Source organism: Cavia porcellus, unplaced genomic scaffold, assembly GCF_034190915.1.
Source record: "Cavia porcellus strain 051 isolate PalLab524CR breed Dunkin Hartley unplaced genomic scaffold, mCavPor4.1 scaffold_8, whole genome shotgun sequence".
NCBI lineage: Eukaryota > Metazoa > Chordata > Mammalia > Rodentia > Caviidae > Cavia > Cavia porcellus.
This window is the reverse complement of record NW_026947491.1, coordinates 87,540,189-87,658,469: the sequence shown is the minus strand read 5'-3', so window position 1 is coordinate 87,658,469 and position 118,281 is coordinate 87,540,189. Positions and strand designations below refer to the sequence as shown.

The 118,281-nt window shown below is 40.4% G+C and overlaps 1 protein-coding gene, 1 long non-coding RNA gene, 2 other non-coding genes and 2 pseudogenes across 8 annotated transcripts; 2 read left to right on the top strand and 4 right to left on the bottom strand.

Moving 5' to 3' along the window:
* Positions 1–6,779: 6,779 nt before the first annotated feature.
* On the top strand, positions 6,780–8,024 carry LOC100730112 (tubulin alpha-1B chain-like; annotated as a pseudogene).
* Positions 8,025–25,591: 17,567 nt separating this feature from the next.
* On the bottom strand, positions 25,592–54,452 carry Tmpo (thymopoietin). 5 transcript variants are annotated; one of them, XM_063255377.1, is made up of 9 exons: positions 53,440–54,435; positions 44,925–45,051; positions 42,779–42,931; positions 37,520–37,617; positions 30,203–30,322; positions 30,009–30,104; positions 29,617–29,727; positions 28,675–28,763; positions 25,592–27,846 (listed from the first exon to the last, which is right to left on the bottom strand). In XM_063255377.1, the coding sequence occupies exons 1-9, from the start codon at positions 53,704–53,706 to the stop codon at positions 27,561–27,563; spliced, it is 1,347 nt and encodes a 448-aa protein (XP_063111447.1). In that variant the 5' UTR covers positions 53,707–54,435; the 3' UTR covers positions 25,592–27,560. The 5 variants fall into 5 exon arrangements, with proteins under 5 accessions (XP_063111447.1, XP_063111448.1, XP_063111449.1 ...); XM_063255378.1 differs by lacking the exon at positions 30,203–30,322; XM_063255379.1 differs by lacking the exons at positions 30,009–30,104; positions 30,203–30,322 and having other exon boundaries at positions 53,440–54,430.
* A 9,854-nt stretch (positions 54,453–64,306) lies between these two features.
* Positions 64,307–65,013, bottom strand: LOC111758582 (cation-dependent mannose-6-phosphate receptor-like; annotated as a pseudogene).
* A 2,607-nt stretch (positions 65,014–67,620) lies between these two features.
* Trnaw-cca (transfer RNA tryptophan (anticodon CCA)) lies at positions 67,621–67,692 on the bottom strand. Its single transcript has one exon. It is a non-coding gene; the product is annotated as a tRNA-Trp (tRNA).
* A 395-nt stretch (positions 67,693–68,087) lies between these two features.
* Positions 68,088–69,872, top strand: LOC106028983 (uncharacterized). Its single transcript, XR_001202605.3, has 3 exons — positions 68,088–68,403; positions 69,259–69,395; positions 69,647–69,872. It is a non-coding gene; the product is annotated as an uncharacterized LOC106028983 (long non-coding RNA).
* Trnad-guc (transfer RNA aspartic acid (anticodon GUC)) lies at positions 68,290–68,361 on the bottom strand. The gene has a single exon. It is a non-coding gene; the product is annotated as a tRNA-Asp (tRNA).
* Positions 69,873–118,281: the final 48,409 nt, after the last annotated feature.

Here is a 118,281-nt window from a genome sequence, read left to right as displayed (position 1 = left end):
AGACTCTGTCCACCAGATCTGGAGTCTCTTCATTTATACAAATAACTAACTTTAAGCAGAGTGTGGTAGCACACCCTGCAATCCCAGACCAGGGAGGCTGAGCTATGAATTTGAGGTGCCCTGGGCTCCATAGTGAGTTCAAGGCCAGCCTGAACTGCATAGTGAGACTGTGTCACAAAAACAGCAACAAACAAACAAACAACAACAAAAGCCACCCCCCCCAAATAGCTTTAGTAAGGTGCCCACCTATTTTGGTTCCCAGGGCACTGTGATCAATTAGCCCATGCCAAAGATCTCTTCAGATCAAAGAATCTTGATTATTGCTTCTGCCACCCATTACTTGGCTACCTGGCCTTTCATGATTATGTGATGCCCTTTGCCCCACCACCCCAGGATTCTGTGGAATTTAGGGAACCCCACTTTGATGATAGTAATTCCCATCACCATTTCTGGCTCTCAGAGAATGGCTATTATGTAGGTCTGTAAGAATTCTGAGCTCCTTTTATAAACGCATTTCTCATGTTCCCTGGTAAAGGACTATCCTCCGGACTCTGAGGGTGTAGTTAGGAGACAGGTGAGCATCTCTTAAAACTGCAAATCTAGCTGAGCATGATGGTGCATGCCTGTAATACCATTACTTGGGAGGCTGAGGCAGGAGGATAGTCACGAACTAGAGGCCAGCCTGAAACTGTCTTGAAAAACAAAAACAGTAAATCTATTCTAATCTGATCTTTCCAAACTATTGGAGATCACTATTATTGTGACACAAGGGCAGCAGGGCAGATGTCTTTCAGGATTATCACAATAGTTATCCTACTACGATGTCTTGGTTACTTTTTTCTTGTTGCTGGGACAAAATACCTGACACCCAAAATGAAGGATGGAAAGGTTTATTTAGCCCACGGTTTGTGGAGGTTTCAGTTCATACTCAGCTGGCTCCAGGGCAGGGCTGCATGGCAGAAGGGCAACACTTCAAGGCAGCAGCCAGCAAAAGGGGACAGAGCAAGCCTCCTTTCCTCCTTTGTATTGTACACAAGCCACACACACACACCCCTCCAGGACAGGTATAGCACTCAAAATCTCTGCTCTCCTCTTGCACAGGATAGGATAGTTACAAAGTAAGGATCCTGGCTTCCTGCTGAGTCTTAGTTAAACTTCTAAACTGCTCAAATTGACACAATGTATCAACCATACCAAACAACAAAAAATTTGAGATTTATAGTCTAAAAGCAGTGTTGAGGGCTTTAGAAAATTACTGAGTTGTGTAATTCTGTTTTTCTTTTTTTTAAGAGCAGAATATATTTATTGAGAGAAAGAAAGCTTCTCTCTGAGAGAGAGCCAGAAGGGGTCCCAAGCCGGTTGCCAGAGTCAGTAATTCTTGCTAGAGTAAGCTACAGTGTTCACTCATCCACTGAAGATACATTCTGAAACCTTCAGTGGCTGCTGAAATTGTGGACAGCACCAAACCTGGAAAGCACTCAGGCATGTGTGAAAGAGCTAAAGAGGGACTGAATTCCCAAAACAGCTGACCCGTTCCTCTGAGAAGTGAATCCACTCCCCCGGGCTCTGCTGCCCTCACCCGGGCACTTCCCACAAAGGTCCAACTCATGAATTTTGGGAGAACACCATCAAGCCATAGCGAAGAGTAACATCCACTAATAACCTAGTCATTGTCTTTTTAGGTTGGGATTTTTTAAGGGGGTGGTGTTAGAGATTAAACCCACGGCCTTCAAATTTTTTCCAATCCATTTTATTTCAAAGAAAAAAGAAATAAAATTTCAAAACATGACAGTCACAGGGGAACCATGGTACATATGTTGTGCATTGCCCCCCCCCCACAACTAGTCACCCAGAGCACAAGACATCTGCATTCAGTTGTCCGAACAATACCTACTCAAATCTTTCTCGTCAATGAACACAGAGAAATCAGTAATATAACTATCTTAAACTATTGTATGGGTTTTTCGTTTGTTTGTTGGGGGGTACTGGGAATCAAACTCAGGACCGTGTCTTGCCAGGCAGGCACTTATGCCACCAAGCTTCATATTGAAGTACATTCCCAGCCCTTTGTTTCTTTATTTGTTCATTATTTCAAGGTAGAGTTTTGCTAAATTGCCCTAAACTGGGCTCAAACTTGTAATCCTCCTGTCTCAGCCTCCCAAGTGCTGGAATTTCAGGGGTGCACCATCATGCCTAGCTTTTTTTTTTTTAAATGGGTCTATACTTTCCATTCTGCATGGTGTTCAAACATCAACACGCCCACTTCCATTTGGGTATGCGTCTCCTCGGTGGCCCCTTGCTACAGGACTTCACCAAAATCCATTCTGAAGAAGCAGATCTGGCCCTTAGCCCGAGCTTCCCCATCGCAGTGTAGGGTTCTGAAAGCAGTAATATTGTACTTACTCGTTCAGGGACATTTCATGTTATGATTAATAAAAGATACCTGAACCCTTCTGCCCAGCCTCTGTCTACCTCACAACTGAAGTTCCCTTCCTTCTGCGGTAAAAAGCATAAAATATGGTTTGTCCTGGAGTGAGGAGGTACACTTGGACACGATAAACCCTAAATAGTCCCCACGTAAGGTGCCTGAATACGCAGTCACTCCGTGGTGACAACTCCTAAGCCTACAGTTTTGAAGCAAAGCCTGGCTCGCATGAGAGGAGGTCCCCAAATCTGCTTTCTCACCAAAGCCCTTGGAGAGCCAGGGGTGGCGTGCATGCCTGTGATCTCAGAACTCCGGGAGGCTGAAGCAGAAGGAATGCAAGTTCAAACCCAGCCTGGCCACATGGTGAGACCTTGTCTCAACATTTTAAAAATAAGGAAACAAATAAAAAGAGCTGGGGATGTAGCTCAAAAGCAAAGGCCTTGGATTTCATACCCAGAACCCCCCACCACGCCACCCCTGGAGAAACATAAGAAGAAGAAGAAAAAGGAGAGAGGTGGCGCTGAGGAGACAATTGGAGAAGGGGAGGAAAGGGAGGGAAGCTGTCCAAGTGCAGGGTATGCGTGTATGAATCTGCCAGAAGGCAGCTCATTAATCTGGGTAACTGCCATATGCTGAGGAAGAATAAAGAGCAAATGCTAGAGAAGGGCTGGGGCCGTAGCTCAGCGGTAGGGAATCCTTGGGCTCAGTCCCCAGCCCTGCCAATAAATAAACAAACAACAGAAGGCTACATCGCTTGACCACGTGCAGCTCAGCGTGCAGGCCTGGTGTCACCAGATGACCACAGTTGGCACAGCCAGCTGCTGGCTCTCACCGTCCAAGGCCAGATAGGTCTGGACATGATAGGTCAGCCCTTCCGTGCACTGGGTTGCTGTGCCGGTCTTCATCAGCTGCTGGGTTCTGCAGCCTTATCAGTGCCAACAGCTGTGCGTATTCATGCTGTCTGCAAGCCAAAGTGCACACAACCAAAGTGTGTCTTCACTCTGACAGCGCCTGTGCCAGGGCACGGGGAGCGGGGACACCGCGGAGCGCTGGCCTGGACCAAAACCCAATGCAGCAACTTGCACACCTGTTCCAGTGAGCAAAGGCAGAAGCCCAGGAATCTTTGGGAAGGCTTCGGGGCTCACACCCTCCCTTGCTCTTCTCCGCCTCTCCGGGTATCTTCTCTGTTCTCAAAAATGCAACAGTGCAGACTGGCAAGCGCGAGGTCCTGAGTTCGATTCCCGATTGAAAAACCAAAAAGAAAAACGAGATTAAGTGAGGACAGCCAGGGAGGACACTGAAGATGACTGTCCCAGTCTACTGGGGTGCGTGGGGGAGCCAAGGGGAGTGAGGCCAAGTCACACCCTCCCCTGTGGCCAGTGCAGGGACAGGTGAGCCAGGCACTCCTGTCTGTCTCCAATGGAAATGAAAATTATTCTTTTTGTTTTTGTTTTGAGAAAAAACACCAGGTAGCCCAGGCTGGCTGTGAAATCTTGATTCTCTTCCTTCACCTCCAGTCGCTGGGATTGCAAACATCTACACATCTCTACCACACCTGGCTGAGATGGAATTTATTTTACAATGGTCTACATTGCTATAAATTCTTTGTACATGGGCAGTGCCCAAAATTCTTTATATTATGTTTTTGCACACTGACATTATCTGTTCCATTTCTAGGAGTGTCTTTCAATGGTGTTTTAAAAAATTGGGTACAGCCTCAGTTATTTTTATATATTACTGTTTTCACAACTTTATTAGATATGAACCCAGGCCCTCATGCATGTTAGGCAACACTTTACCACTGAGCCACACCCTAGCCACTATATTTAGTTTTAATTATTTTATTGAGGTCTAAAAACCTCAGGGTTATGTGGATAGGCTTCAGCTGGGACATTAGGAAGCCTCCATTGTCTTATTTTGCCATGCTGTACACCCACTTTAAGCAATATTGGGTGGGGGAAATAAAAATAAACCAAGTGCGATGGTGCACATCTGTAATCCCAGCTCTCAGGAGGCTGAGGCAGGAGGATCACAGTGAGTTTAAGGCCAGCCTGGGCTACAAAGTGAGTTCGTGGCCAGTCTGAACTGCATAATGAGATCTTGACTCCACATGTGTATATAATGCAAAACAACATCATATATTTTAAAATTTTTGATGAAACATTTAAGAGTTTGTTTTAAGACACCGAGTTAAAGGTCACTGAGGAAACATTGGAGGGCATATTTTGATTGTTGAAATGTTTAATGTAGCATGTTTTTTGGGTTTTTTTTTTTTTTTTTTTGGTCTTTTTTGAGATGGGGTCTCGATACACAGTTCAGGCTGGCCTTGAGCTCACTTTGTAGCCCAGGCTGCTCTCAAACTCGAAAGGATCCTCCCACCTCAGCCTCCCAGAGTGCTGGGATTACAGGCGTGAGCCACCACACCCAGCTCTCTGCCATACTGGGGATTGAACTCACGACCTCGTGCTTGCCAGGCAGGCACTTATGCTGCTGAGCTAAATCCCCAGCCCATACAGCATGACTATTAAAATATGTAAATATGTGAGGAAAAATCGAAGAGTTTCTTTTGTTTTGTTTTGTTTAAGATAAGATCTCATCCTGTAGCCTAGGCTGGCCCAGCTATGACAGTTTTTAGACCTCAATAAAATAATTAAAACTAAATATAGTGGCTAGGGTGTGGCTCAGTGGTAAAGTGTTGCCTAACATGCATGAGGGCCTGGGTTGGGTCCTAGTACTATATATATATATATATATTTGTTTTCTTCCCCCAGTAGCCCAACTTGGTGGCACATGCTTGTGATCCTGTCTACTCAGGAGGCTTAGGTGAGAAGATTGTGAGTTTGACCGCAGCCTCTGCAACTTAGCAAGACCCTGTGTCAGACAAGCAACCACCACAAATGTGTACACCAGAGCTATGCAGACTTCATACTCACGAGCATACGCAAAAATATATACCTACGTGTACACACATATTTTTTATGAAACCGTTTGAGAGTTAAATTACATAACTCTTAAATACTTCAATGTGTATTTACAAAAAAAAAAAAAAGCACTATCACCAAAATCAGGGTAGTAACAGTGCCGGAACACAACCATATAATCTATAGTTCCCACTATTCAGTTACCCAGATTTCCCAAAAATGTCAAAAAGCAAAACAGAAAGAGACAAAATTACATTTTCTTCTCACCCAGGACCTAGGAGTCCATTTTTCTTCAGTCTAGCACAGTTCTGTGTCACTCCTGAGGTTGACATTTTACTACAGAGGACAGGACAGTTATTTTGGAGCTTGTGACTCAATTTGGGTTTTCCTGGTGTTTTCTGTTCTGTTGGTGCTAGGAACTGAACCCACGGCCTCGGCGTGCTATGCCTGTGCTCCACCACACCACCAGCCCCTCCCTGATATTTCTAACAATCAGACTCAGGATGGGATGGGAATGGAAATCTTGTAGATGGGATGCTTTGTTCTCTGTGTGTGGAAGCTTTGATGCCTTGATCAAGGGGTCACTTGCCAGTTTCTCCATTATAAACTTACCATTTTTCTCTGTGATGAATAAGAAATTTCTGAAGAGAGACTCTGAGATCATACAAGCATTTTTGTCAAAGTTGGGCATGATAGGGTACACCTGTAGTGTGCACTACACTACAGGGAGGCTGAAACAGGAGAATCTCAAATTTTTATTCTGCCTGGGCAACTTAGTAAGATCTTGTCTTAAAAATAGTAATAAAAGACTGGGAATGCAACTCAGTGCAAAAGTCCTGAGTTCAATCCCTAGTATGGTCAAAATGAAAATTTAAAAAAGTATTTGTTCAACCATCTTCACCCACTCATTTTCACATCCATGCATAAGTTTTGCCTGAATCAGTTATTACTATGATGATTTCCAGACACTGATTTTGCTAATTCCATCAATCTTTCAGCCTGGCTGTGAATACGCTATGTAGCCCAGGTTGGCCTTAAACTGACAGCAATTCTCCTGCCTCAGCCTCCCTCCCATGTGCTAGGATTATAGGCGTGTGCCACCACAGCCTGGAACTCTTCCAGTTCTAGGGACAGAATTCTGCTGTACAGAAGAGGCTCCTCTCTCCGCATCATTTAGCTCATCATTTATTTTTATCAGTGTGCGGCTCCCCTGATTTTATTTAGTGAGTCATAATCCAATACTAACAGTATTTATTTGTATGTTCACGTTACCCTAGATTTGGCCAATGGAGACTCCTTCAATTTGATTCTTTTACTCTTTCAATAAATTCCTATCACTTTAAAGTCACTTCCTCCAACCCTTGGCTTGCTGAGGACAGTAATGGGACCCGGTGTCTGCTCCTGTTGCCTTCGCCCTCTGACTCATAGCCATCATGTGTGAGTCCATCTCCACCCACATCGGCCAGGCTGGTGTCCAGATTGGCAATGCCTGCTGGGAGCTCTACTGCCTGGAACACGGCGTCCAGTGATAAGATGGTTGGAGGAGGAGATGATTCCTTCAACACCTTCTTCAGCGAGACTGGCGCTGGCAAACAGGTGCCCAGGGCAGGGTATGTAGACCTGGAACCCACCATCATCCATGAAGTGTGCCCTGGTACCTACTGTCTGCTTTCTGCCCTGAGCAGCTCATCACAGGCAAGGAAGATGTTGCCGACCACTATGCCCGTGGGCACCACACCATTGGCAAGGAGATCACTGACCTTGTCTTGGACTGAGTTAGGAAACTGCTGACCAGTACACAGGTCTGCAGGGCTTCCTGGTTTTCCACAGCTTTGGCAGCGGGGAACTAGCTCTGGGTTCACCTCCCTGCTGATGATGGCGTGTCTTTCTGTTGACTATGGCCAAGCTGGGGTCCCCCATTTACCCAGCTCCCCACAGCTGTAGTAGAGCCTACAACTCACCACCCACGCCACCCTGGAGCACTCTGATTGTGCCTTCACAATCTTGAACACCCCACCTACATTAACCTGAACCACCTTATTATCCAGATTATCTTCCATCACTGCTTCCCTCAGATTTGATGGAGCCCTGAATGTTAATTTGACAGAACTCTAGACCAAGCTGGTGCCCTAACCCCTCATCCACTTTCCTCTGGCCCTGTCATCTCTGCTGAGAAAGCCTACCATGAGCAGCTTTCTGTAGCAGAGATCACCAGTGCCTGCTTTGAGCCAGCCAACCACATGATGAAATATGACCCTCGCCATAGCAAATTCATGGCTTGCTGCCTGTTGTACCATGTGATGTGGTGCTCAAAGATGTCCACGCTGCCATTGCCACCATCAAGACCAAGCGCAGCATCCAGTTTGTGGACCAGTGCCCCACTGGCTTCAAGGTTGGTATTAATTGCCAGCCTCCCACTATGGTTCCTGGTGGAGACCTAGCCAAGGGACGGTGGGCCGTTTGCATGCTGAGCAACCATAGGTGAGACCTGGGCTCAGCTGGGCCACAAGTTTGATTGGATGTACACCAAGTGTGCCTTTGTTCACTGGTTCATGGGTGAGGGGATGCAGGAAGGGGAGTTTTCTGAGGCTCAGGAGGACATGGCTGCCCTTGGGAAGGCTTATGAGGAGGTTGGTGTGTATCCTGTTGACAGAGAGGGGGAGGAAAAAGAACACTAGCTATGTATTCCTTTCAGCCCTGAAGCGTGTCGTGCTCTCAAGAACCTCAGCTTCGGTGTAGCTGAGCAGCACAGAGGTTTTCTGGTTAGATCATCCTCACTCAATCATGCCCATGATCATCTGTGAGTACATCTCTTTTCTATATGTACCTCTGATTTTTGCATCATGTCACAAAGTAAATTCTTTAAGAATAAATAAAGTCACTTTCTTATTGTCTGGCACAGCAATGTGTTCCAGGATTAGTTATTTCTCCAAAGAACTTTAGAGAAGAACAGTATCTAGAAACAAGATCTGGGAGTAAAATCAGATTATTGCCCTGGGATGCTGATGCTTCCTAACTCCTTCTTTGGAAGATGACAGGCATGATGTATATGTTTGGATATATATGTTTCTGCCAGGATGGGAGCCTGCCAGGGAGAGGGCTTGGATTCGTCAAGGTTTTCCTCATTTCTGGGGCTGTACGTCTGGCTCATTTGTATGCTTCATATTCTACTCCTGGAACCAGTCACTTCTCCCAGAAGCCCCGATGTCCCCTTCAGGGAATTGATATTCAGAAACCAAAACATGGGTGCACTTTAATCTTTTATTAAGGAAGGGCTCACATTATTGAATCTACTCACTTTGGGCATTCTGAAGTGCAGAATTGAATTTGGTCTCCTTTGCTACTGGAATTCTGAGAAAGCATTCACTTCCTTTATACTCTCTGTAAGATCAGTTCCTGACAGGTTGCTGGCACACACCTATTATCCCAGCACTCTGGGAGACTGAGGCAGGAATAGCCTGGACAATTTAGTGAGTTAGCACAATCCTGTCTCAAAATAAAAAATAAAGAAAGCACTGGGAGGGGGTCTCGGTTTGATCTGCAGTACCGGGGGGGAAATTGAAGTTCTACAAAGGCAAGTTTACTTGTCTGTCAGCACTGAATGCCAGCTGTATATATAGAAAGCGTTCCATAAATACCATGAAGATGATTTACACGCGACAAGCCTACCCAGAGGAGCCCACTTGAGATAAGGTTCCAATTCTAGTTCAGAGGTCACCGCGGAGCAGTGACACTGCATCTGTTGGCTGTAGCCACTTAGCACGTAACAGCCAAACTGCGTAAAATAACTTCCCTGTTCGACAGTTTGCATTAGTGCTCATATGGGTTTAGAACCTGCAGAAGCCATCAGTTTAGCCAACAAAATTATTTTGCAGTCCTTTTTTGGAGATGCTTTATTTTCTAAGTGATTAGAAAGTGATTCTAGGATAAGGGGAAGCTTTTGCTGAAGAGTAATAGTGGGATATAATAGTGATTTCTAATAGTGATTTCTATAAAGTGTGAGGTCTGATTCGAGATACATAGTTAAGCAGAGCATGTGATGCTTATTTGCCTTAAGGAAAAAAAGCTGGGATAATAGTCATTCCAACAGAAACCACAGCCAGATTTTTTTTTCTTACAGTACTGGAGTTTGAACTCATGAGCTTTGTACTGTTATATCTTCATCTGGTCTATCTATCTATCATCTATTTATTTATTTTTATTTTGAGACAGGGTCTTGCTAAGTCTTTAAATTGCCCAGGCTGGACTCTAACTTGCAATCTTCCTGCCTCAGCCTTCCCGAGTGCTGGGATTACAGGTGAGCACTGCCATTCCCGCTTATGCTGGTTATTTTAATAGACTTAGTTAAACAGGTACTAGAGGACAGAACAGTCACCAAGAGAAGACCATCAAGGTAACACAGATAATAACTGCAGACAGCAGCTACCACCCCTGGCATGGGAGGATCAGAAGGAGGAGGCCACAGCTCTTAGAATTTAGCAGGGATGGATGCATCCCATGGTGCTCGAGGGAGACCTCTGAGAAGGCTCTGCCTGGCTGCCCCAGGAGGTGGATTCTGGAAACAGCAGAAAGAGCGGGAGACTGGAGTCCGAGATTTTGCCGCAGTGAAGGGAGGAAGATGTGAAGGACTCTGACAGGTACAGCAGTCCCATCCTCCTCCTCCTGACAGGTCTCCTCTGGAACTTCCCACTGGTGGAATCTAAAATTGTCATTAAAACATCACAGTCCAAGGGTCAGAGAGTAAAGAACAGTGTGGAGTTGGCAGACAATAACTCACTAACCAGCACGGAACTTATGTGGTTCCTCGCCTACAGCACACACTGGACCCTGAGATGCTGCACCAGACAGAAGAACTGAAGGCATCAATTCAGTTCTTCATGTTCAAGTTCTCTTATGGTAAGACTCACAGGGCTAGTTAAAATAACAGTAAAGCATAGAACTATGCTTCACTATAAAGGAATTAGATGTAATAATTAGGTCTGATTAACTCAGACTACAAGTATGAAACAAAGGTAGAATTCTGATCTCCAGCTGGAGGAACAAATCATGTTAGTGACTTAATTTGAGCTTTTTGTAGACACAAACCTAATAAGCTTGGAGATCTGCTTTTTAAATCACTGGAAGATTAACAGATGAAAATTAGTAGAGGGCAGGGGACTATCACATGCAAGTCAATTGAGGGATAAAAAGAGGAACAGAAAAGACATTTACAGGCAGCTGGGAATGGTGGCACAGTCTTGCAATCCTAACACCTGGAAGCTGAGGCAGGAGGATCACTGCAAGTTCGAGACCAGCCTGGGCTACAAAGTGAGCCCAGGGCCAGCCTGCACTGCATATCGAGACCTTGCCTTGAAAGACCTAAATAAATAAATAAAAAGATAGTAAGAGGCTCAAGCACAATAAATACAGCTGGATCTGGTTCCACATAGGATTAAATTTTAGATGGTTATAGTCTTATATACAAACGTGCACACACATACACACACTCCCTTAGAAGAACAAAGAAAGGAAAGTATCTTAACTATCAAGGGATATGGTGCTTATATTTGTCTATCAACAATATAGGCACATATATTTTGCATCTGGGGATTTATTTTACATTTATAATGCATGTGCAAAATGATATAAGTACAAAATGATTCATTTCAGGAATACTTATAACTACAGCAGATTGAAACTCAGGGCTACACACACCACTGAACAGCTGGATAGGAAATGCTATGCAACTGCTGATCAACACACTAGCTGGGATGGTGACACATGCCCATAGTCCCAGCATTGTGAGACTGAGGCAGAAGGCTCCCATGATCAAGCCCAGCCAAGGCAATGAGTGAGATTCTGTCTCAAAATATTCTAAAAAGAGCTGAGGGCATAATTTAGTGTGAAGGCCCTAGGTTTTAATCCCCAGTACCACTAAATGAAAATTTAAAAATAAACAAACAGAACTCAAACCATTAGTATAGAGGAAGAAAAAAATCTCCAGAATATTATTAAATAAAAATTCAAAGCCATATGTAGTAGTATACACCTGTAATTCCAGCATTCAGGAGGCTGAGGCAGGAGGACCAACCTGAGTGCCCCAGTGAATTCAAAGCAGCTAGAAACATACAGTGAAAACCTGCCTCAAAAACAAAACCACAACTTAAACAAAATGCAACCCCAGATATCCAGTTCACCAAAGGGAAATCCAGAGGGCAATGAGGTGGGACAATCTGAAAGCCCCCCTTAGGCTACTCCGAAGCAAATGAATGAGACTGTGGACAAAATGAAATCAGAAATAATCTCTCAGACAACTACAGAGATTACCAAAATATACACCATGCTTAGCGATATTAGAGCAGACACAGGCAAAAATAAATAAATAGGTAGACAGATAAGCTTAAGGAAGCAAAGAAAAGATATGGAATCTGTGAAGCAGATTCAAGCAGTTATCCATGAGAATAAAAACTCCACTGCAAGTATTCAAAGCAGATTAGGCCATTGAGAGGACAGGATCTCAGATACTGAAGACAGGCTTACAGTTAATGACCAGTAAAAGCAAGATTTCTTAAAAATAGCAAGGGACTATAAGAAATCAACATAGCAGCAGATAGCCAAGATAAAGAATAACTTAAGATCAACTGATGAAAAAGCAGGAGCTACCCCAAATGACATCAAAAAAGTGTTCACAGACATCATGGTAGAAAATCTTCCTTGTCAAGAAAAAGAATTGAACATACAGATAAATGAGGCATATAGAACTCCAATTGGCAATGATAAAAAATCTAGGGGGATTCTAGGAAGATGGGGGAACAGTAAGCAGCAGAGTAAACAGCTTCTTTGAGAGAAACAGCCCAGATGCTGGAATACAGCATTCTGGAGAAGACAGAAGGGAAGAAATGGGTCCCCTTGACCCAGAAAGAAACTAAAATGAGAATCAAAGTCCACAGAGAGAATAAAAGAAAAGAAAAACTTAAACAGAAGGCAGTGGCTAGAGGTGCTTTCACCAAAGCCAGTCCCACTGTGTGAGCAGTGCCACTGGAATCTGGAGATGCTCAGTCACAGTGAAGCAGGTGGCTGGCAAGCCTGAAGGCCTTGGCGGGAAGATGCAGTTGTGGAGGGAAGCAGCAGACTGGAGAACTGCACTGCCTGGCGGTGAGTGTGGGGGACTCAGTCCTCCCGCAGGAGTGGAAGATTCCCTGGGCGCCATTTTGGAGTTGGGCAGGATAAGCCCAGAACCAGAACTGCAGTAGCTTTATTCAGCCACTCCTAGTGCAAAACAGACTGGTGAAAATTGCTTGGACTGATTCCACCCCTGTGTGTGTCAAGTAGCCAAGGCCGAGGTTTCCCTAAAGCTATCCCTAATCAACCCCACCTGCCCAGTGCACACTAACATGGTGAAGTCTCCCTGTGGTTAACCTGCCCCGCTCCTGCTTGTACTCCAGTAGTCACCAGCAGATTAGGGAAAGCAGCAAACAGCAGAAATCCAAGCCAGCACACTTCAGAGTAATTATAACCAATACAGGAAGTGCCAGGGACCCTGCTACCCCTTGTCTGGAAGAAACGAGGAACATGATAAGAGGAAGAAGCAAAAGGCAGCCTCTGGCCTCCAACCCAAACAGTACTGGTCCAGGAGAGGTAAACACAGAAAAGATCAGGGAGGTGCACACCTGCAGTTTCTGAAATAACAGCAACTGACATAAAGAAACTACTTTGTGAAACTATAAAAGAACTTAGAACAGAAGTACTGCCAGGAATTTAGCTCAGTGCATAAGTGCCTGCCTGGCAAGCATGAGGTCATGAGTTCAATCCTGTTAAAAAAAAAAAAAAACCCAAACCAGAAATACTATTACAAGTAAAAGGACATATAAGAAACATAATAAAAGAAATGCTAAGCACCTCTAAAAAAGACACAGATGGAAGAATAGAGGAGCATAGAAAAAGGAGGGAAACCTTCAATGAAGATATAAAAAAATTAGAATACATGAAACAGATTTAAAGAGATAACTAGGAAATTAAAAACTCCATTGAAAGCTGCACAACTGCTTGAAAGAAACTAAAGTTGACTATCAAATCTTGGAGACAGGTTTGTAACTTGCGATCACGAAAGGAAAGATCTCTTAAAAATAACAAGGAACAAAAAACCCCCCAAGGCCAGGGATTTAGCTCAGCAGCACAGGTGCCTGCTTGGCAAGTGTGAGGTTGTGAATTTGGCCCCTGGTACCGCAAAAAAAAAAAAAAAAAAAAAAAAAAAAAGTAACAATACAAAGGCTATTCACAGAAATAATTAAAGAAAACTTCCCAAGTATAAGAAAAGGAAATGATTTTCAGATAAACAAGGCATACAGAACTCCAGCCAGCTATAACCAAAATAGATCTACAGCAAGACACATAATAATCAAGATCCCAGAAATTCAACATAAGTATTAAAAGCTGTTAGAGAAAAGAAACAGATCACTTATAAAGGAAAACCCATCAGAATCATGACAGACTTCTCAACAAAAACCATCAAATCCAGAAGAGCTTGAAGCGAAGTATTCCAAGCCCAGAAAGAAAATAATCTCCAACCCAGATCAATGTACCCTAAAAAACTATCTTTCAAAATTAATGGAGAAACAAGATGCTTCCATGACAAAGAGGAACTGAGGGAGTTTGTGACCACCAATTCAACTCTGCAAAAAATACTGAAGGACATCTAGAGAGAGAGGAAAAAAAAATCTCCAGGATTCCAGGAACAGTGGCAGAAAGGCCTCAATGAACGGGACAGACAGTGGAATGAAGGAGAAAAGTAGACAACCAATGGCAGAAAAATAGCATAGCAGAAATGAGGCAGAGAAGGTTTGTTATAATTTCTAACATAGATGGCCTTGATACACTAACAAAAAGAAACAGCAAAATAAATCAGGAGATAGGGTCCATCAAGATGCTCTATACATGGGACCAGGGGTTTAGCTTAGCAGGAGAAGCACCTACCTGGCAAGCACAAGGTTATGAGTTCAATCCCTGGTACAAAAAAAACAAACAAAAAAAAAAAACAAAAAAAAACTTTTATGCAATGGAGAACTACTCAGCTATAAGGAAGGAAAATCCTGAGGCTCTTGTAGGTAAATGGATAGAACTTGAGATCATGTTCAGGGGTAAAAAGATCCAGAATCTCTTAGGTAAATAGCATGTTGCTTCCCTAATCTAAAAACTAAAGGAGTTGTGGGATACAAAATGTAAAATGCACCCTGTGAAAGTGAAAGGGGAGGAACTGTCTAAAAAGGGAAGGCAGTGGTCATTGTGAATCTTGTGTCATGATTTGAAGCCCATATTGTTTTCATCACTCTGTTTAGTTTGGTTATATTCTGTTCCAATTTGTCTATTTGTACTAAATTTGATGGCATGGACAGATATTCCAAAGATAGCAGGATATACTATGGTAACCATTTTTTGATTTCCTATTAACTTAATTTGAAGCCCTGTATTGCTCTATTTTGTTTTGACTGATTTTATTTGAATCTGTTTTGTTTGATATTATCAAGTCTGAGGGTATAGACAACTACTTTGAAGACAATAAGATTCATTATGATACCCATGCTGGTTTGACTATTATCTTCTTTTGAAGTCCTATAATGTCTCCAATGTTTGGTTTTTATTGATTTTGCTTTGTATTGTCATGTTCATTTTATTATGCCTGATGATATGGGCAATTCTTTTGAAGATAACAAGGGGCATTATGGTAACCATTGTTGATCACCTTGTATTTTGGTTTTAAGTCATATACTATGTCCATCCTTTTGTTTTGACTGACCTCATTTTGTTTTCTCTCATTTGGTTTTATTCTCTTCAAAAAATAATCTATAGCCAGGAATATCATAGTCAAGATTCCAAAAATTCAACACAAGAATAGAATCTTAAAAACTATTAGGGAAAAGAAACAAATCACCTATAAAGGAAAGCCCATCAGAATCACTGCTGACTTCTCAGCACAAACTCATTGATCAAGGAGAACTTGGGGTGAAGCATTTCGTGCTCCAAAGGAAGACAGTTTTCAACCCAGATTGATGTACTCCACAAAACTGTCTTTTAAAATTGATGGAGAAATAAGGTACTTCCAGGATAAAGAACAGCTGAGGAAATTTATAACCACCAAATCAGCACTTCACAATGTTCTGAAGGACATTCCAGAAAGAGATATAAGCACTACAACTCCATAAATCCCAAGAAAAGGAAGCCATCAGGGAAGGCAGCAGAGAGAGGAGGAAAAAAGGGGGGAGCCAACAACAGGAAAGTAACATGACAAGGATAAGTCAAAACGTATCAGCTATAGCTACCAGCATTAATGGTCTCAATTCACCAGTCAAGACACAGACTGGCAGAATCAATAAATAAGCAAGAGCTAACAATATGCTGCATGTAAGAAACACATTTAATTCAAAAAGAAATTCATAGACGGAAAGTTATATAACTGAAAGTTAAAGGATGGAAAACAATACTCCATGTGACTAGAACCCAGAAAAAAGCAGGGGTAGCTATTCTATTTGCAGACAAAGTGAATTTCAAGTCAAGACTGATTCAGAGAGATAAAGAAGGTCACAACAATCCAAGAAGAGATAACAATCATAAATATATACGCAAACACCAGTGTACCCAGTTATATAAAATAATTACTAATGGACCTTATTAATCAAATAAGCCCTGTTACAATTGTATTGGAGACCTCAATGCTCCACTGTCACAAAAAGACACGTCAACCAGACAAAAAATCAATAATGAAATATTAGAATAAAATCAAACTTTGAATAAATGTACTTAATAGATTTTTTATAGAGTGTTTCACCTCACAACATCAGAATACACAATCTTCTCAACTGCACATAGGACATTCTCTAAAACAGACCATATTCCAGCTCATAAAACATGCTTAAGTAAATGTAAAGGAGTTGAAATTATCCCATACATACAGTCAGAACACAATGCAATGAAATTGGAAATCCACAGCAAAAGAAACCACAGGAACTTCAAAAACACATGGAAGTTAAATAGTACCATACTGAACAACCAATGGGTCGCAGATGAAATTAAAGAAGAAATTAGATAGTTTTTACAGTTGAATGATAATGACAATACAACATATTTGAACTTATGGGACACAATGAAAGCAGCCTTAAGAGGGAAATTTATAGCAGTGAATACCCACATCAGGAAAACAGAGCAAGTGCATATAAACAACTTTATAGTGAACCTCAAAATTCTTGAAAAAGAACAGGCTAAGCCAAAAGCTTGTACAAAGCAGGACATTTTAAAGATAAGAGCAGAAATTAACACACTGGAGACTAAAAAAAAACACAAAGAATTAATGAATCAAAGAGATGGTTCATTGAAAGATGAGATAAAATTGACAAACCTTTATCCAACCTTATCAAAAAAAGAAAAAAAACTGAAATCCACACAATTAGGAATAGAGTGAAATCACAACAGATCCTGCAGAAGTATAGATCATCTATACCTACTTTGAAAACTTGCATTCTAATAAGATGAAAAATACAGAAAAAATGGACAGATTCCTAGATACATATAAAATACCAAAGCTGAATCGAGGGTATAAAATTCCTAAATAAACCAATATGATCAATAAAATTGAAGATGTAGTTAAAAACCTATCAACAAAGAAAATCCCTACAAGAAATTTAGAGAAGACCTAACACCACTACTTCTCAAGCTCTTTAATGAAATTGAAAGGGAAACACTAATCCCAAATTCATTCCTGGAAGCACGCATTACCCTGATACCAAGACCAGAGAAGGATCCAACTAACAAAGAGAATTACAGGCCAATTTCCCTAATTGAACATAGATGCAAAAATCCTTAATAAGATACTGGCAGACATAATGCAGAAATCATCATGAAAATTACACATCATAATCAAGTGGGATGCACTGCAAGGATGCAGGGATGGTTCAACACACATTAAGTCCCAAATGTAATACACCATATTAACAGAGCCAAGGACAAAAATCATATGATCATCTCAATAGATGCAGAAAAAGATTTTGGCAAAATCCAGCACCCACTCATGATAAAACCCCTTCAGAAAATTTGAATAGATGGACTTTATTTCAATCTGACAAAAGCTATCTATGACAAACCAACAACCAACATCATACTAAATGAACAAAAACAAAAACTCTCTAAAATCAGGAATAAGACAAGGATGTCCACTGTCTCCACTCTTACTCAACATAGTCCTGAAAACTTTAGCCAGAACAATGACACAAGAGAAAGAAATAAAAAGAATAAAGATAGGAAAAGAAGAAGTTAAACTATGTTTTGCAGATGACATGATACTCTACATAGAAGACCCCGAAAACTACACCAAAAGACTACTAGATTTAACAAGCAAATTCAGTAATGTTGCTGGATACAAAGTCAACACTCAAAAGTCAATAGCAGGGGGCTAGGGATTTAGCTCAGCGGCATAAGCGCCTATCTGGCAAATGCGAGGTTGTGAGTTTGATTCCTAGTACCAAAAAAAACAAAAACAAAAAAACCCAACATAAAGTCAATAGCATTCCTGTACACAAATAACAAACTCACTGAGAGAGAAATAGAAAACAATATTTCACTATAGCATCCAAAAAAAACGAAGCACCTAGGAATCATTCTAACAAAGGATGTAAAAAATAAAACTCCCAAACAAAAGAAAATCAAAACATCAAAAAAGCCAGACCTAAAATAGTATGCATAACTTGGAACCATCTGTGTAAAACAGGATGAGGATCATGTGTGTGTGCATGCGTGTGTGCGTGCATGTGTGATATTGTTAGACACAAAGCTAATAGCATTGCTTGTGCTTGGGGTGGGGGGTGGGGTAGTGAGTCAGGGTCAGCCTTTCAGCTGTTTCCTCTTTACTTTTTTTTTCCCTTTGGTACCAGGAATTGAGCTCATGACCTTGCACTGGCTAGGCAGGCACTGTGCCACAGAGCTATATCCCTGGTACCAGCTTGATCTTCTTTAATAATATTGCGCTTATGGGCTTAAATTGTGTGCATTGCTTTTCTGTATTTTTACTTACAAAAAATGAAAACACAAAAACTATATTCCAGAAGCCAATCCATGCCTTCCCATGTGTCAGTGATGCACGGGCTGGGAGACAAGAAGAGCAATTCCCCATTCCCCTAACTCCATAAGCAATGGGCTGATTTAGAGGAAGTCAGGCTGCGATGACAGCAACTGAAGTAAAAACAAAACAACTTAATGCTTGTACTGTTTGGTTGACTTTGTAGGCCTAAAGCTAAATCTCAGCATCTATTTGGACAATAACAATATGCATTATAACAACTGTGGGGAATTTCCTTCTGTCTTGCTTCTGAAATCCAGGGTTTTGTTACATTTTATGGTTTTGTTTTATTCCTGCATCTGGTAACCTGAGCAACTATTTGGAAGATAACAATATACAATATAACAACCATTGTTAAATTCCTATCATCTTGTTTTGAAAACCTATATAAGCTATTTTTGTTCTTTGTTGTTTTGCTTTTGTTTGTTCTTGATTTTTATTTCTTTTTACTCTTTAAAATAATACAAAAAGCTATCTTGACATTTCTTGATTTTTTAAGATTTAATACACAAGTTGACACTGTAAAAAGTTCCAATTTTTCTGATATATAGTGTTAATGAATAATAAATGATCTTGAATATATTTTTTTTTCCGGTCTTTTTCCTTTTTATCGGTTTCAGGGATTGAACTCACGACTGCCTGCTTTCAAGGCAAGCGCTTATGCTGCTGAGCTAAATCCCCAGCCACTCTTGAACATATTTAATAAACTTTCATAATCAAATTATAGTGTACTGGAGATAATAAGCTAAAATTAAGGCAGATTATTTCCTATTGACTGGTTTTTATATTACTCTAACTTTATGACCAATTCACTGCAATTACATGAACATGATGCTAAAATTCTAATACTATTTTCTGGCTCAGCATACAGTACGCGCAAAATTAGTAGCAACTTGACAGTTATTAGAAACAAGACAGTATTTGTAAGGCTCTTTCCTAGTAAGCAGACACATCACCAACTGGAGAGAGCTTTACAGCGACATCTGGTGTACGCCTTTTGTAAAATGTTTTAGACTTGAATTTTGGGATGACTAGGTGGGATTTTTAAAATCCTGAAAGTTGAGGAATCCTTACTGTGATTTCTAGAGTACAGTACAAAATGTAGTACAGTTGGTACTTTTTAAACTGGATTGGGCAGCAGTTGACACTGCAATCTGTGTCAGTTGGATAGTTTTCTGTTGCTATAGTAGAATATATGAGACTATTCTTTTTTTTTTTTTTTTTTCTTTTTATCGGTACCAGGGATTGAACTCACGACTGCCTGCTTGCAAGGCAGGTGCTTATTGCCGCTGAGCTAAACCTCCAGCTCAGAGACTATCCTTTTCTTTAAAAACAAGTTTATTTAGCTCACAGATCTGGAGACTAAGGTCCAAGACAGAGCAGAAGCTGCATCTTGGCTTGTGATAAGAGCCTTGTTCTGGCCCTTGTATGGCAGAAAGGCACAAGGTAAGAGAACCTGTATAAAGGGAGGTCTGTGGCAACAGAGGAAGCCAACTTGATTTAACCAGATCTCAAAGTAGCTCATCTATCCAGAAACAGGGAGAATTCCCTCCCTCCCACTAGAGTTAAATTATTGAGGCCCCACCCCCACGACCAAGCCACGCTCACTCAGCCCCGCCCCTCAGCATTGCGCGTCAGCAAGGGTTTTGGTGGGGCTCAGTACTCAAACCCTAGCAATTGCTTTAAATTTTTACTGTGTAATTTTAATTAATTAGTTAATTATTACTTTGGTCTTTTTGAGACAGTGTCTCGTCATGCAGTTCAGGCTGACCTTAAACTCACTTTATAGTCCAGGCTGGCGGAAAACTCACAGCGATCCTCCTGCCTCAGCCTCCAGAGTGCTGGGATTTCAGGTGTGTGCCACCACACCTGGTTTACTGTATACTTCACTTAGTTTATTTAATGAAAAAAAATTAGGGAAGTTTGAATTTATGTGCAAATTTTTGAATTATTACAAAGATGATATCAACATAAATATCTTCAAAACTAAATTATGCAAGGTAGTGCATAAATAGTACGGAATAGCCTTTGCCATAAAAATCAAAATCCGTTTGTTGAATATTATGAAATTAGAAATCAGTTTAGTGGAAATTTCAACAACTATGTGTGTGTGCGTGCATGTGTACACTGCTGCAAACTGAACACAGGGCACTTATAGTTACTTTTCCAGCCCCTGTTGCCCCCTTTTCAATTCTTTTAAATTTTGAGACAGGATCTCATTAAGTTTCTAAATTACCCAAGTTGGGCTCAAACCTTCAATCGTCCTGCCGCGACCTCTCAGGTACTGGGATTACAGGACATGCCATCACACTCAGCCAAAAAAAATGCATTTAATGCACCTAACCAACTGAACGTCCTCGCTTGCATGTGCTCAGAGTTATTACATTAGCCTTCAGTTGGACCGGTGGGCCTACCGCGGGGACTGGGCCAAGGAGAATGGCTAAACTTTGCAGCAACGGCACACAGGCACTGAGTGAGTAAGGTTTGGATTAGTGAAGCATGTTGCCTAGAGGTTGTCCCCTATCCCCAAGAAAATTGCTAGCTTTGAGACAGCCCCTTATCCAAACTGCTTTTCTTATACTTTTTTCATGCAAAAGTTTTTAACTGTGGTAAGAAACACACAAAAGTTACCACCTTCACCATTTGTTAATGCTCGGTAGTGTCCCATATACTCATGTTGTTGTGAAGCATCTCCAGAACCCGCTGGTCACGTGTCTAGATGTCTCTCCCAAGCCTCATGCATGGGCGGGGCTTTTCCAGAGCTGGCTGAATCCTGTGTGTGACTGAGTCATAGTGTAATCCTAGGATTAAGGCCAGGTGATTACTGCATCAGCCCACTGACTGGTTTGGCACCCCCTAGTCCTGGCAGCCTGGATACAACGCAAGGAGCGGAAAGAGATTTCTCATCCATCCCCTCTGCTACCTCCTGCCTACCACTCCGTGATGCTTCTGTCATACCACTCTGCCTTGGAGTCTTCGGATTATGGACCAAAACCTCTACAAACTGTAAGCTAAGTAAACCCCTGCTCTCCGCGTGTGTGTGTGTGTGTGTGTGAGAGAGAGAGAGAGAGACAGAGAGAGAGAGAGAGAGAGAGAGAGAGAGAGAGAGTCTTACTATACAGTTCAGGTTGGCCTTGAGCTCACTTTGTAGCCCAGGCTGGTCTCAATCTCACAAAGATCCTCCTGCCTCAGCCTCCTGAGTGCTGGGATTACAGGCATGAGCCACTGTACCCAGCCATCTTTCCCCTTTTAACTTTGGATGTTGGGTATTTTGTTTCAGCAATAACAAAATAACTGAAGGCATTGTTCATCTTTGAAAACTTAAAAATTCTGACCAGGTGTGCTGGAACATGTCTATAATCCCAGCACTCAGAAGGCTGATGCAGGCTGGTCCGATGGCGGTGGGTTATCAGAACTTATTAACATTAGTGTCACTAAAGTTGGTATACCACCCCCCCACACACAACTGCTAAATTTGACTGGCTTTAAAAAAAAAAAAAAAGGCTGATCCAGGAGGACTGCTGTTGGTTCAAGGCCAGACTTCACTGCATAGCAAGACTGTCTCAAAATTACTAAAAAGAAAAAAATCTTTATTAAATAGTTCTCCACTTTCCTCTTAGCCTTGACAACCACCATTTGACTTTTTTCCTGCAGTGATTTTAGATAGCTCGAGTGGAACCACACAATAGGAGTTCCCTGCAGCTGGCTTATTCCCTTAGTGTAATGTTCTCAAGAGTTCCCACTATGTTAGTGGTGGTGAACCCTTTAGGGACCAAGTGCCCAAACTGCAACTCAAAACCACTTATCACAAAGTGCCAGTACTGCAATTAAACCTGAATACTGAAGCTTTAGTTTAGAAAAAACAAGTGACCCAGTGCTCCACTGCTGGATGACTTGGTTCTTGTGCTCACAGGGTGCTGTGTGTGCCTCCTAGAGCACAAATGCCATAGGTTCGCCATCCCTGAATCCCATAGGGTAACGCGTTACAGGGCTTCCTTCCTTCCCAAGGCATTCACTGCATGTGTACCCCATTTTATTTGATGCACATGTGGTTGTGTGGATTTCTTGGCTATTTTGAATACTACAAACATGGATGCCCAAGTATCTTTTGAGGTCCTGGCTTCAATTCTTAAGATATATGACCTTAAAAAAAATGTGTTTGCTGGATCATGGCATTATTTTCACTAATCTGATTATTCAGTTTTTCATCATAGCTGTAAGATCTTGTATTTCCATCAGCATAGTACAAGAGGCACAACTCCCTTGTCATTTCCCATTTCTCAACGGCAGTTATCCCAGTAACTGTATTTGTACTTTTGATTTGCATTTCTTCAGTGATTAATGATACTGAACATCTTTTCATACTTAATTGATTTCAGTATCTTCTTTGGAAATTGACTTTTAAGTATTTTGCCCATTTTATTTTTCCAAAAAGATTTTTGAGTCTTCACAGAGCTGTGTTCCCGTGGAGGCCCCAAACTCTGCACTCAGGTGAGCCCGTATCGGGGCTGTTTCATTGGTCTCTGTGTCTATCTTTATGCTAGTGTTTTTCCCCCTCCCAGGACCAAGATCAAACTCATGAGCTCACACTTGGCAGGCAGACACTTGCGTCACTGAGCTAAATTCTGCCCCACCCTTTTAAATGAACTTGGGCCTTCATACCGAGCTAATCCCCAGCTTTTTTTTTTTTTTTGTTGAGACCGTCTCGGTAAGTTGCTAGGTTGCCTAGGGTGGGCTCAAACTTGTAATCCTCCTGCCTCAGCCTTCCAAGTAGCTGGAATTACAGGCATGGGTTGCTGCTCACTGCTCACATGGCTGTGATCACTGTAGCTCTGTAAAGTTTAAAAACCAGTGTGCGATGTCAGTGATTTGAGCGCTTTACCGTGTGCCAAGTGTCAGGTCAAGCCCCAGGATTTCTCACAGGTTTTTACTTCCCTCAGGTCCTTATCTAAGCAGTGAAGTCTGTTGACATTACTTTTGAAAGGTAATTTCCTAAATTCCAGACTTATGAGACTTCAGTAACTGCTGAAGTGTGCTGGGTTTTGAAGTAACTTACTACACGAATAACTTTTTCTTCTCCCAAACCATAATTTATTAATTACAGTAGCTTCCATTACTAGAGTGAACAAAATATGTACTTTTGACTTCCCTTTCAAATTACTTACTGTCACAAGACTAATGTGTTCAAATCTGGACAGTAAAGTCAGTAGTGGTATAAAGTATAAAGCCATTTGGTCACAACTGAAATAATATAAACCACTCGGCATCAGTCCAAATTAAACTTTTGTAGAATTTTTGTTCTATTACAAGAAGGTTATGATTCTATTACTAGAAGCTCATTAACATCTCACTCAATATGATCAATTATCAACAGCATTTAAACTGCCAGTGAGTCTCTATGGCGATCTATACCAGATGGTGCAATGCTTTCTTAGAGAAGCCATTTCCCCACAGAATGCCCCAATACAAGCTGAAAGATCATTTCTAAACCTGCACTCAGGAACCTCCACATAGATATTTCACTTAGCACAGATGAATGGAGTATTTCTTAAAGTGGCTAAATTCTGCAAGCAATAAATTTCAAAATACCTGTAAATAGCGGGAGTCAGCATCAGTTCAATTAATTATTCAGATCAGAGTATACCCGAATCCCACAGGACTGATCCCTCGATACTCACAATTCCAAGTTGAGCCAGAGAGAGCTCCGTAGCAAAGCACGCACCTAGCACACTTGCGGGAACATAACCGACAACACAAAACCCACCTCCATGATTCTTCCTCTACTTCCTCCCCAACTTTAAAAAAATTTTTTTTCATTCTATGTAGCCCACGCTGGTCTCCAACACGCAGCGGCTTCCCTACCTCACTGTCTTGAGTGCTGGGATTATAGGTGTGCACCATTGTGCCCAGATTCCCCTCTAAATCTTCAGAGGGAATGGTGCTAAGTGAACTCACCAATTCAGGAAGACAGACCGACCACGAGTTTATTTTACAGCCTCTTCAGAGACTACACTCTTGATAATGAATCAAACATGTTTAACACAGTGATAAAGAAATGATATACATTCTTTATCCAAAACATTCCAAAAAGCTGTTCAGAAGATGGGAAATATAAACAGAAAATAAATTAACAAAACTAAAGACTTAAAATAACTAGGGGAAAGACTAAAAATACAACTGATCAAAACGAAACACTGGAAGAATGACCTACTTAATCTTAAAAAAAATACCCTGGAGGGTTTGGAATTTAAGTTATGGAAGGAACACGGCAGAAAACAACTGGTCTATGGTACACACACAGTTGGGTTCTGTCCCCTCTGCAGCATGACACACAATCAGACCAATCACTGCTCAGCTGCACAAACCTAACGAAGTCTCCTTTTCTTTTTTGACACAGGGTTTTGTTGTAGTTGAGGCTGCCTCTGAACTCACTGTGTAGCCCAGGCTCAATCTGAATTTGTGGCAATCCTCTTGCCTCAGCCTCCCGAGTACTGGGATTATTGGTGTGCATCACCTTGCCTGGCTCAAGTTTCTTAGCATCTCTGGGCATAAATGTCCTTATTTGTAATGAGACAGTAAGAAAATATCTATCTCACAAGGTCATCATAAAGGTTAAATCAATACATATAAAGGTCATAGAACGGTTTCTACAACATAGTAAGCATGCAATAAAACTTTTAACCCTTTCAAACTGCTTGTGTTCTAATTAATTACAGTGTATACATTGAGTCACTAATTTAAATAAAATCGCCACCAGCAGATACACAACAGACATGTAACAGCATGTTCACTGAATACCACAGTGATAAACTGGCCTACTCTCAAAGCAAGTGAGGGTAACAATCTGAGTGTACAGTAAGTACTAAAAACAGTAAAACTGTGGGCAGAAGAAAATGGAGACTGCAGGTAGTAGCCACTGTATAGCATGTAGGAGGGAGGTGCCTTTATAAGTGTCCTAATGTCATTATGCAAGTATAGTGGATATTCACTGTTCACTGACAAGGAACTATATGACCTGATTACTGCAATGATTAGAACAGAACATAGGAACAGGCTGAAATGAGAACTGGACACTCAATCCATAAATACCACCTGAGAGAAATGTTATCTAGAATTCTTACGGCTTGTGCTATCTAAAAATCACTTATTGCAATGACAAAACTATAGAGTTTAATTATTTTTATTATTGAATTATACTGTAATGTCTACATCTATGATTTAATCAGGAAGAAATGCTTTGCATTTACATCAACGACACATTTACTCTAGTGGAATAAAACAGACACAGACAAAAGACCAAGTACATGTTTTTAAAAAATGATTATGTTTCACCTGGTCCTATTTTGGCTATTTTGGACCATACTGTCCCTACTAGAGAGCTGATCTTACATACATTTTAAGTCTGATTTTTCTCCCCACATTTTTAAACATTAATGGAGCATCTCACAATTACTAATTATAAACAAAAGACTGAAAACAATATGTGAAACAAAGTTTGAAAATGAAGACAGCAGATATTACCCAATATAGTGGAAAAACTGAGCAAAACATGCCCCTCTGGCTCACCTCAGAGCCACTTTTCCCACAGGCAAGCACTTCAGACCTGGGAGTCTGTGTTCCATGTCCCCTGCAGGCTCAGACCTAAATGTTTTTGGTCTCAAGTGCAAAGGTTAAGTGAAAATGTCTAAAAATATCAAAAAGCTATACATCAGAAGAGAGCTAATTCACATCAAAACTGCTTCAGCTTCTTTCTAAAACTTATCTTCTTATTTGAGTGATATTTTATTTTGGTACTGGGACTCAACCTCAGGACCTTGTGCTTGCCAGGCAGGTGCTGTGCCGCTGAGCTCTATCCCTGGCTGGAGGATATTTCAAAATAACTTACATTTTTAATGTGCTTTATGGTCAATGAGCAAATCTATAACTTAAATGATTCAGTTTAAAATTTTAACCTATTATGTGGTTCTAAGTTTCAGTTACTTATGACTTTAATAAGTCAGATTATATACGAGGTTAGTTTTAACTACAACACAAAAATAAATCACCCTCAAAGGTAATGTTACTGTTTCCAGAGTACTCAAATTATAATGCCCATTTCATATTCAAAATTTACAAGTATTAACGACAGCTTATATATAATTTAAAAGCAAATACTTCCTGTACTTTTTAACCAAATTACACTGGGAAATGTAGGGGGGGAAAAAAAAACTTGGCAAAATTTGTTTTTGGTAACAGAAAACAATGCAACAATGAATCTAAATGAAACAAAAGACCAGTGTTTAAAGTTACTAATCTCTAAACAAACATACACTTATTATCTAAAAAAATATTTTGGTAGCAAATTGGATTGAGAATAAATGTTTGCTGTAAATAAAAAGTACAAATTTCCAATTACATAGCCTTATAGCTAGCTAACAGCTTTTAAAAACATGTATAGCTAACCAACAGTTCTCTAAAACATGTACGTATGATACCCTAAAATATCTCTGCTAAAAATCAACTTTACTTATTTCAATGGGTCTTACTGAAATAGGATTTTCATGATACTAGAAATCTTTTAAAAAGTGAGTAATGACAGGGCTATAACAATAGTACTTTTAATAAAAGTTACAGAAGAGATTATTGCTGTACTTTCTTCATAAATGCCATTAAACTTCTTTGCAGTTAAAAAAAGTACAACCAAGCTACTTTTCCCTTACTGAATTTCACTGTCTCACATTTGTAAAATGTTTATTCAGCAGAGAATTCTTAGAATCTTTTCTGTATGAATTCAAAGTATGTGTAGCTTCACATTATACATGTTTTGCCCTTATTTCCCAAATACACAAAAACAATATACATTTTCCTCAAAAATGAAGATGTCCACATTAAAAAAATAAAGCCTAAGAAAAAGTTCCAGAGCTAAAAAAAGATTATTTATATGGCACAAGGTGATCTCCTACTAGTCCAAAGTCCAAAAACATTTAAATGAAGTTCATTTTGTATATCTTGTTTGCTTTGCAATGGAATACTAAATTTATTGAGGTGAAATCACATTATTTTTTATTTCTTGTGTCAATGACTATACACAAATGTTTTTCTACACAGTTATTAAAAATAGGAGACCAAGCTGAATGTGCCAAAGGGAAATCATTCAGTCGGATTTTTCAGAATCAGGCTGATAAAAATTAAAGAAGGGATTTTCTTGGTTGGTTTCCATAGCTTGATAGACCAAAAACAAAAAAACGGCCACAACAACAAACAGCAAAATTTTTATCCACATGGGAATGAAGCGTCCCTTTTTTGTCTTTTCTGTCTTGACATCTGCCAAGGGAACATACTTAGGAACGTATTTCGATGAGAAAGATTCTTCCATCCTGTAATCACTGCGTTCTAATGGCCGGCCTGCAGCCCCTTTGATTGGTCTGCGGCAACTAGCACTGTTGAAAGAGAAAAAAGAAAAAGAAAAATCATTTAAATAAAGAGCATAAAATTTCAATGCCACTTCTAATTCTAAGCATATTCCATGAACTAACAGTATAAAACCAAAACATATAAAGCAGTGAGGTCAAACCTATTTGAAATTTCCATATTTTTCATTTTAAAAGTTCAGTGCATCTTTCATTAGTGATCAGTATCCACTAAAACTGCTTTATAGGCTTTTCAAAGCTATTGTATTTAAGAGAGATGAAAGACATACGGCAGGCAGCTCTGTCTTCCTTCAGTTATGAAGTCAACAGATCTAAGTGTAGCATTTTCAATTAGAAAAGAGAAATGTAGGCAAATTAATTATTTTCTTCAAAACTGGGTGTGTAGCTCAGTGGCAAACCATGTGCTTCATGTGCACAAGGCCAGCAATAAACAAGTTAAAAAATGGTACGCTTACTAGGTTTCTGTTCAGATTTTAACATGTAGAGGCTGGGAATGTAGCCTACCACCACCAAAACAAAACAGTGAGATAACTTATTATAATCTTTCCGTTTGACAAAGTTAAACTTGAAGGACATGCATTATGAACCACCAATGACTTAAGGCAATCAATCTGCTCTCAAAAGAACAGTTTCATTTTGAGAAAAAAGGCAGAACAACTTTGTGATGAAGAGTTAAAAAGGTTATACTTAGATTTGACTTGATACTTGAAATAAGTAAAGTTGATTTTTAGCAGAGATATTTTAGGGTATCATACGTACATGTTTTAGAGAACTGTTGGTTAGCTATACATGTTTTTAAAAGCTGTTAGCTAGCTATAAGGCTATGTAACCAAGTACCTAATTCCTGTGGGTGTTGCTGCTTCAAAGGGGAACATTTCCTTAAGAATATCCCTTTCTACTCTTCTTTCTTCTGTTTTTTCTCCCACCTAGTAAAAAACAAACAAGTTAAAATTTAGTGTAAAAAAGTGCAATAATTAAAACATAATTTTAGATACAAGTTCCAGAAAACAAAATGCCTATAGTTTAAGACTGCTATTTCTAAATTTGTTATCATCTAGGTATCCACATGCTTCCAATGCTTTTCTTCCATTGTATTCACTATGAAGACATCTTGCTCGGGGTATTAGGATGAAATTACTACATACTCTTAATTATGTAGGAAAAAAATCCAATAAACTAACATGGCAGTGTAAATTCCCTTATGGATTTTCTATGACAAATTGCAGTTTATCTTTTAAACTGTGGTCAATACAGTCTTTCCAATTTACAAAATTTTTAGCTGGACTATTTTACTGTATTTATCTTCAAGCCCAGGTAAAAGTAGTATTTCACTTCTTAATAAAGATATCTTAAAATTATAATGCACCATGCAGTTAGTACTTTAAAGCTTAATTATACAGGAGTTAATCACTTCAAGCACCATACAAAGTCACTTTAAAGTCCCATTATTTAACCTTCAACCAAAGTATAGCCTCCCTCACAGCCCAAGCAGCACTTTTAAGTTTGCATCCATGAGATAGATATAAGCAGCACACAAACGACCACTCCCTTGCAAAGTGGAATTAAAGAGGCACCCAGCAGCAGGATAGTATTAGCATATCGTACTACATTAATTTCCATTTTCACTTAAGTGTCTTTTAAAATAATGTACGCACATACATATGAATACACACACCACCCAATAAAGAAAGCCTGCTCCCTCCCACTCTAAAACACAAATATAAGGATTTCCTTTTTGAAAGATCAATGACAGCATCGATCTAAATTTGATGCATTTACTTCAGCTCGTGTCAATGGTTTCTTTGGTGTTCTTCTGGGTATGTCTGAGAATTCAGTGATTGGCAGAATAGGAGCTGCATGCTTGAAATTTCCAGTCACCCTATTGACAACCTGCCAAGATTCAAATTATTCAGACTCAGAATTATCCAAAATAACAGAAACACTTAAAAAGAAAAGATACACTACTGTTGTAACAATAAAAATTTACATAAGAGCCTAGAAACAAAACATATTCAAAGCTTCACGTGAAACCTTATAAAATTCTTCAAATAAAATAAAAATGTTTTAAAACATGTAAAGTTGAGATGTGCCAAAATTTACCACCTCCCCGTATCCAATTAAAGGGTAATTTACAAAGAATACCACTTGTATAGTTTACAAAATATATTTACTAAGGATTCGTTGCTTGAAGCCATTACAGTTTCAGCTATGGGAATAGTCTCTGAAATTACTGCACCATCTATACGAAAATGTTGTGAAGTGTCCACCTGTTAGTTTGAAAACAAAACGAAAACAATAAATGTAAAATAATCACTAAAACCCTCTGAATGTGAAATCCAAATTCTAAGCAACAAGCCTTCATCACCCTTTTCCTTGGAGCTCTTCTTGACCCTCTGGTGGTCTCCCTAGTTAATGCCAGCAGAGGTCCGCCTTTGGAAGATCCACTTGTCCATTCAGTTTCAGTTATTCCATCTTGTGAATAGCTCTATTCAAGCATGACACATTAAAAAGTCATATTCTAACAGCATACACCTTAGTAATGGCCACATCAGCACACGGAGACGCCACAGTCCCAAATGCCAGCATTCACAAACAATACTGTGCTCTCCAAGTATATTTCTGAACACTTGATTGAACTGACATGCAAGAATCAGAAAACACAAGGTAAAACACACTACAGTCACCAGTAATAGCTCACAAATTATAATAAAAGCTAGAAGGGGAAGCTCATTAATTATCACTGGCTCCTTTTGTGACACACTGTGATTCGGGGACTCTAGTATCTCTTTGTTGAGACAGAAAGGAGACTGACTATGATTTCAATAAAAGTGGCCTGTTAAAATGAACAGTTTCCTTTTAAAACAAAAACACAAACTTTTAGTTGGGGAAATAGCTCAGGAGCACAATATTAGCCTAACATGTGCAAGGCCCTGCATTCAAACATTACTCATGTGGTTAGAACGGTCTTAGTAAAGTCAGTGTGAAGTATACACACTATGTGAATGAAGATTCTAAAATATCAAACTCTTCTTAAAAAGACACAAAATCAAAACAGCAAAACCCTCGTGATCATACTTTCATACATCTGCAAGGCCAGTATATCAGCAGGATGCCACAATGCTACCCACAACTCACCCCACAAAGAAAGGTGACAGTGATAAGACAGCTGTTGCCCTGTAGTCTCAACTGTTCCCTAAAACACCAACTATTTTTTAACAATTCTTAACATATTCATTAGACTAACACTTCCCAAACTGCAATGTGTGTATTAATCACTTGGAGCTTTTATTAAAATGTAGATTCTAATTTTGAGGTTCTGATACAAAATCTGAAACTGTGCATTCAAAGTAGCTAATTTTCAATTTTAAAGCCAACACCTTTACCAGATACAGCATTCTAAATTGTTTTAACCTGACAACACCCAACAATGAGTAGTATTATGGTACATGTTTCCAAGTTAATATTTAGGTAACTGATATTTTTATATCCATGTCAGTATCTATTTATAGGCATTTTATTTATAGAACATACTTTAAAGAATCTTTTTTTTTATGGTAAGAATGGCCATCCAATAAAAACACCCATTCGGTTAGAGGGAAGCATTACTACCAAAACCACAGAAAGATACAGACTGCCTCATGTATCTAATTACACATTTAACTGTATTTGGAATATAAGGTTTTACTTTTGGCTGTTGTGGTGGTGCACACTTGTAATCCCAGCATTGTGGGAGACTGAGGCAGGAGGACTGCACAATCAAGCTCAGCCTAGATAATCTAGGATTTAGCAAAGAAATGGTAATTCATTTACAATCTGAATCTCAGGGTTCCTTATCCTGCTACCAATTAAATATAGTGGCTAAATGCAAAATTAAAGTTAGTCAAAGACAAATGTACAAACAAATCACACAATTACTTAATAATAGTACTGGTGGCACATCATCATCAGGGGAAAGCTTTCAAAAACTGATTATCACGTGCCCTTAATTACACCTTAGCCCCCTTAAATAAAATCGCTTCTCAAAGTACCTGGAGCAGGACTGAAATGTAGCTCGGTGGTATGAAATGTGCTTAGCATCTGCAAGGCCCTGAGTTCAATCCTCAAAATAAATAAATAAACGCAAATTTAAGTGATGAATGGTGCAAGGCACCATGACCCATGCTGGTATTTCTAGCTACATAGGAGGTTGAGGCAGGAGGATCCCAATTTTGAGTCCATCCAGGGCAAATCCTTAAAATAAAATTTTAAAAAGGTGGGGGAGGAACAGAACACTTAGCAGACAAGAACAAAGCTTTGGGTTGAAACCCCAGCACCACAGAAACATATCCTCCCCTTCAACACTAGTCCTATTTAATAATTAATTGCTCAATGCTGTTTTTTAAAATTCTCTGCTTCAGATCGGCATGATGATGCATGCCTATAACTGAGCACACTGCAATGCTAGGGCAGTAAGACTGCAAACTCAAGTCAGGCGTGGGCAACTAGCTGAGGCCTCATCTCAAAGGAGAGTGGAACAAGCTGTGGATGTAGCTCAGTGCAAAGGCCCAGGGTTCAAATCTCAGCATCACACACAAAGTCTAGCTTGACAGTCTCATCCATTTGATATTATCAACATACACTCAGTATTTTTAAAAAATCTTTAAAGAATTACTTACTTGAAAAGGCTAATATCACTCATGCAAGTGATAAAAGATATTCACCTACAGAAGGTGACAGGAGAGGAGAGGAAGAGAGTCTTTTTCAGTGAAACCGGTCATCTACCAAATTCCTGGTTTATTTGCTATTGAATAGCTAAAATTATCTGTCAACAATTTTAACCTAGCATTTATTGAAACCATTATGGCTAAAAACAAAAATATCACATGATTACAATTTTTCTTTTCCTTTTTTTTTGTCTTTTTCCTTTTTATTGGTACCAGGGATCGAACTCACAACTGCCTGCTTGCAAGGCAGGCACTTATGCCGCTGAGCGAAATCCCCAGCCCCACATGATTACATTTTAAATGCAAGTTTCACTTAAAGATTATTTTCTTCTATAGAAAAAAACATGAGAAACTCACTAGTCATCTGTAGAACTAGCTTCAAACACGGCAAAACATTTTCTTTTGTTCTGCAATGTGTATATTAATCACCCGCAGCTTTTTGTAAAATGCAGATTCTGATTTAAGAGGTTCTGGTACAGTATCAGAAATTCTGCATTCCAAGTAGCAGACTTTGTAAGTGGCATTCTTTGTGTCACTTCTGGTACTCAAAGTGTAACAGTGTTGACCAAGCATGGTGGTGCACACATGGGCTGAGGCAGGAGGACCACTGTGAGGTGGAGGCCAGCCTGGGCTATGAAGTAAGTTCAACACTCTCTGGAGTGCACAGTGAAACTCCGTCTTTAAAAAAAAAAAAAAAGTGGAATGGTGCTTACCTATTTTTATAATTAAAATTAGTATAAAAGTGATTATTTGGTTTGGGAAATGAATAAAGTTCACTGCCCTGAGTATATTATGGTAGCATTATTCGGATTACAAACAGTGGGCTGGGGATTTAGCTTAGTGGCATAAGCACCTGCTACGCAAGTGCATGGTCATGAGTTCCATCCCTGGTACCAAAAGGAAAAAAAAAAAAAAGAATTACAAACAGTGACTTTCAGAATATAAAAGAATATAATTATAATTGAATGATATAATTCTTTACGAAGGAAACATTTACTGATTGAAAAAAAAATTCAACAGTATGTAAAATAAGCAGTATACTTGTTGCATATTGTACAGCTAAAGAATGAACTATAGCATCAGGGCTGGGGATTTAGCTCAGCAGTGTAAGCACCTGCCTGGTAAGCACAAGGTTGTGTTTGATCCAAACACCAAAAAGACCCTCCAAAAAACCCAGATTGTAGCATCATCTATGTTCAGCAAGATGTTCTACAGAAAGCCTTGATTTGTCATAGAGACAAGAGGAAGAAATAAACCTAAGTAACTCAGAAGACACACTAAGTGTTAAAGCACATGAGAAAGTAGGTACTAGGTTACTAAAAGCTGCAAACCCCAATCAAAAATTAAGCCACTAAAAAAAAAAAAAAAAAAAATCACAGGTTATAAAATGAATCAAGATTATTCTAAGTAGCCAGGCATGGTGGTGCACATCTGTAATTCCAGCACTCCAGAGGCTGAGGCAGAAGAATCATTCCAAGTTCAAGACCAAAGTGAGCTCAAGGCCAGCCTGAAATGCACAGTGAGACCCTGTCTCACAAAGACAAAAAATAAAAATAATTTTTAAAAAGCTACCTTATTCTAAAGAGTTCACTACCAATTTAAGTAAAAAACATGATCCATATAAATAAAAAAGCAGCTAGGTGTATGGTACACGGCTGTAATCTCAGCTACTCAGCAGCCAAGGCAGGAAGGCTGCAGGGTGTAGGCCAGCAAGACTCTTCACTAAAAAGGCCTGGGGTGTGGCTTATTATGGAGAGAAACTTGTTGATACCTACCAAAAACTATGAAAGGCCACTTACTCATAACACTATACAACTGAAAACTCAAAAGATCCACCACAAATGGTTGAACAAATTACAGTACATCCGTAAGTGGCAAGACATACAGTATAGCTGCACAAAGCAATGAGGAAAATGGTTGTATTCAGATATAATCTATACGATATATATTTAAGGTTGAAGACAGGACTGTACGAAGTAGGATGCCTTTTATGTAAGGAGGACAGGAACAAACAAAAAAATATACAAACGCATATGCACATATATGCATAGTTGTATTTTTAAAAATACTATACAGATAGAAATCAAATTTACTCTAGCTGCCTAACTAAAATCACATACATATTTCTCAATAACTATTTAAAAATGAAAGTGCAATTCTTTTAGAAAACAACAAAAAATAAAACCTACATAAAACTGTGGCCTTCTGGTATGAAGAAAAAGATTCTCTCAAGTGACTTGAAGCACAGCATTTTAATTTTATAACCTGAAAGAGGGCGGGCCCCAGCCAGGTGTGGTGCACAAGTTGTAATCGCAGGACTCTGGGAGGATGAGGCTGTGGGTATAGCTCAGTTGGATTCAATCCCCGGCTTCATCACTCCACCAAAAAATCCCTCTAATTGCACTTTGCAGTTTTCTGGTTAACAGTAATGCTGTCTTCTTTTATATGTGATACTTACATAAGAAACAGTACCACTTGAAGAACAAGATACTTGGCACAAGAGATTATATATATATAAAATACCTCCGAATTAAGTCTATATTGGTAAATTTAAATTATCACTACATATTCATGACTCTTTTAGTGCTTCTACTATCCCTAACTATACTTAGAAAAGGCCTAAAAGCAATGACACCCAAGAGAAATGAATACCTAGCAATAAATCACTAAGGACAAATGGGGGCCAATGGACAGAGAAAAGAAAATCGAAGTATATAGGACCTTAGTAATTCACACTAGCTAAATGGGTGGCACACTGTAAACATGACAAAAGAGCAATCCTACCCATCCAAAATTGGAGGTCACCTTAAGTCTGGGGTACTGCTCAGTGATACTCAACTAGCATGCACAAGGCCTTTACTTTAATCCCTAGCATCACAAAAATAAACAATTATAACGATGGCAACTAACTGTAAATTAGTGGGTTTATACAATAATCAACAGCTGTTAGGATCATTATATAAAGAAAGTGTAAAACTTTGTATCAGGTAAGTTGATCTTTCAAAACCAAACCTATGCTAGGGATTTAGCTCAGCAGCTCAAGTGGTTGCCTGATAAGCATGAGGTCCTGAGTTCGATCCCCAGTACCAAAAAAATAAAAATTAAAAAACAAACAAGAAAATTGAAACTATGACTAATTTCAGTATTAACACAGGACATTGATGTACCTACTGAAATAACTGATGGAGGTTGGGGGTTTAGCTCAGTGGCCTAAGAGCCTGCCTGGCAAGTGTGAGGGCATGAGTTTGATCCCTGGTATTGGATGGATGGATGGATGGATGGATAAATAAATAAATAAATAAATAAATAAATAAATAAATAAATAAATAAATAAGGAAAGGAAATGACTGACAGGAAGGCCACAAGATAATATGAACTACTCTTGCCAAAGAAACTGAACTTGAATCTAATCAATCTACTAGATCTGTGCACCCAATATGGTAGCCAAGAACTGTATGTAGCCCTTCAAATTAATTAAGAACTTGCTTCTTTGATACTCTAGATACATTCCAAGTATAACAGCCAGAGGCTACTGTAAGAGACAGCACAGATACTTTTCATTTCTATCACAGACTATCATACTGACTTGCTATTGGTTTAACTCTCAGTTAAACCAGATATTCAGCTGGGTGTGGAGGCTCACACTTGTAACCTCACCACTGGGAAGGCTGAGACAGGAGGATCATTGTAAGTTTCAGGCCTGCCTAGGCTACAAAGTGAGTTCAAGGCCAGTATGAACTGCATGGCTAGACCTTGTCTCAAAGACACACACAAAAAACAATGATATTCAAACTGTAGATAGAAGAGTACAATAACTAGAGAGAAAGAAAATTTAGTTGCTGCTTATAATAATAGTAAAAAATAAAATATGTGGATCTTGTTTAGATCCTGATTTGAGCAATGTAATCTAATCATAAATGAGATGTTCCCAAAATGAGAGAAATCTGAACACCCACAATGCAGTCTTTTGGACCAGAGCTTAGGGAAAAGCCACAAAAGATAAGGCAGGCAAAAATAAAAAGTCAGAAATGTATAGACAAAGAAACAAATACAAAACTTCTCTCCTGCCTTTTAAAAGGTTATCTCAAGCTGGGTGTGGTGGCTCACACCTGTAATCCCAGTACTTGGGAGGCTGAGGCAGGAGGATTGTTGTAAGTTCGAGACTAGCCTGTGCTACAAAGTGAGCCCAAGGCCTGCCTGAACTGCATAGAGACCCTGTCCTAAAGACAAAAAAAAAAAAAAAAAAAAAAAAAAAAGTCTCAAAAGTGCTTAGGCAATTCTACCTTTTAAAATATTTCTCTTGGGGCTGAGGATTTAGATTAATGGCACAAGGGCCTGCCTGGCAAGTGTGAGGTCATGAGTTCAACCCCCAGTTCAAAAAAAGAAGAAAATATTTATCTTAAGGGTCAGTAATTATAGTTCAGTGGCACAGTGCCTGACTGACAAGCATGAGGTCCTGAGTTCAATTCCCAGCACCAAAAAAGGGAGGAGGAAAAAAAAAGCTGACAAACAAATACATTCCTCTAAAAAAACAGAATGGTGGGCTGGGGATTACAGCTCAGTGGCACAAGAGCCTTCCTGGCAATCACAAGGCCCTGAGTTCAATTTCCAGTACTGAAAAAAAAAAAAAAAAAGAATGGTGATAGAACACTTGCTCATCACACGCAGGGTCCTGGGTTCCACCCCCACCCCTACAACCAAGCAACCAACCAATCAACATAGCATGACTAATTTATAATCACGTTCAGTATGGTTTTAATAAAATCTAAGTGAGTTGTTTACCAAGCAACTTGCTCTGGCTGTAAATATAGGCTGCTTCGCTGACAAAGCTGAAATTTCTTTTGCCATTTAACCATAAAATTGTTTACTGAGTGTGCTAGAAGCTAGATGTCACCTATTAACCAGAAGGTACAAAGACAAGACGGATGAGTGCTGTGAGGTTACTTATACCTGGACACAGTGACCATGAAACTAAATACCTGATTGTGCTCAATTCTTCGTTGCTTGAGTGTTACTGGAGTCTTTGCTCTGCCCTTTAGTGGTTCTCTCTTCTCAAGCTTGAGCTCTATTTTAGAGTCTGGAAATAACATTGGAAAAACCATTACTTTGTGGAACACAGAAGCTATATTTTCTGTATAGTGCTTTGGAACCCTGATTTTAGGCACATGAATACAAAAAAAGTGTACCTATTGCTGAGACCCTCAATCGACCACAACTATTTAACAACTTGTTTGGTAATTTCATTCTTTTTATCACCCTGTGCTTTAATCTGACACTTCTTTCTCCCAGACTAACAGCTTTTAACATACAGGTGAATCCAGTGCTCCCAATGTAACGTTTCCCTAGACAGTTTCAGTGTGGGGGAAGGATCTTAAGAGTTACCACTGTTTTATCCATGTTGTACATCAGTACTGTACAATAAAGGTTAATTTATTAAAATTTGGCATGTGGAAGGGAAAAATCTAGAGAATTTTAGGAATGAAAAAGTCTGTCTGGTATCAAACCTCTACTAACAATAAACAAATGCAATACACAAATTCAATAGAAGTCTCTAGCAGAATGTATGTTTAAGTCTAGCAGAATGTGAGACCCTAAAATAAAGTCTCTTCTTTGATGTAGTTATAGGAAGCCTAGACACAGTTCAACTGAGGCAAGAAGAAATATTCACAGGAAAGTACTAATCACAGCTCACTTCTCTTCCCCACAATAAAATAACACTTCTTTGAATATAAGCCAGTACTTTACTACTCAGCTTATCATTGTGATAATCATTAACTCAACAGATTCCTACTTTTGATTCACTTCAATATTCCATATTTCTATTTAATTTTGTACCATGTAAAAACCTGGACCTTTAAAAATGCTCACTGTTAACATTTTCACTGTGGTGGCCACTTACCACAGAGCAGCAAAATTAGGAAGATAGTTATCAATTCCAGATTTACTACCAAAAATTTAAGTTAGATTACTTTTCCACACACACCAAAAATAAGCCAAGAATGGAGCCAATCCCTAAACAAACCTTGAGCTTTGCATGAACTCAAGGTAAGTGTGCTACAAAAAGCTACCTGTGCTAAAAATAGCTATGTGTCTAACTTTTCAGTCTGATACTAGTCAGCGAAGAACCTACTTGCAGTCCATATCCCCCAAAACAATCTTAACTAAATTGGTTCAAATGGTTGAATTTATATTTATTACTAAGCTACTAACTCTACTCCCACTTCCCAACACTTCTATCAATTTATGTTTGGGACAACCCCTAGCATTATAAAAAACTATTTTATGCTTTAACTCAGAATCTAACAAAGCATGAAGTAAAAAAGTGTATTAGCCAAGGAGAAATTGGTTAGACAAATTAGCTGTCTGGTTGGAATTAATTCCATTTATGAAGTTAGATCCCAACAGTCAATAAAAACACAGTCTTCAAATACAAGAAAAACTTCTCAAAAAGTAATTAGAACATTTTTAGTTGTAACATTGGAATGTCAAGTGAGTTTCAATGATGAAATGGAAAAGGAATGTTCATCTACAAATACTCAACTTGTTGCAACTCCAAGAATAAAGCACACATACAACATGTTTCTGGAGACCACACAAAACTGTTCAAATTTAACAACTTTATTGAATTTGTAGAAGCATTCTACAGGAATACATTTTTGAAAAAAAAAAATCACATAGCACTTAGTAGGTACATGTACACATGTACATTGGCAGAGGACAAATAACAAAATTATTTCCAGAAAGCTGCAAAGATGAAAGGTGTAGTCAATGGCAATGGCTAGAGAAGTATCCAAGAGACCACATTTTCTTATGCTTAGGACTATTTTCCACAATGCTGCTGCTACTACAGACTGTCTTACCTTACAATCATAGAAATGAAAACAGGGTAATACATTTATACAAACACAGACACTCAGATATGGCATGATTTCTTAAGGCTTTAAAAACAAAAAATACTTAAAATTTGCTCTTAGCATCTAGACTGGTGGTTTAAATCTTCATGAAATACAACATAGTTTGAAAGGAAAAGAAAGAGGAAAAAAGAGGCCCACCAGAGTCTAGCTCACCTAACAACAGAACAGTGAGTGAGCATGCACAGAGAACCTGTCTCCCAGGGCAGTGCTCCTCAGAGTGTGGTCTTGGACTGGTATGGTCAGAAACTGTTACCTCCCGGCCCGGAAGAGAACAGGGGCCTGCATCCAAATGTACACTGCTTTGGCTATCAGGAAAAGTTCATACAATAAAAAACTGGGCTAAAAAGTGCCTCCAGATTTAAATCCCTTTATTAAAGAGAAAGGGGGAGGGGTCTGCCAGGGATTAAACCTGGGCCAAGCACATGCTCTTAACCACTGAGCTACTCCTCCACCCACAGAGATTTCACCCCTTGTGCATGACTGTCTGTGCACCAGTAATAGTTTGTGGACTAGCAGTTTTCTTGGATGTAGGGTCTCACAATGTTACACACACAAGCAAGCAACAAACAAAAGCAAAAAGTTAAGAGCAAAGCGTGGGCAAGTTCCAGAAAGTGAAGATACTTAAGACATGAGTACCAAAAAGGGAAAAAAAATTCACTATTTTGAATATGTAATAGTGTTTATTTCTAGCCTATGTATAGCACAATATGCATGTGATACTATAAAAAGTGAAGACTACTTATATTTTAGTTATTGAAATATTTTTAGTTTTGGAGAGTTGTAAGTAAAAGAGAAAATAGACAAATATGTGATCTATATAAAGCTTATGTTTGTATCAACCTATCAAAAAGAAGAACAAAAGAACAATTCTACATAGGGAATTACTTTTACACTATAGTGAGTAGAAGTCTAACGTTTAGAAATCAGCCCAGGGGCCAGGGATTTAGCTCAGCAGTGGCGTGCCTGCCTGGCAAGCACAAAGTCCTGAGTTCAATTCCCAGTACCCCTCCCCACAAAAAAGAAATCAGCCCAATCTGGAGACCAAAATAACCTTAAAGGTACCTAAGACACCCATAAAACTCCTTAAGTTTTCCATATCCAAAATAAGAAAGATGTCTTTGTTCTTAACCATGTTAGCGCTTATTTCCACGCTTTTTAATTATTTTGTGTACTTCTCCTCCAAATAAAGTGCCACCTTTGAAGGGAGCAACAGTCAGCTTGTTCTTAGAAGCTGGACTAAGTCTGCAATCCTTCAACCAGAGATGCCGGCGGCCACCACTGGAAGACGCCATGGTACAGGCAGCCATCTTCACTTCATCAAACGCAGCCTCACAGAGAAATGAAGCTGCATCATACGTTCTGCTCAGCATCTCAAGTGCCTGGGGTGCGTGACTAGGATCTGCGCTAAGTATCTGTGCAGCCTGACTGATGTCTGCCTGCATAGCCTTAGCTACAAAGGCGGTGTGGGTTGCAGCCTGCAACACCGATGCTGCAGCTTCGTACGTCCTGCAGAGTGCCAAGTCCAAATGTTTATCGCAGGACTCAGCAGAGGCTGGCTGAACACCTGCTGCTGGGGTGCCTTCAGCAATAAGCCCCAGGATTTCATCATCTACTTTTGGAACTGATAATATTCGTGTTGCCTCTCTGGAAGAAACTGGATACTTGCATGCCAATGAAGGTAGCTCTCTGTCAACCTGCTGCCACTCTTCTTCAATTACTTTTAAAATAGATTCATGCAAAGGAAAAGACAGTCCTGAGGCATCTAGTTTATCATGCTGCGACTGGTTGGACATTTCTATGCCTAAGGTAGAGAGTGAATGAGAGACAACAGTTTTGGCAGAAGCAGACATGTGTGCAGATCCAGGACTACTCTGAGATGCCACAAAGGAACCGGGATCCCTTTCCTCTACTGCCTTCTCACTGAGTCTAGGGAGTTTGTGTGGAGGAGTCAGAAATTCAGCTTCTTGAAATTTAGATGGATCAATTCTCTGACATATTCTTTCTACATCCAGTGTGGGTACAGATTTAGAAGTCCCAGGCAAACTGCTTGCGCCACCCTGGACTAATAGAGAATTGACATAATCTCTGATTGCCTGAGCAAGTGGTGGAGAAAGCACCTGTGATCTCCTACACTCCTCTAGTACTTCCCTCTCGCTGGATAGAATTGACTGATCTGAGATATTGGCCTCTGCAGTACATAATGGCCGAGTTCCCCTTTTTCCTCCATGGAAAATATTTTCTACTATGTCTTTACAGTAAGTAGTAGTGGTTTCTTTAATCACTGAAGGAGAAGCTGCAGTAGAGACCATGGCAGCGAGTTCATGCTGAGATGACGAAGGACTTCTCTCTAAACAACTATCATGGCTAGACTTGGAGGAAAGAAACAAATTCCCTTCACGGGCTAATTTCTGCAACTGTCCCTTGCCAGGCAAGGTTGTGGTCTTAAGAGGCTCCCTAGGTGGGTCTCCCTTAGAAGTATGAACTTTCTTAGCTGCCTGTAGTTCAATCCTGCCCAAAGGAGGACGAGTGGAAATTTCAGGAAAAGAAATATCCTGAAAAAATCCACCAGAGGGAGTAGTTGGAAGTTCAGAAAAAGCAACAAAATCCCTAGTGGACTTCACTTTCTTGTGTTCTTTCTTCTTTCCTGTAGAGGCAAAAGAGGCAGGAAGTTTAAGTATTACTTGTGCTTGAGCTAACTTTATTCTTTGCCTCCTTGCTAAAATAGTGCTGTTGAAGAAAAAAAACTACATTCCATGTCTTGAACAACCACTTTAAAAGTTGCTTACGTAAGTATAAGCAATTTGGGTCAAATTAACCATGAAATTTTAACAAATCATATATAAATGAGAAGTTCATAAGTATCAAATTATATTTACACTGATTTTTAAAAGGACAGTTACTTCATATATTAGTATTAAAAATAGTCAAATTTTCTTAAAGTAGTATGTAAAATCATGGTCAAAATATTTGCTTTAAAGTAATAAAAAGCAGATTTTTATGGCAAAAAACTAAACAATTCAAATGGCTATCAATAGAGAAACTGCAGCATATTCAAATGTATACCTATCAATTACAAGGAATAAAGAGATACAAATATAACAATACGATTAGATCTAAAACATAACATGGGCTAAAAATAAGTATCAGCATAGTATTTATATAATTTTTTTAAAAAGTACAACATAATACCATGTACAGATCAGCAAACCTGGAAGATCACTCAGGTGACATAAACACAAATAATATGTATCTTGTCAATACTGTTTTCAATTTATGAGTCTGAAGAAATACTATTATTTGAGTAATTATCGTTTAAAATTTTACCTTCTTCGTTGTCACTATATCTGTCTGAGTCATTATTTCCATTCTGCCTTGTATTTTCAGAAGAAATTGTTGGTAAAGGAGTAGAAGATCTTGATTCTGTTCCTTGTTCTCTCAGTTTCAACAGCTTTTTCTCATAAAGTTTCCTGGTTGTTCCTGTATTGAGGCAAAGCTTTAGTACTTGCATTGTCTTAAGATCCAGGCCAGAAACTATCTTAAGCAGCATCACAGCCAGGTGTGGTGGTGCATGCCTATTTAACAAGGCCAGCAGCTCGGGGCTGGGGATTTACTCAGTGGCATAAGCACCTGCCTTGCAAGCAGGCAGTCGTGAGTTCAATCCAGGGTACCGATAAAGATGAAAAAAAAAGAACAATGCCAGCAGCTCAGGAAGCCGAGAGAGGAAAATCCCAAACCCGAGGCCAGTCTAGGTAATTTAGCCACAAGCTATCTCAAAAAATAAAGAGTTGGAGACAGCTCAGTGATGAAGTCCTAGCCTCAATCTCTAGTAACACACACACGCACGCACGCATCATACTTTACCTTTTCTTTTGTATTCTAAACTTAAATGCTTAAAAGTAATACATATCGTACTCCTTTCTGAAATAGGTATTTTCTGGGACTTTAGTACAAGATTACAATATGTCTTTTATTTGTTTATTTATTGAGTGCTGGGGGATCAAACCCAGGACCCTGAGCATGCCAGACAGGTGCTCCATCCAAACACCTGCACTGTTTCTTTTAATAAGAACCATACGTGACTATTTTTTCTGTCCTACATTTTGTATATTTTTCCCAATAATTACATAAAAATACTTGTTAATGCATAAAAATCTTTTTCATGAGGTTGTACACTGAAGACGGTGATCACACCCCACAACAATATGCCTGTGAGTAGCCAGTTATGAGGAAAAGTTTTACAAGTCACCCTCAAATAGGTTTTATTTTGCTTTAAGCTAGCTGTGTACTTAATTTCTACAACACAAGTTAAAATGAGGATGGATGTCTTTTTAAACACATATCCAGAAATGTTACGTAAGTAGTCTTAAGATGAACAGCTCACAATGATATGCAATAGTGTTTGTTTCAGTGTCTTTTAGAATTTTAAAAACAAAATTTAATAAAGGTATCAACTGTCTATTGGTAATCATATTCATGAATTTATCTACCAATTTAAATTCTTAAGTCACTATACCCCCAACCTGCCAAATTTTCAGCGTTCAAAATTTTACAGCTTGGAAGATGAAAATAAATTTTTCTCATCTTAAAGTTATTGGGTTAGGGATTTAGCTCAGTGGCATAAAGCACCTGCCTGGCAAGCATGAGTTTGATCCCGGTATCCAAAAAAAAAAAAACCAAAAAGTTTGTCATCTTGAAGTTACCGCCAAGACTTCTGAAACACCAAGGCAGCATCAACCCTGCAAACCATCACTTAAAAATAATCTGTGATTGGGTTGGGGATTTAGCTCAAATGGCTTAAGTGCCTGCCTGGCAAGTGTGAAATCAATCTGAGTTCGATTCCCAGTACCAAAACCAAAACCAAAACCAAAACACCTGAGATGGAAAAATATTAGATGGCTCTAAATTCTCTCTTTTCAGTTTATTCTTTAGAGTATCTTTCTTTCTTTTTTTTTATCGGTACCGAGGATCAAACTTATGACCACCTGCTTGCAAGGCAGGTGCTTATGCCACTGAGCTAAATCCCCAGCCCCAAGAGTATCATTCTTGAAATCCAATAAAGATATAACTCACCTTAAAATTCCTTTAATGATAACTGGAAAAGAGTACGTACTATGCTGAAAATTTAGTAAAGAGTAATATAGTCTATTCTTAACAATTATTATAATTCAGATGAGTTGGCCAGTTATATTAATTTAGATTTTTCCACAACTGCAATAAAAAACTTACATGGCCTTACCAGGTAGTATGTGACATGAACAACTAACATAAAACAATCTCAATAACAAGTAATTTTAAGGGGAAAAACAATCCTGAAATTTTATTTCCATCATTTAGAGTCAAAACTAGTCTAGGTCATATAATCGGTTAATGGCAGACTGGCCCTTAGAAGCCAAATTGTAACTGCTAATCAGGAGGCAGAAACCAGGGGTCTTGCTTCAACCGTAAGATATTTGAAACTTTATCAACGTACCTACAATAGGGCCAGGATTCACTCCATATCGCACAAGTTGATCCAGAAGGTCTTCATTAGAGAGCTCTGTTACATCTAGGTCATCTTTATCTTCTATTCTTGGTTTATCAGTTTTCTTTGTAGCTTTCTGTAAACAAAGTCCAATTATCACTTTCATATACATTTAAAAGTGTTCATACATAGTACTAGATAAACAAGACTGCATAAAATAAAACACACAACTTTACTTACAAGTTGCTGCATGGTTGGTTACACTAGGCCAAAGCAATTTGATTAAATTAGAAGCAACTCATTATCTGGAAGCATTTTTAACTAGGCTGTGCAAACCTAATAAAAAAGTAGCTTAAAGGTTATAGACATTAAAATAGTCAATTCTGAATTACCTATCTAAAGAAGTAGTAACGGCATCAAAATCTTGTTTATTTATCTACTATAATTTTAAATACTCCATTCTTAACACTTCACTTAACTCCTGATGGCAAATGAGACAGAACAACATGGAAGCTGCAAAGTGAAGCTAGGATGAATCTAAACATTTTCATCTCAGTTTACTACTGACCTCTTTTGATAATCCTGAAAAGTTAAACTAATCCTGGACAATTCAAGACTTACTTTACCATCATTTTTAAACATATACATATCAGAATTGAAGAAACCCAAAACTATTTTCCTTGTAAATTACGATATTTTAACAGCCAGTTTATGACCTATGAAGGAAGTCTGACACATTCAGAGATACAGTATACATCATCTCTGAAACTGCTTTCCTTTATAACATCATTTTGCTAGGGCAGTTGAAAGAACAGAATGAACTTTGAGGTCAATACTGAAACAAGTTTCTGAAATAATCTGAGCAATAGCAGTGTTTACTAAAGAAAACTGTAAATTTTGCCAGGTCTGGTGGCGCATTCCTGTAGTCCCAGATACTGAGGAAGTTAAGACAGGAGGACCATAAATTCAAAACCAGGTTGGGGAACTTATAGCAAGATTCCATCTCAAAATAAAATAGTAAAGCCCTGAGGATGTAGCTCAGAAGTGGTGTAGAGTGCTTGTTAGCTAGTGTGTGCCAGGTCCCTTGGTTTGATCCTCAGCACTGCAAAACAAAAACAAAAGATTGTGCATATTCCCCAAGTTAAATAAATAGGTAAAGGCAGTCAAAGTATGTGTGCCTTTTAAGACTGTAGTGAACAGCATTAACGAACATCTCAGTAATCCCAGAAAGCACTATGGTACTAAAATGCTAGTTGTTTGAATAATGGCCTAAAACATCAACCAAAGTTCATTTAGCTTTGAGTCACTATTTAAGGCAAAAGTATTATTATAGTTTCCCAAGTATGTTTCATTAAAATGCCTAAAATTAAAGTTGTGTGAATTGATTACTTTTCAATGAATTCTAGGTTTCCAGTAGGCATTATTTGGTCATATATACTAGAATCCTATTTATTTTATTTTGAGACAAGGACTTGAGTATGTACCTCAGTCTGGGTTTGAACTCACTGTGTAGACCAGGCTAATCTCAAATTTAAAATGATTCTCTTCTCTCAGCTTCCTGAGTGCTGGGATTACAGGCCAGGTACCATTGCACCGACCCACTACGTTCTTAGTAAACAAAAATTTGAAACAGGGATTTTTGGCACATACTTTAGAAGTAGAATATTTGTCTCGCGTGTAGCATGTACAAGAACCTAGATTTGATTCCCAACACAACAACAACAACAAGATCAAAAATTTTTCATAAAGCAAGATTAGGAAGGGCCAGGGATAAACCCAGGGTGGGGGAAGGGCAGCTGAGGATGACCCAGCTGCACACCATCTGCTGGGCAAACTCAAGATTCTGAGTTCAAGTCCTGAACACCCACCTCCACAGCCCCCCCCCCCCAAGATTACAAGGCTTTTTTCTTGGTTTTTTTTTTTTTTAGACAGGGTATTGTTACATGTGCAGGCTGGCCTTAAACTCACTATGCAGCCCAGACTGGTCTCCAACTCCAACTCTCCTAAAGTGCATGCTAAATGCTGGGATTAGAGTTGAGTGCCACCAAGCCCAGCAAGATGTTCTTTAAAATAGCTGCTAGTAATAACAAAGTCAATTCATAAGAAGTCTTTTAATAAAAAAAAGGGACGGCCGTGGAAAGGTTTATGAGGTGCTTTCAGAAAGTTCTGGCACACATGCAGACTGTACTAGCTGAGCCCATCAGGCTCAAATCTTTTCTTCCCCTAGTATTGGTGATTCAGCTTAGGGCTTTTACACTGAACCTCATCTTCACACCTTTTTGCATTCTAGACAGAATTTTGCCAAATTGCCCAGGCTGGGCTTTAATTTGTAACCCTCCAGCCTCAGTCTCTCAGAGGGATTACGACCATGTGCCATCGCATCTAACTAAGGCTCAAATCTTGAAGCAACCCAAAATAGTTGCCTTGAATCTAGAAATTGTATAGTTAAAAGCCCCAAATTCTTTAGAAAAAAAAAGACTTAAACAGACCTAATCTTATGTGAGTAACCCTACTTCCTTCCCAAAAAGTATTGACAAATTGTGGAGAAAAAATATATTATACGATGAAAACACTTCAAACAATGAAAAACCAATCAGGTTAAAATTACTTATAAATCTCTCCCGTGACAACAATGTTCAACTTTTATTAGAAAGAAAACACCCAGGAATTCCAAAGGCCTTAAATTTTGAAGAAAACTTTTCTCTAGCATCTACTACATCTCATCTGTTTTATTAGTTTTCTATATATGTGCTTTATTTTCTCCAAATAGGGGACTCCTTGAGCAATAACTTCCAAGTCTGGCTTATCAAAACCTCAGCTCTTATGCTAGTTCCTTCTGTTTTAAAATGCTTTTCCCATTCTGAATCTTAGCCTTGGACCTGAGAATCTATTTTTATTGTATAGCCAGCATTAGAAAGTAGGAGCACTAGCCCTGTATTTAAAGCACTTTAAAAGGCTTTAAAAGGCTGACTGACACAAGTGTAGGCATCTGACACTGTCAAATAAGTGAATGAAAAATAAGTCACTCATCCAACTTCCTTATGGTTTCTTAAAACAATGAAAAACTCAGCTGAACAAAGAAATCTCATGCAGTAAATCTGTACAAGATAAGTTAAGTTGAACAGAGATTTCTAACAGACTGATAAATTTCAAACTGCAGGGAGAAAAGTTCCCCAAAAAAGTAATGCCACCAAGTTTATTAAGAACAAAAACTGGGAAGCAGGTGGTTTTAAAAATCTGATGATTAAAAATCAGCAGTTTCAGCCTACATAAGGTTCTGAATTTTGTCTTCAGAGCTTTGTTCCTTTAAGAAAACCACTTATATATGGACAGTTTCTTCCAGATACTAGATGATCTATTTTTTCAATTTAAAAATCCAACATTGTAGGGCTGGGGATTTAGCTCAGCGGCATAAGCGCCTGCCTTGCAAGCAGGCAGTCGTGAGTTCGATCCCTGGTACCGATAAAAATGAAAAAGACAAAAACAAAACAAAACAAAACAAAACAAAACAAAAAAAGCAACATTGTGTTAGATATTGAAATACACTAAAAATTACTATTTTAAAATAGATCCCACTGCACATATATTATATGTTAAATTGTGTTCTAAGTGCCCTATTTTATTAACTCAAGAGAATCCAAAAAAATCCAAGAAGACACCAATCTCCCCATTCTACAAAGAAAGGCAGGTAACAGGGCTAAAGGTTCCAAGGCCATCTTGGGAAACCTGGATAGTACGCAACACACTAACATCTGAACAGGCTTTATGCATCACTTTCACATATTTACCTCATTCTTCTAAAACTACGATTATGGTAACTTTGCATTGTGATGTCACAAAACTGGAAACAAAAATTCAGAACCCAAATTCTCTAACTGGCTATCAATTACTGTACTGAGCACTAGGCACTTTGCTTACCCAACCTTGTGTAACCAATCCTCCATCTGATTAAGTGGCTATTAGATTATTCCTCAATTCATATGAAAATGGAGATGTGAGATGCAATCAATGTTCACTGTTAGAGGTCTTCTGAGTTAAGCTGCGGACCTGGAATCTTTCTGATTCAGGAGTTGCACAATTTAAAACTACTGTAGCGTATAGTGGTCAATTTATGATTTAATATTCCTCACTGCTGGCATTTTTAATTATTCTGTCCCAAGTCTTTAAACATTTCCTGGTAAGAATTCATGGTCTGGGCTGGAGACATATGTGAAGCATATGTTTAGTATGTACAAGGTCCTGAGTCCACAATCCCCAACATGAAACAACAAACTCACCCACCACAATCTACCCAGGATCACTTTGGAATGTTATTCTGCTTTAATGGCTCCTAAATAGCTAACCACACCTGCATGCTTTGCTATTTGGAGCAAAAAGGCAGATTGCCAACTCTGAAAATGTGTCTTCTTATGGCCCTAATCTAGATTATTTCAATACCTAAAAATACCCGGCACCAAAAGACGTAAAATAAAGTTTAAAAATAAAGAAAAAAAACCCCAAAATTTAAAATTCAGCACACAAATTTTTGTAATACCACACCAAATGAATCAAACACTATGATGGTGGCAGATATGACATAATTCTTCTTTTAATTAAAAATATTCCAAGATGGGGGCTATAGCTCAGTGGCCTAAGTGCTTGCCTGGACTGGGAGTTTAGCTCAGCAGTTTAAGTGCCTGCTTGGCAAGCAGGAATCAGTTGAGTTTAATCCCTAGTACTGGGGGGGAAAAAAAAGAAAAGTACTTGCCTGGCAGGCGTGAGGTCATAAATTTGATTCTAGATACAAATAAATTCTCAAAAAACCAAGATTGGGGCTGGGGATTTAGCTCAGCGGCGTAAGCACCTGCCTTGTAACTAGGCGGTCGTGAGTTCGATCCCCAGTACCGATAAAAATGAAAAAGACAAAAAAAAAAAAAAAAAAAACAACAAGATAAATAGAAGGAATGCGTTAAACAAATATTAAATCTTGGCCAAATTCACATTCCAGTCTATTTCAAAATGTTGAAATTCATCAGTTAAAAAATTCTATCACCAGGTATGGTGGCACATACCTTAGTCTTGAGAGGCTGAGGGAGGAAGATAGATTTGAGCCCAGCCTTGGCAACTTATTAACAGTGACATAGGAGATACTATCTAAAAAACAAAAATAAAGAGGGCTGAGAGTATAGCTCACCAGAACCTCCCAGTACAAAATAAATAAAAATTAAAATCTGCTTTATCTAACTGGGTGTGATGGTACACGCCCGTAATCCCTGTCCTTAGGAGGCTGAGGCAAAAGGATCACTGGGAGTCCTAGGCCAGCATGGGCTACCCAGTTAACTGGAGACCCTGTCTCAAAAACCAAACTGAACTAAATCAAACCAAATCAAACCCTGCCCTATCTGCAATTCTCAAAAATAATCTGGTTTTTTCCTAAGCTATAATCATCATTTAAGAAATGTGACCTACAATCCCTGGTACCGTAAAAAAAAAAAAAAAAAAACATAAAACCTAGTACATAAAGCTGGTTGTGATGGCTCACACCTATAATCCCAGCACTCGGGAGGCTGAGGCAGGAGGACTGTTGCAAGTTCGAGACCAGCCTGGGCTACAAAGTGAGCTCAAGGCCAGCCTGAACTGCATAGCGAGACCCTGTCTCAAAAAAAGAAAGAAAGAAAGAAAGAAAAAACCCTAGTACATATAAAAAGAATGTGACATGCAGAACAATCTTTTATATGCCAACTATTATAAATGTTCTTAGTCCTTGTAAATTCAAGGCATCTTTTCTTATAACTAATAAAAATGTCTACTCAGGCTCCTAAGTTTTAACTACCTTTCACCTTAATACAGTACTTTAAAACAGAAACAAGGGGCTGGGGACTTAGCTCAGCAGTGTAAGTGCCTGCCTGGCAAGTGCAAGGTCGTGAGTTCAGATCACCGGTACAAAAAACAAACCAACCAACCAACACCAGAAACAAAACCAAAAAAAAAAAACCACCAGAAATAAAAGTGACATAACTGACTGGTGACCACTGTTAACTTTTACAAGTTGTAAGTAATCACCAAGTCCAGCATTTGGCATATGTTTTAAATACTCAAGGTGGAGAAGACAAATATTCTCAGTAATAAAATACTGTTAAGGATTTCCTCCATGTGACTCTAAACATTAAAGGAAATTGGGCATGATAGCAACACACCCATGGTCCCAGCTACTTGGGAGGTAAGGCAGGAGGATCACTTTAGCCATGAGTTTCAAATCAGCTTGAACATTAAGAACCCCTCTCAAAAATAAATGAATGAAATAGAAAGGGTCTAGCATGCCAGGTACTCTCTGGATTTTGAGGGGGTGCTGGTGATCCAACTAAGGCCTCAGGGGAGCTAAATTACAGCCTCATTCCCATTGGAAATACTCTTACAAACCAAGCTGGGAGGGGTGACAGAAGTACTTTGAGGCTGAGGCAGAAGGATCACTGAGTTCAAGGCCAGCCTGAACTGTACAGCAAGACATTGTCTCAAAAAAAAAAAGTTCTTTCACACAAAATTGAATGAGACACGAAGAAACAGATATGAGGAAATTACACAAATTTAAATTTTATAAGCCAAGAAATTAAATTATGATGAGTGAAGTCTACAGAAACCAATTTTCTGTAGAAAAGAACACACAGTAGGAATTCAAAAATGAAGAATAATCAAATTGAGATTTAAAATCCTTAACACATACTGAAAAACTGATGGTGTAATACATTTGCATAGCCGTCCACGGAGGGTTCTATAAAGAACTACTGGGGCTTCTTTAAAACCACATAAGGTTGTGAGTTCAATCCCTGGTACAAAAAAAAAAAAAAAAACACAAAAACCAAAAAACAACCAAACCCGCAGACATCAGAAACAGTAAGGTGGGAGGGAGGAGAAGATGGCCCACCCTGTAGTTCCAATACTCAAAGGCTGAGGCAGGCTCGCCGCAAGTTGGAGGCCACCCTGGACTGCACAGTAAGTTCAAAGCCACCGACTTAAGACATTCAAAAGACTATCTCAATTTCTCTGAACACTGCACAAGCCTATTTTAAAAAACCCAAGACCCGAGGAGAATGATGGCTCTAGCCTGTAATTCCTGAACCAAATGACAGAGGCAGGAAGATTGCTGAGTTCCAGGCCTGCCAGAGACACAAGTGCATCAGCATGAACCACACAGTGAGACCTTGTCTCAAACAAACAAAAAAAAATTAACGTGTGGCAGAGCTCTCACTTACTGAACAAATATTTATCAGACAGTACTATGTGCCAGACACCGACTTAAGACATTTATAAGACTGTTGCAATTTCTCTAGAGCCTAGGCCGAGTTTTCATTTTAATTCACCCGCGCCGACTAGGGATGGAGCTCAGTGGCACTCTCTTATGTGCCAGGCCCTAAGTGTCACTTCCCCACACAATTTACACGTATCAATTACATGCCTTTCATTTCCACCTTAAGAGTCAGATAGTTTTTAAAAATTAAACTGGGAATACTCAAACTCTGGAAGATGCAATAGGTTGGGAGTTAGCTCTTTGGGGAGTGCGTGCACCAGGCCCCGAAGAAGAAAAGACACACACACCCAACAAAAAGAAAAAAGGGAATTTGAAGTTATATATTGTATTAATTATCAATAGTACAATATATACCACAGCCACCTTTCACAAAATCATCATTACACTAATCAACAGTTTTAACTAAATTGCATTATGATTTAAATCCAGGAAATACAGGTGGATACAAAATAGCATTTCAAATTTACCCAGAGAACAAAAATCAAGATATTAAGCATTTGGTGGAGCCAATGTGAAATTTAACTGTGATCATATTTCAAATTGCAATAATGATACATTATAGAGTATCGCAAACATTTTCCTTAATTCTCAATCTTTGGCAACCAGTCACCAACCCAAAGTATCTCTGAGCGCTTTAAAATGTATTTTTAAATGTTCGTTTTAATGTAAAGGTACTGCTTCCCTGCCCAAAGACTGATATGTCTGCAAAAGAACAAAATCAAACAAGACATCAACTTTTCAAAAAGCCCTCCCTATGCAAAAAAATTTTTTTAATTTAATTTAAAAAGGCGGGAATTTCTTTATTTCAAATTTTGGTTGAAAACGACTGCGTCGCCAACTGCCCTCCAGGGAGCGCTCTGAGACTCCGCAGCGAGTCATTCAGTTACGAAAGCGGGAAAATGCTCGAACTGAACCTATAGCGTTTTAGGGTGGCCCGTCCCGTGGTTTTTTGAAAAGGTTAGGGGCAGCCCCCGCTGCACAGCCACTCCAGGTGGCCAGCAGCCCGTGTCGCCTGCGCGGGGGTCCACCACTATCGCGCGCCGTCCCCACCACGAGCACCCGCGCCCGCCGCTCCAACTTCGGCGCGGTCCTCGCCAGCGCCCCCTCCGCGGGCCGGGCCCGCGCAGCGACGGCGCAGCCAGGCCGGGCGCGGACGGAGACGGAGGCAGGGACGGCCCGGTCGCCGGGCGGTGGGAGGCCACCGTCGACCGCCGGCCTTTGTGGCCGCGGCGTCCTTACCCTGCCGACGGCGGCGCGGCCGCGGGCCCCAGGGCCAGGCACCGGCGTGGGCTCGCGCTCTTCGTCGCTGGAGAAGTCCGGCGGCCCCTTGCTGTTGGCGCCGGCGGCGAGCGGCGGCCGGTTGCGCGCCGTGAGGTGCTGCAGGTAGAGCTGCACATACACGTCTTTGCGCTGCTCGCCGGCCGGGAGCGTCACATTGTTGGCGACCAACTCACTCTTCAACTTGTCTTTGGTCAGGACCGACGGGTCCTCCAGGAACTCCGGCATCTCGGGGCCCGCGTCGCCCCCCTGCCCGCAGCCTACACCGCGGCGCGATCGCTCGGGGATCCTGGCTCCGCGCCCGGGCCGCGCCGCCGCCGCCTCCGCGCCTTACGGGGGTTCCTGCCCGGGACGATCGTCGCGGGGCGGAGCAAGGGAGAGCGGACGCGAAGCGGGGCCACAGGCCGGCACAAAAGCCCCCGAAGCAGAACTACGGCCAGAGAGCGGCGGAGCAAGGAGCCCGCACCAAACCCAGCCCACACACTGGACGCCAACGGAGAGCGCCCTGCTTCGCCCGCGCCCCAAGAACGCGCGCCGCCATTGGCCGGCGACGGGAGGAAGCGCCACGCTGATTGGCCTGAAGGCTCGCGCGGGTTCCATCTGCCGCGGCGCCGAGCGAAGGGTTGTAGACACGCAGTTTAAAAGCAGCTCGGGCGGGAGCGGTGGCTTCTGGCCGGTGTTTGCTTCCTCTGCTTTCCGCCTGCCCCGTAGATGCTGATAAGAGATCGGTCGTTTTGTTTTGAGCCCCGTTTCTTCTCCCTGCCGTTGCTCGAGAAGCAGCCTTTTGCGCTGGGGTCCGTTAACCTCCGAGCGGGCCGAGCGCCAGGCCTGCCGCGGGACACCCCTGTCTGGGCCCCTTCTGTCCCCAGGACTCCGGTGCTAGGAAGAATAGCCGCGGCCCTGGCCTTCCCGAGGGCTGGCCCCGGAGGGGAAGCAGGGGCTGCGGGCGCTCTAGCTCCCCGATCTGATTTCTTGGGGGTGGGGAAAGATGGGGTGCGCGGGAAGCCTGTTGTCCCGTCTGCTCGCCAACGGTTCTTTTGTTCCCGGTATTCCAGAAAAGCCAGACCTCTGCTGCTGGACACTTTTAAATGTCCTTGAATTTGTGACAACATTGCCTTTTCGCTTCTTACCCTAAAGGCTGGGGAAGTTTTCTAAATTATTTCCCAGTGAGCAGTTTAGTGGGAGCTTCAGGCAAATCAGTGTGTCCTTTCGATGGAATGGGCTCCCCAGTGTTTGCTACGGTAACGAAGTGAAGCGGGTTATTTAGCAACCCCTTAATGGTCAACTTAAAACAACCGAGCTGGTGCTTGCTAGATGCTTACTAGATTCTAATTTCGTCGGAAGCCCAGTGATCTATAATTAGGCCGGGAACGCTAATCAAGCTCGTGTTGCTGATTGAATTAAAACCTGGTAGAGTCTCAGAAATAAGCTATCGTTAAAATATCTTCCTGAAAATAAGCACCATCTATACTAATATATAAATTTTAAAAATACATGTGTGTGCGTGCGTGTGTATATTTTCAAGGTTTTTTTTTAACCAGAAGAGAATAAAGCTTTCGAAGTTAGGGTTTCTTAAACATCTGCCCAGATTTTGAACTCCCAAGCATGCTTTATAAGCTGCTTTAAGTTTTATAGAACAATGTTTACATGGTTAAGTTGAGATAACTGCAAAATAAATGACTTAACTAAAAATGTTTACAATAAATTTAAGAAATATTCTTTAAAAGATTATTGGCCATGAGGCAATTTTTAAAATATTAATTCCTGTCAAATCTCAGTATTGACATGTATTGAAGCAATAGTAAGCTTGGTAATGCAAATTGAAAGTTGTGTTTTAAATAGGGTGTTTTTATAGATTTTTATGATGTCTTGTAAAAGTCACTTCTCTTTCTCTCCGCTCACCATCTGTCTCTCACCAAAGGCTTCCCTAAGTACATAGGTATATGTTTATTTTCAGGAGAACTGAGTTCAGAGACAAAGGACCATGATTTGCAGTCCCAGCAAATGTGAGGGTTGTCCTGATGTGCAGTCCACGTCAGTTATTTTTCTAGTATAGTCTCAAATGATAATGGGAAGAACAAAGTCCCGAGCGAGCTTTATTTCGGCAAGCCCACAAGCAGCAGGCCATAGTCTAGTTGAATTACCAACACGTTGTCTCATAGTATGAGTAGTTTTAAAGAGGTAGGTAGGTTTTGCTGTCCTGACTGACACAGTTTGACATTACCAGGTCTGGTTTGATCTGAACAAAGTGGAGTATGGGGCAGGGCTTCCCGGCTCCGGACAGCTGGCTGGTTGTGGACCTTCAAAGAGGAGGCATCTCTGATGTTTTGAAGATAACATTCTCTCCCTGAAATCTGATCTCAGGACAACACTGAAGTCTAGTCTCAGTAAACTACTTAGAAATGTTGCATTGGAAATGTTTTTATTTTGTGTGGTTTTCACCGGGCTTTTGCACTAAAGAAATTCCAGGTACTTTAAACCTTAGAAAAATAGCTCAGCTCATTCTACTCCCCCCCAAACACCCCCCTTTTTTATAAATTTACCTGTTGAATCTGAAAATTGTAATAAATTTGGGATTGAACCCAGGGTCCCATAAATGCAAAACAAGTACTCTATCACTGAGCTATATGTATCCCCAACCCATTAAAAAAAAAATTGAGACGGTGTCACTAAATTGCCCAAGCTGGCCTGGAACTTTCAGCCCTTCTACCTCAGCCTCCCCGAATATCTGGGATTATGGATGCTCTCCGTCTGTCTTCAGGTTTGAGAGTTGTTTCATTTTAAAACGTTTGTTGTAGTACTGGGGATTGAACCCAGGACCTTCACACTAAGCTGCATTCCCAGCTCTTTTTCTTTATTGATGTTTGAGAAAGCATCTTACTAAATCATTAGATTGACTCAGACCTGGGGTCCTCCTGCCTCAGCCTCTAGGATGTGAGACAGGATCTCCATCTGGCCTTGGATTCATGATCTTTCTGTCCCAGTTTCCCAAGTGACTGGGATTACAAGTGTGCACACCACACCCAACAACTACTAGCCTTTCCAGCTAGTTTATTATACTCTCTCACATAAGAATAACTTTCATTCCATTAATCCCAACACCTTGTAAAAATTGCTTTTTGTTTTTGTTTTTCCCCCAGTATTAAGGATTGAACCTCAGGCCTTCTCACTGAGATACACCCTCACGTCTCCCCCTCTACCTTTTATCTTACCTTTGATTTTTTCAGACAGAATCTCACTAAGTCACTAAATTGTCCAAGTTAGTGTTGAACTTGTGATCCTCCTGACAGCCTCCCAGAGTGCTGGGATTTACAGGTGTGTACCTCTACACCTTGGTTTTAAAAGTCTGTTAACTGCCTTCCAAAATTGCTGGAGAAAAAGTATGAAACCAGTTTACTGGCTTCATTTCTTGATTTTGGTCCCCATGGGAAGATGCTTTGCTAACTGGTGAAGCCATCCCATTCTCCAGTCTCCTTCATTCATACCCTCACACCTGGGGCAGGAGCTTTAGCACAACAGCATAAGTGCCTGCCTTATAAACAGGCAGTCATGAGTTCAATCCCCGGTACCAATAAAAAGGAGGAAAACAAAACAAAACAAAAAAAATTAGACATACCCTCATGTCTGCCATCAACTTGATCATATTCCTGTTTTCCACTTCCCCGTTTCCAGCAGGACCTATGCTTGGGAAAATAGAATCCATTTCATGGGAATGCTTCAACTTCAGACTGTCAAACCTGCACTCATTTTCTCTGGCATTTTCTTTTTTCAGTAGATTTGTCATAAGTATCTTTTTTTTTTTCCGGTATCAGGGATCGAACTCAGGACCACACACTTGCAAGGAAGATGCTTATGCTGCTGAGCTAAATCCCCAGCCCCCAAGCAGTATCTTTTTCACTGGGGGTCATGGTGCATAGCTTAATTCTAGCAGTCTGGGAGGCCAGCCTGGACAACTTAGTGACTTATTGCCCAGTACTGCAAATGAATGAAGAGATGATTCATTCATTCATTCATTCACTTACCATACTCTGGATCCTACCTCTCTATCCTCAGAGACTTGATTCTTTTGATAGTGTTTCTTATGCATTGACAGTCCTTATAAGACATTCTGATCAGAGTCAGAGTGGCGAGGTTTTAAAAAATTCATTTCCCTGTTAAATTTTCTAAATTAAAAAAGGCAGTGTTTTGTTCATCTAGTGTAAAAAATTATAATCCTTAAAACACCACTTTTTTTTTCTTTTTCAGTACTAGAAACTGAACTCAAAGACTTTGTATTGAACTATATGCCCGGCCCTTTGTTTAAAAACTTTTATGTTTGAAACAAAGTCTTGCTAAATCCTAAGTGTCCACCCTACACCTGCTGTAGGGTGGACATCCTCCGGCTTCAGTTCCCTACAGTGCTAAGATTATAGTCACACTTTGGTTTCTAACTCTTAAAATAGTCACAGTATTGATGCCTTGAATTGAGAAACAATGGAAAGGTATTTCTGGGTTAAGACAAAGCTTTGTTGCAATTATTTTGTCAAAATACATTTCTTTTTCTGAAATCGATTTTATTTCAAAGAAAAACAAAACTAAATTTCAAAACATGTCAATTGGGGCAACAATGGTACATAAATACATTGCATATTGTGGTCCCCAAATCATTCACCCAGAGCACATTCAACTACATTCAACTGTATTCAACTGTCTGAACAATACCAGCACAAATCTTTCTCTTCAGTGAACTCACAGAAATCAGTAGTATAACTATCTTAATTATATGTTTCTTTCAGCTTCTCATACTAGTGAGACAATGTGATGTTTATACGAGTGTGTCATTTATCTCACTTATGAGTATGGTCTCAGGTTACAGTCATTTACCTATAAAAGTCTCAAGTTTATCCTTCTTTATGTCTGAGTAGTAATCCATTGTATAAAAGTACCATGTCAGGGTTGGGGACTTAGCTCAAAGGCACAAGCACCTGCCTAGCAAGCGTGAGGTCATGAGTTCAATGAAACCTAAAAATACCATGTCTTTTTTTATTCATTCCTCAGTGAATAGGCATTTAAGTTGTTTCCAAGATCTAGCTATTACAAATTGTGCTGCTATAATATGTGTGCACATATATTGCTGTGGTTTGATGTTTTTAAGTCTTTTGGGAAGATAGCCAGAAGGAGAATGGCTGGGTCAAATGGGACTTCTAGTCCTAGTTTTTGAGGAATCTCCACACTAATTTCCACAGTGGTTGTAACAGTCTACACTCCCACTAACAGTGGTAAAGGGTTTCTTTTCCCCTGTGACCCTTCCAGCATTTTATTGTTTGATTCTTGATAATAGCCATTTTATCTGGGGTGAAATAGAATCTCAATGTTGTGTTAATTTGCATCTGTCAAATGACCAGTGATGTTGAACATTTTTTCACATATTTGCTGTTTATATTTCTTCATCTGAGAAGTGTGTATTCATCTCAGATGCCTAGTTTTGGATTGGGTCTTTAAATCTGGAAGAACTGATTTTTTTTTAGTTTTTTATATGTTCTTGAAAGTAATCTTTTGTCTGAGGGACAGCTGGCAAACATTTTCTCTCACTTTGTGGGTTGTCTCTTTACTCTGTTGGTGGTTTCTCTTGCTGTACAAAAGCTTTTCAGTAGGGTGAGATCCCAGTTGTTGATTCTTTGTGATAGTTCCTTTATGGTTGGGATTTTGTTTATATAATCTTTGCCTACACCAATGCCTGCAAGAGTTTTATCTACTCTATCTTCCAGTAGATTTAATACTTCTGTTTTAATATTAAGATCTTTGATTCACTCTGATTTTAGCTTAGTGCATGGTCCATTTGTGGGGAATAAAGCAAAGTGATATGCATCCATTTTTAATCTTCGGCATGTGTAGAGCCAGTTTTCCCAGCACCATTTATTAAAGAGGCTGTCTTTTTTCCAGTGAATGTGCTTGGCACCTTTGTCAAGGATAAAGTGCCTTATTGTGACTGAAGTTGTTTCTGCATCTTCTAATCTGTTCCATTGATCATCAGATCTGTATTTTTGCCAATACCATGCTGTTTTTATTATAGTAGCTCTATAATACAATTTCAAGTCAGGGATTGTGATGTCTCCTGTCTTGTCTTTGTTGCCCAGGATTGCCTTTGCTTTTCTAGTTCTCTTCTGGTTCCAGATGAATTTTAGGGCTGTTTTCTCTAATTCTGTGAGATATGCTATTAGAATATTTACTGGAATTGTATTGAATCTGTATAACAGTTCTGGAAGTATGGCCATTTTCACTATATTGGTTCTTCTTACCAAGAGCATGGGTTATCTTTCCATTTTCTAATATCCTCTTCAATCTCCTTCAAAATATGTTTTTATAGCTTTTTAAAAAAACTTACATAGTGTTGGGAATTGAACTCAGGGCATTAGACATGCTAAGCAGCTGCTTTACCACTGAGCTACACCTCCACACCCTCTGTTTGTGTGACTCTGTAAAAATCACGTGGGTAACTACTTCCATTTCCATACAGCTGACTTTTTTGTTTTTTATTATCCTGTTTTGCATGGAGCTGGTTCTGAGTTTAAGGGCCTCCCTCAAACAAAGCAGAATAAGTCACATTTAAAATGACATCAAGGGTTAAGAGAAGACAAAAAGCCTTAAGAAATGTTTGTTTCTGTTAGCCATTTTGAAAATTTATTCTAAAGAAACAGTCACACATGGAGCTGGCAACAGCCATGCTCATGGGAGGGAAGAGAACAGGATGACATCCTGCCCTTCCCATGAGCCAGCAGCAATGTGAGTAACGTGAAATATGGCAACCATGGGGGATTTTCTTCTGTCTTGTTTTTGAAATCTAATATTGTTCTTAGTGTTTTGCTTTATTCCCTTCAAAATAAATAGATAAGAAGAAATAATCAAATGTGAAATCTATTTTAAGAATACTTATTGCCTCATCATTTATAATAGTAAAAAAATCTAAACCTAAGTAAGAAACTGGTTTAGTAACTTATGACATATCTATGTGATGAAATATAATAGGGCCATAAAATTCATGTTTTTGACATTAAGAATAATGAGGAAAATTTCAGCACATATCATTAAGTAAAAAAAAAGGAAATCAGGCATGATGGCCCATCCCTATAATCTGAACACTTGGGAGGCTGAGGCAGGAGGATAACTACAAGTTTGAGGCCAATCTGGGCTACAAAGCAAGTTTAAAGGCCAACCTGAACTGCATAGTGAGGCCCTGTCTCAAAAAGACAAAAAAAGGCAAAATTTTTAAAAAGATATCGGTTCTATATTCTAAGTGTATGTATTTTGAATATATACAAAGAAAAAATAGGAAATTATATGGACCAAAATATTTGTAGTAGTTCCTACTGAGTATTGAGGCACAGGTGAATTTTATTTTCTCTTTGTTCTTCAAGATTTTTTTTCTCTTTGTTCTTCAAGATATTTTTCAAGATTTCTTCTATGACCACATATGAATTTATAACCATACATATTTTTCTTCTTAGTGTGAGAAATTGAGCAATCTCTCAGCTTATCAGAATTCAAAAATTCATCTTTCAATTTTGCATGTCCAAAAGCTCCATTTATCAACTCATCAAGAGTACATGTTTTAATGCAGGGATGGTGGCTCACACCTGTAATCCCAGCACTCGGGAGGCTGAGGCAGGAATATCATTGTGACTTCAGGGCCAGCCTGGGCTACAAAGTGAGTTTAAGACCAGCCTGAACTACATAGAGATACCTTGTCTCAAAAGGACCAAAAAAAAAAAAAAAAAAAAGAAAAGAAAATTACATGTTTTAGATAATTTTATTCAAAATAATCTCAAGAGAAAGTTGGAAAGGTGAAACAGATGTGAAGGGTATTTTCTACTGGTGAGTAAATATTTGCAAGAATAAATGACACACTGGAAAATTTTTAGTGACATAGAACAAAGCCACAGAGCTGCTAAGTGTCAAGACTTGAAGTTTCAGATATGAATCTGTCTATTCTACTACCCGTGTCTGCACATCATCCTTCTGGGGTTTCTGTAGATATATGAAATTGAAAAGTTACATTTGAGGTCACTTCAAAGTCATAGCACATCAGCAGGTGGGCCATTCTAAGAAACTACAAATGATCAGCCCCAGGAAATAAGCTGGCATCTGTGAAGTAAAAATGTTAGAGCAAAGAAGTGTTCATAGTGACATGAACATATACTGTTTTATAGCTTTGAAATAATTCTGATGTATTTTGTCACATTTGATCCTTTTAAGCTACGAGGTAAGCAGTACCATAAGTTTTGTCCTACATTATAGGCCAGAGGCTTTCAAACTAGGTTGTAGCAAAGACATTTGGAAGGTTTGTGGCTGGGCCTCATTCTCGGATATTTCTAAGTGCGTAGACGGGGGATAGGACCTGACTGTGTATTTGTGTTTCTAGGTTCTCAGGATGCGATCTCTAAGGGCATTAGGCCATTTTAAAATGTTCTTTGCAAAGCTAGATCTGAGCTTTCTCACAATCATGAATCATAGCTCTGTGTTGCCCTCAGAATAAAATCTAAGTCCCTTGGGATGGGACAGGATCCTTTCTTCATCTTGGTCCCCTTCCCATCTGCAAAACATTTATTTCCCATTTCTTATTATGTATCTTTTTTTTTTTTTTTTTTTTTTTGTCTTTTTCCTTTTCATCGGTACCAGGGATCGAACTCACGATTGCCTGCTTGCAAGGCAGGAGCTAATGCCGCTGAGCTAAATCCCCAGCCCCCATTATTATGTATCTTTCATTTTGTTCTTTATTTATGCTTTGAGTTTGTTGTATAAAAAAAAACCCATGTAATATTTTAAGCTTGTGTGTCTCATTTATTTCACTTAACATTATGGTCTCAAGTGTACCCAGTTTCCTACAAATGATCCAAGTTTATTTCACTTTATGGCACAGTAGCACTCTGTTGTGTGTAACATCAGGTATCCAGTCAGCTGTGATGGAGGTACACATTGCTTTCGAGATTTAGCTATTGTGAGTTGTGCTGCTGTTAACATGAGTATGTGTAAATCACTATAATATGATACCATTAACTCTTTAGGGAAGGTACCCTGGAAGAGGAATAGCTAGGTTGAATAGGATTTCCATTTTTAGTTTTGTTGGTGGTGTTTTTCATCACTAAGTGTTTTTGTGCAAAAAGTGGTGTATTTTATTTATTTTTTAAACACTGGGGTATAGGCAAGAATGGGAGCAAATAATAAAGCAGATAGTTTTCTAACATTAAGTTTTTGGTTCAGAAAGAGAGAAAAAAAATCCAAAAACCCATTGCAACAGTACTGAAAAGTCCAAAGATAAAAGGTTTTTCTTTTTTGTTTTTTTAGATAGGGTTTTGCTATGTAGTCTAGGCTGGCCTCAAACTCACTATGTAGCCCAGGCTGGCCTTGAACTCATGGTGGTCCTTCTGCCTCAGCCTCTTGAGTGCTGGATGATAGGCTGCATGACCACACCCAGCAAGATGAAAGAATTTCATTTTCTTCTGTAGAGACTTATAAGCCATCTCCCATTGATTGCAGCCCTCATGTGTCAAGTGGAGCCATGTTACTCTTTATTAAATTATTCTACAACTCACTATTATAAAGAGAGCAGTGGGATTCTGGGTAGATGATTTAGCAGACAGAGGCATCAGAGGACTAGAAACCATCCCCAGGGAAATGTGGGCAAGACCCTTCCCTGAGCCGGCAGCAGGACACACACATCCGCAGCCCGAGCGAGGACTGCAGAGCCTGCCAGGCTCCCTTCTGCTTCCATCCCCTTTCCAGAAGCTGAAAATTAGGAGGGGAAAAAAAAGGCAAAAGTATATGCTAGTGAGAGAAGTGCAATATATGTTTAGAAATACCATACAGGAAAACAGGAGATGAGAACAGCTTTGCCAGCTTTTGCCATAAATGGGAAGAAGGAGCCATTGAGGAAATCCCACCACCAAGTAACATGATGCCCTGTTCTGGAACCCCAGGAACGCAGAAGGGCAGTTCCCACCCGACTTTCCAACAGCCCAGATTGCTGCATTAGGCCTCTGGGCTCCTGTAGATTGATAACCCCAAGACCACTGTTGTCTTGGTTACTTTTCTCTCATTGCTGAGACAAAATATCTGATGGCTAAAATTAGGGAAGAAAAGGTTTGTTTAGCTTACAGTTTTTGGAGGTTTCAGTCCATTAATCAGCTGGCTGCAAGGCAGGGTGGCATGGCACTGGCAACACTTCAAGACAGCAGCCAGAGCAAAAAGGGGGAAAACAAGCCTCTTCTCCTCTTCCCTTCCCTTATACTGTACACAGGCCACCCTCCCCACCAAGGCTGGTGTAGCATTCACAAAACCTCTGCAAAGGATGAGGATATTTACAAAGTAATGATCCTGGTTCCCTGAGTTTCTTCCTTAAACTTCTAAACTTTTCAAGTTGACACAATGTATCAACCATCACAACCATCCAAGCACATTTCCAGCTATCACATCACCCCAGTGCAAGCAATAAAAGGACGTAGCTTACAATTCTGTAATTGGGAAGTTTCACTTTTTTCCTGTCCTCCTCCAAAGTCTAGAACATCTCCAGGCACAGATCAAATGCAACCAAGTAAGGTTCCAAGCAGCAAGAAATTACAACCAGACTCATGGAGTCTACTGTAAGTAGAGTTAGCACAAAAGCCATCAAGTCAGGACAAATAATGTTTCTTTGGTTTTTTAAAAAAGAAATCCTATGTCTCAAAAACTCAGGAAATGTGTTCTTTTAAAAAAGAGCCAGAGATAATTTTGCCCACTTTGTCTTCTGATAGCTAGAGCTAGTACAGCAGCCTGTTTTTACAGGTCTTATTCTCTTTCTTACAGCTGTAACTCTCTAGAAGACAAAACAGGGAGCAAAGACACCACGAGATGCAGGCAGCAGGCACACAAAGTCACAGCCACGTGCTACCAGGTGCCAAGATCCTGACAGAAAACTAAGGAAAAATTGCTACATTCCCTTGGCCTCCATTACCGGTCACTGGGATAAAAAGCCCTCCATGACGTAGATAGCAACCAGCAACGCAAATGTGACAAGTCACAGGGACCCCACCCTGATGTGGGAGACCTCTGGGAGGCAGGCTAAGCTAACATGCATCTCAGAGAGGTAGAAACTCTTGGGCTTTGCTCTGCCTCTCACCCTGTCCTCCAGGGTGCATGGCTTGCAGATGCTGCTCCCTGCCACAGTGGTTATCACATTCGACACCCTCTCGCAGGTCAGCATGATCCAGTTACTTGTGCTGGAGATGTGTGTCTTGGTGTGTCTCCCTACCACGCTCTCTCTCCCATTACTCTTTGCATCAGGCCTGCTCCTGGGGTGTGGTTGCCAGTTTCCGGAACACCCTAGATATGTACAGATATGTGTCAGAACTCTGCCCCCACGGCACCCTCAAAGCACTTGTGAAATAGTTGTGGACTCAGCAGTCGAGCCAACTCTTTCTCTGACTCTTTACACTTTTCTCCCAGGAAGTTGCATATTTCTTCTCCTGTCTACAGAAATTCTCTCAGGGCCACAGGCAGGAGTAGCAGCAGCAGCAGCAGCAGCAGCAGCAGCAGCAGCAGCAGCAGCAGCAAGCCAATCTCTCAGCAGCTATAGGAGGAAAACTGTCACAGGCTAGAAGAAGCCAAAGTTCAGGACCACTGGCCAGTATCAGGCTGTTGGAAGATGACAGCCAGCGGCCAGCTGCAGACCCTTGTCCCAGAGCTTGTGTCAGAGGCCAGCTGCCTTGCTGTGCCCAACCTGTATTTAGTTTTTTGAGCCATGGAGATTGTACTAGCTCTCACGCCCACCTACAACGTGCAAACATTCCTTTCTGGCCCTGCTCCCTGCCACCTCGCCAGCATTTGTTATTACTTGATTTCTTGATGATGGCAATTCTTTCTGGTATAAGGTGGGATTATAGTGTTGTTTTAATTTTAATTTCTATAATGACCAGGGATGGTGATCATTTCTTCATGTCCTTATTGGCCATTTGTACTTCTGCACAGTGTCACTTTATTTCACTTGCCTGTCTTTGGGTTGGATCTTTTAGTTTGGGGAGTCTAATTGTTTTGGGTTCTTTATGTATTCTAGATGTTAGTCCTCTTCCTGATGAATAGTTGGCAAAAGTTTTTTTCTTAATCTGTAGGTTGTCTCTTCACTATCTTGGTGATTTCCTTTGTTGTAAAGCTTTTAATTTCGTATCATCCCATTTGTTTATCCTTGGTACTTTTTCTTGTGCAACTGGAGTTCTGTTCATAATGTCTTTCCTTAAGCCTATTTCGAGAGTTTTATTTGTTTTATCTTCTAGCAGATCAAATATCTCTGTTTTAATAGAGATCTTTGATTCATTTTCATTGTGGTTTAGTACATGGTGAAAGACACAATGCTATGCTAGATTAAATCTTGGGCAGATGAATAGCCAGTTTTTCCAGCACCATTTGTTAAAGGCTATCTTTCGGGGCTGGAGGTTTAGCTCAGTGGGGCTGGAGATTTAGCTCAGAGGCATAAGCACCTGCCTTGCAAGCAGGCAGTCGTGAGTTTGATTCCTGGTACTAATAAAAAGGAAAAAGACCAAAAAAAAAAAAAAAACCTTTCTTCCAGCATACGTGCATTCTTGATGTCTGTGTCCAAATCTTTTCTAAGTATGACATCAGTCAGATTGGCTTGGGAGTCATCCTAACGACTTCAGACTACTTAATCAGCTTTTAAAAGACTCTCTCCAGGTATAATCATATTTTGAGGAATTGGGAATTAAGATTCACCATAAATGTTTTGGGAAGACAATTCAACCCCTCCCAGAAACTTGTCTTCTTTCTTCCCTTTGGTCCCCTATTCATTGCTTGTACCTCTTAACAATATTTCTTTTATCTTTGCTTAAACAAAACATATTATTTTATTTTTATGATGTAGGCAGAGAGGGTTGTAAGGGGTACATACAACCCAATGGTGTTAATAGTCTTATTTTTAGCACTCTGTACCTCCTCTGTTTATACTAATTTCATGGCACATGTCCCAGTATATTATAGTATTTGATGGCTTAATATATATCTGTCCCTGGCTGGGGATGTACTTCAGTTGTACAGCACTTTCTTAGCATGTATGTGGCCTGTGTTCAATCTCTAGTGACAAAGGGGAGAGCAAAATACATAAACAGAGCTATCTATAGATATCTATATCTATATATATATAGATATCGCCTTGTGCTAAAGTGGTGTTTTATACTTTTATTTCAAAATACTGAGCAGTAAAACTCAAGGAATTTCACAGGGCCTATCCAATAAAACTCTAAAGATATTTCTTATGGCCTTATTATTTATTTTTTGATGTGTAACAAATATTTAATACACGTTTTTAAGGCTCTATTCAGTATTAAAAGACCTGGAGCTTAAATAACGTAAGTTCTGCCATAAATGACATCAATAGTTAAAAATCCCATGTAACTTGTCACCACTCACATGAATTGGTGAAAATACCAACGCGTTACAGCTCTGAAGACTTTCACTTTTATTATCAAAATTTAAGAGTCAGACACCTGGTCTGGGACCCTGGGTGACTCTGCCAGCCGCTTATCATCTGTGTGCTGCAAATCCCAATAAAAGTGAGATATTAGACACATGTTGTAAGGCGCTTACAGTGCACAGGAAGAGCTAAAGCATGTAAACTAGTGTAATACTTGAAGTTAGAACTGAACTGAATCATACTTTCAAAAGGTAAATGGCCTAAAATTTTTATTTTATTAAAAAAAAAAAAAAAAGCCTGTACGGTGCAGTCCAGCGTCTTGTGGGGCCGAGATTCCTACTAATAATGCACATTAAGTACCATTAATGACACAACTCACTTTACAGGGTGAAACGGTACAAACATTAGCCTTCAAAAATTAAAAAAATATGTATTTATATGTTTGCAGCACGTGACTACATTCATGGTGCGGAGTGAGTGCTGGTACACATCATCTTAATCTTTTTTATGTCCCTTTCCCTTTCTCCTGCTATCTCTAAACATCAGCCTTAAGGATTTTGTTTTGGTTTTTTTGCTCTTTCGTAATGACCGCTTTTCTTCGTAGACTAAGGACTATTACAGTAACTTTTGAAAAAGGAAGATTTAAAAAAAATAATAAGCATCATCTACAAATGGCGGGAACATAGGAAGGCTTTCAAAAGGGAGAGCCATGACCCCGACGTGATTCGAACACGCAGCCTTCTGATCTGGAGTCAGACGCGCTACCGTTGCGCCACGAGGTCCTGCTGGGCTGTGCCTCGCGTGCTTTCTTAGGACTCCGACACCGCTGTGTTTCTTCCGGGCGCCACCACTTCTCCTGGCGTTCACTCTCTGCCCGCCGACGGATCCCGGGGAGCTCCGCTTCTCCTGACAGCTCCACCTAGACCGGGACCTAATGGGCAGAGGCCAGACAGCGGGCTCCCCGTTTAACCGGGTCCGCAGAGTTGAAGGAAACCGGCCCTTCCTCTTCTTTATCCGGCCATTTCCGTTCCTGGCTGCCCCGCCCTACCCCCGCCCATTGGGGGCGGAGACTCCGTCTTCACCTCCCTTCCCCCCATGGCGCATGTTGAAGCCTTGACCTCCCGTAGTAATTCGTCAGGGCGCCACTGCGCACGCGCGGGTCGGTGCCGGGGCGGGAGCAGGACGCCTGTGTCTTCCCTTTGCGCCGCTGGTGACAATATAAAGCATTTTTTCTCTGAGCGGGCTCTCATTCACAGCGTCAAGCATAAATAATAGTGTTACACTATGTAAAAACACGTACACTTATAGAGATGTAGTTTTATGATGAGGCTGTGGAGCACCCTTAGAAAACTAACCTTGGGGTTGTAAAAGTACACTACCTCCCCGTCGGGGAATTGAACCCCGGTCTCCCGCGTGACAGGCGGGGATACTAACCACTATACTAACGAGGAGCTGTGTTGGTGCTTCCTCTGGAGGTGCCCTTTCTTGGAAAGGTAAGTGCTTTCCTGGGCTCCAGTCCCCATTCCTCTGGGATTGTTATGCTTGTTTTCCTACAAACTTTAGGGTCTCTTTTTAAATGAATAAATGATCGAGAATAAGTGAAAACCTGCTTCCCATTTCTTTTTCTGCCTCCCATTTTTGTGCATGAAAAACTAGTATGGAAAGCTCTGTATAAAGCGTTCCAAGTGTTTTGATGTTGCTGGCATGAGCTTGTTTGATGTCGTGGGCACCAAGGTTGAGCGAATTGAACTAAGAAGGTCCCCCTAACCCGTTGACATTATCCTTCCTGTCTGCTTAAAACGACAAAGAAATGGGAATTTGCTTAGGAATTCGTGCATCTGAATAATACCAAGCAAGGATGTGCCGCGATGAAACGTAGCATACAACACAGGGCCAGGCCTTTTCCCAGGGGCCTGGCCTCCTCGCTCAGCCTTTTTCTGACAGCATTCCCTGGAACATTCCATTGGCTCAGAAACAGAACCACGTGACTATTCTACGCTGTTATTATCATCATTCTTCAGCTCCCAATCATTGATGTAAAATCCATGACATCGACTAGGACTGAAAAACAGTTATAAACATATAAATTGAACCAGAACTCTTTCAAATGTTTATTTTTATCAGAACATGTTTGCAATATGTAACGATTACATTCATTGGGGGAGCTGGGATTTGTGCATGCCAAATCTTTTTTGTCAACAGCAGATTTATTTATTTTTTAAAATATCTTTATCAACTTAATTATCATAAATACAGATTAACAGCCAGACTAACAGACAATAAAATAAAACATAAAGCAATTATATTACATGAAAGTAAGCTTTCTTTCTTTTTCTTTTTTTTTTGAGATGGGGTCTCACAATATGGTTGAGGCTGGTCTTTGAACTCAGCACGTGGTCCAGCTTGGCCTTAAACTCAGGAGATCCTCTGCCTCAGTCTCCTGAATACTGGGATCATAAGCATGTTGCTACCATGCCTGGCTAAGGTACATTTTCTGTTGCATTGTCCATGTTAGATTGCAATAATTCTCTTTCTCTTTCCAGATGAACTAGAACTCCTCTTTAAGTTTTAAATTTTGCTTGGATTCTTTCTCTAAATAAATGTATTTATGTTGCCAGAACCAAACCATCACGATTGAAAGAATTCTTTATAAGAACCTAAACTCTTGAATCTTAAGGAACCCTTTCTCCTGTGTGCTAAGATTTAATGCTGTTTTGTTTTCGCTTTTGGTTCTAGGACGGACTCAGGGCCTTCAGGATGCTAAGCATGGGTTGTACGCTGAACTCCAACCCTCGCCCATATGTATTTTTATAGATGATATGATACTGTTTAATCTATTGAAAGGGCAAAAGTGTTAGTGGCGACATAAACAAATGGTAATTTCTGAAACATGTTTTAACATATATTTTTTTCCACTCCAAAATATGGCAAAAGCCTCAAGAAATAAAAACAAAACAAAACACTTTAGTGTCCCGGAGCTTCCTTCCACTTTTCAGTCTCTAATACTCCCTGTGAAGTCCAAAGGGCACTGCGATGTTTACAATGATGCCATTTTCAAGGATGGTGTCTTCCTTGAGCATTTGAGGTCGGTGGGAGTCTCCTGAGTCACTCGGTTGTTCCCTTTTCCACATGTAGGAGGAGAGCCTCAATCTTTTTGCCTTGGAAAAGACAGCATTGTCTCCCCTGAAGCGCTGGCAAAGCTCTGCTGGAGGTCAGGCTCCTGTTCCTACTGCTCTTTCTGTCTCCCTGGGGAACCAAGAAGCAACCCGAGTCAGCACAGATGCAGGAGCGGGGACCCTGCACCTGCTGTCCATCTTCCTAAAATGGAAAGGAAAAGCGGTGGGTAAATAACCTGAGCAGCCGAGCAAGGGAGCTCAGGGATTCCTCACGGTCAGCACTGGGAGGAAGTAAAGGTTAAAAATGTGACTGGTGTACAGAAGGCGCTGAACTTCTGTGGAGGGAGAAGATTCCACAGCAATGAATATAACCAAAAGCTTCAATCTGCTCCAAGTAACCGTTTGACAGCTTATCTCAGCTTGCGCAATGATTCACACTCATTTTATCTTCTTAATAGCTTTGTGAGGTGAGTGGAGCAAGTGTTTTTACTTTACAGGTATCCAAAGACAATCTTGTGCAGGTAGGAAGGTAGGAGAGGCCAGGAGTCACCCACAGCTTGACAGAAGTCACCTGCAATTTCCATCTTGCTTCATAGCTCCACATGTAAGTATACTAACAAATATGCCTGGAGAGAAAAACTTTACAACTACATCTTTTATGGAACTTTTTTTTTTAATGACAGGTCTTGCTAATATAGTTCACGATGGCCTTGAACACACTAATGTAGCCCAGGCTGGCCTTGAACTCATAGCAGTCCTTCTGCCTCAGCCTTCTGAACAACTATATCTTTGACAGCACATTTGTGTCAGTCCACTTTCAATTACTGTGACAAATACCGGAGATAAATCAATTTATATGAGTAGGAAAGTTTTATTGTGGTTCCTGGTTTCAAAGCTTTCAGTCCATGGTTGCCTTGGCCTTGGAGCCTTAAGGCCTGGGGCAAGGCAGAATATCATGGCGAGAGTGAGGAGAGAAAGTTGCTCACACCATGGCAGCCAGGAAGCAAAGAGAAAGAGAGGGCAGGACCAGGGTCCCAGTATCCCCTTCTAAGCACATCCCCAGTGACCTAACTTCCTTTCCGTAAACCACACCTCCTAAAGATTCTACCACTTCCCAATCAGTGCATAAACTGAGGTCCAAGCTTTTAAACATGGGCCCTTAGGGAACACTCATCCAAGCCATAGCAGTATTGTAAATTTTTTAATGTAACTCATTCATTCAGATAGGTGTATAATAACATCTCATTATGGCTTTAATATGCATTTCTCTAATAATTAAAGGTGTTGAGCATCTTTTCCTGTACTTATTAAAGCATCCAAATATTTGGCCTACTTTTAAAATTGGGTTGGTTTCTTATTATTGAACTTTGAAAGTGTTTAAAGCATTCTGATAATCAGGCTTTGCACCAGATTTATGTTTTGCAAATATTTTCCTCACGCTGTGTTTTGCCTTTTCAACTTTTTAAAGGATTTTTTTTTTTTTTTTTGCCTTAAAGGTAATGAGAAACCATCAAAAAGTTTTTAAATAGTGCATATGAAACCTAGTTTTTCTTTCTTGTGTTTCCTTTTTCTTTTTTGTCTGTTACTCTCATCTGCTCATCTCCACCTTTGAACGTAGAAACCAGAACTTTGGCCAGCTTACTACCCAACTTTTCTTTTTCTTCCTTCTCTCTACCTCTGTAATTGAAGAAATTTAATTTTTCTTTCTACTAAAGTTTTTGTAGGTAGTTTTTGGATTCTATAGTCATTTATTTACAGAAGCATTTTTTGCATCTACCAACCTTAAAATTTTTTGTAAACATTAAACTTCAAGAAGTTACACTGATCCTGGAGCATAGATTTAGATGGGTATATTATTAAGGAGAAAAAACAACTGTTGGATTGCTCATCATTCTCTATGAGTCTAATTTATTTAAACATTAACCTAAAGTTAAAACTTAGAGGCAAAAGTTGGTCCCCATCCAGTTCAATCAGTGCTTCAGCCTTTTTGTTTCTCACTTCGTTCATAACAAAACAAAAACAGAAAGAAAACCAAGCAAAAACTTTCATGATTTATCCTCAGTGCCAGGCATGAAGACATTGGAGACAAAAATAAAGGAAGAAAGATAGGAAAGAAGAAGAAGAAGAAAGAAAAGACAGTTTCTGTCTTTAAGAAACTTACATTTCATGGGGGAGGTGGACCCTTGAGCTGGTAGTCATGAAAAAGTTCCTTCAGTGGTTGCAGGAATCATAACTCACGCTTATTGAGAGCCTGCTGGGGGAGAAGCCATCATCCAGACCCCAAAGTATGGGCTCAGAGGCAGCACAGCAGAAGCAAAATCCTCCTAGCAATCCTGCAGGAACACGTGTCTATCCAAAGACAGGCACCCCAATTCCAACAAGCAGTGACCTTTATACCCTCTTGCTTGACAGGTCCCTTCCCATGTCCCTTGGTGAGGTCAAGGGGGTACAATATAAATTCCCCTCAGTTTTTTCCATCAATCCACCCTTCTCTGTGAATTCCTTTGATTGTGGAATTTTGCCTTCGCTGCAGTACATTTCTGTCCAGATTTAAAGCTAAATGAAAATGGGCCATCTACTGCTCTGTTTCATACACTGCTATGTCCAAGGCCCTATATTTTGTTTTCTGGTATGAGGAATCAAACTCACAACCTTACACTTACCACACAGGTCCTGTGCCACTGAGCTATATTCCGGCCCACAAGGCTGTATTTTAAGTGCTTTTCAGTATATTAACCATTTATTCCTACTAATATCATGAGTTTGGTGCAATAATTGTCTACTCAGGAAACTGAGGCACAGGAAAGCTAAGGTCACAAAGGTAGAAAATGATGCAAGGATGTGCAAAACAGCATGGGGTTACAGATAAGGAGGGATGGGGTGCTCGCAGGGCACTTTCCAGCAGGGGCCCCCAAGGGGTGAGGAACATGAAGGCGGGGTGGGGGGTGAGTGGGTGCGGGGGTTAGTTAGCCAGCACTAAGGAAAGAGGGAGCCCTCAGGCACTCAGTGCTCGCAGATAAGGATGTGGGGATTTGGGAAACAGACGTAGGGGGCTGCTGCTGCGGGACCAGGGCTGCAGGAGCCAGCAAACAGCATGCTGCACGTTTGGGGACCACTGAAAAACCCCACATGGGCCTGCAAGTGTGGCTCAGTCCTAGAGCGCCTGCATTACACGCCAAGGTCCTAGTTTCATTCCCAGCTCTGGGACCGTGCAGGGATCCCGCAGGTCTTTTTGACCCTTTTGTTACCCAGAGAAGGAGACTGATGGCCACTCTTGGAAATGCACAGGACCCTGCAGGCGGGCAAGGTGATGACGTGTTTGTGTAGGTCCAGCGACCCCACCTCTAGGCCTCGGCTTCCTTAAGGCTCTTTGCCCTCCAGCTGGGGGAGGCTTCCAGGAAGCCCCCTGCCTGTGATTGGCACCAACCCTCAAGGTCAGCCACCTCCCGGTTCCTGACATTTTTCTGTCTCGCTGACCACCTGCTGATCTGTGTGGCCCTAAATCTGTCCCCACCGGGCGGACCAGGCGACCTAGTGAACCCCATTTCCCCCCGAGGACAGAGGACAGCCTTCGGGCTGTTGAAAGGACAAAGTCACCCCGCCTGTTTGCGGTGGGATGGAACTGTGTCTATTCTTTTCTTTGGTCTATACCTGTTTCCTCTTCTAAACGACAGGAAAATTCCTGCTTTTATTCTTGCTTCGAATGTGCAACTTGATTATGGATCTGGTAAGCGAGTTGTTGCTTAGGAAAACAGCTGCCTGTTGCACTCGTGAAATTTTAAAATTCTCCTAACTGGGATAAACTCTTGTGATTAGCAAAGTTTTATTATCAGAATATATTTTAAAAATGGAGCTGACAACGTAGGAGAGAGAAAGGGAGAGAGAGAGAGAGAGAGACAGAGAGAGAGAGACAGAGAGAGAGAGAGAGAGACAGAGAGATTGAAAACAGCACAAATCACAAAACATCATGCAGAACCCCATTTCTTTATTTAAAAAACCTGGGAAGAAATAGATGAAAATAAAAACAGTTTGTTTCTGTTAAAATGTGTTAGTTTCTGTTTTGACTTTTCGACATTTCCTGAATCTTCTGCTCTGTCTTTGTTATTCTTCAACTCAGAAAAGCAAGCAATAAAAACTACGTTTTAAAGTCCCTCACACTCGGCGAAACAAAGCTGCAAGGCGCCCCCACGACGCGCCTCTCCAGCCGCACTCTGAGTACCTGCTGCGCGCTGGTTTTTCTGGTTAGCTAAAGAGTCCACGTTTTGCAGCTTAAGTTGTTTATTTCTAGTTCTAAGTTTAGGGCGCGGAGGAGGAGTTGGGGGCGGTGCGGCCAGGCCAAGGCGACGCTAGGGAAGCTCGGCGCGCAGCCCGTGCCAGGGTCCCTTTGTCTCGAGCCGCCGCGTTCCGGGTCTTTTGTTGTTCTCGCCTGAGACTCGAGATTTAAAGAAAAACAAGCGCCGGCCCTCCTTGCGCCCTCTGGTGTCCGAATGAGGACGATGCAGCAGACAAAAAGCAACAAAGCTCACCCCCATTTTCACGTCGTGCTCTGCCCAATATGGGGATTCCCGAGCCCCAGAATGTCTGGAATCCTGAGGAAGGAATCATACACCAACGGGCAGGCTTGGTCTGTGACACTTCATCAGCGCCTATAAGCATGGTTACTCTTTTTAAAAATTAAACATCTATGGTGCAAGTATTTAAAAAAAAAATCTAATAGTGAATAAGGCAGTTCTCAAAGCATTTGGCACAGGTTTCTGGATTCTATAATCCAGAAAGTCAAATTTTGTTCTATAAATGCAACATAGACCAATACTTTGGATTATTTACAAATAAATTAGGCGAAAATAGTCAAGCTTGGTTTGAATTCAAATGATGAAGGGTGCAAGTTAGTCGATTCCAAAAGTCCTTTTTGTCTGTAATATAGTTCACTATATCATATTTTCCATCAAACTATGTGGTTTTATTTGTTTATTTGGTACCAGGCATCAAACTTGCAACCTTACGCTTGCCAGGCAGGCATTTATGCCACTGAGCTAAATCCCCAGCCCTTCATTTTTATTTTTTTAGATTCTGGGCCTTGCTATCTAATCCGGGCTGGTCTCAAACTCATGGTGATCCTCTTGCTTCAGCCTCTCAAGTGCTGGAATCACAGGCGTGCGCTACCACACCTGGCTCGCACTGTGTGTTTTTAAAAATTATATTTCGATTCAAACTAGACAAAACAAATTTTGACTTCGGTGACTGATGAATAGGATCCACAGTATTGCAGTTGTATTGAGTAAGTGATTCATGCACTGTAGAGAAAGATTCAAAAAGTACAGAAGGTATACAGACAAAACTCTCTCGGTTCCTAACTCACAGGTCCTGTTCTGTCCAGTGATGTCAGGATTGGTCCTGCAGCTCCACACTGTCATCCAGGACAGTGTCATCTAGGCTCTTCATTCTTCTGGATCTTCCACTTAGGCAACCGTTAGCCAGCTGACTTTTCGTTTTCATATGGTTAGAAACCAGCAGCTGCCTGCCCCGCGGTCACTTCCGGAGCAGGAGCTCCAGGGAAGAAGCAGGACCACTAACTCTCTTCTTTCCTTGGGCCCCTTTGTTAGGAAGAGAAACCTTGCCGGAGAACTCTGGCAGTTGTTTCCCTATTTCATTGGCCACTATTGGCTAACAAGGAGGGTGGGAAAGTGATAAACAAACGGGAGTGGATGGCGATTCTGATTTTGTAAAATGTTCTAGTGTACTGTGCTATTGTAAAGGAAGGAAATCTATTAGCCTCTAACGCCTCCTCCCCTTAGTTCAACAGTCTCTTAATCATTTTTATGTCAGGAGATATGACCAGGGAATTATATACTGCATTACAATTTCAAATCAAAGCTGCACGTGTTTTGAAAGCGTTTGACCACATCCTTCCTCTTGGTCAGACCCTTCCAAGGCATCTTATTACTGATTTATTTCTATCCTTCCGCTTTACTAAAGAGATTGAACATCTCTTCATGTTTACGTTTATGTGTCATATGTATTTTCTTTAGAGCTTGTTTGGGTCCTGATTTTTTTTTTCTCCAGAGTTTGCTGGTGGAGTTGTTTTAGAATGGAAGGGCATGGTTCAGAATAGCTATGGAAGACATGTTTATGTCATTATTATAGGATTACAGAGGGTGACCTTATTTTCTAGTTTGGGATGATCCTAGTTTGTGCCTACCATACTATCATGCTGAGATATATGTATTTTTTTTCCCCTTTATTTATTTATTTTTTTTGAGACAAGGTCTTGCTGTGCAGCTCAGGCTGGCCTTGAACTCACTTTGTAGCCCACACTGGTTTTGAACTCTCACCAATCCTCTTGCCTCAGCCTCCCGAGTGCTGGGATTACAGGCATGCCCCCCCATTCCCGCTCCTGTTGGTGTATATTATTATAGCATTTCATCCACTCTCAAAAGTGTCTCAATTAAATGAAAAATTATATGTTCACTTATTACTTGAATAATATGTCAAAAGCCATTGTCGCTCTGGTATCTGTCTCACCCGGTAGGTGCCGAATTATTATGAGGCCGGAGGGTTGGTTGGCTTCCTTTGCTTGTGTATTCTCAGAGACTGTGATAGTGCTTAGCACATGGTAAGTCTTAATACATACAGATAAATCGATACACAAATTCATTGCTTGGCACTTGGCACACTGCCACCCGAGCAACTGGATTCTGTTAGCAGGGAATATGGAGGAATGATTTTGGGGGACGCAACTCATGGTGCCTGCCAAAACATGCATTTTAGATTCTGATAGATATTGTCAAGTTGTTCTCCACAGGGCCCAAGCCGGGTTACACTCCCACCAGCAATATGTGAGAGCATCTGTTTTTCTAACATCCCTCCACATGGTGTCATCAAAATTTTTATCTGTGCCAATCTGTAGTCTCATTTGCACTTCCCTTATTATGGAGAAGCATATTCTCCTCGTGTATTTAAAAGCTGCTTGAAGCTTCTTTCCAGAAAACTATGTTTATATCCTTTGCCCACTGTTTTTTTTTTTTTTTTGAGTGAATTATTGGTGTTTTTCTTATCAGTTTGTAGGAATGCAGCTAGTTCCCAATTTTTCATGTCTTCTGGGGTTGTTTATGGTGTTGGTACTAGGCAGAATTTTTAAATTTTTTTTTTTTTTTTTTTTTTTTTTTTTTTTTTTTGAGAAGGGGTCTCGCTATGCAGTTCAGGCTGGCCTAAAGCTCACTTTGTAGCCCAGGCTGGTCTTGAACCTGCAACTATCCCCCAGCCTCAGCCTCCTGAGTGCTGGGATTACAGGCGTGAGCCACCCTGCCCGGCTTACTAGGCAAAAATTTTAAAGTATTTATATTTAACTCCTGTGCTTTTATAGCTTCTGTGTTTTCATATCTTGCTTTTCCCACCCTCATATTTCAAATGAGTTCTACCATATTTTCCTCTTTTACTTTCAGGTTTTCAGTTTATTTACTTTGGTATAACTGATATGGGGTGGGGGGACAACATGTAACTCTCAACCCGCTAGATGCCAGACATGCTGAGTTTGTGTTCCCCAGCATCAAAGAATGAATTCTAAGGAATGATGGAGGTTAAGAGTAAGAAAATTGTGTTGAGAGACGTAGCTCCTAAAAGACAGGAGGGGCCCCAAAGTGGGTTGCATGGACTCCACTTTACATAGGAAGGTTTATAGAGCAAGATCATGAGGTGAGTACAAAATCACAAGGTGGCTACAATGTGGGTCAAAACTATGATCAGCCAATTAAGGTTACAAGTATAGCTGTACGGGAAATGTTGGTCCAATGGGGAAGCAGGTCACATAGCGAGTGTACATGGAAAGAACAAGGACATTTTTAGGGAGAGATGAGTTAGGAAGGAGGTCCTGGTCATCCACTTGTATCAGGAACCTAGCCAAGAGTCCCGATTGTCAATATTGGGAACCCGGCCAAGAGTCTTCATTGTCAGAATGCAACAAGAAAAGAAAAATAAAAAACAGAGACAAGTATAATGTTTCAACAGTGGCTAGGAGGTCAATGTCTCTGGATCTGACGTCTCCACTCCCCAAGCAGCCAGTATTTACTGGCTGTATTCAGTGATCATGGGGTTAGCAAAGGATTACAGCTCATCCAAAGACTCTTGACTCCAGAGGGCACAGATAACATCTCAACCAGGAGTATAATCCTGTGATAACTCAAGAAGGCGTAGACGATCCCATGCTTGGAAGAGTCAATGGGAAATCCCAGATGGGTGGTAACAACAACCTCAATCCTTCCTTTCATCCCACAGGGAGATACACAAAACCAGTCACTGTGAATTTGTGATCCCCAGCACACTTGGGTAATTGATGTCTACGTAAACTTTATTTGACCCGGCGATACCAATTATAGTATATTGCTTGTCTCTTGAGGAGGCACGTAGGTCTGGTCATTCCATCTTTATCTTGAGGCCTGGCCTTTAATGGATGCTTCTCCAGCCACAGTTGTAATACAGTCTCATCCTCTGCATGGCCTCCTTTGAGGGCTAGCCCGTCTGACTGCCTATATTTCTACCTAACTTAAATGTCTATAAGATAACCATCTAATATTGTTTATTTAATATTCCATCTTTTTCCTACCGAGGAAAATGCTAATGGCTTCATGATTTCCAGTGACTATTTATTATTATTATTGTTAGTTTGTCTTTTTGAGACAAAGTCTCACTGTGTAGCAGTAATTCCCTTGCTTTGGCCTCCCAAGTGCTGGGATTGCAGGTGTGAACCACCATGCCTGACTGGGACTATTTATTATGAAATTTAATACTCCAGTAAATTCTAAGGAACAAAGGGCAAAGCCGCCAGGATAAATTTTAATTTGTAGCTTCCTGTTTATATTAGTCAACCAGGAGATTAGGGTGTGGCTAGATGGCTGGGCAAGTAAGTGTAACCTCACTCAGTCATAGAGATGTAGGAGATACGTGCCCACACCTGGGCCTGGAACCAATCGGAAAGTGCTGCTGTCACTTCTTCACATGAGAACTCAAGCAGGTTGTTGCTTGATAGTTTGAAACTGACGTGAGTCTTGGAGTGGGGAGATACACAAGATGGTGACCATTAACCTCATGGCCACTGTGCTCTCTCTCAGTGGTCCACTCTCCCCATGGAGATTACACTTATTTTTCTACTTTTAATTGTCCCAAACTTGCTCTGCAGGGCACGTTCTTTTTCTTTTTCCTACCTTTAATAAACATAGACCCTCCATACCTTTCATACTTGACCAGTTCTTTGTTTAGGGTAGAACGAACCTAGAAACAATCTCTACAAGGAGACCCCAGAACTCCAGAACCTGGTAACAACAACATAAAAATTTTGATCCTCCTCCCTCAGCCTTCTAGAGTGCTGGGATTACGGAAGAGGGCTTCCAGGCCCAGCTAGTGTTGCAGGCAACTGATTAGTTAGAAATATTATAGGCAGTGAGACAGGGCTAGGTCCTCAAAGGAGCCAGTGCATAGGACCAGCTAACTTGCAACTGAGGAGGAGACAGACACTTCTTGCTGTGGGCCAGGCCTCAAGACAAAAGATTCAAATGCATCCATATCCTAAGGACTAGTATTCTAATTAGTTCCCTATCACCCTGAGAAAGCCTGGAGTCACTATCCCGTCCCACTAGGAGAAAGATCACAACTCTAAAAATGCTGGCTTTCTACGTGACTTGCTTTCCCATTTGTCCCTAATGTAATGTTTTACCTGAACTATTGATCTTATTGGCTAACTATAGTTATGTCCCACCTTATGCCCACCTGCCTTGTGAGTTCCCAGTCCCCCCCACCCCCACCCCATAGTTTTACTCTATAAAAGTCCTTGGAAAAGAGAGAGTCTTGGGCAACCCACTCGGGACCCCTTCTGTCTCTCTCAGACAGAAGCTTTCTTTCTCTCAATAAATATATTCTGGTCTTCACCTCGGTTCCTAAAATTCATTCTTCAATTTTAGAGAACACAAACTCATTGATATGGTAGGTTTGGGAGTTTCATTCCCATATATCACTAGTAACACTAACGTTTGTTAAGTAAGCATTTGTGTTAACTATAGTACACATATTTTTGTACAATCTTTCAGGTGTATTTTACCTAATATACACATGCTTTGCAAAAATTGTGTAAAATTGTGTACAGTTTAGCAGGGAGTGGTGGTACACACTTGTAATCCCCAGCACTCTGGGCAGTTGAGAGTGATACGGGGGAGTGAAACTCCCAACCAGCTGTATGTCCAGTACAAGTTCATGTTCTCTAAAAAGAATAAATTTTAGGAACAAAGGAAGAATATATTTATTGAGAGGAAGAAAGCTTCTGTCAGAGAGACAGAAGGGGTCCTAAGTGGGTTGCCAAAGACTCTGCCTTTTCTAAAGTCTTTTCTAGAATAAAACCACGAGGTGAGATGAGTCCAAGATGGGGAAAAATAGGAACTTGCAAGGTGGGCATAAGGTGGGACAGAACTGTGGTCAACCAATGAGATTAGTTGCCCGGGTAAAGTTGATTAAATTAGGAACAAATGGGGAAGCCAGGCAGGCTAACAGCAGTGACACTTCCTGTAGGGGTTTGGGATGGTGTCTCCTGACCTCCTCTGGGTGATGGAGAACTATTTAGACAGTCAGTCCTTAGCATGTGGGTGTATTTGCTTTGCCTTTTGTCTGAGATGTGGCCCACAGCCGGAAGTGTTTGTTTCCTCCGAGGTTGCAAGGTATCTGAACTTCTGCACTGGCTCCTTTGAGGGCCCAGCCCTTCTGACTGCCTGTAATATTTCTCAGTTTTGCCTTTACTGAGAGGACCAAAATTTTGAACCCAGCCAGTACTATGCAGCAATTTAACAAGACTCTGTCCCGAAATTAAACAAAACAAAATAAAACCAAAGAAAGAAAGAAAGAAAAAAGGTGGGGATGAAGTTCAGTGTCAAGGCTCTGGGTTCAATCCCTGGTACAAAATAAATAAATAAAAGTTTAAAGGAAAGTGGGGGAAGGAGTGCTGCCAACCTGGGTGATCAAAGAAATCATTGCCAGTCACTACAGGCCCTTTGCGTGCCCTACCTCAGTCACCTGTCTCCTCAGTCTCCTGTCTCCTCAAGGTGTAGAATGTTACAGGTACCCACACAAGGGTGGGCCCATGCAGAAAACCAGGTATCTTGCAACACTGGAGGAGACAGACACCTATTGCTGTGAGCAAAATCTCAAAACAAAAGATAAAACAAATGCACCCACACCTTAAGGATAAACATCAGGGAACGATATTCTACGTAAGTAGGTGCTGAGCCAGAAGTCACTAATCCAACCCCCTACAGGCAAAGACCCTGTTCCTCCTTGCTGCATGACTCACCTCCCTATTAAATCCTGATTTAAGCAATCTTACCTGAGCAATTACACCCATAATCTTATTGGTTGATCAAAGTTCTGTCCACCTCATGCCCGCCTAGCGAATTCCCATTTTCCTCTTGGACCTGCCTCACTCATGGTTTTGTTCTATAAAAATCTCTAGAAAAGGCAGGGTCCTGGGCAACCCAGAGATCCCTTCTATCTGTCTCAGACAGAAGTTTCCTTTCCCTCAATAAGTATATCCTGCTCTTAACCTCCAATGTTCCTAAAATCCATTCTTTGATTTTAGAGAACACAAACTTACACCGACTGTCTAGTAGGTTGGGAGTTTCGTTCCCCTGTATCATAACCGTACTCCTGAGCTCTTGGGTAATTATTCAGCTTTGCAATATACTTTTACAGTCATTAAATATGGTTATAAGTCATTAAATATGGTTTATTTTTGACAGTTGAGTGGCAAGCTGCCCAGTCTTTGTGGGTAGTTTCAAAAGAGCAGCGGGACAGATCTCTGGAGCTGCTTTGGGGCAGCAGGGGTCAGGGTCAGCACAAAGGAACAGCGTACACCACATGAGGGACATCTCAAGTCTGGTGAGGAGTAAGTCCCGGAGCAGGGGACCTGCCTGCAGCTTTCAAGCTCTCCCTGGCTTCTCTCTGGCTCTCAGGAGGAAGTCAAACTGGACACACATGCGTAAACACTACATGTTTCTCTGGTGTGAGAAACCGCAAGTGTGAATAAGAGCCAGAGTGCATACTAGGTATTGTGAAATAGGAAGAAAATGTTCAAAAGAGAAGGTAAACCAGGGAAGGAGGAGGAGAAGGGAAAGAAGGAAAAGAAAAAAAATGAGAAAAGAAGGAAAAATGGAAAGGAAGCCTTTGAAAAGAAGGAGGGGAGGAGGGTTGAAGGGAGAGGAAGGGAATGAGAAGAAAAAAATAGAGAATGAAGTTTTAGCATGAATAGGTACAAATTCTCTATGATGAATGTGAGCGTTATGTATACCTAACATGTGCCAATAAGATGAATAAATAATAATAATGATGATGGTAAGACGTCAAAGCCAAGCAGATCTGTACGGCGAGGTGACTGCCTTCGTTTATCCAGACAGTGGGCTGGTGGGAGGGTTAGTCTCCATTGCCACATGATGAATCACACTAGTGGAGAAGCTTATTTATTACTTATGTATTTATTTAGAGACAGGGTCTCTCTATGTAGTTCAGGCTGGCCTTGAACTCACTATGTAGCCCAGGCTGACCTTGAAACTCACAATGACCCCCGCCTCAGCCTCCGGAAGGCTGGGATTACAGGCATGCGCCACCATGTGCATCCAGTTTTGATGGTGCAGTTTAAAACAAATGTTTACCATCTCAGTTTCTTCGGGTCAGGACTGGCATGTTTTGGCCGGCTCCTCTTCTCAGAATATCAGGAGGTCCAGCTGGAGATGGAAATTGGTCGCATCCTCATTGGAAGCTCAACTAGGGAAAGATTCATTTCCTGGGTACTTCCGGTTGTTAGAATTATTTTCTTTGAAGCTGTAGGACTGTCTCTGCTTTCCTTTTGGCTGTCTGAGGAGATTTCTCTGAGTCTCTAGGGCTCCCTCCCAGGTGTCTTTTCTAATCAGCAGGGAGGAATCTTCCTTTTCTGGAGTTCCTCTTATGCTTAGACGCTCTCTGGTTTTTTCTTTTGCTCCTGGCTAGAGAAAATGCTCTGTGTTTAAAGGGATTATATGGCTTGGTAAATCCTATCTGGGTAATCTGTTTTCAAATCAGCTGGCTAGTCAGTTTGTACTTGAAAAACTCCCTTTTGTCATCATCATGGGAATCACATTCCCATGGTCAAGATTACAGGACTTCATTTAGAATTCTGCCCAGCACTAAAAGCAGGGCAGAAATTTCACTGGTCTGTGATCCTATCAGGTCCAGCGGAGATAAAATCTAGCTCCAAATCGCCTGCTGTCCTTGGGTTAGGAAGATGATGCATTTCAAAAGGGTATCTCCGAGGTAGCTGCTTTGACGTGTGTGCTGTGTCACGGCTGCTGCAGTGGGGTTGACTGTCCTCTGCATCTGACTCACAGCTGTCATTCTAGGGCCTCTTTCATCTTCTGAGGATCCCGGTGTGTTTTGGGTTGAGCTGTCTGCTTCTTCCTCTTTTAATTCTTATCTTTCTTGCTTTACTCTTACTTTGGAGTAGTCAATCCTCTTGCAACTTCTTGAGAATGGGTATGTAGAAGTTAAACATTTTGAGACTATATACATCTAAAATCTGATTTTATATTTACACTTGGTATGATTATATACATAATTGTAGGTTGGAAGTTATTTGCCCTCTGGATTATTTTTTTCTTATACTGGTAATTAAACCCAGGGCCTTCATGTGGGGCTACATCTCCAGCCCTTTTTATTTTTCATTTTTGTCCTTTTGAGACAGGGTGTCGCTATGCAGTTCAGGCTGGCTTTGAGCTCATTTTGTAGCCCAGCCTGGTTTCAAATTTGCAACAATTCTCTTGCCTCAGCCTTCTAAAGTGCTGAGATTACAAACCTGTACCAACATGTTTAGTTCCTAACCCTTAAAAAAGTAGAAAAAAAAATTTAAATTTTGAGACAGGGTGTCACTAAATTGCCCAGGTAGGGTAGAATTTTCAGTCGTCTGGCCACAGCCTCCCAGGGTGCTGGGATTACAGGTGTGTACCACCACGCCCAGCATCCTCTGGGTTTTGTAGGCACTATTCCTCCGCCGTTGTGTTGGCTTGTCTCTGTTCAGCTTCACATCACCATCATCCCTTCTAGAGTCTGCTTTGCATTAAACAGGAGTAAGTAGTAATGCCATGACCCAGAATCCCCATCTTCTTATGTTTCTAGGTGGGAGTTTGCCAATGAGAGGTGCTTGCCTGAGTTGGAAGGCAGAAGAGGAGAAACCATCAATCAATCCACACAGGCAGTTGTAGGCAGAAGCAGGGCCTAAGTAAGCTCTCCATTGCAGCCAGCTTTAATGGCACCAACCTTTGGGATTGATAGTTTGGTTTTCTGAGACAGGTTTTTTTTTTTTTTGCTATGTAGTTCAGGTTGGCTTTGAACTCACTATGTTGCTCACGCTGGCCTCCAACTCATAGCGATCCTCCTGTCTCAGCCTCCTAAATTCTGGCACCACTGGTATGTGCCACCATGCCTGGATTCTCATAGTTTTGTGTTAATGCTTTACTTTTGGGAGACTTCTACAAATTTATATTCTAGCCTCCAAGTTTTAAATTCTATTAGCATATTTTAAAGTTTTACATGCTCATTCTTATACTCAGATTATACTTTTGGAGTAAGCATTTGGTTCTTGTTTTATGGAAACAAAATAGTCTCTTTTTTCTTGGAAAATATTTGAAATATTCTTTTCCCTTCACAATTTGTTTGCTTTGGTTTGCTTTGCTTTTCTTCCTTCTGTGAGTTTGATTTCAAGTTTTTGTGCTGGAGACTTTTTCAGACGACTGGAAGTCCCTGGCTGTCTGTTTCTGACTAAGATGGAGAACCCAAAAGACAATTTGCATTTTTGAGCATGGTTTGAGCTTCCTCATGGTGGGACAGTCACTGTAGGTACCCTCAGTAAATATTCTTTATCTCCATGTCTTTTTTTTTTTTTAGTTGTTTCCTATGACCTGCTTAGGTTACTTGGCAAGGTTTCTTGTTGGGAGCCGCGGCCGACACCGGTCGTTTTACTTGGCGGACGTGAGGCCTGTAAGGAAGGAGCAAAGCCTGAGCTAAATTACCCCTCCCATCGAGTGAGCCAAGTTGGCGCCTGCTTCCTGCCCCCTGATTGCCCTGGCGATGTAAGCAGCCCGCGCAATAGAATAGTCTGCCTAGCAACAACTGATGTTAGCCAATCAGCCCGCATCGCGCGCTTTGAACTGATTGGCCACTGTTACCCTATAAAAGTGAATGCCTCTCCCGCCACGAGAGAGAAGCACAGAGAGAGATAGAGAAAGTCCACCGGCGAGAAAGGGCTGGTGGCAGAGCGGAGGCCTCGCGGGGCCCACGCGGAGATAAATAAAGACAAGGTTGCACACCGCCAGACTTTGTCGTGTGTCTTTCCTGCCGGCCGGGAGGGACACCGACAGTTTCTGATTACCTGTCTTGAGTACTAAGGCCCAGTTATCAATGTTTGGGGAGTCAAGCAAGGAAGGAGGTCTGAAGTCTTCTGTAAATGCACAGTTACCAAATATTTCTGACCGCAGTGCAGTATCTTTGACCTCAACTGTTTTCCATTCCATCTTCTTCACTAAATAAAATATCAGTGCTATGCTGGTATGAGTGAGGGTATTTGCAGAGGTCAAGGATCCTCAGTACTCCCTACCCTAAGACCTTTGAGGGTTCTGAAGTGTTAATCAGATTGATCCTGAGCTTTCTTCACTGCCATCTTATCTCAGATGCCCATTTTTTTTGAATTGGGTCTTTAAATTTGGGGGCCTGATTTTTTTTCAATTCTTTATATGTTCTAGTTAAAAGTCCTTTGTCTGTGATTTTCCTCTATTATGTTTTGCTTGATACTACCAAGTTTGAGAGTATAAGCAACAACTGTGAAGACAATAAGATTCATTATGACACCCATTCTGACTATTATCTTCTTTTGAAGTCCTCTAATGTCGCCAATGTTTTGGTTTTATTGGTTTTGCGCTTTACTGTTTTGTTCAATTTTATTATAACTGAAGATATAGGCAATTCTTTTTATGATAGCAAGAGGCATTATGGTAACCAATGTTGATCACTTTGTATTTTGTTTTTACAGTATGTATTATGTCCATCCTTTTGATTTGACTGACTCTATTCTGTTATGTCACATTTGGTTTTATTCTCTTCAAAAAAAGTAATAAGAACTGTGGGGGTAATAAAACCCAAAATGTGTAATTGTCATTATGCAAAAGAGAGGAAAAGAAAGTGCTCTAAAGGATATAATTGCATGTATATTTAAGTGTATAAGATAGATAACCATATTACTGAGTTTTGTTGGATCATTGAACAGAACTGTTTGCAGTCTCACTGTTTGAATGTCTACTTTGTATGCTTTAATTTTGTAACTTGAACAACAATTTCTAAGATGACAATATGTAATCTATTAACTAGTGATTTCCTATTGTTTATTTTTTCTGAAATTCTGTATAACTTGTACCCTTTTTCTGTTTTTTTTTTCTTTTTCTCCTTAAATAAAATTAAAAAAAAAAAGTCCTTTGCCTGAGGAACTGTTAGCAAAAATCTTTTCCCAGGAATCAGGGATTTAGCTCAGTGGCATAAGTGCCTGCCTGGCAGCCATGAGGTCAGGGGTTTGATCCTCAGTACCAAAAAACCCCAACAAAACAAAAAATCTTTTCCCAATCTGTGGATTTTCTTTTCATTCTGTTGGTGATCACTTTCAATGTGCAAAAGCTTTTTAATAAGATGAGATTTCAGTTGATGATTCTTTGAAGTACTTCCCATGCAGTTTGGTTTTTGCTCATGAACTTTTTGCCTACTCCTATGTCCTTGAGATTTCTACCTCAAGGTAGGTTTAGTGTTTCTGTCTTAATATTTAGATCTTTGATCCATTTTGACTTTGGCTTAGTGCATGGTGATAGGCATGGGTCTTCACTGTCATCTTAGAATTCAATGTTCTTGGTCTACCATCAGCCATCCTTCCTCTATCTGTTTTCCAGATTCCAACATTGCTTTCTATTGCTTCCTCTCTTGAGCTCTAGATTTTTTTTAGTACTGGGGATCAAACTCATGACTTTGCGTTTGCCAAGCAGACACTTATGCTGCTGAGCTAAACCCCCAGCCCTTGAGCTCTAGCTTTTGCACATCTACATTAAAAAAAAAAATCCCTTGTGGTCATAAAATAGCTGCCTCAACTATAAATATCATGTCTACACAGGATGACATGCAAGACAGGAAGCAGAGATGCTCTTCTTCCGGAAGACAAATGATTCCAAAACCGGACTGCCTTCAGTCTGATTGGTCAGATTTTTATGTTCACCACACGCCTACCCCCAAATCAGATAAGGTTGGGTGCATTCAGGGTGGTACAAGGGAGCCCATCCTGAATTAGTCACAGTAAAAGGAAAGGAGAAAACATCAGAGTTTAGTCAATGGGACTTGAGGAAGAGCCCACCATTCAGAGCATGTTTCTGCCTTACATCTGCACATATTTGGATTCTGTAAGAAATAAGGGAAAAGGGGCTGGGGATTTAGCTCAGCGGCATAAGCGCCTGCCTTGCAAGCAGGCAGTCGTGAGTTCGATCCCTGGTACCGATAAAAAGGAAAAAGAAAAAAAAAAAGTACATATAAAGAAATAAGAGAAAAGGGTTGTCATATAGGGAATCAACACTGTCTGCCCCATTCCTCAAATAAGCACACCATATGTAATGCTGCAGGCAGTTGATTAGTTGGCAACCAGTAGGCAACATTGAATAAAAATGTATTCTGAACACCTTGCAATTATATAAAATCACTTAAGGTGCAGTAGCCGATCCTTCAGGAGGAGAGAGGTGGAAAATAAGGATGATGTTTTGTAAGAGTGAAACATCTGATGAGAACTAGTGTTCCAGAGTTTGGCTTTAGGAAAAAACTTAAGACAATGGAATAAGAATTTGATTAAATTCAGTTAGAATCAGATATATCTCATTCATATCAATAGCAAAAGGAGCAAAGAAAGAAAGACTTGGAATGGAGAAAAAGATCATGGGAGGTTTTTAGGGTTTCTACTCATGAAAGAAATGATCGTCAACTGGTGAAAAAGCCAGTGGACCTTTCTATACAGCTAGGGAGGAGGCTTTGTTCTGTGGCTTTTGATGAATTATTATTAAATTTAAAAATTTTTTATTTTATTTTAAAGAGAATAAAATCAAACCAAACATAATAAAACCTATCAAAAGAATGAAAGCATATTTTAAAGATAATAAAACCAAACAAAATAAAACAATAAAACCAATCAAAACAAAACAGTGAAAGCATTACAGCATTTCAAAACAGGATAATAGGAAATCAACAATGGGTATCATAATGCCTCTTGTTATCTTCAAAATTGCAGCCCATACCATCAGACATAATAAAATCAAATAAAACAGAACAATAAAACAATCAAGACAGAACACTGACTAAGACAAATTAAAACAGGAGAAAACAAAACAATGAGAGTAATATTGGATTTCAAAAACAAGACAGAAGGAAGTCCCTCATATTTGCTATATTGTATATATTGCTATCCTCTTATAGATGCTCAGGCTACCAGTCTTAGGCCTGAAAAGTCAATCAAACAATACAAGCATTTCGTTGTCTTGGCACCTCAGTTGCTATCAACTCTACTGCCCCCCGAATCAGCCAGTTGCTGGGGTCGGGTGGGGGTGTTCTTGTCTCCCAACAGCAAGTCGGTTGGCTCATGGGAAGGGCAAATTGGCTTCTTGTTTCTCCTCCCAGGCTCCAATGGCTTCTGCTGACTCATAAGAAGTATGAATTGACTTGTTTCTCCTTCTGGGCCCTGCATGGCTTGCACCTGCTTGTGGGAAGGGCGAATTGGCTTGTTTCTCCTCCCAGATCCTGTTTGGCTTACAGCAGCTTATGGGAAGCCTTTTGGTGAATTATTAAGAGACTGTTTCAGAAAGAGCTATGTTCATTTAAAATAAATTAAATAATTTTTAATTATTAATAATAAAATTGGGGCTGGGGATTTAGCTCAGTGGCATAAGCACCTGCCTTGCAAGTGTGGGGTCGTGAATTTGATCCCTGGTACCAATAAAAAAATAAAAATAAAAATAAATTGACTGTGAAAAACAGAATAAATAGGTATTGGTAGTTTTGTTTGAAATGTTACTTCCTGAGTTTTGCAGTTGTGCCACGCTCAAGTTTAGTCCTACATAACAAAACTTTAGCTAGTTTAAGCAGAAATGAAATGTTAAGGTCTAGCTGACATCTCAGAGGAATTCTAGGAGGGTCCAGGCTAGGCTTGGCAACTTGACCACCACATGTAAATGACATGCAGTGCAGACACCATTGGGGGATAGCCACTGATGACCCCAGTGGAGTGTTCTCTACCTCCGGCAGTTCTGAAGGCCTCCCCTAAGAACAGGCCAGTCAGTTTCTGGTGCCCACTTTTGAGAGTGGGATTTATTTAGGAATTATGTACAAAAGATGTTGGGAGTCCTGAATGGGGGACATGGGCCCAATTAAAAGGCAGCAGATAGGGTTAGGAGCATGGAGTCTGATGCATCTTTGTTCAAATCCAGCCCCTCAGCTTCGTAACTGTGGTCCCCTGAGCCAGCTACTCAACCTTTACAAACCTGTTTCATCATCTGTAAGATTCTGATTGTAGTGGCTATGTCACAGAGTCACTATTAAGAATAAATGAAGTGGGCTAGGGATTTAGCTCAGTGGCATAAGCGCCTGCCTTGCAAGCAGGCAGTCATGAGTTCGATCCCCGGTATCAATTAAAAAAAAAAAAAAGACAAAAAAAATAGTTAAAAAAGAATAAATGAAGCAGAGCAGAAAGCATGCAGCCTAGTGCCTGATTGTCTGGTGACTACTCATGAATTACAAGTTCATATTATTATCATTCTTGTTGGTAGGACAATTATAATGCCTTAGACGTTTTTGTCCCAGGAATTACTGTTCACATATTAAATTTAGAACTTCCTTTTCCAGTTTCAAAAAAATCCAAGACGGGTTAGGATCAAAATTTAGATAAACGTCCAGTCTGATCTACCATCTTCTTGTATCTCCCTACAGGATTGGTCTACTATTATGATTATAGAATGTTGGTTATAGAACAACATATGCTTTTATGAAAATCAAAGTAAAAAAAAATCAAGTCAATGTATGGTGGCTTTGACGATGTCATATTCAGTCTTTCTTGGAGGAAGAGTCTTTTATTTATGAGTGTGCTGCCAAACTAGTTCAACACAAGTCTTAGTTGAGAATAGAACTAGGAATGACATGATGGAATCCTTCCTCTGACCAGATTCCACTTTAGCCTGTGTTTTCAGCAGTGCAGTACTATTACGTTTTATTATGGGGCACCTCCCTCCTGCTATTGCTGTAGCAGCAGCTATTTAGTAGTATGATAGGCAGAACGCCCCAGTTTGGAGCCAGAAGAATTCAGATCTCTGCTCTGCAACTTACTGAGTAACTCTTTTGAGCCTAGTTTGTCATCTGTAAAGGAAGGATAAAATACTTGCAGGGTTTCGTGAATTGAAAGACATGTTTAATAGGTTGATGTAGTGAGCCTTTCCTGGACCTCTTTGTGATTCGAGAAGTTTATATTTGTAATATATTGTAATCCCGTGAAAACGTAATTGGAATTCTAGCAAGTTAATTCCAATCCACCATTTCCAGTGAAACCCATGGTGAGAGTAAAGATACCAAGGTACATCTATAGTTGTGGGGAGCCATGTGGGCCCTAAGTACAGCCGGGGTGATGGTTAACTGGAACAAAGGCCTTAAGCCAGGGCCAAACCCAGATTTTATTAATTTGTGAAGAAGGGTGTGGCCTGAGGGTGAGTGACTGAGAATGGTGGGAAGCACGTGAGTGCTGTGAGCTGGGCTGGGGAGGAGCCCGGAAATCACCTATGCAATACGCAGAGAGAAGGGTATGCATAATACAATTTGAGGTGGTATCCAATGTTTTGGGGTCGATGGTTCAGCTCTGATGTGCAATCCTTTGGGAAGTCACAGCCTCTTTATCATGATTCTCTGTCCCTGGAGGCAGCTTGGAGCTTGGCTCTCCTTCCTGCCCAGCTCACCCATGTTCTTTGGGAGCAATGGGGCCAGAAACACTGCCCTGTAGCATCGCTTCAAAGACTATACATCCGCACCTCTGCCAGACTGATTACATTGCTTAAAGGCCATTGAAGGGATAAGGAATCATCCCAGCCACACCGTACTTATCAACACCTGAACAGAGGGCCAGGCAGCCAGAATGGAGATAATTGCTCTTCTTTCAAGGAGAGTTGTCCAATTGGTCCTCCACAAGTTTGGTGAATAAAATATTTGATGCGTAATGTACATTAACTCCACACATGGAGGAACCACAGTGAACATTTAAGATTTTTAAATTTGGGTTTGGCAGTCATGGTAGTGCATTAGCTGTTTACACAAGATCTAGTTTGTTACTTGTCTTCACTGGTGACATCATTTTAGCTTTCCCAGGAGAGCTCTCACATCTGTGGTCTGGTTACCAATAGCTGTCGAACAGCTACCATAAAGCCTAGTGGTGTGAAATAACAGCAGTTTATTCTGCTTGCAGATTCTGCGGGTCAGAAATCTGACAGGGGACAGGTGGCCATGGATTGCTTCTGATCAGTCATGGGTGGGGCTCAGCTGGGGAGACTTGAATAGCTAAGAGGGACTCAAAAGATGAGAAGCGAGTCATTTGGAGACTACTTCTGTGTCTTGTGCCTAGGCTGACTTGAATGCTGGATGTCTCTGGGCTGTCACCCAGAGGACTTGAGTTTGACTTCTTTATGGGCCTTCGGCTTCATATGGGTCCTGAGATAGATAGATAGACAGATAGATAGATAGATAGATAGAGAGAGAGAGAGAGAGAGAGTTTTGGCAGCAAACAGCCCCAGGGCACCTTGCAGAAGCTGCATGGCCTTTTCTGACTTAGTTTCAGAAGTTAATGAAATAGACACTTCGGCCACAGTCCGTTGGTAAAAGCGATGATATCACCACAGACAGCTCAGATTCAAGGCGAAGTAAATTCGATTGTACTTTGTGGTAAGGGAGTGACAAGGCCACTTGGCAGGAGACCATCTGAGGTCGGAGATTATTGTTGTGGCCTCCTTGGAAAGATGCAGTCTCCCCTAACCTGATAGAGCGGGGCGGATTAAACACGTTTCAGCTTGGTATTGAAAATCTGACCCATGCAAAGATGTTTCACATATGTTTTTCAACAAGAAAAACAGGTTAGAGCACAGTATGTATGATCCCAATTTGTTTATAAATATGCAAAGCTGTATGTGTATGACTGTGCATGCCTGTATATATGTGTGTGTGTGTGTAGTAAATATACTATTTCAAGACACAAAATGAGGTATACTGCACAGGTACCTTAATTATTGGCTAAAAGTTCAGTTTCTGCTTTCCGATCTCATCTTCCTGTCCTAGAGTCCATTTCCTGTTCATTCTTTTTGCTGCAGGAAATGGCACTTGGTTGCCTCCAGGTAGACCCAGTCATTTCAGTCATTTCTTGGTCCCTTAAAGTGCTGGAACTTCAGGATTGTTTCTTCTTCTGGGAAAGGAATAATCACAACGGTTAGAAAGCAAAACAGCTAATACTTTATAGATAATTCTTCTATACATACATTGGGAAGAGAGTGATGTACATTCTGAATGATGAGAAAATTATGGGATTTTTCCATTTTTTTAAAATTGCATTTCTAACATATGCTTTAAAGATATATGTATAGCATCTATCTATATATTTATATATGATATTATGTAATATTTATAGGGTTGATATTTTTATTCAGTTAGATGCACAAAATCAATATTTAAGAATATCAAGTAGTCTCAGGATACTATTTTACTTCTTACTTTTGCCTTTCTTGGGTGGGGTCAAACCCAGCGCCTTGTGCATACCAGGTTAATAGTCTTCCACTAAGCTACACCTCGATCCCCTAAGGTGCAATTTTTTTTTTAAAGAGTAAGATTTTTTTTATTAAGGAGAAACAGAAATAGGGTACAAGTTATACAGAATTTCAGAAAAAATAAACAACAGGAAATCACTAGTTAATAGATTACATATTGTCATCTTAGAAATAGTTGTTCAAGTTACAAAATTAGAGCATATAAAGTGGATTTTCAAATAGTGAGACTGGAAACAGTTTTGTTCAATGATCTAACAAAACTCAGTAATATGGTTATCTATCTTATACACTTAAATATATATGTAGTTATATTCCTTAGAGCACTTTTTTCCTTTCTTTTGTATAATGACAATTACACATTTTGAGTTTTATTACTCCCAGTACTTATTACTATTTTTGAAGACAGCAAAACCAAATATGACATAACAGAACAGAGTCAGTCAAATCTATTATGTATCATAATAGATAATGTAAAAACAAAATACTAGGTGATCAACAATGGTTACCATACTGCCTCTTGTTATCTTAAAAAGAATTGCCTATATCATCAGTTATAATAAAATTGAACAAAACAGTAAAGAATAAAACCAAAAAGTTGGAGACATTACAGGGCTTTAAAAGAAGATAATAGTCAACCAGAATGGGCGTCATAATGAATCTTATTGTCTTTACAGTTTTGCCTATACTTTCGAAACTTGATACTATCAAGCAAAGCAGAATAGAGGAAAATCAGTCAAAGCAAGATGGTGAGGGCTATACAGGGTTTCAAATCAAGTTAATAGTAAATCAAAGTGGGTTACTATAATGTATCCTGCTATTTTTTTATTTTTCCCTTAATTAAAAAGAAAAAAAATAAAAAAGTAAATAACTTTAAAAAAAAGGAGACTGAGATAAAAGAGGGCATAACAACAAAACAGTGCAGGTCAAAGCATAACCATTTAAGCAAAATAGTGTTTTACCACAAGACATCCCGACATAAGAGTAGTTACCATAATGTCTCTTTCCTTGAAATATTTGAGTATAACTTCATATACTGTAGCACCAAACACCTCAAGACAATGTAAAACCATTCAAGAGATTGACAGTATTACAGGGTATTTAGAACCAACTATCAGAAAGTGAACAATGGTTTCTGTATAATCTCCTTGTCTATAAAAGTTTTTGCTTATACTATCACATATAATAAAATCCAATAAGATACAACCTGTTAAGACCGATGGAGACAGAAGAACAAAAGCTTGATGGGACTTCAAAGCAAGATGATATTAAATCAGCACTAGCTATTATGATGTCTTGTTTTCTCCAACATAGCTGTTCCTACCATCCAATCTTCTCTGCCTCATTTCTGTTGAGCTCTTTTTCTGTCATTTGTTGTCAGTTTGTCTTCTTCATTTCATTTTCTGCTCCATTCATTGTGGCCTCTCTGCAACTGTTTCTGAAGTCTTGGTATTTTCCTTTTTTAGAATATCCTACAGTATTCTCTGTAGAGTTGAATTGGGGGTTGCAAATTGCCCTAGCTCCTCTTTATTCTGGAAGCATCTTGTTTTTCCATCAATTTCTAGGGACAGTTGTGCAGGATATATCAATCTTGGCTGGAGGTTGTTATCTTTCAAAGCTTGAATTATTTCCCCCCTCTTCGTGATTTGATGGTTTGTGCTAAGAAGTCTGCTGTAATTCTGATGGGTGTTCCCTCATAAGTGATCTGTTTCTTGTCTCTGACAGCTTTTAGTATTCTGTTCTTATATTGGATTTCTGGAATTTTGATTATTATATGCCTGGGTGTAGCTCTGTTTGGGTTGTAGGTGGCTGGGGTCCTGTATACTTCATACATCTGAGTATCTTTATTTTTTGCTAAATTAGGGAAATTCTCTTGGATTATTTCTTTGAATAGCTTTTGTAGTCCATTTGTTTGTGTCCCTACTTCTTCTATTAAGTTCTTAAGTTATAGATCCTCTTATCATCTTCTAGCTGTTTGTTTTCTTGTTATTTTTAAGAAGTTTTTCATTTCATGCTCCCATATTAAAGTCTGCCCTCCAATTCAGATAATCTATCCTTAGTTTCTTTCAAGCTGTTATGCCAGCTTTCAATAGAGTTTTTCATTTCCTGGTAATCTCTTTGAACCTGCTTCACGTATTCTATGTTTTCTCTGTTTTCTCCATCAAACAATTCTCCCCCTTTTTTCTGTTCTTCCATTACACAATCTGTTTTTTCTTGGGCAGTGCTTAGCACTTCTCTAACTATTCTACTTATATCTTGCTTTATTTTGTTAAATACTTCATTTTTAAACTCATCTATGAGGCTCTGGAGATACTGCTTTATGTCTATTGGTGCATGTTTTCTGTCTTCCTTTGTGTTTCCCTTTCCTGGATCAGTGTTCTCAGGATTAGGGACTGAAGACCCTTTCTTGTTACTTCCTCTTCCCATACTTTGCTCCTTCCATACAAGCAAATGTAGGAGGCCCTATTTTTTTCTCTTTTTTGGTTACAGTTTGTTTGAATTGTGCTGGCTAAGTGTTCCCGCCCACTGCAGTGTACTACGGAGACACAGACCTGGGCAGCCTCTGCTGGGTCCGCCCCTCCAGGCCGACCTACCGAAGGCTTCACCGTTAGGGTGCACCTCCAGGTGCTGGGACCTGGTTTGGGCTAGCCTACTGAGTCTTAGTCCGTGGTGTCACATGGGCCAGGCACTCCCCACCAATCCCGCTTGAGAGGAGAATGTGTGACTGAAGTCACTGCAGTGCCCTGTTCTGGCAAGTCTGCCCGGTCCCAGTATGTCCTTTGCTGGAGCCTCCTACTCTATGGAAGGGTCCCCGTTCCTCTCACTCACTGCAAGTTGATGTAGGGCTCCCTGCTAGTCCCGCTCTCAACTCCATTTGCAGATTCCCACTCTCAGAGCTTTCTCATGTCTCTCTCCCTGCCCTACAGATTTGGACGCAGCAGTGCCAGCAGGAAATTCAAATCCCGGCTTCCAGTGGCACAGGTTGTAGCTTCCGCGCTGAGATTTTTATCTGTTCCTGTTATGGCACCAGGATTGGATTTCCAGTTGGTTTCTCTTAGCTTAGTTCATTCCTGGGTCGGCAGGGTTTATTTCCCCTTGCTTAGGACTCCTCATACCGCAGCAATCCTGGATTCTAAACTGGCAATCTCAGAGAGCCTCCGTAGCTGCTGCTATCTATCCACCATGTTCTTCCGGAAGTTCTAAGGTGTAATTTTAACTATTGTAATATAATAGCACTCAATTAAACACTGATGTATATTGCAGTGAGATATTTAAGAGTAGAGGTATAACCCAATTAAACTTCTTTTCATTTTATCAGAGATTGATGAAGTCCCTGGAGGAAGAGCACACGCAGGCTTCATTTAGAGGTGGGCCCTGGTTCATGATAGCTTAGGTTGGTGGGTTTTAACTCTTTCAATGGATCATTCTTGGGTTCGGAGAATATTATGTGTCTGGTCTGGAATTATTGGTGTTCTCTGTGCTAGAAAGGGAATTCTAGTCCAGATTACAAACTTGGCTTGGGCTCACTCAATTCTTGAGGGAGAGGAGGGGTGCTATGTGTCCTGGCAGGCTTGTGGCAGCTACTGTAGGTTCAGTCCAGAGCTGCTGTTACTGCCAGCAGAGTATGTGAGGTGGTACTGATTGTTTCTGGACAACCAAGCATGAAGAGAAAAGAAGATTCCCTAGGAGATACAAAACTTCTTGAAAACCAATCAATTATTAGGAGATCCCTGAGAGAGCTGTGTGTGTGTGTGTGTGTGTGTGTGTGTACAGCTAAAAGTCTCTAATGCAAAATTTCATTGAGAATTCTTACACTTTGGGGGATTCTTTAGGATTAAATTTATTTTATGTTTTTTTTTTGTGGACTGGGAATTGAATTTATGGCTTTTTCTCTAAGCTACATGTCTAGCCCTTTTGTGAGACAGGGTCCTCCTAGGTTACTAAGTGGCCCATATTGGGTTTGAATTTATGACCCTCCTGCCACTGGACTCTTCCCATGCTAAGATTACAGGGATTCACCATTGCATTGAGCTTATATTTAAATCCAAAAATTTTAAGTTGCTTTGATCTCATATTTTAGCTTTATGTAAGTGGCTGCACAAATCATGATTCCAAGAGGGAAGGCAGCATGGCGTATGCCCCATTAACGTGAAAAATGTGAATTATTATTATTTTTTGAGATGGAGTCTGGCAGTGTTTCCCCTGCCTCAGTTTCCCCAGTAGCTGAACTGATAGGTGTGTACCACCCTGCTTGGCCCAGATAATTTTCTCTTGGCAGGTTGCTCTCAATTCCTCCAGATGCTACTAACTCTAATAGCTGATTATGCAAATAAACCCACATAATAAATAGCACATTTCCCTCACAAGGACATTCTGGTCTGTTCTCACAGTTGGTTGCTGATTGAAGTCTTGTTCCTAATATTATGGTGCGAACATAATGGTCAGACTTTATTAATTTCATGTAGCTGAGACTGAACCTGGCTTTATGCACGCTAGGCAATCAGTGTAATGAGAAAGTACATTCCTAGCTCTGATCCTCTGTCTTTCAGAAGGTAAATAAATTCCTCAGGTATAATATCAAAGCAGAGTTCAAAACAGAGGTATACATCAGATACATTATTTTCAAAAATTTAGAAGTGCTTATTAGAGCTGAGCTTACAAGCAGTGCTTAGGTACACAGTGCTTAGGTGAATCACTTAGTGTTCTTCCTTCCTTCCTTCTTTTCTTTCTTTTTTGGTGATATTGGGAATTAAACCCAGGGCCTTTGCACTGAGCTTTATACCAGGCCTTTAAGCTTTCTTTCTTTCTTTCTTTCTTTCTTTCTTTTTCTCTTTCTCTTTCTTTTCATTTGTTTTTTTAATCGAGACAGGGTCTTACCAAGTTGCTCCAGCAGGGCTCAAACTTGTAATCCTGCTTCAGCCTTCCAGAGTGCTGGAATTAGTGGCACCTACTGTGTCTCTTGCACCGTTCACTATCTCCTAACTGAAGTTTCTGCCATCTTTAAGGTTTTTGGAAACAAGTTGCTAAAAGGAAGTGGATGTTTTGGGCAATCCAAGCTTACAGGTTTGATCAGCGGTATTTCTGGGATGTCTGGCCAGGAAAAAGTTCCAGGATAGTGATGCTTCCCCACCTTAGATTTGTATTGATAAAAGACATGTAGTAAGGTGGTTGTGGAATAAATGAGAGGATGCATGAAAATCATGGTGAAAGAGATGCCTATGTGCTGGCTGAGCCATTTCTTCTTATTCTTCTGGTTCAACTGTGGGCCATACATTCCAAGCTTGGCGTCAGAGATGACCATGGGATGATTCTGACCAGTGGAGTGTGGCAGACATGATGGACATTGATCCCACGTGCAGTTCCCGGTGCTTGATTCGTCTGTGGGTGCCTGGAGTGGACGCAACTCTTGTGTTGAAGATGGTGAAGCCATGGGAAGAAACTGAACCCCCACATCACAGAGGGAGAATAAACCACCCAGCTGTTCACCTGGAATCGATCTATGATGTGAATGACAAATCAACCTTTCTGGAATGGGACTCTGTGATTTTAAGGTTTATCAGTTTAGCTACCAGTGCTTACGTTAACTAAGTCCAGGGCCAGATTGTCTGCCTGAGAGTAAGAAAGCATAAGCAGCGAATGCCAGATAAAAAATGGCAAGAGAGCCTTAGATGTATTTCACATCACACTATATTCTGCTCTCATGAGTCTGACTGTGGATACACATATGTGCACACACGCACACACACACTTTTTTTTTTTTTGCTGTGGATTTTTATCCAAGTTGCTCTCTCTCTCTCTCTCTCTTTCTCTCTCTCACTTTTGAGACAGGGTCTTGCTATATTTCTCGGGCTGGTTTTGAACTAAGGGCTTAAAGCCATTCTCTTGCCTCAGCTTCCTAAGTTGCTCAGACAACAGGCCTGTTGCTACCACACCCAGCTGAGTGATTGCATTTTTCTCACGAAGCTCATCCTAGCTAAAAGATCATAAATGGTTTATAACCTTGTTTGTGAACTTGGGTTTATGGACCTAGGGTGTCCCTGAAGGCATCAATCACATGGCTGCAAGAAAGGGTTCCCCGGAAGGACACTGGAATCCTGCCTCTCACTCCTGTCTCGGATTTCAGGAAAAAATAATGCTTTCTTTGTTTTCCTATGACCCTGACCATCTCCCCTCTCTATAAACTCGAAAAGCCCACAGAACTGCTAAATTCTGTATGGTTGAGTAGTTTACTAGGGGCCTCTGTCAGTTTCCAACATTTAAATTTTGAAGTGAATTTAGCTAGTGCATTTTTATTTGTTTGTGAGTAAACTACACATTAAAGCCCAGATGTGGTCATTTTAAATGCAGCTCAATGGACAAGAGATTTATGCTGCTAAGGAATAGAATGATTACGAACATTATAGCTATTCTTCTCTAACAGTTCTGTGGGCAAAGGCGCTAGCATTTGACACTTGCTAGTTAGCCCTTGTGGATGGAATTCCTATCTTTTGGGTGTTAAGTACCAGAGTACTGAACCCAAACTTATTTGATGTATTAGAGGATTTGCTAGCTTTTGTCCTGCAAACATCCAGAAGAATGGCTTTCAGGTTTGGTTTGACCTAGGAGCTCAGATCAGAATGTAATTTCCTTCTCAACTTTGTCTTCTACCCATCCTCATGAGGGCAAGGTGGCTGCCAATAGTTCCTGGATCTAGATCCTTCAAGTCAGGGGGAGAATAGACTTTTCCCCCACCTGTCAAAAAAGAAAAAAGTGCTGCTCTTCACTTCATCACTCTGATTAAACCAGTTAGGACATGCGCTCACCAATGGCTGTGACCAGAGAAATGCCACAGGATGATAGATTACTGAGGTGAAAGATGAATTGGCTCAGGTCAATTCATTTAGGGCCTGGAGCTAAAGGATCACGGGTTCCAGCCATGGTGAGGCACAGAGGAGGGGCTGCTCCTTCAAAGGACCTCCGAGTACTTTTTGAAAGGGGAGAACTGGGAGGAGGAATCTTAAGGAATCAGTCCCATTGCTCACTACCTCTGCTGCTTCTTCCTCTTCTGCTAACCATGATTTCTTAGCTCTTGCAACTAGCAGCTCCTGAACTTGATTTACAGTCCCCATACTTTGTCCTCCTTCCTACCTGCTTCTCTGATTTTGTTCCTTCAAGAGCTCCATTCATCTCAGAAGGATGAATCTGCAGAAAGGTGGGCTTTTCCGCAGAGCCCAGTTTTTCCAGTCCAAAGCATCCATGTCATAAACTTGGCACAGTGTCATCCCCGCACTCAGGAGGCTGAGGCAAAAGAGTTGCTGTGAATCTGAGGTCAGCCTAGGCTACAGAGTGAGTTCAAGAGTAGCCTAAGACACAACAGCTATCTCACTGTCTCAACACACACACACACACACACACACACACACACAGAAAGAAAAATCAAGGCCATGACAAAAGACCCTGCTAGAAAGCAGAAAACAAAGACCAGAGGAATAATAGGACTTCTAGTCTCCTAAACATATGACCTTGTGGGGACAATGCCAGCACTGGCCATGAAGTCACCTAGTCACCCTGGATCTAGTTTAGCATAGGCAAAAAGCACAGGAAAATCTGGCTGGCAGGGGCTGATGGCCCTGGGCACACAGTCAAGGGGAAAGTGTGACCTTTTATTTGTGACGTGTGTGCAAGGATGTGAGGTACTGTTTACAAAGGACAGGGCCCCTGTGGCCAGCAGAACGGGGAGAATCAAGGCCAGGACACATGAAGGGGGCAGAGAGGGAGGAAGATAGATGGAAGGAGGTGGGAGGGGATGGAGAGGGTGAAGAGAGGAAGAAGGAGAGCGAGAGGGAGAGTCAGCAAGAAAAAGAGGAAGACAGAGAGAGAGAGAGACAGAGAGAGAGAGAGGCAGAGAGAGAGAGAGGCAGAGGCAGAGAGAGAGAGACAGAGACAGAGACAGAGAGAGAGAGAGAGAGAGAGGCAGAGAGAGACAGAGACAGAGACAGAGAGAGAGAGAGGCAGAGGCAGAGAGAGAGACAGAGACAGAGACAGAGAGAGAGAGAGAGAGAGAGGCAGAGGCAGAGACAGAGACAGAGACAGTCAAGATTTTTTTTTTATCTAGCTGGGCATGGCACAATATATCTGTAATCCTAGTGCTCTGGGAGGCAGAGGCAGTTTCCTAAGTTCAAGCCCAGCCTGGGCAAAATAGCTATTCAGCAGGACCCTCTCTCAAAACAAAGAAGGCCAGGGGATGCAGCTGAGAGCAGTGACTTCCCTCAGTGGGAACCGAGAACCTCCAGCTTGTGCTGTTACAGACAGCTGAGTTAGTTAGAAATATTATAGGCAGTCAGATAGGGCAGGGCCCTCAATGAGCCAATGCAGAAGCTCAGATACCTTGCAACTTTGTAGGGGACAAACACCTTTACTGTGGGCTAGATCTCAAGACAAAAGACAAAGCAAATCATCCATCTCCTAAGGACTGACAGTCTAAGTAGTTCTCCATCTCCCTGAGGAGGTCAGGAGTCAGCATCCCAACCCCCCACAGGAAGAGTCACTGCTGTTAAGCGTGCCTGCTTGTTACACGACTTGCTCCCCCATTTGTTCCTGATTTAATCAACTTTACCTGGGCAACTAAACTTATTGATTGACCACAGTTCTGTCCCACTTCATGCTCACCTTGCAAGTTCCCATTTTTGCCCACCTTGGACCCCTCTCACCTCGTGGTTTTACTCTATAAAAGTTCCTAGAAAAGACAAAGTCCTTGGCAACCTGCTTGGGACCTCTTCTGTGTCTTAGACAGAAGCCTGCTTTTTTTTCTTTCTTTCTTTCAATAATTATATTCCTCCTTTGTTCCTAAATCTCATCCTTCGATTTTAGAGAACAGGAATTCATACTGGACATACAGTAGGTTGAGAGTTTCATTCCCCTGTATCAGTGCAGGAGCTTCAGGAACTCACTGGCTGTGCCCTGGGATCAGTTAGGGACTATGCTGGCCTTGAGATATTAGGATGAACACTTGGTCCCTGCCCATATAGAGGCTACTGTGGATGGGGCAGGGGCAGGTCCAGCCTCTCTGGGCTTTGGGAAGCCAAAGTGACCTCGCAAGCTTGTTGGAAGAATACTGGAGGCTTTCAGAGAATTCACAGAAAAGAAGAATGCAGAAGAGCTTGGGCCCTCACCAGTGTGGCTGGCCATGTCCTTTCACAGTGCTATTCTTAGAGTGAAGGGGTTTCTGCCTGACTCATTTCCAAAACCAGAGGGCTCATCGGAGAGGCTAGCCTGGCAGTCAGACATTCTTCTAAGAGGAGAATGTTAAACCTCAGTGTTTATGGACAGGCAAGTGGCTAAGCAGCCAGCATGACAGCACAGTGTCACTGTGTCCTCAGTGCTGTGCTGGGAGATGCAGAATTGGGTAAGAGGGATCATCTGGAGTCTGAAGTTAGAAACCCAGCTTCAACCAATTGAGGAAAAAAGGGAATTTTTCTTTCTTTCTTTCTTTTTTTTTTTTTTTTGTCTTTTTCTTTTTATTGGTACCAGGGATCGAACTCACGACTGCCTGCTTGCAAGGCAGGCGCTTATGCCGCTGAGATAAATCCCCAGCCCCAAAAGGGAATTTTTCAAAAGGCTCACATGGAGAAAGGGTAAGGGGATAGGTGGCATTTTGATCACTGGGACTAGCAATTCCAACGTTATTAAGTTTTTATTTTTTATTATTTTTTGGTACTGGAGATCAAAGTCACAACCTTGTGTTTATCAGGCAGGCACTTACGCTGCTGAGCTAAATCTCTGACCTCTCCCTCTTTCTTTTTAGCTTTTTCTCAGTCTCTCAGCTCTGCTTCTATGTTGTCAAAATCTTAGTATCTTTTTTTGTTGTTGTTACTGGGGATTAAAACCCAGGGCTTTGACACTCACCTATATCCTCATCCATTATTATTATTTTAAAACTTCGAGATAGGTTCTCATTAAGTTGCTAAGTTTCCCAGGCTAATGTTGAATTTGAGATCCTCAATATTACTCTAGTACCAAAACCTGAGAAAGACCCAACTAAAAAAGAGAACTATAGACCGATCTCCCTAATGAACACAGATGCAAAAATCCTCAATAAAATATTGGCAAATAGGATCCAGCAAATCATCAAGAAGATTATACACCATGACCAAGTGGGATTCATCCCAGGAATGCAAGGATGGTTCAACATACGCAGATCAATAAATGTAATCCACCATATCAATAAAGCCAAAAATAAGAATCACATGATCATTTCTATAGATGCAGAAAAAGCCTTCGATAAGGTCCAACATTTATTCATGATAAAAACTCTACAGAAAATTGGAATAGATGGTCTTTACTTCAATATAATAAAGGCCATTTATGACAAACCAACAGCCAGCATCATATAAATGGCCAAAAATTGAAAGCCTTTACTTTAAAATCAGGCACAAGACAAGGATGTCCTTTATCACCACTCCTATTTAATATAGTACTGGAAGTACTAGCCAGAGCAATTAGGCAAGAAAGAGAAATAAAAGGGGTAAAGATAGGAAAAGAAGAAGTTAAGTTGTCATTGTTTGCAGATGACATGATACTCTACATAGAAGACCTCCTAAGCTCCATTGAAAGACTCTTAGATACAATAAATAAATTCAGTAATGTGGCTGGATACAAAATCAATACTCAGAAATCAGTAGCATTCCTATACTCAAACAACAAAATCACAGAGAGGGAAATAAGAGAAACTGGACTATTCACATTAGCAAGCAAAAAAATGAAATATTTAGGAATTACTCTTACGAAAGAAGTGAAAGACTTATACAGTGAAAACTATAATACACTGAAAAAGGAAATTGAAGATGATCTCAGAAAATGGAAAGACATCCCTTGCTCATGGATAGGAAGAACAAACATTGTGAAGATGGCCATTCTCCCAAAACTCTTATACAGATTCAATGCAATCCCAATAGAAATACCATCAACATACCTTATAGATCTAGAGAAATCACTCCTAAATTTCATCTGGAACCAGAAGAGACCTAGAATCGCAAAGGCAATTCTAAGCAGCAAAGACAAAGCAGGAGGCATCACAATCCCTGATTTGAAATTATACTACAAAGCAACAGTAGTAAAATCAACATGGTATTGGAATCAAAACAGAGCCGAAGATCAATGGAATAGATTAGAAGATACAACCACAACTACAAACACACTCAACCACCTTATCTTTGATAAAGGAGCCAAGCAGGTTCACTGGAAGAATGACAGTCTCTTTAATAAATGGTGCTGGAAAAACTGACTCTCCATTTGCCGAAAACTAAAGCTAGACCCATGTCTATCACCAGGTACTAAATTAAAATCTAAATGGGTCAAAGATCTGAATATTAAAACAGAAACACTAAATCTATTGGAAGACAAATTGGGTAGAAACCTTGGAGACATAGGAGTAGGTAGAGAATTCATGAACAGGACTCAAACCGCACGGGAAATACTTCCCAGAATCAATAACTGGGACCACTTCTTATTAAAAAGTTTCTGCATGTCAAAAGAAATCTCCAGCATAGTGAAAAGAAAACCCACAAACTGGGAAAAGATTTTAGTGAACTCTCTCTCAGACAAGGGACTCTTGTCTAAAACATATAAAGAATTAAAAAAACTCAGACCTCCAAAATTCAAAGATCCAATCCAAAAATGGGCATCTGAGATGAATACGCAATTCTCAGATGAAGAAATGCAAATGGCAAATAAATACATGAAAAAATGCTCATCATCATCGGTCATTAGAGAAATGCAAATTAAAACCACACTGAGATACCATCTCACTCCTGAAAGAATGGCCAGGATCAAGAAAACCAACAACAACAAATGCTGGAGAGGCTGTGGGGAAAAAGGAACTCTCCTGCACTGTTGGTGGGAGTGTAGACTGGTACAGCCTTTGTGGAGGTCTGTCTGGAGGTTTCTCAAAAAGTTGGGATTGGAAATCCCATTTATTCCAGCTATTCCACTTCTAGGCATATTCCCAGAAGAACTGAAAGCATCATACCACAGTGATTTATGTGCACCTATGTTTATAGCAGCACAATTTGTAATCACCAGATCTTGGAAACAACCCAAGTGTCCATCAACTGAGGAATGGATAAAAAAGTTGTGGTATTTCTATACAATGGAGTATTATTCAGCTATAGAGAAGGATCACGTTGAGATATTTATCAATAAACGGGCACAGCTTGAGACCATACTCATAAGTGAAATAAATCAATCTCGCATGTATGAATATCGAATAGTTTCCCTAATGTAAGTAATGATTCAAATATATAAAAATATGTGGTAATCATGATTCCCCATTATGTGGCCTTGAAGCCTTATAATATTTTCACTTATTAATTAGAAAGGCTTTATTCTGGGCTTCTTGATATGGAAATATTTGAAGCTATAGTATATGAAGTTTTATCCAAATATTTCAAGGAAAAAGACAGACACTATGGTAACTACTATTCTTTAAAAAAATTATTTAGTTATTTCTTATGTTTATTTTAATTAAGGGAAAAATTTAAAAAATTAGGATATATAATAGTAACTCTTTTCGATTTCCTATTAACTTGTTTTGAAGTCCTGTAATACTCCCACGATCTTGTTTTGACTGATTAGACTCTGTTCCATTCTGTGCGATAGTATCAAGTCTGAGGGTATAGGCAACTACTTTGAAGGCAATAAGATTCACTAAGATGCCCATTCTGGTTTGACTATTGTCTCCTTTGGAAGTCCTGTAATGTTAACAATGCCTAAGTTTTATTGGTGTTGTTCTCTACTGTTTTGTCCAACTTTATAATATCTAATGAGATAGACAAATCTTTTTAAGGAAACAAGAGACGTTGATAACCATTGTTAATAACCTTGTACTCTGTTCTACATCATGTGCTATGTCTATCCTTGGTTTTGACTGACAGCTTTGTTTTGCCATATTTGACTTTATTCTCCCCCCCCAAAAGTAATAAGAACTAAGGAGTAATAAAATCCAAAATGTGTAAATTTTGTTGTAAAAAAGAGAGGAAGGAAAAAAAAAAAGAGCTCTAACGGATATAACAGCAAGTGTGTTTAGGGGTGTTAAATAGCTGACTATATTAATGTTTTTGGATCATTGAACACAGCTGTTTGCAGTCTCTCTGTTTGAATGTCTACTTTGTATTCTTTGATACTGTGATTTGAGCAACTATTTCCAAGATGATAATATGTAATCTATTAACAGGTGATTTCTTACTGTTATGTTTTTTTTTTGTAGTTCTGTATTATGTGTAACCTTACACTGCTTTGTTTTGTTTTGTGTTTTTCTCTTTTTCCTCTTAAATAAAAAAAAAATGAATTTGAGATCCTCCTGCCTCAGCCTCTCAGAGTGCTATGATTACAGGTGTGCACTGCTATGCCCAGCCAGTGTCTTATTGACATTTTTGTCTTCTAAAAGTAAGAAATGTGGCTGCTGCTGGCTCCTGAGTCCCACATTTTCTGGTCTTTCCACCAGAAAATGAGTCTCTTTGAACAAATGTCTTATTGAACAAATGGCCTGATAGGCTGGTTTTAGGGATGAGGTCACCTCTGTCTCATCTGGTTACACAAAGAGTGGTAGAATAATGCAGAACCATATTTCTAACACTGTATGATGATTAAATAGTGAATCCGAATGACTGCTATTGAGTGCTTACAGTTATTTGTGCTCTACTAGATCTATTGTGCCCCTTACCTACTTATCTCCAAATTTAGTAGCTTGAAATAATAATAAATATTTATGATCTCACATCATCTCTATGGTTTGCAGCCAGCTTACTTGAATGAATCTGGGTGAGGCTCTCTCCTGGAATCGCAGCTCAAGATGTTGTCGGTAGCGGGCCACAGCTCAGGAGACTGGTGACCACGTTCCTCAAAGCACATCTTCCTGTAGAAACGCAATGTTAAGTGTTACATAAGAGAAGGCCTTGTCAGGTTGGTTGGGCAAAAGACATGCTTAATTGGTTTCCTGCTTGCAGTCTTTCCATAGTTTTTGGTGCACTGATGCTCACTTTATTTTGTCTTTTTGAGACAGGGTCTTGCTATGCAGTTCAGGCTGGCCTTGAGCTCACTTTGTAGCCCAGGCTGGTCTTGAACTCGCAACGATCCTCCTGCCTCAGCCTCCCCAGTGGTGGGATTACAGGCATGAGCCACCATGCCTGCCTTGATGCTCACTTTAAACTTCTGCCTGAGTGACCCACCCCAAGCACACAGTTTCTTTCTCATTTCATAAATTTTCCATGGGTGAGGCTTTCTCTCCTTCTCATTCTCATTTCCTAGCCTCGGAGCGCTTATAGAAATGCTGTCTGTCTCCTGTGACAAATGCAAAGCCCCCCTGGGGGAGCCCGGCTTGGAGTTAGTCATTCTTGACCTTCCAAAGGCTTCCGGTTCATTTGCACAAGGCACACCCTAAACCTGAGGAGTGCCTGAAGAGTGGCGGAACGTGTTTTCTCCTGGCGCGTTTGTCCCACCCGGAGGGAGTTCTGCTGCGCGCGGCCCACCTAGGTGTCTGGTGCCAGTCACATTGTGCTACACCGTTTGACGCCCGCCGTCATTCCTGCGTGAACTTCTGGCTCCTGCTTTAGATACATCCGTGCGCGGAAACACAAGGTACAGGTCGGTTAGTGACGTCATTTTGTTTTGTTTTTTTGGGACAGGGTCTCACTATGCAGTTCAGGCTGGCCTTGAACTTGCTACGTAGCCCAGGCTGGCCTTGAACTTGCAGTGATTCTCCTGCCTCAGTCTCCAAGTGCTGGGATTATAGGCGGGCGCCACCACGTCTGGCTACATGACCTCTTGGGCTTTGTTTGAGTTTTTGCCAAAAAAACATTGAACTTTCCAGTTTCTGGAACTTTCCCCGTCACCTCTTATTTTAGTGTTTTTCTGTTCTTCTAGTTTAGACTATTTTCTTATGGCAGCAACTTAATTTATTTGAAGTATGTGATTACGTTTCCGAGAGCCGTCACACGCTCCTGAATCATTTATTTCCATGTAAACGCTGAGGTGTGATGTGTGCCAGGGATCCTACACCATATGTGTTTATGGAAACACGCTTGCAGACAGGTGGTTACCAAGCTCAGCAGCTGGGCCTATACATCTTTTATAATATTTTGTGTCAGGCTGGTATAATACTTGGCCTCTGTTCTTGGATGATTTTTATTTTCATTTAACATCATTTAACGCTCATGTTTTTGATAAATGATAATTTGTAATATTGGGAAACAAAATGGATCTGAATTTAAAATAAGGGTCAATAAGACCAGTAAAAATGTCTTCCCAGAGTTCTTTAATTTCCATTATGCAGCACATGCTTTTCATTTTAAATTTTAATTTATTATTATGGTTACTTTTGTCTTTTTGAGATAGTTTCACCAGTTCAGGTTTGCCTTGAACTCTCTGTGTAGCCCAGGACTCAAACTCACACAATGATCTTCTTGCCTCATCCTCCTGAGTGCTGGGATTACAGGCATGCGCCACCATGCTTGGCTTAATTTTTATTTTTATTAGTACATGTTTGTAGTACATAATGATTGCATTCATTATGGGGAATTGGTACACCGACACAACACATTTTAATTCTTTTAATGGCCTCTCTCCAACCCTTCCCTCCATCTCTTGGTCTCCTTCTCATTTGCAAAAGATCTCTCAGTTTTCTATTATGTAATTTTTATTTTGCTTTTCATTTATGCTTTGCATTTCTCATAGAAACCATTGGATATTTAAAGTCATGTGTCTGATTTACCTCACTTAACATTATGGTCTCAAGGTGCACCCATTTTCTTACAAAAGGCTCAAACGTATCCTAATGTAGTTCTGTTGTATATAAATACCATGTTTTCTTTATCCATTCATCTCTTGATAGACACATAGGTTGCTTCCAAGATTTAGCTATTATGAAGAGGGAGCACATGCTTTTTAAAAGAGCTGGGGGTGAGGGGTGTATGTAGTTCAGTAGTAGAGTAATCTTTACCTCATAGTGGGTTCAATCCTCACTGAAAAGTGAAACAGAACAGAAAAACAAAAAAGAGCTGAAATTGGTACGTGTAAAAGATGAAGGTCTACTGAATATTATCTCACATGGAAAAATCCAAGTTTATTCAACCTGTGACTCACGTAGTCTAGTTCTCATAAAATCCATGACAGTAAATAAACTGCTCCTCTACCTGCTTCTTCTGTGGCCTGGGAGTTTGGGCTCTGGCACTGTGCCTTCCTGCCTGGCATGGAGTTTTCAGTACCCACCGTCACCTGATGGTGTCTTTAAATCTGCAACTCCACTTACCACCCTTCAATTGTCTCTATGGGGGGAAAATTTAATAAACCCCTGAGGACCTGTATGGACACGGCCTCTGATTTCTGAAAACAATGAGTCATGAAATAAACTAGTGTTCCTCTGTCTTCCTAGAGTAGCACTTGAAATAATCTGTTGCGAATTACATTTCCTGAGTCCTCAGAACTGGAGAATCAGGTCCCTCTGGAGGAATTTACTTCTTGTTTTTCCACCACATCCACTGGTTCAAATGCAGAAGAAGAAGTAAATAACATTGACTGTAAAATCTGATGATTTTGAAACCGGCAAAGGGCCCATGTAGCTCCAGATCCTGGACATCAAGCTCTGCCACCCTGATGTGGTTTCCAAACCACTAACAAGCAGGCTGCAAGATGATTTTAGGCTTTGTATGGGTCAACTCTCAAGGAAGTTTTTTTTCCTTTGGTGCTGGGGAATCAAACCTAGCAGGTATGTGCTAAGTGGGCACTGTATACCTCCACAGCCCAAATTTAAAAAAAATTCATTGTTACATACCTGGCATGCAGGGTGGGATAGTGTACCTTTTCAAATTTATGTCCAGCTAGAACCTCAGAGTGTAACATTACTTGGAAACGGGATCTTTACATGAACCAATACTGGATCTAGGGGATCCTCTCAGTCCCATGACTAATAAAAAAAGAAATGAGGTCTTTCAAAATGGGACACTCAGAGAGAAAAAGTTCACATGAACATGGGAGTAGAGAGCAGAGCAATGTATCTACAAGGTGTGGAGCTAGGAGAGGCATGGCATAAATTCTCCTGCATTCAGACCTCTGAAAGGAACCAGCCTTGCAAAGGCCTTCATTTTGTTTGTTTTGTTCTTTTGTTTGTGCTTTTTTTTTTTGAGACAGGCTCTTGCTCTGTGAATTAGACTGACCTTGAACTTGCTGTGTAGCCCAGGCTGGCCTTGAACTTGCAGTGATTCTCCTGCCTCAGTCTCCTGAGCGCTGGGATTACTGGCATAAGACACCACACCTCCTGGATAACACCCTTGTTTTGAAATTCTGGCCTCTCTCTGTCTCTCTCCTTCCCTCCCTCTCTTTTCTTTTCTTCCTCTGTCTCTGTCTCCTTCCTTCCCTCTCTTTTCCTTCTTTCTTCCTTTCTTTTTTTTCTTTCTTTCTCTCTCTTCCTTCTTTCCTCCCCTCCCCTTTTCTTCCTCTCCATTTTTTCTTTCTCTCTGTTTCTGTTCTTTTAAGTCATCTAGTTTGCAGTAATTTATATTTGTAAACCTAGGAAATTAATACTTTAAAAGGTGTCTTATACCAAAGACACCTGCTTTATAAAATCTGTGATTTTAAGACTATTACTCGTTAGGCTAATCATTACCAAATTTACTTAGGCAGAAGAATATATGTATTCCCATAGGAGATAGGAGTCCCCTGCAGAAATGGTGTGGATGGTCCATGGATGCAGGATCAACTGGCCTAACCTTGCTGCTCCATTAGCCTGGAGAGCTGTCATAGGAATGTGGGCCAACTCTCACCCCATCTTTCATCGGCTCTGTGACTTTGAGTGTAGCATGCATCATGACCTTGAGAAGCTCTCTCTCTTCAGTAGTAAAATGGGGGAAAGGGATAAATAAGCCACAGAACTTTTGAGGGAATTGAATTCTTTTGTCTGAAAGCTTACTTACCTGAACCAGTTTTGCTGAGGTGGGGTAGGGCTCCTGGCAACTGGACTGAGGCACAAAAGGACAATTTGTACCCAGTCTCCTCGAATGCAAGTTGTGGGTGACAAATAGCTAGGTCTGAGCAATGCAGGAAGAGATGGGTGGCAAAGCTGTAGGAACTGATGCAAAGGGGCTCTGGTGAAGCCAACTTCCTATTTTTCTGTGTTGCGTGCTTTCGATGAGTTATAAATGGCATTGCCTTCTCCCTTGTTTCAGTACTACCACCTCAGAATTTGTAAAACTGAGGAAAGGAACTGGAGATGTAATCCAGATGTAATCTGAGATGTGTGAGCTTTTAAGAAAGTTCAGAGAACTTTTGCAAATTCCTTAGCAGAAGACATTTATCAGAGAATATTATTATCAAAGGTCACACAGGTTTTCTGGGGCTCAGAACAATTTGGACAAACTGATGGATGGAGTCCTGGGTAGCACCAGCAAGATAAAATGTAGCTCACGTCTGTGCAGAGCTTCCAACGTCTGTTGGTGCAGCCAGTGAGTGGGCCTGGTGCTGAGGTGCTGCGCACTGTCTCACTAGCCAGCCCTGAAACTCTCGAGGCAGGCACTGCAGTTAACACTGTTATTTTTCAAATGGGAACATAGACTTGGAGAAGTGCAGCAACTTGTTCCAGATCAGATCAGTAGAGATTAAGTAAGGCAGTTTTTCTCTAGGAGTTTGCACTCTTTTTTTTTTTTTCTTTTTATACTGGGCCTCAAACTCAGAATCACTTTTCCACTGAGCTACACCACCACTCCTTTTTATTTTTCTTTTTTGAGGCAGGCTCACTAACTTGATCAGGCTAACCTTGAATTTTTCACCTTCCTGCCTCAGCCTCTTCAGTAGTTGGGATTACAGGTGTGCCACAATGCTTAGGGTTGTCATTTGTACTCTTAAACCTCCATCTTGTACAGTACAGAAGTTTAAAAAAATGTAGAGATAGGGCTGGGGGTATGGCTTTTTGGTAGAGTGCTTGCCTAGTGTTTGGGTAAGGTCTTAGGTTGCACCCCTTTTACTGAAAAAAAAAAGACCACAAACACCAGCAGCAGTAGCAACAACAACAAAAACAGTGCTAGAAAAAGAACTTGGTTTTTGGTAAGTCTCATTACAAGCACATCCCTATAACTTAGCAGGTATTTGACCTCAGATAAGTTCTTAGTATGCTAAATGCCAAATGAATATACCTCATAGAATTCCTGGGGGGTTGAAAGAAGATGGTGTCTCACCATAAAATGGGAGCATGGGATACAATCAACATTGTACCAAATATTTTCCTTAAACTGATAGTGTATTTAATCCTCACAACAACTGGTTGAGGCAGGAATGCTTATCCTCCTTATTTTGCAGATGAGAAAACTAAGTTTTTAAAAAGATTTACCCAAGATTACATGGTTGGTCTATGACAGGGCTGGTGTTCAAACTCAGGCAGTCTAACTCCAGGGCACAAACTCCTTTGCTATGACTGGCCTCCTCCCCGAGGTGAGGAAGACTTGGGGAGTGAAGCTGAAACAATTTGAGGAATCTGGAGTTTAAGATCATTGCTCCCACCAGCCAAGGAACTTCACAGCTTCCTGCCATACTCGACTGGCTTTGCAGGTCTTGGGCCTGCCTGCACCAACTTCCTGGCTTCCTGCTGTGCTCAGTCAGCTCTGGGGATCTTGAGCTTGCCTGTGCCCTCAATTCTGGAAACTGGGCATCTGGAGGTGAGTGTTTCTGCACCATCCCGAGCCCCAGGAGTTTAAGATTTTTGCTCCACCTTCCAAGGAACTTCACAGTTCCTGCCACACTTGACTGGCTCCACAGATCTTGGGCTTGCCTGCCCCATACCCAGTGACCCTCTTTCTCAATCCGGGGAACTGGGTGGCCAGAGTCCTAGGAGCTGAGGGCATAGAAGAGGATTTCCAACAGGCCCAGGGGAAGCCTTGGAATAACACTTGAAACACAGAAATATAGGCAAACAACCTCAAACCTCCAACCTATCCCAAGAAACCTTAGGAACTATGTACATACAAGAAAATATATGCCATATAGCTGAAATACCTGAAATAATAGCAACTGAAATAAAGAAGCAACTCTGAGAAGCTTTAAAGGAATTTAAACTGGAAATAATCTCCCAGGTAAAAGAAGAAATGCTAAAAGCAATAAAGGAGATGCTGAACACATCTAAAGAAGACACAGCTAAAAAATTAGAGGAACAAAACAAAAAGATAGAATCCCTGGATGAACAATATAAGAAACAAACAGAATACATGAAACAGATTCAAAGAGATATACAAGAAATCAAAAATTCCATTGAAAGTTGTCAAAACTGCCTCAACGAAAGTGAAGATAGAATTTCAGACCTCGAAGGCAAGATTGCAGCTAGTGAACAGGAAAGGAAAGACCTTTTAAAAATAGCAAGGAATCAGGAAATAACAATTCAACAGCTGCAAGATGATGCAAAGAAAAACAACATAAGATTGATAAGGATAAATGAAAAAGAAGAGGACAACATAAAGGATGTTAAGAGGATATTTAGATAAGTAATAGCTGAAAATTTCCCAAACATGAGAATGGAAACTGACATCAGGCTCAATGAAGCATATAGAACTCCAAAGAGCCATAACCAAAATAAAACTACACCCAGACAAATAATAAAAACCTTCCCAGAAATCCAACATAAGAATAAAATGTTAAAAGCTGTCAGAGAGAAAAGACAGATCACCTATAAAGGAAAAACTATCAGAATCACAGCAGACTTCTCAGCACAAACAATAAAGTCAAGAAGAGCATGGAGTGAAGTATTTCTGATCCTAAAGGAAAATGATTTTCAACCTAGACTGATGTACACTGAAAAACTGCCCTTCAAAATTGATGGAGAAATAAGATACTTCCATGACAACAGCTGAAGAACTTCATGCTCACCAAGCCAACCCTGCAAAGAATACTGAAAGATAGTTTAGATCCACTTAGGAAAAAACCACTAAACAAAGCAGGCAGTTAAACAGAATGGAAAGATAAAGATCGACAACAGAAAGATAACATGTCAACAATAAACCAGTATATAACAGTTATAACCATTAATGTAAATGGTTTCAATTCACCAATTAAAAGAAACAGACTGGCAGAATGGATCAAGAAACAACATCCAACCATATGCTGTCTACAGGAAACCCATCTAACCCAAAAGGATACTCAGACTGAAAGTCAAAGGATGGAAAACAATACTTCATGCAACAGCAACCTTGAAAAAAAAGTGGGGATAGCTATTCTGTTTGCAGACAATGTGAACTTCAAAGCAAGAATGATCAGAAGAGATAAAGGTCATTACATACTGGTTATGGGAAAACTTCAAGAGTAAGAGAAAACAATCTTAAATATATATGCACCAAATTCCAGAGCACCCAGTTATATAAAACAATTATTAATAGAAATGAAAAACCAAATTAGCAATAACACAACTATAACAGGAGACTTTAACACACCATTGACACCAAGGGACAGATCAACCAGACAGAAAATCAGCAAAGAAATAATAGAACTGAATCACACCTATGAACAAATGGACTTGGTAGACATATACAGAGTGCTTCATCCAACAACAACAGAATACACGTTCTTCTCAGCAGCATATGGGACATTCTCTAAAATAGACCATATACTAGCCCACAGAACATATTAAAATAAACGTAAAAGAGTTGAAATTATCCCATGCATGTTATTGGATCATAGCTCCATGAAACTAGAAATTAATGATAAAAAATGCAAAAATCCCACAAAGACAAGGGAATTGAATAACACACTCTAGAGCAATCAGTGGGTCACAGCGGAAATTAAAGAAGAAGTTAAACAATACCTACAAAGAAACAAAAGTACAAATATAACTTACTGGAATCTGTGGGATGCTATGAAAGCTGTCCTCAGAGGAAAATTTATTGCACTGAGTTCCCACATCAGGAAAACAGAATGAATACAAATAAGTAACCTAATGCTACACCTCAAACATCTAGAAAAAGAAAAGTGAGATAAGCCCAAAGCCAAAAGAAGGGAGGAAATTATAAAAATCAGAGCAGAAATTAATGCAATATAGACTAAGAAAACATTCCAAAGAATCAATGAATCAAAGAGTTGGTTCTTTGAAAGAATAAATAAAATTGATAAGCCCCTACCCAAACTTATTTTAAAAAGGGAAGAAAAAGCTCAGATTCATGCAATAAGGAATGAAAAAGGCGAAATTACTACAGACTGTAGAAATGCAGAAGATCATCAACACCTATTTCAAAAACCTCTACTCTCATAGGTTTGATAACACAGAAGAAATAGACAGATTCCTAGAAATATATGAAGTACAAAGCTATGTCAAGAAGATGTAAAACTGCGGAATAACCCAATTTCTATTAATGAAATTGAAAATGTAATGAAGTCCTGACCTACAAAGAAGAGCCCAGTCCCAGACGGATTCACTGCAGAATTCTATAAGAACTACAAAGAAGACTTAATGCTGGCACTCCTCAAACTCTTCAATGAAATCAAAAGGAAAGCAGTCCTTCCTAAGTCATTCCTAGAAGCAAGTATTACACTATTACGAAAACCTGAGAAGGACCCAACTAAAAAAGAGAACTACAGGCCAATCTCCCTAATGAACACGGATGCAAAAGTCCTCAGTAAAATATTGGCAAATAGGATGCAGCAAATCAAAAAGATTATACACCATGACCAAGTGGGACTCATCCCAGGCATGCAGGGATGGTTCAACCTATGTAAATCAATAAATGTAATCCACCATATCAATAAAGCCCAAAGTAAGAATCACATGATCATTCTATAGATGCAGAAAAAGCTTTTGATAAGGTCCAACATTCATTCATGATAAGAACCTTACAGGAAATTGGAATAGATGGTCTTTACCTCAATATGATAAAGGTAATCTATGAGATACCAACAGCCAATATAATACTAAATGGCCAAAAACTGAAGGCCTTTACCCTAAAATCAGGCACAAGACAAGGATGTCCCTTGTCCCCGCTCCTATTTAATATAGTACTGGAAATACTAGCTAGAGCAATTAGACAAGAGAGAGAAATAAAAGGGGTAAAGATAGGAAAAGAGGAAGTTAAATTATCATTATTTGTGAATGACATGATCCCTACCTAGAAGACCCCCAAAACTCCATTGAAAGACTCCTAGATATAATAAATAAATTTGCAGTGTAGCTGGATACAAAATCAATTCTCAAAAATCAATAGCATTCCTATACACTAACAACAAAATCACAGAGAAAAAAGAGAAGCCACACCCTTCACACTAGCATCCAAAAAAATGAAATACTTAGGAATTATTCTCATGAAAGAAGTGAAAGATCTAAATAGGGAAAATTATAATACACTGAAAAGAGAAATTGAAGAGGATCTCAGAAAATGGAAGGACGTCCCTTGCTCATGGATATGAAGAATAAATATTGTGAAAATGGCCATTCTCCCAAAACCGTTATACAGATTCAATGCAATCTCAATAAAAATACCATCAACATACCTCATAGATCTGGAGAAATCACTCCTAAAATTCATCTGGAACCAGAAGAGACCTAGAATAGCAAAGACAGTTCTAGGCAACAAAGGCAAGGCAGGAAGCATCACAATCTCTGACTTGAAGTTATACTGCAAAGCAACTGTAGTAAAATCAACATGGTACTGTAATAAAAACAGAGCCAAAGATCAATGGAATAAATAAGAAGATACAACCACAACTACAGACACACTCAGCCATCTTATCTTTGATAAAGGGGCCAAACGTTCACTGTTTGTTGTTGGTAGTTTTCTTGATCCTGGCCATTCTTTCAAGAGTGAGGTGGAATCTCAGTGTGGTCTCTTTAATAAATGGTGTTGGAAAAACTGGCTCTCCATGTGCCAAAAACTAAAACTAGACCCATGCATATCACCATGTACTAAATTGAAATCTAAATGAATCAAAGATCTGAATATTAAAACAGAAACACTGAATCTATTTGAAGACAAATTGGGTAGAAACCTTGAAGACATAGGGGCAGGTAGAGAATTCATGAATAGGAATCAAACTGCACAGGAAATACTTCCCAGAATCAATAACTGGGATCACATCTTATTAAAAAGTTTCTGCACATCAAAAGAAATCTCCAGCATAGTGAAAAGAAAGCCCACAAACTGGAAAAAAATCTTAGTGAACTGTCCCTCAGACAAAGGACTTTGTCTAAAACATATAAAGAATTAAAAAAAATCAGACCCCCAAAATTCAAAGATCCAATCCAAAAATGGCCATCTGAGATGAATACACAGTTCTCAGATAAAGAAATACAAATGGCAAATAAATACATGAAAAAATGTTCATCATTACTCATTAGAAAAATGCAAATTAAAACCACACTGAGATTCCATCTCATTCTTGAAAGAATGGCCAGGATCAAGAAAACTACCAACAACAAATGCTGGAGAGGCTGTGGGGAAAAAGGAACTCTCCTGCACTGCTGGTAGGCATGTAGCCTGGTGCAACCATTGTGGAGGTCAGTCTGGAGATTTCTCAAAAAGCTGGGATTGGAAGTCCCATTTATTTCAGCTATTCCACTTCTAGGCATATTCCTCGAAGAACTGAAAACATCATACCACAGTGATATATGTGCACCCATGTTTATAGCAGCACAATTTGTAATAGCCAGATCTTGGAAACAACCTAAGTGTCCATCAACTGAGGAATGGATAAAAAAGTTGTGGTATTTTTATACAATGGAATACTATTCAGCTATAAAGAATGATCACATTGGTATATTTTAAAATAAATGGACACAGCTTGAGACCATACTCATAAGTGAAATAAATCAAACTCACATGTATAAATACTGAATAGTTTCCTTAGTGTAAGAATTGGTAAGAATACATAAAAGTATGTGGTAGTTATGATTCCCCATTATATTGCTTTGAAGCCTTATAATGTTTTCATTCATTAGTTGGAATGATTTTATTCTGGGTTGTTTGATTTTATTGTCTGTGATGGTATGAACAGCTATTTTGAAAAAAAAAACAAGACATTATAATAGCTAGTGCTGATTAAATACCATCTTGTTTTAAAGTCCCTTGAAGCTTTTGTTCTTCTGTCTCCATTGGTTTTATTATGTTGTATCTTGTTGGATTTTTTTTCCTTTTTTTTAATCGGTACTGGGGATCAAACTCATGACTGTGTGCTTGTAAGGCAGGCGCTTATGCTGCTGAGCTAAATCCCCAGGCCCATCCTACTGGATTTTATTAGATGTGATAGTATAAACAGAATTTTTATGGACAAGCAGATAATATAGTAACCATTGTTTGTTTTCTGTTAGTTGGTTCTGAATACCCTGTAATACTTTCATGCTCTTGAGTGGTTTTACACT

Coding starts and splice junctions, on each gene's coding strand:
- Tmpo (XM_063255376.1), bottom strand. CDS start 53,706: ATGCCGGAGTTCCTGGAGGACCCGTCGGTCCTGACCAAAGACAAGTTG. Junction 45,052..53,439: donor GCCGCGCCGCCGTCGGCAGG/GTAAGGACGCCG, acceptor CTTTGTTTACAG/AAAGCTACAAAGAAAACTGA. Junction 42,932..44,924: donor GAATCCTGGCCCTATTGTAG/GTACGTTGATAA, acceptor GCCTCAATACAG/GAACAACCAGGAAACTTTAT.